This window comes from Microtus pennsylvanicus, chromosome 17 (assembly GCF_037038515.1).
Source record: "Microtus pennsylvanicus isolate mMicPen1 chromosome 17, mMicPen1.hap1, whole genome shotgun sequence".
In the NCBI taxonomy this organism is placed as follows: domain Eukaryota; kingdom Metazoa; phylum Chordata; class Mammalia; order Rodentia; family Cricetidae; genus Microtus; species Microtus pennsylvanicus.
The window spans coordinates 6,554,984-6,699,162 of NC_134595.1; the positions used below are offsets into that span (position 1 = coordinate 6,554,984).

Consider the following 144,179-nt stretch of genomic DNA (forward strand, 5'->3'; position numbering starts at 1 on the left):
GGTCCCTGGATGATAATCAGTTTTGGTCTTTCCTGGAACCAGATATTGCCTTAGAGTAAACTGAAATTTAGACCTACTCTTTGACTGGCTTCTATTGAGCCTGTCATGGTAGCAATATAGCCAAGCAGCCTTGAGCCTCACAGCTTAAACTTCTATTTCCTAACATCCAGAAATGTGGGAAATGATTTTGTATTATTTATAAATTACCTAGTACCATGTTTTTTGTTGTATTAGCACAGATGGGTAAAAATTTTCTTTAAGAAACAGAAAAGCAATAAGAACAGAAGATCAAGGTTGGCAACTGAATTTAAGCTATCAGTGAATCCTGTGTCAGATGTGACTAGACAGAAACACAGCTTCACACCAAACTGTCAATGATATTGGCCTAAGGCAGTACCTTCAGAGATCTTGGTCCAGGCAAAACCAGGATTTGTGGCTTCAATGAAGGAAAGAATTTCAGGTTTAGTGGACATACTAGGAAAGAGTGAGTGCACCCAAGAGCATGTGTGGGCATCCCTAAGAGAGAGCTGCAACTTATTAAAGACATCCTTTAAAACAGACTATAAGGATGGAAGTAAGAGAAAGGGTCTCCAGGGAAAGATGAGGACACTCCCAGCTGTGAAAATAAGCTTCTTAAGGTAGGGGATGGGGTTGCAGTTTATTACAGGACATTTTTAACCTATATTTTCAGTACAGGGTTAGGAAACAGAGACCTTTTGGGAAAGATTAAAACATACTTCTGAAGTGTGGATATCTGCTTCTTAAGAGGGAGTAGCAATTATTAATAAGTGACCTAGCAATACTCATACACACTGTTTTGTTATGTTTTCTTTTTCTTTTGGCTCTTAAGTTGGATCTAAAATAGTTCCTAAAAATCTTTTCTTTCCTCTATTTCTGATAAGTGAGACGTAGGATGACTCTGGGCTGCCTCAGGTAAAATCTTAAGTTCATAAGGTAAAGCCAGGGCCACTGGGGTTGCATAGGGAATTAGGATACCTCATTTTACCATTAAGGGAATTTGTGATGAGATTCCTAGAAAACTCAGGGCTGCAGCTTGGGAAGTATAAAGGCATTAAGTAAATGTTAATTGTGTTGGAATTCTTTATTCTCAACTGGTATGAAACTCAATCTCAGAACAAAGTGGGGGACTCCTTTTCTTTCTGTGTCTCAATAATTTCTCCTGTCTTTCTATCCATTCTGATGTTTTTTTTAATGGGAGTTTGTCTCCCCATGCAAGAGACTGGCCTCAAAACCAATTTTCCAGAATATTAATATCAGAAATATTCTGTAATCACAATAAATTAAGACAAAATAAGGTCGCATTCAATACACACAAAATAAACGATGTGAATAACATACAAATCTAATATCTGACATTCTCACTTCTCATATCCCGACTCATGCTGAAGAACCAGCAAATTAGTTCTATACAAGTGAGTATTAGTTTCCCCCATTCTTCTCACATTCTAGATGAAAATTTCTATGGTGGTCAACCCTAGAGTTACCCCGATTGACGGACATCATTCCATCCAAGCAAAATCTGTCTTTTCTGAACCCTGCCTCAAACTATGCAAAACTTAAAATCTTACAAATTCCTTTCTACACCTTACTGAAGCCATTCAAGAACACCTACAGTGTACCTTTCTCATCATTTTAACTAGTCCCTGAATCTAACTCTGCTCAATCAGCCCAATACATACATGCTTGATTGGGTTTGACTACTGACATTGTGTATAAATTCAAACAATCTGGAATGCCTACATATTTGAGAAACACTGCTATGTAACATTTCACGTGGACACATGTCTGACAAAGCCTATAGTTTAAGTGAGCGTTTCCTTTCTGTTGCATCCGATTTTCTATGTAGGAAGTTTATATCATTATAGACAGCTTAGGCTTTTCTCCTTTTGTATCCTTATTATATGTTTCAACATGAATATTCTTAAACATCGTGACCATATATTTATCTGTTTCTCCCTTTGTTCATAGCTTTGTTCCCTTTGACTAATTCATTCATCTGAATGAATATATTATTATCATAAGATTGCTTTCATTTTTATACCGCTGTGGTCACTTTTCTCCTTAAGTAAACCACTGACTGTTTCACTTTTGCTTTGAAAAATAAATTACTAACAATTTTATTTAACCCCTGGCATTGATTTTGACACCGTTACTTGTTATCTTTCCCTTCAGGTCTGTGTGGCCTGAGCTGTGCATTATGAGGACCAGGGAATGATTTTATAAGGATGGTGAACAGACACAGCAATTTGAACCAAAGGAGCTTGGTATGGACTACATGGTGACATTGCTGTTTGACATGGTTCCAGCATTTCAACACTGAGGACCACACTTCTCCAGCACATTTTATTTTCATTTTTAATGATTCTCAATATCAACGACTTTTTCTTTGTGAAATTTTGTGTGGACTTTAATAAAGGGATAAAAATGTGTACAATAGCTGTTAGAATTCAGGCATTTTGCTGACCCCTGTTTCCTGGTAGGAGGCACTCAGGTAGTACCCTAGCCAGCCCTGGGTCTTAAGGCTGCTTTGTCACTATGTTGTCTGTACATAGATGCAAAATATTCCTGATGATGTGAAGCTGCTTACAATGCCCTTCCTGTTTATTTAGGTAATATTATATCCTTCTGGGGTCTTAGATGGAGTTGGAGAATAGATAGCTTTAATAAAAGATAAAGTAGATATAAATATTGTAACTATAGTTATTGCTTAATATCTGTTTTGTTATATTTAATTTTACTATGTTAAAGTTAAAACCTTCCTTTTTATTTAAAAAGAAAGGGGGAGATGATATGGGATTCCCCTCTGTATGCTATGAATATGTTTCGTTACCATTGGTTATTAAAGAAGCTTTTTGGGCCAATGACTTTGTAGAGTAAAGCCAGGCAGGAAACCCAAACAGAGATACAGAAAGAAAGTAGGCAGAGTCAAAGAGACACTATGTAACTGCCAAAAGAGACAGATGCCAGACAGAATCTTACTGGTACACCACAGCCATATGGAGATACACAGATTAATAGAAATGGGTTAATTTGAGATGTAAGAGTTACCTAGATATATTCATAAGCTATTGGCCAAACAGTGTTGTAATTAATATAGCTTTAGTATTATTTGGGTTTGGGTGGTCAGGAAATGAAGAAGCAGCCTCTAACTATACATTTAAGAGACAAGTTCAGCCCATTTCTGCTTTTTTCCCACTGTTCTCCTGAAGAGGTGATGAAGTTTCTCTCTCTCTCTCTCTCTCTCTCTCTCTCTCTCTCTCTCTCTCTCCCACAATTCCTGTCTCCAGGGGTCAGGGGCTGCTTTCTTCTCTCCCCTTCCCTTTTCTTTCAATAAACTCCTCACCTAAGCACCGCCTGCATGGCATGTCTGTCCCTCACAGTAATTTTGTTCAACCTGACCAATTCCCTCTCATGGAGAATCATATCATTGGTTCCGTGGTACTAAGCAGGCACTCCTGGCAGTTCCTCCTGCCTGTTGGCAGTTTGAGAACAGCCAAAATTCCATAACCTTCAACCTGGCCACTCATCAAACTAAAGGATCTCCAGAGCTCTCCATTCAACACGGACAGAATCAGCAGTAATGCTATGCCCCCTCCCCCACCTCTAGCAATGTTTTCCTGACTAAGGATTTGTTTCTTGGCTGTGGTTTCATGCCTTTTGGCTTTGCTCAAAAGACCCAGGACTGGGTAGCTCTGACCCCTGCCTTTGTGTGTTTGATGGATTATAAAAGCAGCCTGTGCCTCTATCCAGTCTTCACTTAGTCTCTGGTATGCTGGAGATTATAGGCTTAGAATCTCCCCTACCTCAGATACTGCAAAAGGAAATTTTTTGTTACTCCTTTTTCTTTCTCAAGCATAAATCTAACCTGCCAAGTAAGATAAAACCAGTTACAGTCAAGTTGGAGGACTGGGTAAAACATTCCTTCACAACCTCTGAGCCTCTGAGATTCTAAGTTTATACCAGTGACTAAGGGAAGACTGGATAGAGGCACAGGCTGGTTTTATAATCTTCAGACTGTGGACCATGGGACACTGGAATCAACTGCCTCACATGGCATAGACAACAGGTAGGCTGGGCTTCCTATGAGCTCCTAATTCCTAGGATATTCTGAAGCCTGTCAGGCCTAGACCTAACAGCAGAAGACTGATGTTGCCCTCAGTCACCATGGAGAACCCTGGGGAGTGGCTATCTGGGTGGCCAATGAGTAAGTCTCTGCCATCTTTAATCATCACCTAAGGTAAAATTTATTTTTCTCAATGATGTCTGATAGCTTTGCCAGCTTAACAGGAGGAACCAAGGCTTCAACTGCCTTCTCAGTTCTCGGTGTAAAATTCAGGTCACAAACCTCGCTCTTCCAGAACCAATACTGAGTCTACATACAGTTCACCTTGCTACTAGACTCAGAAAAGAGATAAACTCACAAAACAGATTTCAGTGTAACTTCTTTTTTCAGTTGTTGTTGTTTTTGTTTGTTTGTTTGTTTTTTGAGACAGGGTTTTGCTGCAGCTTTGGAGCCTGTTCTGGAACTAGCTCTTGTAGACCAGGCTGGCCTTGAACTCACAGAGATCCGCCTGCCTCCACCTCCTGACTGCTGGAATTAAAGTCATGTGCCACCACTGTCTGACTTCAGTATAACTTTGCATCTTAAAACACCTTTTATTTAGACAAAGGAATGGTGGCACCTAACTTGATTCACCCTCAGATTTTGTCCATCTCCCAACCCCCACCCATCCCTTTCACCAACCCCATACATCCTCTGCCAAAGTATGTATCCAGCAGGCACCCTTTAAATTAAGAAATGTGTGTGGATTAGCAATCATGATGGAAAGCACTCACTGCATAATCCTGAGTTAAATTACTCAATTTCTCGGTGCTTTATCTATAAATTTATATTATTATTATTATTATTGAGACAGGGACTTATGTAGCCCAAGCTATATTTAAATTTTATATGTAGCGGGGAATGACCTTGAACTTCTAATATTTCTATCTGTACCTCCCAAGTTCTGGGGTTATATTTGTACACAACCATGCCTAGTTTATGAGGTGCTGGTGATTAAATCCAGGCAAGTATTCCTTTTGCTGAGTCACAGTTCCAGCTCTCACACCTGTAAACTGGAGTAATGATTGACAAGTAAGCACCTTAGAATGCTGTGAACCATAAATTTACCACAAGTTAAATATTAAGAATAATATTTGGGCTAGAATAAATATTTAGTGACAATCAATATTACTGATAGTATTGTGATCATCATCGTCACTGTTTGACATATATGGAATCAAGACACAATAATTCAACTATGTGTAAAATGCAGATGCCTCTTTACAATATCAGTTTTTGTTATCTGACATATCAGGATTTTTATTGTTGCTCTGTAAGTGTCTGTTTTGTCTGCTCTAAACAATGCCTTGAACTAACTGACCATTTAACTCAATTCCACACTTCTTTGTGAAGGTAGACTAGAGTATATATATATATTTTAAAGTTTTCACCTACCCCTGCTGTGCATGTTACAGATTGCATATGAAAATATGTGTGTGTATGGTTTATGTGTGTATCTAACAACTCCAATATCCATGATGGCTATGAGTAACTGTGGTTGATTTATAATTTATTTTTAAAACATTGAGAGTGTTCCCAGTTATTTGAGGTTAATATTATACAATGCAAAGCTGAGAAACCAGGCAAAGCTCAAAACACATCATGTCTTAATATTAGATTTATATAATTTTATGACTTTTTTTTAAAAAAATCAAGTGTGCATTTGAAATTAATTTTCATTCCTGATCTTTGCAGCACTCTGTGTGTGTGTGTGTGTGTGATATGCTCATGCTTAATTTCTTAATGCAGATATGCTTTATTTGGGTAAATTTACCTGATTTTTTTTAATCCATTCTTCCTTTGAGGAGTATCTAGGTTATTTCCTGGTTCTAGCTATTAGAAGTTGAGCTCTAATAGCCTAGTTGAACAAATGTCCATGTGGTATGATTGTGCACCTTTAGGTATTTGACCAAGAATGGTATTGCTGTATCTTGAGGTCGATTGATTTCCAGTTTTCTGAGAAAATGCCATACTGATTTCCAAAGTGACTGTATAAGTTTGTACTCCTGTAGAGAGCTGCGTGGTGTCACACCTGATGGAGATGTATAATCAACTCCTGAGATAGCTAAGGCCTGACCTATACTATGATCACACAATGATTATCAGCTGCCTGCATATGCGTGACCCTATGGGCAGTGCCCACCTGGCAGTTCGGGGTTGGCAGCCCATGCCTACTTAAGGGCTTGGAGAGGTTTGCCCAAAGAGAGAGGAAAAAAGGAGAGAGGTCAAAGAGAGAAGAGAAGAGAGAGAGAGAGGAGAGAGGAAAAAAGGAGAGAGGTCAAGGAAAGAGGGGAGAGAGAGAAAAGAGAAGGAGAAGGAGATAAATTGCTGTGAATAAAGTCCTGAAAACTGCTGCAAGAAGAGCTCCGGGTGTTGCGTTTTTCCTTGCTGGTCGAGGGTGGACGCGACATACTCTCACCAGCAATGGAGGAGTTTTTCCTTTATTTCATATCCTCTCCAGCACAAGCTGTTATCAGTACTTTCAATCTTAGCTTTTCTGACAGGTGTAAGATGGCATTTTGATCTGAATTTCCCTGATAGCTAAGGATGTAGAGCAATTCCTTAAATGTCTTTCGGACATTTTAGTTTCTTCTTTTCAGAATTCTCTGTTTAAATCTGCACCACATTTTGAATTCTTTGGAATTTTGATGTCTAGTTTCTTGAGTTCTTCATATATTTTGGATATCAGCCCTCTGTCAGATATGGGCTTGGTGAAGGTCTTTTCCCATTCTGTAGTCTGCTGTTTTGTCTTATTGATAGTGTCCTTTGCCTTATAGAAGCTTCTCAGTTTCAGTAGGTCCCATTTATTGATTGTTGCTCTCAGTGTCTTGCTACTGGTGCTATATTTATGAAGTGGTTTCCCGTGTCAATGTATTCAAAGCTACTTCTCACTTTCTTTTCTGTGAGGTTCAGTTTGACTGGATTTATGCTAAGGTATTTGATCTATTTGGCTTGAGCTTTGTGCATGTGTTAGATATGGATCTATTTTCATTCTTCTACATGTTTACATCCAGTTATGCCAGCATCGTTTGTTGAAAATGCATTCTATTTTCCACTGTACAATATTGGCTTCTTTGTCAAAAATCAGGTATTCATGGGTGTGTGGATTAATATTAGGCTATCCATACCACATGCCTGCTTTTATGCCAATACCAAGCTGTTTTTATTACTATAACTCTCTAATAGAGCTTGAAGTCAGGTATGGTGATTCCTCCAGAAGTTCCTTTATTGTGCAGAATGGTTTTACTATCCTGCTTTTTTTTTTATTTGAAGTTGGGTATTGCTCTTTCTAGGTTTGTGAAGAACTGTGTTGGGATTTTGATGTGGGATTGCATTGAATCTATAGATTGGGGAAGCTATGTTCTGAAAGTACCATAGATAGAGCTCATAGAGGCATAAGATGTACTGAGAAGTGAGCTTGTTGCTTTGTCTAGGTAAAAACCCACCCAGTTGAATGGAGATTCTTAGACTTTATCTTCAATTTGAACTTACTTTATCTCTTGTCTATTCTTAGCAGGCAATCTGAGAACCCCTGGAGTCATCCTCACCTCAGCTTTTGAGTGGTGAAAGTTCACTCTGTGAAAGATGATCCAAGTGGTATATCTTAATGGCCAGATGGTAAGATATCAAGAGTAGCATCTTAGAACTGCAAAGGGTTGTAAAGCTTGATTTCTTCAATGAGAATTTTAAAAAATCAACATTAGAATTTATTAATTCTAATTCTAGGTCCAATCATGTCTTTTACTCACACAGGACAGCATGTATTAAACGTAATGGGAACAGTTTAGACTGTTAAATTCCTTTAAACCTAACTTCCCATCATAGGACAAATGAACATGAATTTTGTGGTCAGTATGGCAGCAGAAACTATGCCTTTTCTGGCCAATCCTGTGAGTTGAAGTCAGACAATCCCATAGGTAGGGTTGATTCCTACTTCCGCAGTTTCAGAACGACCTCAAGGACCTGCATTTCCTACTTATGTTTTCTCACTCAAGCCTCTATATATCTTTATCTCTGGAAAAAATGAATTGTTTCCAAAGTAGGAAAATAAAATGGATGCACAGTCCATTGTTGTAGGAGGCCACATGTTTGTTCCTGGCTGCTCAGCCTTGAAATAACCACACAGAAACTGTGTTAATTAAATCACTGCTTTGCCTATTAGCTCTAGCTTCTTATTGACTAGCTCTTATATCATAATTTAACCCATTTCTTTAATCTGTGTATCGCCATAAGGCTGTGGCTTACCACCTAAAGTTCTGTCCCCTGAGACTGTCTCCAGTTGGGCTACATGATGTTTCATTAACTCTGCCTACTCTCCCTTTCTATCTTTTCTGGCTTGGCTACACTCTGTTAAGACATTGGCCAAAGCAGGTTCATTCATTAACCAATAAAAGCAACACACATACAGAAGGACTTTCCACACTGGTCCATGTTAAGAATTCAATAATAATCATAATCTACCCAGCATGATTTAAACCTATTTGGTATTCCTTTTTCTCAGCAGATTATTTTTTATTACTTTATAAATAATAGCAATCAAAATTTCCACTTCCTCCCCTCCTCCCACTTCCCTCCTGCTCCCCCGTCCTCCTCCAGTCCTAAGAGAGGGCAAAGTACCCTGCTTGGGAAGTCAAACGCCTTCCCACCTCCATCCAGGCTTAGGAAGGTATGCATCCAAATAGAATAGGATCCCAAAAAGCCCGTACATGCAGTAGAGACAAATCCCAGTGCCATTATCATTGGCTCCTCAGTCTGCCCCAATTGTCAGCCACATTCAGAGAGTCCGGTTTGATCCCATGCTCATTCAGTCCTAGTCCAGCTGGGTTTGGTGAGCTCCCATTAGCTCAGGCACACTGTTTCAGTGGGTGGACCAACCCCTCTTTGTCCTGACTTCCTTGTTCAATTTCTCTCTCCTTCTGCTCTTCAACTGGACCATGGGAGCTCAGTCTAGTGCTCCCATGTGGGGCCTCTGTCTCTATCTCCATCTGTCACAGGATGAAGGTTCTATGGTGATATTCAAGAGAGTCATTAGTCTGACTACAGGACACGGCCAGTTCAGGCACCCTCTCCTCTACCGCCCAGGGTTCTATCTGGGGACATCCCCATGGACTCCTGAGAACTCCTCTAGAGCCAAGCCTCTTGCCAACCCCAAAATGGCTCCCTTAATTAAAATTAAAATTTTCTTCCTTGCTCCCATATCCGTCCTTCCTCCATCTGAACCAACCCACTCCCCCAAGCTCTCACCAACCCTCCCCTTCTCCCTTCTCTCTCCCCCTCTCCACTTCCTCCCACTCCACCCCTACCCTCATGCTCCCAACATTTGCCTGGCAATCTTGTCTGCTTCCAATTTCCAGAAGGATCTATATATGTTTTTCTTTGGATTCACCTTATTACTTAGCTTCTTTAGGATTGTAAACTATAGGCTCAATGTCCTTTGTTTATGGCTAGAATCCAGTGATGAGTGAGTACATATCATATTCATATTTTTGGGTCTGGGTTATCTCACTCAGGATAGTGTTCTCTATTTCCATCCATTTGCATGCAAAATTCGAGAAGTCATTATTTTTTATCTTTGAGTAATACTCTAATGTGTATATGTGCCACACTTTCTTTAGCCATTCTTCCATTGAGGGGCATCTTGGTTGTTTCTAGGTTCTGGCTATTGTAAATAATGCTGCTATGAACATAGTTGAACAAATGCTTTTGTAGTATGGTTGGGCATCTCTTGGGTATATTCCCAAGAGTGGTATTGCTGGGTCCTGGGGTAGGTTGATCCCAAATTTCCTGAGAAACTGCCACACTGCTTTCCATAGTGGTTGCACAAGATTGCATTCCCACCAGCAATGGATGAGGGTACCCCTTACTCCACATCCTCTCCAGCAAAGGCTATCATTGGTGTTTTTGATTTTAGCCATTCTGACAGGTGTATCTCAAAGTTGTTTTGATTTGCATTTCTCTGATAGCTAAGGAAGTTGAACATGTCCTTATGTATCTTTTGGCCATTTGAAATTCTTCTGTTGAGAATTCTCTGTTCAGTTCAGTACCTCATTTTTTAATTGGGATATTTAAAATTTTAATGCCTAGTTTCTTGAGTTCTTTATATATTTTGGAGATTAGACCTTTGTCTGATGTGGGGTTGGTAAAGATCTTCTCCCATTCAGAAGGTTGCCTTTTTGTCTTAATGACTGTGTCCTTTGCTTTCCAGAAGCATTGCAGTTTCAGGAGGTACCACTTATTCATTGTTGCTCTTATTGTCTGTGCTACTGGGATTATACATAGGAAGTGGTCTCCTATGCCCATGTATTGTAGGCTACTTCCTTCCCATTTTCTCTTCTATCATGTTTAGTGTGATTGGACTTATAATGAGTCCTTTAATCCACTTGGACTTGAGTTTTGTGCATGGTGAAAGATAAGGATCTATTTTAATTTCTACAGGTTGAGAACCAGTTATGCCAGCACCATTTGCTGAAAACACATTCTTTTTACCATTGTATAAATTTTGCTCCTTTGTCAAAAGTGAGGTGTTCATAGGTTTGTGGGTTAATATCCGGGTCTTCGATTCAGTTCCATTGGTCAACATCTCTGTTTTCATACCAATACCAAGCTGTTTTCATTCCTGTAGTTCTGTAATATAACTTCATGCCAGGGATGGTGATACCTCCGGAAGTTCCTTTATTGTATAGGATTGTTTTGGCTATCCTGGATTTTTTGCTTTTCTATATGAAGTTGATTATTGTTATTTCAAGTTCTGTGAAGAATTGTGTTGGGATTTTGATGGGGATTGCACTGAATCTATAGATTGCTTTTGGTAGGATTGCCATTTTTACTGTGTTGATCCTACCTATACAAAAACATGAGAGATCTTCTTCAAATTTTTTTCAAATACTTAAAGTTCTTGTCAAATAGGTCTTTCACTTCTTTGGTTAGTGTTATATACCCCAAGATAGTTTATGTTATTTGTGGCTATGGTGAAAGGTGATGTTTCTCTGATATCCCTCTCAGCTTCTTTATCATTTGTGTATAGGAAAGATACTGATTTTTTTCAGTTGATCTTGTTCCTCCCACATCACTGAAGGTATTTATCAGCTGTAGGAGTTCTTTGGTAGAGTTTTTGGGATCATTTATATATACTATCATATCATCTGCAAATAATGAAAGTTTGACTTCTTCCTATCCAATTTAAATCCCCTTGATCTCCTTTGGTTGTCACATTGCTATTGCTAAAACTTCAATAACTATGTTCAAGAGATATGGAGAGAGTGGACAGCTTTGTCCTGATATTATTGGAATTGTTTTGTGTTTCTCTCCATTTAATTTGATGTTGGTGGTTGGCATGGTGTATATTGCTTTTATTATATTTAGATATGTTCCTTGTATCCCTGATCTCTCCAAGACCTTTATTATGAAGGGGTGTTGGATTTTGTCAAATGCTTTTTCAGCATCTAATGAAATTATTATATTTTTTTTAGTTTGTTTATATGATGGATTAAATTGATAGATTTTTGTATGTTGAACCAGCCCTGCATCTTTAGGATGAAGCCAACTTGATCATGTTGGATAATGTTTTGATGTGCTATTGGATTCGGTTTGCCAGCATTTTATTGAGTATTTTTGCATCAATGTTCATGAGTGAAATTGCTCTGTAATTCTTTTTCTTAGTAATGTCTATATGTAGTTTGGGTATCAGGGTAATTGTAGCCTCATAAAAAGAGTTTGACAATATTCCTTCTGTTTCTATTTTGTGAAACAATTTGAGGATTATTGGTATAGTTCTTTGAAAATCTTGTAGAATTCTGAACTGAAACCATCTGGTCCTGGGCTTTTTTTGGTTGGGAGACTGTTGATGACTGTTTCTATTACTTTAGCAGTTATAAGTTTATTTAATTTGATTATCTGGTTTTGATTTAATTTTGGTAAGTGATATTTATCCAGAAAGTTGTCCATTTCCTTTAAGTTTTCCAGTTTTAGGGAGTAGAGGTTTTCAAAATATGACCTGATGATCCTCTCAATTTCCTCCATGTATGTTGTTTTGTCCACCTTTTCATTTCTGATTTTGTTAACTGGATATTCTCTCTCTCTCTGCATTTTGGTTAGTATGGATAAAAGCTTGTCTATTTTGTTGAATTTCTTGAAGAACCAACTCTTTGTCTTTTTGAGTCTTTGTATTGGTTTTTTTTGTTTCTATCTTGTTGATTTTAGCTCTCAATTTGATTATTTCCTGCCATCTAGTTCTCCTGGGTGAGTTTGCTTTTTGTTCTAAAGTTTTCAAATGTTTTGTTAATTCACTAATGTGGGATTTTTCCAGCTTCTTTTTTAGTGGTATGAACTTTCCTCTTAACACTGCTTTCATTGTGTCCCATAAATTTGGGTATGTTCTGTGGTCACTTTCATTAAATTTTAGGAAGTCTTAAATTTCTCCATTTCTTCCTTGATGATTCAAGTGAGCATTGTTTAATTTCCATGTGTTTGTGGGCTTCCTGGAATTAGTATTGCTATTGAATTCTAATTTTAAGCCATGGTGATCCAAGATACATGAGGTTATTCCAATTTTTTTTTATATCTCTTGAGGTTTGTTTTGTTACCTAGTATGTGGTTGTGGTCAGTTTTTATAAAGGTTTGATGAGATGCTTAAAGGAAGGTATATTATTTTATGTTTGGATGAAATGTTCTATAAATATCTGTTAAGTCCATTTGAGTCATAATATCTTGTAAACCGCTTTAGGGTGGGCTACTCAGTCTAGGGGTTGTAACCCACCCTGCAGTCAGTTATTCCAGGGTCCCGGAGAGGCACTATCTGTAAGATAATGGGCTAAGAGAGAGGAATGAGGCCATGCTACATTTGTCAGAGCCTCCGTTTATTAGAGATGGGGCACAGCTTATATAGGGTAAGGAGTTGAGGGGTGGGCACAGGGGCCTGGGCTCTTCCCGCATGGTTCATGTTGGTCAGGTGGTCCAGGAGGTTACGTTCAGTCATGTAGGCCAGGAAGTCACAACTGGAGTTGACACACCTAGTTCTCTAGATAGTTTAGAATGTGGGGTGGGTTCCGCTAACAGATAGCTCTACATTAACAGCCAATTTGGGTGTGGGGTAGGCTCTGTCAATAGAACAATTCTTAACACAATTATGGATGTGGGGTTCTCTGCAGACTCCCCAGGGTGATGGTTCCTCTAATGATTTTAGGAGGATACGGCTCCTGACAACATCTGTTAGTTCCCTTATTTCTCTGTTAATTTTTTGTATGACAGACATATCTAGTTGTGAGAGTGGAATGTTGACATCTCATCCTATTAGTGTGTGTGGTTTAATGTGTGACTTAAGCTTTAATAGTGTTTCTTTTACATATGAGGGTGTCTTTGTATTCAGGGCATAGATGCTCAGTATTGAGATTTCCTCTTGATGGATTTTTCCTGTGACTAATATGAAATGTTCTTCGTTGTCTCTTTTGATTGGTTTTAGTTTGAAGTCTATTTTGTTAGATATTAAGATATCTATGCCAGCTTGTTTCTTAGGTCCATTTAATTGGAAAATTTTTTCCCAACCCTTTACTCTGAGGATATGCCTGCCTTTAAGGTTGAGGTGTGTTTCTTGTATGCAGAAGAAGGATGGATTCTGTTTTCATATCCAATCTGCTAGCTCATGTCTCTTTATAGATGAGTTGAGCCCATTTATATTAAGAGATATTCATGACAAGGATAGATATCTCCTGTTATTTTAGTTTTCATTTTTGGTGATTTTATTTTGTGCGTTTTCCCATTCTTTGTGATTTGCTGCTGTGAGATCATCTATTGTCTGTGTTTATGTTGATGAGGACAATTTCTTGGGCTGGAGTTTTCCTTGTAGCACTTTGTGTAGTACTGGGTTTGTGGCTAGGTATTGGTTAAGTCTGTTTCTGTCATGGAATGTCTTGTTTTGTCCTTTTATGGAGGTAGAAAGTTTGGCCGGGTATAGTATTCTGGGCTGGCAACTGTGGTCTCTTTAATAATTCTCTAATAACCATTTTAAAGGTAGAGCTGTTGGTACCTTTAGAAGACTAGCAACTGGTTGTGCCCTGATTTTGTACAACCTGAGTAGTAACTGTTTTTTTTTATAGTATCTTGTAATATTTTCCCAGAAACATATATTAATTTTGGGGTTTGTTTCTAAGATTGGGGGAATATTAATTTGAGCATTTCATTGCTGTAGCAAATCACATCCCCACAAATTCATTGCTATGTTAGCCACATGTGGTTTTAATATTCTTCTTCGTTCTTCTGGCCTTATACATTCAACCTATCTTGTGCTCTTGTTTACCTGAGATAAGTTTTGATCCCTAAAAACTGAACATTTACTTCCTGAAGAGGCCAATTTGGATGCCAGGATTCTGAAGAAATTATTGTTGCATCTGTAACTGTGTACAGACCTTCAATGACGATGTCATTTATTTGTAATTTTAAACTTTGGTCTTTTTTTTTCTTTATAGAAGTTTGCCAAAATACTCATTTTATGGTTTCTCCTGAATTTTTTGTTCTTTCTTCTATAGCTAGTCTATCATCCAGAGCAGTATGATTTCTTATGATAGGCATTAGGTTCTTCAACTGCTCTGAGAAGGAGGCTCCTCTGCAATGGCAGGAAATGACTAACCCACTTTGACATAGGGGCCAGCAAGAGGCCCCTCATGGATTTTCCCAATGGCAAAGGATTACCTTGACTATCCTTTGTTGACCTACATTTATTACTTCAATGCCTGCATTTGCCATATCTTCTGTATAAACCAGAAGGGAGGGACATTGTGAATGGATTATGCTTAGAAAAAATTGTTTCTAGTAACATCATTTCTCCAATCCTATTTAAGGTGACCTTGTTTGCCACAATTATAACATTTGACATTTCAAGTTTTCCTCAAATTTCTGGAAATTACCTCTCTCCTACCATGCATCAGCATGGTCATGGGACACAATATTAATTGTATCTTGAACCCATTCCTCCAAAGGTGCTGACCTTGCTTTTAGCAGCCTAATTATCCTTTCACACAGAGAATTAGCATTTTCAAAAGCCAGAGATTCAATTATTATTTGTCTAACTTCTGAATTTGCTATCATTTATTTATTGTTGATGTCATCCTTTGTAAGAAATCTGTGAAGGTTTCTTTTGGGCCCTATATGGCTTTAGTAAATGATTTAATCATTTTTTTCCACTTCTTCAATTCTGCCCCAAGCATTTAAAGGTGCATGGCATAAAACCAGGGTGTGAACATCATATAGAGATTGCCTTTCTATAGTAGCATAATCTCCTTTTCCAGGTAATTGATCTTAGGGGTTTTCCATACCTCTAGCTTTCCTCTGTTGTCCAATACTCTTAGCCTCTTCTCTGAACCAGTTACTCTATTGTAATTGTGGAACAGGCTCTAAAATAGTTTTAACCAGCTCTATCCATGCTTTAGTGATAATTCTATTACAATCTGACCATGAGGTTAACATTTGCTTCACAAAAGGGGAATGCCTTGTAGGGTTAAGCCCCGCCCTCTGGGGGCGGGTTCGCCTGGGGCTAATGTTTACCTACAAATCTGCAGGGCTTGTGCCCAACCTTCCCTTCTGCTTCCTGTTCTCCTCGGGAACCATGGTACTGTAAGTCTATTTCTTCATTAAATCTGTATATATTCTTTATAATCTGTCTGCATTCATTTATGCCGCTACAATGTGTGACATTTGAGACTATTGCTTCCTTGAATTTCCTTAAATCTAAAATTGGCATAGGAGTCCAGTTAGATGTAATAGAGCCTCTGTCATCTGGCAAGTCCTGTAAGGTTACTGGATATATTAAGGTTGGTTGTTTGAAAACATTAGGCTGTTCCTCTCTATTCTTACAATGCAACACTGACATTAGTTCTCCATTCAATTCCTCTGTCTTGATTTGAATATCTCTGTGGCATGTTTTATTAAGTTTTCTGAGGTCTGTATCTTAGCATTCAGATTAACTAACTTGTTAGTCATAAGCCAAAAATGATAAAGCTGACAATGTTTATAATTGATATTACATGAATCCCATCAAAATTAGATATCCTCTTATTTAATCATCCCATTTTCAAAATGTCCATCATATTATCATACAGAGACACAAATCCCTTCTAATGGTGTTCCCCATTTTTAAATGTGTTAAAAAACCCTCTCTCTTTTAACTAATTCCTCTCTTTAAGAACTCCCAATTGTCTTACCAAAACTGCCGATGATGTTGATGAAGATGTGAGGCTGATTGCTGCTGTGTACAACAGTAAAAGCCTGACTGGATTTCAAGGCAGCTACCTAGTTTGGCAGCATCCCCAAAAGGGAGTTCAGGGAGAGCCCTCCAGGAGAGGAAAAAAGAAAACCTAGCTATCAGGGCAGTGACTCTGGCCGCTTGTTGCTCTGGCCTATACCAGTGACTGTAATGCCACAGGCAAACGGCTTTATTGTGAATTTGTATGCCAAGTGCTGGCACCAAATGTAGCATGAATCATAAAAACCCAGAGACAGATATTGGGCTTCAACCTGAGGATCAGAAAACCCAAGCATCCAGCCACTGGCTCTTACCTCTACCTCAGACTGAAGTGGACAATCCTGCCTCTACATATCCTCAGATAGAGACTGAGACTGAGACCTGTCTCCTTCCATCTTGTATTCCCCTCTGTTGCTGGCATTAAAGGTGTGCACCACCATTGCCCAGTGTCTATGGCTAACTGCTGTGGCTGCTGGGATCAAAGACGTTTGCAACCACTGCCTGGCCTGTATGAATAAGTGTGGCTGCTTTGCACTGATCTTTAGGCAAGCTTTATTTATTAAAACACAAATAATATACCACTATATAAGGCCTTTTTAAAATTTTATTTGGTGAATTGTTTATTTGCTCTTTAACTAGGACCTTGCTTTATTACCAAAGTCACGAAACTCACGATGTAGCCCAGGCTGGCATCACATTTGCAGCTATCCTCCTGCCTCAGCATTCCAAGGGCTGGGACTACAGGAGTGTCTCACCACATGAGTTGACATCTTGGAGGATTATGGTTAACTATGAAGTGCTGTCAGGAACATATGTGTCACAGGGGAAATTGGGCCAGGCCATCTGGATACTGCTTCTAGCCTAGACCCTTGGGGAGCAAAGAACAGCAATCTATCATACCCTTTGTTCCCGCTGGAGGCAGGGGGGTGGACCACAAGACCAGGAGGTGTGACAGATTTGCATCTGTCCCCATGTGACTCAGAGAATCCCCTGGAGATGATGGCATCGGTAAAGAATGTTCACTGCTACAGATGGGAAGACCTGGCAGGAAAAGGACATGGTGCCAGCACACCAGCAGCATCTGTGACATCAGTCAACTGTTTTCATTTGTGTCCTGAATAGCAAACACTTCCTTGAAAATCTTCTCAAACTCAGACTCCAGTCTAAGTCCCATTTGGCCAAAGTTATGGTCCTAGAAAACAACAAAGGCAAGAACAAAGGCAAGAATGATGGTGCTCATTCTCAGTGAGAGAACCATCTCCTCAGCATGTCTAACCTCTGATGGAACCTGTTCACTTCATGGTCTAGTCACATGTAAGTTAACTCAGACTTTGCTATTTCTGAGGATCATGTCTCTATAAACTAACAAGCAGAAACAATTTCAGATTGGGTAGTTGACTCAGTGGGCCGATGCTTGCCACACAAGTGTGAGTACCTGAGTTCGGATCCCCAAAACCCATGGAAAAGTTCATGTGGTAACACACATCAGTAATTCCACCACCACAGTGGTGACAAAAGGATTGTCTCAACATGGTGATATGTGAAAAACACCCACGGTTGCCCTCTAACTTGATCCTCATGTGTAGTATGACACAAATGCATCTGCATTTACACATGAACACACACACCCATGTATACATATATATCACACATGTCCATACACACACATATATATTTAAACTAGTGTGAAGGTTTCCAAAAAATGGTCACCACAGGGAGTGGCACTATTAGGAGTTGTGGCTTTATTAGAGTAGGTGTGGCCTTGTTGGAGAAAGTGTGTCACTGTGGGCCCATTTTGAGGTCTCCTATGTTCAAGCTACATCCAGTTAGACACAGATTCCTTCTGCTGCTGTGAATCAACATGTAAAACTTTCAGCACCTTTTCTAACACCATGTATGCCTGTGTATCATACACCATGATGTTAATGAACTAAACCTCTGCACTGTTAGCTAGCTCTAAATAAGTTTTCTTTTATAAGAATTGCATGCTCATGCTGTCTATTCACAATGATAGAAACCTTAACTAAGACAGCTAGGATCTAGAGAAATAGCTTGGTGATCATGCAGGCTTCTGTAACATTAGCTTTGGGGGATCTGAGGTCTCTGACCTCCACAGGTAACTACACTCACGTGCACATACACTGTGACATTTCTGCCAAATGCACACACACACACACACACACACACACACACACACACACACACACACATCACACCTAGTGTTGTGAAATAATCTTTTTTTATACTCTGAAGATGTGACTCTGTACTAGTTCAGCTACCTAAGGTGCCTTCTGATTGGTTTACTAAAGAGCTGGATGGCCAACAACTAGTCAGGAAAGGATAAGAGGGGACTTCTGGGAAGACATGGGAATGAGAAGAAGGGTGAGGGATTCTTCAGCCAGATGCAGAGGAAGTCATATTCACATTACAGATGAGAGGTAATAAACCATATGGCAGAGCAAAAATTAATAATTTAATCTTTAATAATTTAAGCCTTAAGAGCAAGTGGGAAAAAACCTAAGCTAATGTCAACCTTTCATAATTAATAATAAGTCCATGTCATTATTTGAGAGCTGGTGGGCCACAAAAGCCTGGCTACATGTATTTTAAAATACATATATTTCCAAAGAAACAAAAAAGAAAAACATATATTTTTAAAATAACATCAATCAATTAATAGAAATAAATGCCCTTGTCAGGGGACATGCAGCTTAATTGTCCTATTTCTGGTCCTCCAGCCTTATAGACTGGGAAGGAAAAGAGCTCTGTGGTGCTGGCGACCTTTCTGTTAGTGAAACATAGTCTTCATGTTAAATCAAAAAAAGAAATATTGTTCACTTCCAGACTTTTTTTCCTTTTGAGATAGGGTCTCATACTATAGACAAGGCAGGCTTTGAACACAAGACAATTCTCCTCCCTCAGCCTTTGAAGGCTGTAATCACAGGCATGCCCCACTGTGTCTGGCACTCTCTGACTTCTTGCTTATGCAACCTCATTATAGGTACCAGAAATTAAGGAAAGAGTAACCAACCCAGTGGAAAGAGAATGAGATGCAGGCAGAGAGGGTGCTGACCTTGAACGTGGTCCTGTGGTTCTGGAAGATGAGCCTCATGTCTTGGACAAACTCTTTCACGTGCGAGTATTCTCTCCCTTTAAGCTTTTTCTTGATCAAGTCCAACCACATAGGTTCCATTATACCGACAGATGTCTCTCTAAACTGGTGACAGAAATAGCAATGGGAGAGTGATGGACATGGCTCAGCTTACCTTCCACAGGGCTCCAGAGTCTGTGGTCCTGGGAGATTGTGATCCCAGTTCCACAAATGGCCCTCACATTCATGTAACATCATAGTTCCCAGTGATGGGAGGGCTCATCACCATTACTTACATAATAATAATATGGCATCTTGGAAAAAAAGGAACTCTCAGAACAGCAGTAGACTCTCAAGAGGACAAACTCACACTTCTGTGAGAAAAGAACACTTAGTCAAAGTGACTTACTAAGGCAGAATCCATGCACATACCCAGGAGGAAGGCACCACTCAGGCCTATCTGGAATGTGCCCCAACACGAGTGTCTCTTGGTTACAGACTTATAAAGGCTGAGTTAGTTCTTCTGCCAATGGGTTGTGCTGTGACAGCAGCCTGATGGAATGTGGATTGGGGAAGCAGGCTCCATTGCTGCTGTTCTTCTGTGCTCTTCCAGGGGAAAGGAGAAAGTGTGGGGTTCACAGGGACTCACCAACTGCTCCTGGGGCGCCATCTGCCTCTGTAGTACCTCAGATTCTGGATGAGTCTGTTGGCTTCCTAAGGACTGCATCCTGCAGAAGATGCAACTCCATGGTGTTCTGAAAAGTTGAACATGAAGTGAGTAGGGGACAAGACCTGAAAACAGCGACTGTTGTATGCCTGCCACTGTGCTTTCAGAATGGCTGGTGATGTCATCTGGGGGAGAGGTCCCTGGGCTCGGAGGGACCCCATGTAGGATCTTAAGCTGCCATTACTCCCATCAGAGTTGTGGTAGGAGCCAGTCCTTGGAAAAAGTGGGATTTATGGTCATTGGGAGAAACCACATTTCTGGTTTCTGGGAGCAGAGAGGCTAGGCTATTAGGTCTGTACATAGAAGATGGTCTTCCACAAATTCTGGGAACTTTAGACCTTGATTGGTCCATTACAACCTGGGTAAATGTGGGTAGTGGTCATATTTCCTTCTTTTATGAATAAATACAAAACAAAAGAAGTTGGCATATGCCACTCTCAATCCTTGCACAAGGGGCTCTGGTGAACACCTTTGAGGAAAAGGCAGTAGTTAGTCTGTAGACAAAGGGTCCAGCCTTTGTATCAGAAGAGAAGCTTCCCCTAACACAGAGAATATCAATCTTTTGCTGACAGCATCTAGAAACAGCTCTCTGCATCTTCCTGTTTGGTGTCTGTTAGTAAGAGCTCTTGCTTACCCCCTATTGAGGCACAAGCTCACAATCTAGAAGGGTAATGTGTGTGACAAGGAAAGAGTGTCTAGGAGAAGACAGAATAGGGACCACAACTCACTTACTTCTCAGCCTCCACCGCAGGGATGTGACACTCCTCATGGAAGGCTCTGGGACAAGTGTCACAGCAGAAGAGCAACCCTACATTCTGGCACACCTCGCATTCATCTGAGTTCTGCATGTAGAGAGTAGAACATTTACATCATTGAGAGATGAGACCCACAGAGCCACTACTGTGGCAATCCTCGACGTGTGGCCTTTACATGAACCTGCAAGAGCATGGATGCTTCTTCCTGGAACACTAAGGAACAGCTTGGAATGTAAATTGCAGAACAAGACTTGCTGCTCTTCAGTAATGTTTGACGGAAGGGAGCCATGAACCAATCCCAAAACAATCTTTCTTGGAAAACCAAAGATCCTGACACAGAAAGACTAGCAACAAAACAAGATTTTTACATAATATGACTAATTTTTCTATCATATACAGAAAATGAGTTTCTGATATAAAATATTAAGTCCATTTTTCCATACAGCAATGGCATCAACTCATCAAAAGGAGATGTATTAGGAATCTAATTGGATGGAGAATAATCTAAGAGAATATCACATCCTGTAATTGAGCATGAACACGCAATGAATTGAAGAAAGGGTCTGTAGAAGAGTGTTTTAGACACTGGATTCTATAACTAGAGAGTCCTGAGCTAGTGGTGGGGACTCTGAGAAGACAAGATATGAGTGCAAATGACCAGCCAAGTGGGTACAAAGCAAAGAACTCTATGGCTGTTGGAATCTTATAGAAGATTCCACATGACCCAAGAAAATGCACATGTAAGGCCTGGAGACACCATTTCTAAAATCCAAGGTCTGTGGTCATGGCAACCACCCAGGGTGGAGACTAGAATGGTTTTATTTATGAACCTTTGAGCATGTCTAATAGAGATTATATTAATTACAATTAGACCTGCCTACTGTGGGTTCCTAGAGCGTTGCGTGGAGAAAGTGTAGTGATCATAAACACACATTAACTCTGTGCTCTGTGCTCCTGCTGGTGGATGTGATGGGAGCAGTTATTTTATGTTTCTCCCACCTTGACTCCCCTGCAAGGATGGCTCTGCCATCATGTTCTTGAAACATTGTAATGAGGAGTGGCGGGTCACTTCCCACCACCAGGCTCCTGCATGGCTAGCTTTACCCAAAATAATTATATGGAAACTGTATTCTTTTAAACACTGCTTGGCCCATTAGCTCTAGCCTCTTACTGGCTAATTCTCACATCTTGATTAACCCATTTCTATTAATGAGTGTACCACCACAAGGTGGTAGCTTACCAGGAAGATCTTAACCTGCATCCATCTTGGAGAGGAGAGCTATGGCGACTGCCTCATTTCCCTTCTTCCCAGCATTCTGCTTGGTCTACTCCACCTATCTAAATTCTGCCCTATTAGTCCAAGCAATTTTCTTTATTAATTAACCAATGAAAGCAACAGATAGATAAAGACACTCCCACATCAAAACACAAAAGAGATCTCTGTTCTATGAAAGAGAAAAACCTTCCCAAATCAATGGAGTTTGGACTTTTTTCCAGGTCTAACACAGAGAGCCTTTAGTCAAATTTGGCATGGTCACATCTGATGGGAACGACAAAAGCCCAGCCACATTTGATTTTTATCTCCACTTGTTGTGTATTTGGGGACTTTTAATATTTGCACATACGGTCTGTATTCTTTCAATTATATTTTAAATAAATGCTAACTGGCCAGTAGCCAGGCAGGAAGTATAGGTGGGACAACCAGACAGGAAGTACAGGTGGGTCAATGAGAACAGGAGAATTCTGGGAAGAAAGAAGTCCTTGTCTGTAGTCATGACCCAGCCACAGAAGAAGCAAGATGTGAGTGCCTTGCTGAATAAGGTACCAAGCCACATGGCTAACACAGACATGAATAATGGGCTAACATAAGTTATAAGAATAAGTAAATAAGAAGTCTGAGCTACTAGGCCAATCAGTTTATAACTAATGTAGATTTCCATGTTATTTCTTCGGGACTTAATGAGTGCGGGAACTGGGCAGGTCAGAAAACCTTAGACAACACATATTGGGAATATTAAATTGATGTTAAATATTTTATGAATCATTTATGCCTTATCCCAGGAGTACTGCTTCTAAACTTCCTCAGGAAAGTCTTGAACATACTACCCCTCTGCTTATAGGGAAATATCCTTATCTACCTCCAAGGTCTTCCTTGAGGTTGTGACATACATAAAAACCAGAGATCTCTTTATGAGGCTCTGAGATATTGTTAAAGCATCTGTTCCTGTAGTTACTCAGGACCAAGATAATAAAAACAAAGTAACCTTAGTAAGGTCAACAAAATTCGGTGGGTTAGAGGAGTTGACCACAGATCAGATTGCAAGCCTCTTCCCACTGTATACTCTGATAATTACGTGACACATACAACAACAAAGTTAGATTATCTGAAGTTATACTGATTGTAAAAGTATGGACTGAAGTGATGATAAAAAGAATGAGATGTCAGGATCTCCTTTCTTAGAAAAGTTAGCAATGCAGTGTCACTGTGGTGTAGTGTAACCAAGGAACAACAGAATTTCGGGAGTAGATATATAGACAAATATAGAAATATAAAATATAAACATTGTATTATACCAGAATTTGAATAATAACTGCAGAAGTTTTGGCCTGAAGACTTTTCTTGGGATGCCTCTAGGTTCTTAAAAATTGAGTTATAGGGCTAATGAGTAAAAACAACTGTTTATTTAATGATGTCAAATCATGAGAGATAATGCATGGAAATGATAACTCTGTTCTGTCATTGTTTATGAATGATGACTGAAAGATGAGCAAAAGGAACTAAAACACATGTCCCAAAAAATTTGATATGCTCTATGTTTTGGAACAACATGAATATATGCCTGATTACTAAATTCTGCATAAGCAAAGAAGCACTTTGACTGAGAGTCAGTCAGGCTGCAAGATTCTCCTGACCACCATGCCCTAGCTTACCTTCTTCCCTAAACAACTCCTAACATCCTCTGCTGGGACCTGTCTACCACCAGGGATGGCCTCCGGCACAAATTCACTTTTCTTCTAGAGAAGTTCAATTTTGACAGCATTTGTACTGGTTACTACAAACTAAGGTCTGTTTATTAAAACCAATAGGCTGGATAGAGCAATGCTGAAGAGAGCAATGCATATCCACCATATGGTACATAAATACATGTGTGCTCAAGGTGTTTCAGCGGTTTATGTCTGAACCACTGCTGTGCAGAAAGAGTGGCACAACACCAACATTAAGGCTCAGTGTTAGACACTGCCTGGATAGCAAGGAAACTTAGATGTTCTAAGTGGAGTGTGTGGATTAAGGCACCCACTCGGGACATGAAGGCAGAAAAATCATGAGTTTGAAGACAAGTTGAAACCTCTGTACCAAACACACATAACTGAAACGGTCTAGAACAATCTATAAGTTTTCCGCAGCACTCTCCTTCTATGGGTGAAGCCCCTTAACTAGCAATCCCTATGATTCATGATTGACAGGTTACAGTTCACTGTCACCCAGAGAACTATTCAAACAGGTACCTCACAACCTCCCTTGGGAAGCTGGTGGACCTTTCCTATGGTCAGTTTTGACACAGGAACCAGAAAGTGTCTGAGTTCTCATGGACAGGAGCACATGGGTTACTGGTGCCACCTTCAGAAAGAATGGTGACAGTTGGAGAACTGGGTGGTAACTCTATGCCCATATAGATAACTCCCATGTCAGGCATGGTGGAGCATTCCAGGAATTTAGGCACTGGAAAGTTGAGACAGGAGGATCAGGAGTTCAAGGCTACATAGTGACTTTGAAGTCATTTGAGCCTACATAAGATCCTATCTCAAAAAAAAAAAAAATCAAAAAAGATGAAAGAGAGGGAAAGGAGGAGGGATGATGTGAAAGAAAAATCACCCATTGTAGTCCATGGGCTATTGGGAAAATTCTACCTTCTTGTCGCCATCTGAAGGACAAACACGAGACTGACCTGAGTACTGGTCCACCACTGAGTGAATGGTGGGAAGAAGAGAAGTAGGCAAGGTGAGAGGGTCAACCAATCTGTGCCCTCCACCATCTCTGCCTTTAGGAGAAGCCTGACCTGAAGCATCAGTCTTGTTGGTTTTGCTCTATCACCTAAACTACTGGACCACTTTCCTTCCTGGGTCCTTCTCCTCTTCCTCCTCAAGACACAAAGATTGAAGTTCCTTCGATTTCCATCCTTGGCCACATTCTGTCCATATGATCAGAGGCACTCTCCAGCCGCAGGTTTCCCTTGGTGTCCTCAGCTTCAGAGTGTCTCGTCTCTCCTCTGTACCCCTACATGTCCTAATGCTCAGCAATGTCTCCTCCAAAACCCCCTAGATGCACCTCAAACTCATCAGCTAAACTTTAGCCATCATCCTGCTGCACCCTTCTCTTTCTTTGACATTTCCATTTTAGAAAACATGCTTCATACACCTCAAACTTAGGAGTCCATCCTGCTTCTATGCCATCTCCCATTTCCCAAATCTATCCAGTTTCTCGTCCTCAGAACGCTAATTATTAAGTTTATTTAAAATTTTGCTTTGTTTACCAAGATCCACAAAATACAAGGATGCTGGTGAGTGCGGAACATTGACAGGACTGGAAGGATTAGGATGACTTTTCTTTGTTGTCAACTTAACTATATCTGAGATGAACTACAGTCCAGAAATGGAGGACACATCTGTGATTCAAATCTTGAGGCAGGAAGACAACATGCCTTTGATCAGGATTTTGAGCCAGAAAGACACAGATATTTAATCCAGATCTTGAGGTGGGAGGATACATCTTTAATCTGGACCACAGCTTCTGCTGGGAGCCTATATAAGGACAATGGAAGAAGGAAGAGATCATCCATTGTTCTCTTCCTGCCTTGCCAGCACATCCATTCCTTCACTGCCACTGGAACCTACTTCTTTGGGGTTCCAGCATATACAGAGGACCAGCGGAGACACCCAGCATTATGGGACTGTGCAACTACTAGATTCAGGACTTTCCATTTACAACTAGTCCTTGTTGAATTACTTAGACTGCAGTCAGTAAGTCATTCCAATAAAGTCCCTTTTTGTGTAGATAGATAGATAGAGAGATAGATAGATAGATAGATAGATAGATAGATAGATAGATTCTTTCCATGAATTCTATGACTATAGAGAACCCTGACTAATACAGATTTTTGTGCCAGAGTGGTTCTACAAAACAGAAATAGAAGGATGAATCTTTTAAGTATCTAGAATAGGTTTTGTTAATTCACCACCCCCTTCAGGTACTGAAGCCTCTCCAGAGGCACTTCATTTCCTGGGAGCTCAAAAAGTACTGAAAGCCAATAGTGTGAACTGTATTACAAACTTAAGAATATAAATGCCCTTGACTATCTAGATTAAGCAATTGTGAGTGGCAAAGGATTTGGTGACCCTATATATGAAACTTTTTACAGTTTGGGGAAAAATATATGATGTTGTTAGCCAGTTGCTCTTTGCATCCCTGGATAAAAGGATAGGAATGAGCTCTACAATAAAATTAATCAATTTCAGAATGCAGTGAAGGACAATGAACTTAAAGCTAACCTGCTCCAGATGTGAATAAACAGTCTAAATGTTTCTAAGTGTGCCTTGGAAGAGAATCTTCCCGCCAGTAGCCACAGAGCTCAAGTTGGGGACAAACTGAATCTCTTATAAGGTTGCCTGAATTAGAGCCTGAATCCAATTTTCAGTCTCAGGGGGTCACCAGAGGAAGTAAGGATGTCAATTAGTAAATAATGGGATCCTATGTCTTGGGGTGGGGTTGTGTGGGAAGAACCTATTGAAGTTGAGAACTTTGAACCCTCAGATTCTAAAGGGTTTATCTCACCGGAAGGAGTAGTACTCTCAACCCCACCCTTTCACCTTTTACTGAGGTAATCAATCCTTCAGTGTCTGCTAAACCAGCAGTGACTTTCTCTAAAAGAAATGCCAAGCAAGACAATACTGATATCCCTCAAGGCCTACCAGTAATTGCCTCTAGACCTATAACCAGACTCAAGGCAAAGCAGGCTCCTAGAGCAGATGTAGAAAATGTAGTCTGTGAAAAAATGTGCTACACTACTAAGGAGCTTAAGGATTTTGCTAATTCATTCAAGCAGAAATCTGGGGAATACACATAGATATAGATCTTAAAGGTGTGGGATAATAGTGGAAGGAGCATAAAACTGGATTCAGCTGAGTTTATTGGTAGGGGCCCACTGAGTGGAGATTCTAGGTTTAATATGGAATATCACACAGTTAAAACAACCTACTGTAGTTCTGTTTGACCTGTATAAGCTGAAAAATCCTCAAACATAGAAAAGGAAGGCTACATTGGGTCATGGCAAAAGGCAATCCTGGCCAGTGATGTGAGATTACTTTCTGTATGCTGTGATTATCATTAATGAATAAAGAAACTTCTTTGGACCTATAGCAGGGCAGAAGTTAGGTAGGCAAGGAAAACTGAACTGAATGCTGGGAGAAAGAAAGAGGAGTCAATAGAGAAGTCATGGAGCCTCTGTTGGAAACAGACAAGCTGAAACTTTGCTGGTAGGCCATGACCTTGTGGTGTTACACAGAATACTAGAAATGGGTTAAATTAAGATGTAAGAATTAGCCAATAAAAAGCTAGAGTTAATGGGCCAAGCAGTGATTTAATTACTACAGTTTCTGTGTAGTTTTTTCAGTTCTGGGCAGCTGAAATAAACAAGCGGGCCCTCCTTGCAACAAACCTTGAAAGATATTGGTGAAGGAAAATCTTTACAGTGGGCAGAACTTCAGGCAGTAAATGTGGTATTACAATTTGTTTGGAGAGATGGCCAGATGTGTAATTGTTCACTGATTCATGCATGGGCTGTAGCCAATGAATAGTCAGGGACTTGGAAAGTACACGATTGGAAAACTGGTGAGAAAGACATCTGGGGAAGAAGATGGGCAAAGGATGCAAAGACACTTGTGTCCCATGTAAATGCCCATCAAAAAGTGACTTTAGCTAAGGAGGAGTTCAATTATCAGGTAGTGGTCAGCCTCTTTCCCCAGATATTCCTGTCATTGCCCAATGGGCCCTTGAACAAAGAGGCCATGATAACTGAGATGGAGTTATGGCTGGGATCAACAACATGGCACCAAGGCTGACTTTGCTACAGCTGCTGCTGAGAGTCAGGTCTGCCAACAGCACACCAACATTGAGTCCCAGCTGTGGCACAATTCTCTGGGATTGATGGGGGAGAGTCTTCTGTTTTGTGTTAATTTCATTGGTTAAATAAAGAGACTGCCCTGGCCCTTTAATAGGACAGAAAATTAGGTAGGCAGAGTAAACAGAAAAGAATGCTGGGAGAAAGAAGCTGAGTCAGTGAGTCGCCATGGTTCTCCTACTCCAGACAGATGCAGGTTAAGATCTTCCCTAGTAAGCCACCTCGTGGGCTACACAGATTATTAGAAATGGGTTAGATTAACATGTAAGAGCTAGCCAATAAGAGGCTGGAACTAATGGGCTAGGCAGTGTTTAAAAGAATACAGTTTCCATGTAATTATTTCGGGGCATAAGCTAGCCATGCGGGCGGCTGGGTGCCAGGGACGCAGCCTGCAGCTCTCTATTACAACAGAGTGGCGCCCAACGTGGGGCAACAATTTCTCAGGTCTACTCTGCTTGCCAGAGGCAAGCAAGCACTCTCATCTAAGAGAGGCTTCTTGACTCAGCTTTAGCTGAAAAGCTTGCAGCTCTTTTAAGAGGTCCTGCCACGAAACACTTAAATGGTGTTGACGAAAATCTGAATGCATGCTTTTCGGTTTTCAGCCGTAGCAGGAAAAAACCTGTGCCATTTAAAAATGCTGGCTTTCTGGGTCGTCCTGCCAGGGCAAACTCTGACTGTTTGAGGCAGGAGGGCTGACTACAGAGAGAGGACTTGTGTGTTGTCTGTGGACATAATGCTGCAACTTACTTGCTGGCAGGGACCTTGAAATGCCATAGGGTTGTGGCAGTAAACATGGCTACAGCCAGTACCTCAGCCATGAGGCTGGAAAGCTAAGAAACTGACTGGATCTAGCTGGCAAAGCCATGTCTTTAATCCTACTGATATTGCTCGCTAAATTAAGGACTCATGTGGTCAAAAAAGAGACATATACAGTAAAAGAAAGATTCAAAGTCAAAGAAAATGTTTAAATGGTTTACAGTGTGTTAAAAATATATGCATGCTAAACGTTAAAGTTCTTAAAGTAAAAAACAAATAAAAAAGGGAAGAAAGAGAGTAGTTGGGTGTGGTAGTACATACATTTAATCCCAACACTTGGGAGGCAGAGGGAGATTGACCTCTGTGACTTCAAGGTGCGGTAGCACACGCCTTTAATCCCAGTGCCCAGTAGGCAGAGACAAACAGATCTCTGTGAGTTTAAGGTGTAGTAGCACACACCTTTAATCCCAATGCCTGGGAGGCAGAGACAGGCGGATCTCTGAGAGTTCAAGGACAGCCTGGTCTACAGAGTTATTCCAGGACAAAGATAGAGAGAACCTATCTCAAAAAGCAAAAAATAAAAATAAACAAAATAGAGGTTAAAATAAAACGCACAAAGATGGAAAATACACAGAGAATTTTGATACTGTATGCTATTATGCTCTCTTTGAATTGTTTGAATGCTGAGGAAGGAGCAACAGCTGTTAAAAGGTATTTGTTTATAAATGCTGCTGAACTAACCCAACATAGATATCTTGAAAATGCCTTGACTTTGAAATTTGGATCTAACGACATGATGCTTTGGAAAGGAGTTTCTTATTTTGTTTTCACAGAGGGTGAGAGTCTGTGGATTGCTTCTATCCCAATTTGGTATGATGGACCACGCCTTCCTGAAGGGTTGCTGTGAATACTTTCAGAAAATTGCTTTGCTCAACTGCCAACTGATATGAAACTAGCACACAGGTTATACCATGAAAGACCTAATTAACAACGCCCCCATTCAGCAGGAAGCAGTTTGGAGAGAAAAAACTGCACCCATGTTCCCAAAATATTGTCTATAAGTGTTCTTTTACATTTAAAGGGGGAAGTGATATAGATATGAATAATTTGCATTGATATGGATTTTGCTTTAGTGATTTAAATTTAAGGTCAATTTGTTATATGTATATGTGTTTCTGATCTATATTAAGGTATTGTGATTGTGTAGTTCATTTAAAAATGTAATGTATATAGGTTGTTAATGGATAATCATTAATAATAGTCAAGTTTGTAGTCATGTTAGTTAGATTTTCTAGATATATAGATATATATTTCAGTTAGATCGGCATTCTTCATATCTTTCAAAGACTATGGAATATGCTATTTAATGTTTTAATAACTTAGGGCTTTTCATGACAATGAGACACGTCTGCTCCTGACAACGCCAATCTACTTAAAGAGGAAGATGGGCATCGAAGAGGATCCTTATGGAGTTGGATAGTCATTTGGGCAAGAAACTGCTCTTGCCTGGACTGTTGCATAAACTGGACACAAAGAACCCGCAGAGAGAGGACTGCTGAACTTGCCTAAAGGTGAGATGGTCTTTCGGGGTTCCTGCCTCATAAAAGAATTCACGAGACATTCTGCAGGACACAGCAGAAAGTGACTGAACTGTCTTTGAATTTTCATGCTTCATGGAAATGTCTGCTGGATGAAGATAGATGCCCCAAAGGTACCGAGGAACTTTGGGTGACTGTCCAGGCAGAGAGATGTCTCTGTCATTTCTAGAGCTTTGGATTTCTTGTTTGCTTAGGTAATATTATATCCTTCTGGAGTCTTTGATGGAGTAGAAGAATGGTTAGCTATAGCTATAGTTTTCCTTAGTTATGATAAAAGATAAAATAGATATAATTATTGTAACCGTAATTCTTACTTGATAACTGTTTTGTTATATGTAATCTTACTATGTTAAAGTGAAAGTCTTTCTTTTTTGTTTAAACAGAAAAGGGGGAAATGATGGGGGAGAGTCTTCTGTTTTGTGTTAATTTTATTGGTTAAATAAAGAGACTGCCCTGGCCCTTTAATAGGGCAGAAAATTAGGTAGGAGGAGTAAACAGAACAGAATGCTAGGAGAAAGAAGCTGAGTCAGTGAGTCGCCATGGTTCTCCCACTCCAGACAGATGCAGGTTAAGATCTTCCCTGGTAAGCCACCTTGTGGGCTACACAAATAATTAGAAATGGGTTAGATTAATATGTAAGAGCTAGCCAATAAGAGGCTGGAACTAATGAGCCAGGCAGTGTTTAAAAGAATACAGTTTCCATGTAATTATTTCAGGGGTAATTATTTCAGGGCATAAGCTAGCCATGCGGGCAGCCAGGTGCCAGGGATGCAGCCCGCAGCTCCCTATTACAGCATGGGGTGACCAGCAAGCAAGTGGTGGCAGGTTGCCTACATTAAACAATTTCTTCCATGGAAGTGACAATACTTTTTTCTTACTGAAGTTGATACTTATTCTGGTTAATACTTCTGCCAAATCCACATCTGTGCTTACAGAATGCCTAATCCACTAACTTGGTTAACAGTATTGCTTCTGACCAGGGAAGTCACTTCACAGCCAGAGAAATATGACAGTGGGCCTGCAACCATGGAACCCACGGATCTTACCATCTTCCTCACCATCCTGAAGAAGCTGATCTGAGAGAAAGACAGATTGGCCTTTTGAAGTCACAGTTAAGTGAAAAGTAGGTGGCAGCAGGATGGAGGGTTGGCATAGGGGTCTCCAGAAGGCAGTATATGTTTTGAATCAGTGTCCAATATATGGTACCATTTCTCCCATAGCCAGGATCCACAGGGGTGGAAAAGGAAATAATTTTGCTCACTATCATCTTTGGTGACCATTAGGAAAGCTTTTGTTTCTTTTTCCCACATCCCTAAGTTCTGCTGGCCTTGAAGTTTTGGTTCCAGAGAAGGGAGTGCTCCTACCAAAAGCCACAGCAAACATTCCATTGAACTGGATCTCAGATTTCCCCTTGGCCACTCTGGGCTTCTATCGCCCTTAAACCAACAGGCTAAGAAAGAAAGAACACTGTTAGGAGAAGTGATAGATCCAGATTACCATGGGAAGATTGAATTGCTTCTCCACAGTGGCAGTAAGAAGGAAAATGTCTGGAGTGCAGGAGATCCTTTAGGGTGTCTCTTAGTGCTACCATGCCCCATGATTAAAGTCAATGGAAAATTACAGCAACCTAATCCAGGCAGGATGATAGAGGGCACAGACCCATCAGGAATGAAGGTATGGGTCATTTTTTCTCGTAAAAGAGCAAAGATCTGTTGACAGGCTTTCCTCAGGTAGAGGAAATCCAGAATAGCTAGTAGAGGAAAGCCAATCTAAAGACCATCTAAGACCACATGATCAGTTGCAGAAATGAGGATTATAACCAACATGAGTGCTTCTGTTGTATTTTGGTAAGAATGTGTTTGTGCAGGTATTTGTTCTTTCAATATCCTTATCATATGTTATAACAACTAAGAGAATGCTAGTAGGTGTCCCCTAAGGGACATTGCCACCTATTCTAAATTTAAAATTTGTTTGTGGTTGTATGAAGGATAGTTATGTCATGTTAGGTATAAGTATGACCTGGTTTGCAATAGAGATGTATATTGATACAAATTTAAGATCAATTTTGTTTTATACATATACATATACACACACACACACACATACATGTGTGTGTGTTCTTGATTAAAGTATTGTGTTTGTGCAGCTCATTTGAAAATTTAATGCATAATTAAGAAATATAGGTTAATAGATAATCATCTATAATAGACAAGCTTATAGTCATGTTAGGTTTTCTAGATAAATAGAGATATATTTCAGCTAGATAGGTATTCTTCAAATCTTTCAGAGACCTTCAGAATATGGCCTTTAAAATGTTTAAATTATTAACTTAAGACTTTTCATGACAATGAGACTCATCTGCTCCTGGTAGCACCAATCTACTCCAAGAGGATGATGGGCATCAAAGAGGCTCCTTGTGGAGTTTGTTAGCCATTTGGGCAAGAAACTGCTCTTGCCTGCACTGCTTGATGTTATGCTGTATGAACTGGGCATGCAGGACCCACAGAGAAATGACTGCTGAAGTTGCCTAAAGATGGTGAGATGGTTCTTTAGGGTTGCTGCTTCATGAAAGAGTCTGCCAGACATTCTGCAGGACACAGAAGAAAGTGACTGTGAAACTGCCAATATAGGCAGAACTGTCTTTGAAATTTCCTGCTTCATGGAAAAGTCTGCTGGATACTATGGTCATGTAGGCTGAAGATGAATTCCCCAACAGTACAGAAGAACTTTGGGTGACTATCCAGGCAGTAAGATATCTCTGTCAATTTTAGAGTTTTATAAGTTGCTTACAGTGCACTTAGCCAATATTCTATCCTTTTGGAGTCTTTGACAGGGTTGAAGAATAGTTATGATTATAGTTTTCCTTATTTATGATAAGAGATAAAGTAGATATAAATATTGTAACTACAATTCTTGCTTGATAACTGTTTTGCTATATGCAATTTTACTCTGTTAAAGTTAAAACCTTTTTTATTTAAACAGAAAAGGGGAAATGTTTTGCTTTTATTCATTAATGAATAAAATTAATTTTATTCATTAACTGCTTTGGGCTTATAGCAGGACAGAAGAGAAGTAGGCAGGGAAAACTAAACAGTGCTGTGAGAAAGAAGGCAGGGTCAGAGAGGCATCATAGAGCTGCCAGAGGGGAAAGATGTGAGCTGCCCGCTGGAACCTTGCTGGTAGGCCACAAGCCTCATGGTAAAATATAAAATAATAGAAATGGGCTAATTTAAGAATAAAAGTGAGCTAGAAATATGCATAAGCTAATAGGCCAACCAGTGCTGTAATTAATAGTTTCTGTGTGGTTATTTTGGAGCTGAGCAGCCGGGAACAAACAAGAGGACGCTAACAACACAGGTTAACATATAATGTGCGTGTGAGTGTACATGGCATAGTTATATTATGTTTAGGCATTATTATGACATGGTTCTTGTTTTTATTTGGAAATTAATCATGACACAAGGAGATATGATTGACAAGAGGTGGATTATGGTGGCTATTATTGGTTGTCAAGTTGACTGTATATGGAATGAACAATCCAGAAATGGAGGCACATCTCTGATTGATCCAGATATTGTGGCAGGAAGACAGAATGCCTTAAATCCAGATCTTGAGGTGGAATGACACACACCTTTAATCCAGACTTTGAGGCAGGAAGATACACCTTTAATCTGGTCCAAACCCTCTTCTGGAAGCCTATATAAGGATATGGAAGAAAGAAGGGTTGGTTCTTCTTTACCTGCTTGCTGTTGTCTTGTCAGTATATCCATCCCTTCTTTGGCACTGGAGTGGAGCCTACTTCTTTGAGATTCCAGCATGTACAGAGGACCAGCTGAGACACCCAGCCTCATGGGACTAAGCAACTACTAGATTCTTGGACTTTCCACTCACAGAAACCCTTGGTTGGGTTAGTTGGATTGAAGCTCTTAAGTCATTCCAATAAATTCTATATATATTAAAGTTATTCATATAATGTATTAAATATTTTTGAAATTTATTATATATATATATGAAGAGAGGGATTCCTTCTATAAGTTCTGTGACTCTAGAGAACCCTGATTAATACAAATGGTGTACCTATGCTTGAAAACCATCCAAGGTGACTGAGGGAAAATACCCTGTGAATTGCTCAGTGGTGATGGTTTTGGTCCTAGCCAGTTGGGTCCCTGATGGCTCCCTTCAGAGTGACCCCAGGGAATTCATGAGGCATGAGGACCAACTTACTCTGTAGACAACTTTCTGTATGTAGTGGAACGATCCAGACCTAGCATGCATGAAGCCTGGACTGTTTCTCCTGAACTCTGCCTGCACTTGGGATGCATGCTGGGACGTGTTCTTTACACACACTGTCTTTTACAGATGCGTCTCCTCTCATAGTTGCTCCTCACCCTTCATCCACAGCCAGCCATGCCCACTGCCACTCCAGGCTCTGTCCCAGGGACCCCAAAGATCTAGATTTCCCTCTCCATCCCTCATGTAAATGAGAACATGAGAACACGTGGTGAAACACATGACAGGATGATAACATGAGAACACATGCTAACACATGGTAGCATGAGAACACGTGGTGAATCACATGGTCGGATAACATGAGAACACACGCTAACACATGGTAGGATAAGAACATGAGAACACATGGTGAATCACATGGTAGCATGATAACATGAGAACACATGCTAACACATGGTAGCATGAGAACACGTGCTAGCACATGGTAGGGTGAGAACACGTAGTGAATCACATGGTCGGATAACATGAGAACACGCGCTAGCACATGGTAGGATGGGAACATGAGAACACGTAGTGAATCACATGGTAGGATGGGAACATGAGAACACGTAGTGAATCACATGGTAGGATGGGAACATGAGAACACGCTCTATCACATGGTAGGATGGGAACATGAGAACACGCTCTATCACATGGTAGGATGGGAACATGAGAACACGCGCTAGCACATGGTAGGATGGGAACATGAGAACACGTAGTGAATCACATGGTAGGATGAGAACATGAGAACACGCTCTATCACATGGTAGGATGGGAACATGAGAACACGTAGTGAATCACATGGTAGGATGGGAACATGAGAACACGCGCTAGCACATGGTAGGATGGGAACATGAGAACACGTAGTGAATCACATGGTAGGAAGCTTCTGGCCCAAACACCCAGACTGGCTCCTCCCGCCTTGGTGGGGAGCAAATCTGGGAATCTTGGTTCATCTCCCAGAGCAGCACACCCAAGCTGACAGGGATCCCCCTTCAGGGAAGAGGCAACCACGACACAGGCAATGTACCAAGGCGAAGGCTAGGACTTTCCAGGGATTGTAGCTAAGTCAGTACTTACATGAGCGTTAGCTGGGGCACTGGACAAATCCTGTATTCTCTGCAGAAAGAGAAAATTTCAATGACAATATTAAATGTAAGATTTAAATGATAGTTGTTTAAATTAGTTTTATCACCACCAGCATTATTGATGTTATTTTTGAGATAGGTCTCAGGTAGCCAAGGCTGTTCTTAGACTCACTATATAACCAAGGCTGGACTTGAACTACTGATCTTCATGTTTCTACATATGGAACATGGAGTGCTGGGATTCCAAGCATGTGCCATCATCCCTGGCTAAAATTAGTATTATTACTAAGAATCAACCTGATAGGAACAGCTCAAGCGTTCCCATCTAACAAATTAAAGCTTAATGCCAACAGTAAAATCAGCTTCAGCTTCATAAGGCCAGCACCTAATCTCCCACTAAGGATTTTTGATCATGACCACTCAAACGTATTTCTCAATTTCACTTTCACCTCAGCCTTTAGAAGCCATGGTCTCACGCACCTGTAGGGGGTTCCCATGGTCCCTCCCACTTGACAGAGGGTTTTCACTCTTGAATTCTTTGATTGAAAATATTGGTATAATTCATTCTGTCTAGAGGGTTTCTCTTAAATATATCTACTTCTTTTCCATACCTATTTTTATGGACCTGCGTATCTCTTCAGAGAAAGAGATGATGTCAAACTATTGTTGGACCTAAAGCGAATTCCACCTCCTGGCTCTTGGTCCTCAGGAAGCCTTTTTGGAGTCAGGCAAAGAGGTAGCGTCTGGTTTCTATAGGCCGGTTTGAACAATTCTACCTGTCCTCCAACATTAATGGCTCTCGGCCATTTTTTCTTCAATTTGACCATCCAGGATGTATCAGCCATGACCACCAGCACCTCACCTCAGAGCAGCTGAGGTGAGCCTGAAGCTGTGATAGACCAATCATAGCCCAGAACACATAAGGCTCAACGAGTTCTGGAGTCTGGGTGATCCTAGAGAGGAAATCTATCACCTTCTGTAGCTCTCCAAGGGCCATAGCCCTGAAAATCAAATGAACCTAAGGCACCCAGGGCTGCAGCTTTCTCTTAATGGCCTTCTGCCCTCTATTCACAACTCAAAGAGCAGGTAGGCCAGCAGCACATTTAGACACAAAAAAAGGACTTCACATTGTTTTGCACACTCATTGGAAAGATTTGTCAGTCTTCCCTTCTGTGACACAGGCCATCTCAACCCTTAACCCCAGTCCAGGGCTGAGAGCTGGAAACAAGCAGGATCTGCGTTACAATCACCTGAGAAGGGTGCTCTTCCTGTCCACTGTTCTAGAGTCTCCCAGGCCGCACTGTTTGTTATTCTGTAATGTGGACAATGACTTGGACACAATCCTTGAGGTCCCTCGGGGCTACTGTTTCTATTTTTTGTCCAGTCCATGGGTCTTCTGTGTATAGTTAGCAATTGTGCATTAAAAGATGAGTAAACATGGCTTCGCTTGGGAAAAGAGAATCCAGGTGTCTCAATGCAGATGTTAGCATACAGAAACGATGGTTCTGGTAACCATACCAGACTGTCTGGCACACATCAGCCACCACCAGAAAGGTTAAATGGTCCTGGAAGAGCTGGGAAGTTGTCATGTGATACTGAGAGTAACAAGGAAGATTCCAGAACCCATGACTCTGAGCAGGTGAAGAAGCTCTGAGAGGCTTATGAAAGTGGAAATGGATTGTGGCTTCTGTTTCTCTGAGAATCCTGTTCTTACAAATTGAGGTTCAAAAGAAGAGGCAAGTGCCCCTGTTGTTATGAAACACTGCATCCAGGACTAAAAATGGTTCTGTGGGTTGGACAATTCTAGCTCATTTGAGTGATTCAAAAAGAGATACTCTTAGAATTTAGAGGAAGGTAGAGAATATGGACTTTAAAGTAGTCATTGACCAGGTTAGGAGTTAGTTTCCTTCAAGGAAACTGAGTGATTGATGTGTCCCAGAGTCCAAACCAGTCAGACAATAATGCAAATGACAAATAATATACAGGCCTGAAGTTCAAATTTTCAGTGAGCTATGAAGCCCAGTGTAGAGTGTTTCATGGCCTATTGAATCCTATGTTGGTGATTTTTTTTATCATCTCCAGCTCAAAGGAAGACCTGGCCTTACACACAGCCTGAGTGAAGACATAGGCTGAAAACCAGAAAAGAAGTAGTAGAGGAAGGAAGGAGAGGTGACTTTAAGTATGACAACCCAACTGAGACACCATAAAATTAAAAAGTTTTGTGAGTAAAACCACATGGTGAGAACTCACCTTTTTTCTCTTGCCATAACTTTGTGGAAAATTGGGGAGAAATTTTTTCTGCAAGATAGAAGGATAGAGCATGTATCTGTATTTCAGCAGTGTGCACTGGGAATTGTCAGTCTCCTTCCAGAAGTTCTGCCTGGATCTTCCATACAGACCCACGTTGTCCAACTCCATTCCCCTCTCATCGTATACAACTTAGAGATGCTGGCCTGTGGCAGCTGGAAAGACCTCCTCATATCCCTCTTCCTCCAGTGCTGAGAATTTCCCCTCACAATCCCTTGTTCAACCATTACACATTCTCTGTTCCCACGGGACACAATTCAACTTGTTCCACTAGGAACTAGTTCCACAGGACTAGGCAGTTAACACACACGTGTTTCATGCATATAGGGTGTCACATGTTTTGATGAATTTGGAGCACATGACAGAAATTTGGTTATGGGAGATAATGGAGAAAGTTTGTGGAAGAAACACATTCTCTCCTCTCCTCTCCCCTCCCCTCCCCTCCCCTCCTCCTCCTCCTCCTCCTCCTCCTCCTCCTCCTCCTCCTCCTCCTCCTCCTTCTTCCTTCTTCTTCTTCTTCTTCTTCTTCTTCTTCTTCTTCTTCTTCTTCTTCTTCTTCTTCTTCTTCTTCTCTCTCTCTCTCTCTCTCTCTCTCTCTCTCTCTCTCTCTCTCTTCTTTTTAGACAGGGTAGACAGGGTTTCTCTGTGGAGGTCTGACAACCTACTCACTCAGAGATCCAGCTGCCTCTGACTTAGGAGGGCTTGGATTTAAAGAGTATGCCACAACCATCAGCACAGAGAATCAATCTCTAATCTCCAACAGTTTAAGAAGGGTCTCTGGGAGGTGAGGGCCCAGTCAAGAGAGGTGAGATATTTAAGCTAAGAATTCTAGGGAAAAAAACTAGCTTGAAGGATAGGAAGATGAGGAAATCATGTCCATGACGGTCCATTACTAACAGCATTGCAGATGTGTCCTGGTTAGTTTGATTGCCAACTTGACACACCTATGAAGAGCAAATGTCAATGAAGAACTGTCTGTCTCAGACAACCTTTAGGCATGTCTGTGGGGGCATTTTATTCATTGTGGATTCATACAGAAAATCCAAGCCCACTTTGGGTGGTGCCATCACTTATAAGTGGGCCTAAGCTGAATAAGAAACGCAGTTGAACATGAACCAAGGAGCAAGCCAGTTCTTCTGTAGTTTCTGCTTCAGTTTCTGCCTCCATATTTCTGCCCTGTGTTCCTGCCTTGCCTTCCCTTCATGATGGACTGATGCCTATAACCAAATAAACTTTTTCCTTCCCCAAGTTGCTTTGGGTCATAGTGTTTATCACAGTAACACAGCAAGCAAAGTAGAACCAGAGGTTGAGGTTAGCAGAGAGCTGATGTCTTTTTTAGCTTAGTTGAAGCCCTGAGTTCAGCCCCTTCACACCAAATAATGGTGACAATGATGATCATACATTTCATCTGCCATTTCTAACCTCAATGACATCACTAATTCCTTGTCAATGTTTCAAATTTGAGGTCATTAGGATGGCATTAAGTTCCTGCACAGACATCCTGAGTTGATGGTTTATGACACATATTCATCTCCTGTATCCACACAATTGCCTTTGCTAGCAGGTCCTTTCTCTAGATTCTCTTTCACTTGTCTGGCCATCAACTCCTCCTTTGGCTTCAATGCAGAAATTTCTCTTCAAGAACCCCAATCAAGAATTGCCATTTCCTTCTTAGAGATTCTGTATCTATCATTTGTCAGCATCAGCAAGGTGTACCTCCAGAAATGAGGCTATGAATGTGGGCTGCCTCTCTCCTGAGTGACAGGCAAACCTTATCGGCATTAGGGATTCCCCATATCTCATAGCTATTTGACCCGTAAACAGTGTAAGAAGAAGAGGCACTGACCCCCCCTCCCCCCTCCATTGCAATACCTGGATCAGGAATTTCAGGGGCCGCTTGTAGCAGCGCACACTCAATTTCCAGTTCTTTGATCGTCCATGGCCTCCCAAGTTTTCAAACTCAGTGGGTGTGTACCAGCCCCCAGCTTCACTCTGTATGGACTTCACGAAGATCCCTGTAAGACCGCAGTAGACTGATCATGAGCCTGCTTTGTCCCTGGAGCTCAGATTCATGGCCCACACTGGAACTGGAGCCACCTAAAGTGTGCTCAAAGTCAATAGAGTTGGCCTTCTCTCTGGCTTCAGGAGTCCCAGTTCAGCCCTGGAGTTCCCTAAAGGGCTTTGTTGAAGCCTTTCATGCTTCTTTGATTTTCATGCATGAAGAAAATGACAATTGCCACCAATAGATATCCTTTTAAAACTGTTTCAGGGTCACGTAGAAAGGGACAAGGTAGTGACTGACTGCTCAGGGTGCGTGGATTTCAACCTGGTGTTGATCTCTCAGGCTGGAGAACAACACGTCCCAGGAGGCCCCCGGCAAGGTGGAGGTGGAGTCCTCATCTTAGAGCTGAGGCTGCAGCTGGATTCTGCAACTCAGGAGTTCTGTGGCATCATTGTCTACCCAAATTTATGAGACTATTGAACAGGTGCTTGGCCATCACTGCAGTTGGAGGTAAGTACTATAACATAAGTAAATATTGTCTGATGAAAATACAGACTATGGTTAATAAAAAAAATAGTCATGTTTTGGGCATCTTCATTGTTATGAAAATGCAAGCAAAATCACAACACCATTTCACATACCACCAAGATGACCATAACAAAAAACAAGAAATAGTAGCTATTTATTGTAGGGAAGTTGAAGGTCTCACACACTGATGATATGAATATAAAACAATGTAACCAATACCAAAAACATTTGGTAATTCATAACTGAGTTCAACATATAGTCATCCTATGACCCAGCAATTCCACTTCTGTGTATGTGCCTCAAACTCAGTGTTGATATCACATAAATGGTATACACAAATTATCAAAACAGCATTATTCATTATAACCCAGGGCAGAATGAGGCAAACTGAATAAATGAGGGAAACATGAAATAATCATACAATGGAATATGACATTATTTGTGATTTGAAGCATATATTGCATAAACTACACAGATGAGGCTTGATGTTATCATGCTAAGTGAAAGCAGGCAGTCACAAGTGCCATACGCTATGGCATGTCACTTGTATGAAGTGTGTAAGGAGGCAGATTTATAGTCCAGGAATTAGCTGGGTGAATGCTCGGTAGAAGGAACTAGGAATGAGTATCAACTCCTAATAGACAGAAGGGGACAAATATGTTCGCATGGTAATTTTTCTTCTGCGTACCAAAAAAGAAACCCTTATTGATCATAGACTCCAAGTGCTGAATTATATGGTATATGAATTATAACTCAGTAAAGCTGTTAAAAATAGTGACAATGTATTTATATCTACTGCCATCCACAGGCTCATAATAAAAGAGATCTGAGATGAAGTCCATCGTAGTGGGTTATGGTTTGGGGGGGGGGTGTATTTTTTTCTTTTTTTGCAAACCAGAATATGTTATACCAATAATATAAGTTAATCCTCATGAATATACTATGGGTCAGGCTTTATATTATTGTCCTCTATTTAAAAATGAGGAATTTCATGCCAAGAAAGTCCCTCCCACACTACACAAAGAGACCTCCTCTCTTGGCAAAGCTGAGTCTAGAACTTGGGTTCTCTGATTCTCAATCCTGTGATGCTCTCAGCATGACAAGTGCCCTGCCCTGGTGCTACTGACACAGGGATGTGAAGGCAGAGGCTGAAGGTCCCTCCCTATTTATGTCTGACTGGAAGGAAAATATGCAATAGCTTCCATTTCTTAATGGAAGTTTCTCTGGTTCTCTGGGCATCTCATGGCTCCATACATGTTATTGTGAGCATCTACTAGGCATGGTTTCTTCAAGCATTAGGATCCTTCCTGTTTTCAAGCCAACTCTTCTAGTTCCTTATGTAATGCCATTATTGCTTGTGATGTTTTTATTTAGCAGTTGTGAAAAAAAACCCACGATACCTACCTTGCTTGAATTTATCCTTGTGTAATGTTCCCTTCACGTTACCACATGTCACGGGAAGCAGTTCAGCATTGAAACCTGCATTTTTATTTCTGCACCGTTTTGGAACTGGAAAAAAAGAAGATTTCTTCTTCTGTCTCTTTGCAGGTGTGCACGTTCCCTCCTCTCTCTTGGGGTCATTCCTTTAACACTAGGAACACTTCGCTCCTCAGATCTCTAAGTCTGTTTTGCAAGTGGCATATTGGATACATAATGACAAATATTTTACCTCTAACTTATTTTTAAAAACAACAAGCCTTACCGGAGACTTTTGGCTGTGATAAACTGTCCTTATTCTCGCTCGGATTGCTACATGGCCATGAAATAGGCGCTTCCTGACTCTTCTATTGTACTAACGATGGTAGGCAGAGATGGTCCTCTAATCTCCCCCATTTGAGCACTGACTGGACTAGGAGGGAGAGATGATGGGTAACCTAGCAGAGTTGGGTGGAATTCCTTTTCTGTCTGCTTTGCTCCATCTCTCCCTCACAACAGCATTTTCTGTCTGTAACAGAGAGAACCCCCAAAAGTTCTAGAATAATCTGAAAGCTCTTATGTAGAGCAGAGCTGCAACTCCATAAAAATAGAGATGAAAATTCCTCAAACAAATTTCTGAGAGATGAGGAGTTACATTTTCCCTGCCTGCCATCAGTGCAGAGACCGTGGTGCGGGAGGGGAGAACTGTCTGTGATGCTGATACTATTTGAGCAGTAGCTGATCAAGACTACAATGGACATCGGATGGTTGACATAAAATCACCCTCCTCTTTAGTAATGGAGAAATTGAGGAAAGAAGAGCCAAGGGATAGCCCGAAGTCCATGTAGTCATAGAAGAGAAGGCTTGGACCCAGGTCTCTCCGACCACTCTGGGCCACCTTGATGTGCATTCACTGGTGGGTGATACCCCGCGTATGGCAGAGATTGTCTCCACTCTTCCCGGTGAATGGAGGCAGCATTACAGTGGCCCAGAGCTCTTGGTCTTCTTTCAGCTGTATCATCACGATTCTAGTTTCTCAGAGACAGTGAGTAAACAGGCAGTGTCTCCGTGGTTAGTTCAGCTACATAAAGCTGTCATGGAAACTAATGCCCTTGCTTCCTCTCTGTACATGGTGGGAGCACCAGCAACAGAAGGGCTTCCACTCAGGAACAACTTTCCAAGGGAGTCTCCTCCCTCTTACCCAGGATGTCACCAGGACTCTGGAAGGGTAAAGTATGCCTAAGAATACCTTCTTCTTCCCTCTCCTTCTGACAGCCCACACCTATAGCCCACTGGGAAAACTTTTCCCTGCAGCTCTAAGAACTGGGAAGTTACATGGTCTGCTCAAAATTAAAAAGAACTCACCCAAAGGGAGGAGGAAAAGGACTATGAGAGAGAACATTTGCTTTCTGCTTATACTTCACCAAGTCTAGACATTTTAATAATCAATGTGTGGTGCTGTAGGGGCTCCTTCCACTCCTTCAGCCAATAGCCTTTAAGAGACCAACTCAAAGGTAAGGAAGAAATTAGGACACATAATATTGATGATATAAATACAGTTCACAGTCTTGCTCCAAACAAATTTGCTTTGAGATTTTGCTGCTCTCAAGTTGATAGATAAGCCTGATTAGAAATTTTTAAGGCTTTAGATTTTCCCCAAACCCTAACAAAATCTGTGTGCACTCATGGGTGAAGGGAAAGACCCACAGAGGCCATCTTACCCCTGGTCTTGGCAGAACGGCCTGGATTCTTTTTCGTTTTCTTTCTCCTGACAGCCCGGCGACCAACTCTGCTGCCATCTAGGAGAGATACAGACAAATGCAGACTGAGCCAAGCAACAGCTGAAAATGGGAAGGAACAAGGGAGGCCTCGCTGTTAAGTCAGAGTACCTTCTGCACACACTGTGGATGAGAGCTCACAACAAGGAGCTGTGTCTAAGCAAGGAGAAGTCAAAGTTAAAGCCTGTGAAGGATTCTGTTGTATTAACACATTAGAAAGAAATCTGTCTACACAGAGACTTGAATAAAAATGTGGTTTACAAAATATGTATTCAAAAAAATAGACAAAACCACCATTTCTCCTTTCTAAACAAAAAATATACATATCAATCAAGAGCACAGCTGGGTCATTGTCAAGAGTATACTAAGAAAGTTTGGTGAAATTAATATTGAATGGGATTCCAAAGCCTATTTCATGGATCTGATGCAAAATTGATAATTATTTAGAAAAAGACACTTAGCTTTTGTCCATCAAGAAGGAATCCCTTAGACCATTACTAAAATCAGATGGTAGGGTACTGTTTGTAAATATATACAGTTATAGGAATAAGATTGTAGGAAACATCACCATGATTAACTTGTTTAAAAATCTTCTAAGATTGATTGTTCTCTCTCTCTCTCTCTCTCTCTCTCTCTCTCTCTCTCTCTCTCTCTCTCTCTCTCTCTCTCTCTCCTCTAATGACAAAAGTTGATCATGTTCAATATTTTAAACACAAATAAAAATATGGACATCACTTCTATTCTAATAGCCAAATATAACCAGTGCATGCATTTTGCATACAAATGTATACACGTTGTGTTCCTCTGTATGTATGTGTGGAGGCCCAGATACCAAAGTTGAGAGTCTTCCTCAGTGGCTCTCCATCTTAACTGTTGACAAGATCTGACACCAAAACCAGAACTCATCAGTTTTGTTGGCTAAGCTTGCTGTTCAGCAAACCTGATGGATTCAATGGTGAAGGATTGCAGATGTGTAATCATGTCATTTTTTTATGTGGGTGCTAGGGATCGAAATTCAGGGCCTCAAACTTGTGTAACAAGCACTTTACCTCTGAGCATCTCACCAGCCCTTTAATGAACATTTGTGAAAATGGACTGTAGATTATTTTTCTATCTCTACGTACATCTCCCTCTCTAGACAGATCCATAGTTACATTGAAAGGCCTGGATTTATAAACAAAATGAATGGTTTCATGCCGCGGAATATTATTTTCAGATGTGTTACATTAGTTTGTGCTGTGGAACATTTGTTTTAATGATGCAAAGATGTATTGCATTTTTTATGTTACATTTGTTTAGCTGTGTTGCTGTGCCTGTCTAAAACAATTGATTGGTCTAATAAAGAGCTGAAGAGCCCATAGCAAGGCAGGAGAATGGATAGGTGGGGCACATACACACATTTGCACATATACACCTGCAACCTGTTTGCTTCATTAAACCTTTGGAACACAACCTACATAAACCTTTTGTGGGAGGGTGGAGGTTACTCTGGAGCTAAGAGCCACCAGTGTTCAAACATAAGGACCTGAGTTCAGATACCAGCATCCACTTAAAAAATATGTATGTGTGCACCTATAATGCTAGTGTTAAGGGACGGAAGACAAGAAGCTCACTGGGGTTTACTGGCTGACAACCATCAAGGGAATAAAGGAGAGAGAGAGAGAGAGAGAGAGAGAGAGAGAGAGAGAGAGAGAGAGAGAGAGAGAGAAAGCAGGACATTCAATATCCTCCTCAGGCCTATACTTGTAGGTGCAAGTATGTGTACCCATATGCCCAGTGTAAATACAACACACATACACACACACACACACACACACACACACACACACACACACACACACTACTAAGGCTCAGAAACTCACAGGTCTCCAAGCATGCAATGGGCAACACCTTACAAAACTCAACAGCTGTAACTCCGTCCAGCTGCTTGCTTACTTTTTGGCCGTGCAGTTTGTGGCCTTCTCTGTTTTACTCTTGACAAGTTGTGACCTTTCTTTTTTCCTACAAAACAAAAATAATAAAATTAATTCTTCAAAGATATAAATGTAATTCTCTAAGCCTTATATGTCAGCCATATTCAGATACTGTTTTCAAATTTCAGATCTTAGAAATGAGGACAAATTCTACCAACCAGTTTAGTCATGTGAGGATTCATGGTGGTTCAGCCTCAATGAAATTCACACATTCCAAGGTAGAAGCATGAGGATTAGAATTACTGAGCAAAAGGAACAGAGATATGAAAGAAATAAAAGCACCAGGAGGAATTTATTTATTTTCTGCATGCTTATACACTTCACTCCAAAAGGGGAGGGAGAAGGCAACAGACTTCATTAACATGATATAAGGAATTATCAAGTATCCAGTGGCTTTGATCAGTGAGTTTTTTCCCTTCTGGTCAGCTTAACTGTTTCTCTGAACCGCAGGACTTAACCATTGATCTCCCGGCAACCTTATGGTGTTCCAAGAAACGAGGGGGAACCTTCAAGGCTATGGTTAAGCCCTTCGCTGACATTCATCCCTGGTTATTCCCCTTGGCTAAGGACTGAGATTTGACTCCTCACCACTCGAATTTTGTCCTCATCTCTCTGACTATTGTCCTCTCTCGGGCCACTCAGAGTGGTCCTGTCCAGTCCTTAATTCCTGTATGGACAGGTATCAAATTGACCTTGACCTAGCCCTTAACCCTTGCTTTATCCCAAAGATGTTCATGGTTAATTGCTATTGGGTCCTCACCTTTTTCACATTCTTAGCCATGGGAAATAAACCCTCAAAAACTATCAGTCCACCTTCCTCCCTGGGATGTCTATTAGAGACCCTAAAACCTCAATTCTTCATGCTTTACTCACAGATTCCCAAGATTATCTGCCTTTGGACTAAGAAATACCCTAAGTACACATAAGATAATAACCTAAAGTGGCCACCTAACAGCACCTTAGATCCCAATATTCTGAGGGAACTTTCTAACTTTAGTCAGCGCACAGGCAGATGGAAAGAGTTATCTTATATCCAAGTCTTTTTCTATCTAAGTTCTAAGCCCTCTGTCCTTACAAGCTGTTCACCTGCTCACATGTTCCTGACTATACCATCTAAGCTGCAGGAATACCCCATTTCCACTCTGGACCCTGCTAATGAACCCCTGCCTTTCCAACCTCAGCAGACAGCTACTTCTACCTCTCCAGTTCTCTCTTTCCTCCATCAACTGCTCCGTTAGCCCCTCTGGATCCTTCCTCCTCTGCAGTGCCATGCTGCGGCAGCTGCCCGATTCTAGCACTCACTTTTACCCCTCCTCTCACAGCTCGTGTGCTGCTAAGGGACCCGACCCTGACCAACCCAACCAGCAGCAGTTCTGTTGTAAGAGGTAGCCAGTGTGGATGGAATGGCCAAGGCAAACCTTCCTTTCTCGCTCTCAGAATTCTCTCACGTAGAACAAAAACTGTGGTCTTACACATCTAATTCTACCTCTTTCATAAAACAACTCTAATACATTACTCAATCTTACAGTCACACCTTTCATGATATTTTCATGATCCTAACTAATAACCTACTTCCTGAGGAGCACAGGCGAGTTTAGGAGCAGACCAGAGTACATGCAGATGAGGTTCACCAGACTAATGCAGCACACCTCCCCGGGGCAGAAGCCATCCCTGAGTGGGCTCCACACTGGGATTATAACACCCCAGGTGCTATTTTAGCTAGAGGCTAGTTTACAACTTGCCTCCTGGTGCATCTCCTTAAGGCTTCCTTCAAGCCAGTAAACTATGATAAACTCTTAGATGTTGTTCAGGATCCAAATGAAAATCCATCTGCATTATTAGAGCACATCACAAAGGCTCTCTTGCAGTACACTAATTTAGATCCAGAGGCCCCAGAGGACAAACGGCTCCTCATAACCCATTTCTTTTCCCAGAGCTTCCTCAACATTAGGTCTAAACTTAATTATTTGGAGAAAGGCCCCTTGATATCCCACAGGCAGAAGTCTTAGGGCTGGCTTTTAAGGTATGCCATGGAAGGCATGATAAGAACCATAGACAGAAATGTCAAATGCTGGCCAAGACTATTTGACTGGCTTAGGCAACTGACCATCCTGCCTGTGCTACTCCCTTGCACGCTGGGGCTCAAGAGCCACCGGGCCCATGTTTTAAATGTGGTAAAACGGGGCATTGGGCCTGGGCATGCCCTAATCCTCATATTGGTCCAACAAGACTGTGTCTGAAGTGCCATAGGGAAGGACATTGGGTGATCAACTGTCCTCATGCACAGACCCAGACAACTCCCAAACCAACCTTCTCAGTCTGGCCCTGGATGACTGAGGCTGCCCAGGCTCCCTTGACCCGACCACAACTGTCGTCTGTAATAGGGAGCCATGGGTAAATATCACAGTATCAGGATGGGCCATCTCCCTTCTCTTGGATACCAGAGCCCCATACTTGGTACTTAGAGAGTTTGGGGTACCCACATCTCCTTCTACTTTCTCTATTGTTGAGGTAGGAGGACAGCATTATCTAAATCATCAGACCCCACCACACAATTGCATTTTCAAAGGTATTCCTCTCACTCATTCATTTTTAGTCATGCCAACCTCCCTGTACCTCTTGTGGGAAGAGATTATTTTAGCTGAAGTGGGAGCTTCTATTTTGTTTGCTCCTCCCATTCACCTCACCCCAGGCTCGCCAGCAGCTCCTCTCCTTCTCCTCCTAGCCTCCCAACCTCCCAGCTTCAACGTATCTCTTCCTCTACCAGCCTCTCAGGTAAAACCCCAAGTCTGAGACACCCAAAACCCGTCTGTTGCTAGACACCATTCCCCCATTGTTATCCAATTACAGGATCCTACCAGGTACATTACCCAAACTCAGTACCCACTCTAACTCCAGAGCCTTAGGAAACTTAAACCTATCATCTCTGACTTTCTAAGAAATAAGCTACTTCACCCCGCTTCTTCTCCTTTTAACACCCCTATACTTGCTGTTAAAATGTCTAACAGAGCCTATTGCCTTGTTCAAGACTTCTGGCTCATTAACTCTGCAGTGGTCCCATTTTATCCTGTAGTACCTAAACCCTTACACACTTCTTTCCACTATTTCTCCAGGAGCCTCCCATTTTTCAGTTCCGGATCTCAAAGATGACTTTTTCCCTCTATTCCTCTTAGCTCTCAATCTCAAGATAACTTTGCCTTCATCTGGACTGACCCTAGCACTCACCTCTCCACACAACTCACCTGAATTGTCCTGCCTAGGAATTTCGGGACAGCCCACATCTATTGGCTCAAGCTTTAGCTTCTGATCTACTCTCATTGTCTCTCCCCAATTTTAAACTCATATAGTATGTAGATGATATTTTACTTTGCAGTCTGTCCCTAGAGATCAGCCAAACTAATATCTCTGCTCTTTCAAATTTCTTGTCCAAAAAGGGCTAGAAAGTCTCACCTTCTAAGGTCCAACTGTCTATCTTTCAGGTCATAGTCTTGGGATTAACTATTATCCCAACCCCAAAAGCTATTATCTTAGAGAGGAAAAAACTAATCCAGTCTCTTGCAGTCCCTTCTACAAAAGAGGAGATTTTATTGTTCCTAGGAACAGCTGGCTTCTTTTGTTCCTGGATCCCCTCTTTTTTTCTTCTTGCCCACCCTATATATGAAGATGGTCTTAGTTCTGCAAATGAGCCCCTCCCCGATCCCATTATTAAATCCTTCCAAAAGTTTCAACAAGCCCTTATCCAGGTCCCAACTCTCCATCTCCCAGACCTAACTCATTTTTTCTCCCTCTATGTAACAGAAAAGGAGGGGTATGCCCTTGGGGTTCTAGGGCATCAGTTGGGACCTTCCTTTGCGCCTATAGCGTATCTGTCAAAGAAGCTAGACCTTACCACTGGGGGCTGGGCACCCTGCAAATGTGCTTTAGCAGCTGCTGAGCTCCTTAATCATAAGTCAAAAGAACTAACCTTTGGGTCACCCATCACTATTTTCTGCCACTACAATCTGTCCCATCTCCTAACTTACAAAGGCTTACAAATTTTACCTCCTTCCCAAGCTCTTTCCCTCCAGGTGGCACTAGTGGAAGATGCTGCACTCACTTTCCAATGCTGCCCAACCCTTGTTATCTCAAATCTCCTACCTCAACCTAATACTAACTATTCTCCATCTCATTCCTGCATGGAAACCTTAGAGGAACTACTGCCACACCCCTCACACATACAGGAAGGCACATTGCTTCAGGCCACCTATACCTGGTACCTTTTTATACAAGAGGACCCATAGAGCAGGACCCACCTGAACAGACCAGACTGGCCCAGGGTATCATTTAACTCTTCCCTGATCACCTAGGATAAGAATCATTTAACTCTTCCTTGGTTTCGGGACTCCAGGGAAACTCTCTCCTCCATCTTGGGAACCCTGGGGAACCCCACTCTATCCTCCATCTTGGGACCCTCCTCCGTTAGTCATCAGGATCAAAATTTTTCTAAACACAATATTCTACCTGGCCAGCATCTTGTCAGGTTCAAGCTGCCAGCCAGCCAGTTACACAGGGCCTGGAAAACATGGAAGTAACCAACTACCCCGAGATGAGGCCAAGCACCCCAACTCTCTGACACCCACCAGTCAGCAGGAAGTAGCCTCGAGAGATCCGACACCCCATTTCCACACTACTAACCCCTCCCAAATTTTTATAATAAAAGGGTGAAATGTCATCATTTCCATCGCATAGCACTTTGACAAATGCTTAGCCACCTCAAGTGATGGTATTTCCAGGTTCTGGGCTGTGCATGTGCCATCAAGAGCTCAAGCAACTTACATAGCCACCCAAAGCCCTCAGTCCCTATGTGACCTATGTGTAGCGTGGTCAAGTGATTTATGCACTCCGCAACTACGTAAGTCCATGTGCGCATGTGCTAGGCAGTCTTTAACTGCCCGGCATGCCAGCCCCATGCTCTCTTCCTGCACCAACTTCCTCAGGCCTGTGCACTCCTCTCTCCTCTTTCTCTCAACTCTTAAAATGAGTTTTGTTGTGTGCCTCATGATCTGTTCTCGTTCACACTCAGTAATTTCAGAATGTCTTGTTTAGAGGCGCCCAACTATTATAAACGTGTCTTTTTAGGGATGTGTTTTCTTAGGACCTGTGTGAAGGCCAGACATTCCACATATCTCCCCCTTACAGAAACAGAGAGTTTCAATTTAGAGATGTCAGAGACAATCAGAAATTATACTTTATCAACTTTGTTAAATGCCACAGGGAAAAGGTCACATTTGCCACCGTTGCCTTATAAGACAGGGACTTTGGGCATGCCATGCTCTTTGTCCCCACATAGACCTATGTGTGCAGCATCTACATAGCCTGCTTAGGATCACAGTCCTTGTGGATCTTGGCAGAGGGACAAGAAGACATCTACCCTGTAAGAATATGAAAGCACAGGGCCTCAGAGAGGCTTCTGCAAGGATGCTCCTAACAGCCTCTTCATAGTATCCCAAGCGGGAAACGTCAGAGAGAACACACAAACAAATTTGGGCTATTCAGACAATGTATATACTCATTAGCAATAAAAAGAGCCAACTGGCACTGCGTACCTCACTGTGAGTTAATAGCAAAGTCATCCTATGGAGGGAGGGAAACTTCACAGCAAAGAGCATGCTGGGAAAATCCTACGTATAAAGCACTTACAAATCAACCTAAATTAAGTTATCTTTGAACAAAAAGTGGCTGCCTTGATGGGTAGTGGGCGGAAAGGACACAGAGAACCTTCGCAGGCTCCTGTTTGAGTTCTGTGTCTCCATAAGACTTTTTAAAAGTAATTTATTTCACTTTATTTTATGTGCATTGGTGCAAACATGTCAGATCCCCTGGAACTGGAGTTACAGACAGTTGAGAGCTGCCATGTGGGTGCTTGGAACTGAATCTAGGTGCTTTGGAAGAGCAGCCAGTGCTCATAACCACTGAGCCATCTCTCCAGCCCCGCCAGAAGACTTTTATTGTAAAAATAATGCAGTTAGCAGGATTCATCAAAGGGTGCACTTAGGATTTGGGCCTTTCACTATAAATTTTATCTTAAATATGAACTGCAAAGTTAATATTTAATGACCTAGTTAATGACCATGTGATCAAATATCAAGAGGATATAAACTGAATGAATGTAGGTTTTCTCTGAGTGCTTGCCACTTCCTCCTGAGTCTTTGAATTCACTGCTTGGGGCATTCTAAGACTTTTCTAATCTGAGTAATTTGAAATTACTCCTCAAGGGCCCAGCAACTGAGTGAGGATTTCCTCTAATATTAATATTCAGGAGGCAGAGGCAAGCAGACATGTGAGTTCATAGCCAACATGATCTGTCTACACATCAGGCTCTAGACCAGCCAGAGCTTTACAGTGAAACCCTGTCAAAAAAAAGACAAATGACAAACAAATTCTTTAGTCTCTCCTCATTGCCTAACTTCAATACTACTTCTGCATATTTATGACTATAATAGGGCTATATCTCACTTGCAGAAAACACATTCTTTGCTTACCAATGGGGTACATTCTGAGAAATATGTCATTAGAATCTTCTCATTGTGCAACCATCAATGTACTTACAGACTAAGTCAACTGCAACCCTACACAGTAATGCCATCTTATGAGACCGCTCTCAAACATGTGGTCTGTTACTGTCATAAAGACTATTACATAATTCCTCACTATTCCAAAATATGTACGACTCTTTACTTCTCTGAGAACAAATTACCAAACATTCAGTAGCTTTAAACATCATAGGTTTATTTAAGAGTTATGTCAGTTCTGTGTCTGACCTGGATCTCACCAGTCTCGAGTCTAGGTGTCCCCAGCCCTTCATCTGTTCCTCGTGAAGAACCTATTTCCTCACCTCTTCCACGTCTTGAAGTTCACCCAAGTTCCTTGGTCCTTTCCTGCATCCTCAGTCTTGCATCTTTCTGACGACTCCTCCACAGCCATTTCCTCTCTCTGCATCTAAGAAAGGCTCCTCTTTTTTTGTTTTGTTTTGTTTTTCCCAACAGGGCTTCTTTGTGTAACCTTGGCTGTACTGGAACTTGTGCTGTAGACCAGGCTGGCCTCAAACACCCAGAGATCCGCCTGCCTCTGCCTCCTGAATTCTGGGACTAAAGGCGTGTGCTACCACCTAAAGAAGGTTCACTTCTTCAGACCCATAAAATCAGAGTGGTCACCCTACACCAACAGTCAGATGTTGTCCCCACTAAACAAGGCCTTATCTTGATCATTTGTGAAAAGGTCTTTATCATTAGGAGAAGAGGTTTCAAGGGCAAGGAGGAACTCAGGGGAGGTCACCACAGTCTACCCCATTGTCACACACAAGAACAATAATAATTCTAGCACTAAATAACTTATCAGCAACACCAAAGGCACACAAATTCTCATCTGTTTCCTTACCTCTCTTCCCCTTGGATTTTTCTACAGTAGGGTTGTTCCCAGTCTCCATGGTATTTAGAAAACAATAAATGGCAATGAGGTAAGAAATAATGAAGAGAAATTACAAATCTTAGGATACTGCAAAGGCTTTGCTTCCATCTGTGTTCGAACCGTCATTCCTTTCCTCCTTCTAGAAGAACCTAAGGCTGCTGAACTGAAAACTAGGAATCCAGGGAGGGTGCTGGCCATTTTTGACTCCTCCACCCCCAATGGGACATTTTAAATCTTAACATATTTTTTTTTTCACAGATTAAGTACTAATTTTGTGGGGAAATTTCTGGGCAAGCCCTGAGTAGTTCTTTGACACACTTGAGGAGTCTGGTTGGAAATGCACACTGGGTTGGGAAGAGTTGGCCTGAACTCATTCCTCCTCACTAGCAGCAGCTTGTACTCGTTCAGGTCCTTCCTAAGGCCCTAACAAAGCAACTCCATTATCTAGCTGCAGATGTTTACCTGCTGTCTTGGGTGGCAAGAAAGAACTGGTGCAATTCAATACATCAAGGTAGCAGACAAGGTAAGTTTTAAGAATGCATTGCTTCTACTTCATCCACATGTGATCAACCTCCTCCATCCTCTCAAATGTGGCTCTGCAAAGGGTTCCTGCTTCTCTCCAGCTCCAAGCGGGCAAGTGCAAAGAACTGGATTCAGGGATGGACTGGACCACAAGCTGGATGCTCTGGCATTCTCTCAGCCATGCCTAACCCACAACCTTGTGCAGCCTTGTCTATTAGTTACCTGATTGGCTGCTTCCCATCCTTGCTTCTGGGTCCTTTGCTGGGAGACACATGACACAGGAACACATCTCATTTTCACTTGTGGATCGCTCTGCTCCTGTGCCAAAATTGTAGGTTTGTTATTTAATTTTGCAATACTGGGTACCAAACTCAGAGCCTCACCCATTCTAGGCAAGCAGTCTACCACTGGGCTATGCCGTCACATGTTTTCTTTGTGTTCATTGTTAGTCATGGTGCCAACTAATTTTCCTGGATGACTTTGAACTCACTTGACTGGGGTCTTTTATTGCTATTCCAAGCATCGGACACATGGCCTTTTTATATCTAAACTGAACCACTGCCTTTTCTTATTCCTTCAAAATATTTATGCATTCTCCTTTTGTCTGACCTTCAGTTCCTCTTTTTTATTTTTTCCTCTCTTGTCTTGACCCCTTTATCAGAATGGCATCTGTGTGATTATTTTAGGACAGAGTCTCCTTCTCTGTCATCGAACAGCAGGCTAGAATCAAGCTCTCCTACCCCCTTTCATTCTTTACCCGGTGATCGAGCATTCTGGCTAGTAACCCTAACTAAAACATTGCTGTCCGTGGATCCTGAGACAGTGTCAGATAAGAGCCCCCCCCCCCCCCTGCTCTCTGACTGCACAGCAAGGTGGATTCTGAATGAAGGAGAGAGCTATTTTCTAGGGAAACAAACAAACCAAAAACAATGAAAACTCAAAAACAAATAAAACCTGCTGTAGCAGTCACACCCAGGATCCAATGGAGCTATCTCTTTCCATAACGTACATTATTTTCCATTTTTCCAAATTAAATTTCCTTTAATTTGCTACATATAGTTGTAAGATTTTCAAAGTTCTTATATTCTGTGACAAAAATAAAACTGTTCTCTGAAAATAGTAAAGGATAACTTTTGCTAGTTTTACCAGTTTCAAACCCATCCCAAACTGGCAGTGACTACCTAATCACTAACCAAACTTCTGAAATCTAGCCAATCAGAAGCAATGATACAAATTTGAAATCCAGCCTATCAGCAGCAGTCATCCTCCAAATGCTGGGTTGATGTCTCCATAGCAGCCTTTGCTAAGCACTTCTGCTTTGTAGAGTCTAAGCCCCTGAGCTACCTTCTCCTTTTATTTATTGATTTTTATTGAGCTCTACATTTTTCTCTGCTTCACTTCCTGCCTCTCCCCTACCCCCTTTAATGAGCTTCCTTCTTCTTAAAGCTCCAAGTGAATCTAGCTGTGGCCTAGGAGCCATGTGCTTTGAACACAATCTTTCTTCCCACTCCCAGCCAGCCCCAGCCTGCCTCATAGAGAACAGGACTCACAAGCATAGCTGTTCCTTAGTTAACACTAGGTGGTAGCTATTTCTCCTAGCAACTCCATTTTCAATGCTGCTTGGGAAGGTCTTTGTGCCTCTCACCAGCTCTCTGGATTTTCTCTTCCTAACGTTTACTGTCTTCTTTACCTCCTCAGTATGCACCACATTTTACATTGCCTTTGTGTTAATAGTTTCTAGCACTATCCTTCTGGGACTCCACTATCTCATATAAAACTATTCACATGCTTTGTAATTCTCCATAATGTTTTTTCTTCCGCTCTCTTTAAAAAACCCTATTTGCTAAATAAAAACCTCTTTCTGCTGGACCCTTGCGGGCTCCCCTGAGTAGTCAAAGACATACACTTTGGGTTCAGATCATGAGAATCTAGCCACCTAAGCCCAGGTGAGACCATCTGGAAACTTGACCTCTGATCTCCTTGTCATTGTCAAGTTCTAAAACATACCAGAAACTCATTGATTCCTGTGCCTCTAGAGAATTACAACTATAACAATTCCCCTCTTGACAAGTGCTAAGGGTTTTCAGAATAAAGGGAAGGCAGGATGACGTGTGTGTTAAAGAATGTAGGGAAAGTGCCCAAATCATACTGATTGAATAGCTTTGGGTTTCATTAAATTATAGCAGTCAGATGATACAATACTTCCTCTTTGAGCACTATAAAAAACAAAGAGTATAGTGGGTCACAAAATAAAGTTAATGCTTTAAAAACGGGTAAAGTTTTTAAAGAGACAGAGTACAGACAGGCATGGATTAAAAGCAATAAAGAAAAATAAGTCATGTAAAAATGAAAAAGTCAAAGAGAGTCTCTGAATTTATGTATGTTATTGTGTTATCTTTGAACTTTTGGACTGTGAATGAGCTAAGTACAGAGAGACATTTCATTGTATGGGCTGCTAAGCTAAATCAGCATGTATATTATAAAGGTATCATGACTTCCAAATTTGGATCTAAGGATATGTTGCTTTGGAAAAGAGGTTCTTCTCTTGTTTCCACAGAGGATGAGAACCTTTGGATTGCTTCCAGACTGGTATGGTTTGATGAAACAAGACACCCTGAAGGTTACCTTAAACACCCCTCAAAAATTACTTCACCCAACTGCTGACTGAGATGAACCTAGCACATAGAATGCACCATGAAAGATCTGATTAACAGTGACCTCCAAACAGCAGGAAGCAGTATGGACAGAACTATGCCCATATTCCCAAATATTTTTCATAATTGTTTATTTACATTTAAAGAGGGATATACTATAGAGATGAATAATTTGCTTTGGTATGGATCTCAGTTTATTGATACAAATTTAAGGTAAATTTTGTTACACTGTATATGGATATTTCTGCCCTTGATTAAGGTATTGTGTATGTATAGTTCACATAAAATTTTAAAATGTAATGTATAATTAAGAAATATAATTTAATACTCATCTATAATAGTCAAGCTTGTAGTCATGTTAGTTAGATTTTCTATATGTATAGTGATATATTTCAGATGGATAAGCATTCTTCATATCTTTCAAAGACTACAGAATATGGCATTTAAAATGTTTTAATAATTTAGAACTTTTTATGGCAATGAGACACATCTGCTCCTGGCAGTACAAGCTACTTCAAGAGGAAGATGGGCATCAAAGAGGCTCCTTATGGAGTTGGTTAGCCATTTGGGCAAGAAACTGCACTTGCCTGGACTGCTTAATGAACTGGACATGCAGTATCCACAGAGAAATAACTGCTAAACTTGCCTAAAGGTGAGATGACCCCTCAGGGTTCCTGACTCATGAAAGAGTCTGCCAGACATTCTGCATGACACAGAAGAAAGTGACTGACAAATTGCCAAGATAAGCAGAACTGCATTCGAAATTTCCTGCTTCGTGGAAACGCCTGCCAGATACTAGGGGCCTGTAGGCTGAAGATGGATGCTCCAACGTTACAGAAGAACTTTGGATGACTGTCCAGGTAGCAATTCTAGAATTTTGGAAGTTGCTTGCAATGTACTTCCTGCTTACTTAGGTAATATTATATTTTTTCAGAGTCTTTGATGGAGCTGAAGAATATAGTTTTCCTTAGTTATGGTAAGAGATAAAGTAGATATAAATATTGTAATTCTTGCTTGATAACTGTTTATTATATATAATTTTACTATGTCAAAGTTAAAGCATTCCTTTTTGTTTAAACAGAAAAGGGGAAATGGTATGGGAAGTACTTCTGTCTATGTGTTGATTTTATTGGTTAATGATAAAGAAAACTGGCTTGGCCTATAGCATTGGAAGAGGAAGGCAGAGTGAGAGGGAGATGCTATGGAGCTATCGCCAGAGATAGACATGCTGAAACTTTGCTGGTAGGCCACCACCTTATAGTGATATACAGATTAATAGATGAGTTAAATTAATATATAAGAGATTAGCCAATAAGAAGCTAGAACTAATGGGCCAAGCAGTGATTTAATTAATACAGTTTCTATGTGACTATTTTGGTTCTGGGTGTCCAGGACGAAAAAGCGGGCCCTCCTCATATATATATATATATATATATATATATATATATATATATATATATATATATTTGGTTGTGAGCCTGACATTTAACAGTTGAACTCTCCCAACCTCTTTGAGCACTTTAACAAGTTTATGAAAACACAACAACAATGATCAACTTGCATAGAAGTTAAAAGTTATGAGCTTCTTAGTTTCCATAGAGAATAAGAAATGAGAGCAAGAAACTGTCCTATGAATTCAATATAGTATGGCCTTAGTGGCTGTGGAAAGACAAAGGCAAGGAGTGTTGTCTGGTCCCGCAGGTTCCTACTAAATTGATATGTGAGTACCTTACCACAAATAATATTCCTTCATGATGTTTCTCAAGACTTTTTTTTTCTCCCTGAATTTTCCCAGAATGCTGTGGGCACTATAAAGAACCATAGCCAGGGCATGAACATCTCTTCATCACAATGTGTGCAGAGCAAACGCAGCGTAGGAAACACCAGCTCAGAATTTAGTGCCCAGAACCCTGCAGACCACACCACACTCCCCTTGCTCACCTGCTTCAGGTCTTGGTGCTGATGAGGGTCTGTCATCCTGGGGCTCTTGTCCATCAAACATTTGTTCAGAAGAACTACTTCCCTCTGTAGAAAGGAATGGAAGACTCAGTGGATTCAAATGGCCAAGGAAAAACACAGTAGGAGAGCCACCGGCGACAACTAGGAGAGTCAAGCTGGCTTAGTGTCTCCTAGATGAAGGTCTCTGTTTTGGGACTCTGCAGGGGAGACTGACACGACTCCTCTGCCACCAGAGGCAGAACATTGGCCAGAATCTGTTGCTTTCCTGCACACTTCATTCCTCATTATTTCTGACCCCCGTTGCTGCCTCTATGGTTTCTTCTCTATGAGAATATAAGAATAGGATAAGTGGGGGGGGGGGCAGAGGAAGGCTCCTTCTCTCTTGCAGTTTCACTAGCTGACTGGCAAATAAAGGCTCACTTATCTCCGATGCATTGTGGGAAGCTAGGTACCTCCCCTGCCTGTTCATCATTCATTTGGGAACTTCCAGGACTACAGGATGCTGAAAAGAAACCAGAATACAACAAACCATGCAGGGGGACCTCAGTTTGCTCAGATGGGAACCAGGAAGCTTGTGGAATATAAGAAAATAAGGAGGACAAGGGATCAAAGTGACATTGACTTTGTAATACAAAGCCTGAGTAGAGCAAGGCACTGTCTTTTCCCAGCAGCCACCACTTCAACATGAAAAAAGCATCCACATATTCTTCTCCTAGAAATCGGGTTCTTCCAAACAGGAGTCACAAGCCTTTCTCCCTGTTCCACACAAATGGCAAAGGATACAAGAAGAACCAGGGAGTCAAAGTAACTAACAACGTTTTATACAATCTATTGTCTTGAAGAACAAGAGAGGCAGACAGGAAGGTGTGAACTTTAGGGAAAAAATGAATGGAATCCTTATAACAGCAAGAAGTTGTTGAACTAAAGGGGAGAGGAGGGTGTGCCAACTGCATGTCTGCGTGTCTCGTAGAGTTGGAGACAATGCCTTTGATGGAGCAAGACTGGATGAGGAAAGGCATCTGAGACTAAGAGCTGTCTCTAATACTGTAAGGTAAAAACAAGAGATCTTATGTCTGCGGGGGAGCGAGGGGCTGGGAAGATGCCTCAGTAGTTAAGAGTGCTTGCTGCTCTTCCAGGAGACTCAGGTTCAATTCCCAGTGCCACCCAAAAGCTCACAGCTCTCTGCAATTTCAGAGGCAAGGTTGACACTTTCTCCTGTCCTCCTTAAACACCAATCAAGTATGTGGTGCAGATAAAAATAAATTAAAATAAGAGAGAGGGGTGATTTAGTTTTTCTGTTGGAAAAGGGAGAAGATGGACAGGGATGTTACATGGAAGACCGGGTTACACTGGTGAGGGGCAGTCACTAACAACCCTGCTTGGGAAGGGAGAAACAGTGTCCTATGATGAGACAGAGACACCAGCAGAGGAGGCAGGTCTGCTGCCAAAACAAATACCACTGGAAACTTCACAAGCATCTTCTTAAAGAACTTCTGGATAGAGGAATCTTTGAAAGCTGCATGCTGAGAGACCTGCGTGAAGACATCCAAGCCTGCAGAAGGGAAAACTGACAGGCAAGTCCAGGGGTTCCTGTTTGGGGATTACAGATGGGAGCAGATAAGAGTGCCTGGGAGAGACTGATCACCCTTGCACATTTTCCCACGGCCATTTGAAAAGTTGGTGACAATAATCTGAAAACTCACTGCTAACGCCTCAATCACCTTAAGCCAAGAGTTGGGTTTGGCTAGTATCTCTGTCCCTTCAGTATCTTAATCTGTTTTCTCTCTTCCCTGAAGATAATTTTTGCTCTCAACTGAATTAAAATTTTATTGCTCTTATTACATTGTTGTTATTGCTATTGTATTTATCTGGGGATGGGAGAGTGTCTCACATACTATGACACATACATAGAGGCCACAAAAGAACTTACAAGAATCAACCCTCTTTTCCCTTCGTGTGAGTCCCAGGAATCGAACTCAGGTCATCAAGTTTGGCAGCACATGCCATTTGGTCTGCTACTGGGTTTTAATTCATTCTCTTTTATCTTTTCTCTGTATGTAGGGCTGATGGCTCTCCTACAGTATCTATCAGCATCTTCCCTTTACATAACATTCTCCACATTTTAAACTCTGCACCTTGTTTTATAATTGATATTAACTCTCCTCCTCCCCCAGACACACACTGTTCTCATTTCTCTAGTTCAGTCTGCTCTCTTTAGTTAACTTGCTGTTTCTGGTTTTTCCAGCTTAAATTTGAATTTAAATTTTTCTTTTCTGCCCTTTCTGCATATTCTGTTTTAGCATCCTTTCATGTCATAGGAAGTCTTGTTCACCATGGACAAAGAAGGAGATCCCCTTGCCAAATCCTCTTCAAAGGTCTTCTCCAAGAGTTTTATCAATTTCAGGTGTACTCCCCATGCCCAACCAAGGGGAAAGTAGCTAAAGGGGATCAATCCTCCTCAGTACTGTACCCCAAATGGTGATATTAGGATCCCATGTCTATTGAGGTAAAACTAACAATCACTCAGAGCCCCAGATTTGATGGCTCCATCTGGAGTTCTCAACTTCCCTCTCTTGATGTACAATCTGTACTCAAGAAAATCTCAACCAGCCTGAATTTGACTTCTATATTGCTTCTGTCTCCTGAAAACAATTCAAAAGCTGACCATAATCTGGCCATCTGTGGAGAGGGGTGGGAGAAAAGAAATGAACTGGTGGTTGGACAGATGGATGGATGAATGGTTGGAGGGATGGATGAACAGATGGACAGATGGATAGACAGGTAAACAGACTGGCAGGTGGATGGGTGGTTATATTGGTACGTGGGTGAGTCAGTGGATGTGTGGATAGATAAATGGATAGATGGATAAACAGGCAGTAGATAGATAACTAGATGGCTGTGTTGGTACATGGATGATGGATTGGTGAACAGGAAAGGGGGTAAAAGGAATGAAGGTTCTCTGTAACGACAGAGAAATAAAGCTACTTAGAAAATAGGTCATTGAAATCTGTATCAGTGGGGTTGGAGAGATGACATAGTGGTTAAGATCAGTGACTATTCTTCCTGAGGTCCTGAGTTCAATTCCCAGCACCCACATGATGGCTCACGACACCAGTTCCAGAGGACCTAACACCCTCATGCAGACAACATGCAGGCGAAACAACAGGGCACATAAAATAAAATAAATTAATTAAAAAAGAAAAGAAATTCGTATCACCTTCTGGACTTCTGATCTGCCTTCTCCACTCATTTGTAAAGAAGGTTTCTGGGTCATTAAAGAGAAGAAACACGAAAGACAGTTGGTAATGACCTGAATTCATACCTGATATGAATAGGTAGGACTCTGAGAGATTATCAAGTCACTGCCTAAAGAGTGGGCATGCTTGTACCTCCAAGATTTGCCAGCGTCTGTGAGCAGCCCGCCTGGCCCCATCTCCTTTCCCATCTCCAGCACCATCTTCCCACACTGCTGTCTCTACACCATGCATCTATTTATGGAGCTCATTGAGTTGACCTTCTCTTGCTGACTGCTGCCCTGCCTTTCCATTTCTGTCCTTTCTCTCGTCGTCTAATTTTATACCCCCTTCCGCATATTTCCCCTAATGCCACAAATTCATTGTTACTGTGTGATCTCTAGCAAATGTGTTTACATTTTTCACTCTCTTATCAAACTCCATCCTGAGAACACATTCATGTGACATATGATAACATTTTAACCTAGGATGGACCACGTTAAGACAGACATCACATAGGCTGATATGATCAGTAAGTGGTTGACCCAGTAACTGGGATCTTTAGGGGCAGAGAACTCTACAGTGTCAATGCAATAAAGAACTCACTTCATGGCACATTTCTCAGAAATTCATCCCCATTATTAAGTGATATGTGGCCATATATTAAGCCAGATTGATTCAGATAAACTCAAGTCTGCTTAGGAATCTCCCGTTCTTGCCTCTAATCTTCATTTTTATGACTTTGTACCCTTTAATTACCCAAAAGCTCTTCTATTCGGAGACTCACTCTCCTTCCCTTCTTGTCTCCCACTGGGGACAGCAGCCACAAGCTGAACAAAAGTGTGTGTGTGTGCGTGTGTGTGTGTGTGTGTGTGTTTGTGTGCATGCACGTGCGTGTTGGAAATGGTGAGACGAGAAGGGTGAAGACAGGAAAACAGCACCAGTGAGGTAATTTGCAATCTAAGAACAGAATCACCTTCTGCGACAAGTGCTGGCAGTCTGGGCCTCTCATCAGCATCTCTTCCATTTATCCTCTGAGGAGTCCTGTGGTTGCTGGACACTGAAGAGAAACATGGCAATGACGGAATCAGACAGCGAGGAGGCAGATACCTCCCAGCACCTCATCTGAGATACTTGCCCCCACCCATCTAGAGCCCTGCTCTCTCTCTTTTCTCTCTGCTCACCCCTCTTACTTTCTTCTTGTTTTTTTGGTCCCCAATGTTGTTCTTCTACAATATGAAGCATCACACATGCCTCAGCCCTTTTCTTCCTTGTTGATCTCAATGTTCTTTAGCACAGCCTCCTTTCATCTCTGAGCTTCCTTTGACCCTAGAGCTCTAATCCCCATGTGACAGGCTCCAATTCTACCATCTCTCCGCTTCACCTTTGTATCAGGCCCAGCACACTCCTCAGGTCCCCCCAGATCTCCCATGAGAACCATGTTCAGGGATCCTAGTAACCCCATAATCCTGCCCCACACAACATCACTACAGTGTGTTCTGAGGGATGCTAGTCCTTTGCTCAGGCTTGACTTTGGCCTGACCAAGTTACATATGTCTAAGCATCTGCTTAACATACAAAATGGAATGAAGAAGAATTTGCCCTCTTAATTTGCAAGCTTTTGGAGATAAATGAATGGATTTGTGGAAACGCCTTGAATAACCATTCAATCTAAAACCATGGTTTTGGCAAGCTAGCCTGCTCAAGGCTTGAGTGGGTGCTGAAGTTTCCTTGCAGAGCATGTAATAGAAGCAGACATGAACCAGTGAGAAGGGAAAAAAGCGATTAGGAATTTGAATTGTGAGCCAAGCTGCATCTCACAGTTCTATATCCAGGTGCATACTGGACTTTGGTGTTTCTGGGCAACCTTCTAGGCCCTTTGGTATCCTGGAAAGTTAGACACAGCAGTGGGAAAATTGCAATCATGGTTTGTATCTCCTCAAAAATGTCAGAGGACAGTGAAAGCCAATTCCAGGTTAAAACAAAGGCAGAAAATGTTTTTACAAGTAACACAGCTACGTCAAGAAAGAGGGGCTTCTGTAGAAAAAATAAAACTTTATAGATACAGGAAGGAGGCTGGGAGGAAGGGAGGGCGGAGGGGACAGAGGGAGGGGAAAAGTCAACATCTTTCAAGGATGCAGGAAAGAAGAAAAAGGGAGAAATGGAGGTAGAGAGGGAAATAGAGAGACTTTGCTTGAATTGAGTCAAGGAAGACACTCTAGTACTTCCTCTTCCTGAAGGGGGATCAGTGCTTCCCCAGGAAGGATGGGTTGGGTGAAATGAAAGACTGCTTTCTGAAAAGCAACACAGGAAGTGGCTGCCAGTGACCCTCAGGTGGCCGGTGAGAAGTGAAACACCAACTCTGGACCTTAAAGAGCTGCATTTCAAGGTGACCAACTGATACAGATGAAGAGACAGGACCCAGAAGACATGAGGGAAAAAGGGAAAGATACCCAAGAAATGTAAAAATATTCTTCACAAGGAGTTTGATGAGGGTGTACCTTCTTGAAAGTCCTTTAGAGGTAGGGGAGCTGGAAAGCTGAGGCCACAGGGGACCAGTGGGAGCTACAGAGGCTGTTCTCTACCCAGGACCTCCTGACTTCACATTCATGCGGCATGCCAGCCCTTCAGTTCTAAGAGTCCACCTTCTTTTCATACTCTAAATTGACACAGAGTGCCCTCTCTGGTGCCAGGATCCAAGAGGGGTTTCCCTTGTGATCTCTCTGTTCGTCAAAGAAGGAAGTTAATGTAGGACTCCACTGAGTGGTAAATTTTCTGATACAAGGAACACATTTTGGTTGTTGGCCATGTCTGTAAGTATCAGAGAGCCAGCTCCTTTCTAAGGGAACTTGCCATTCATAGTGTGTCTTAACAGTATGAAACTCAGGTTCGGACTGAACACTTATCTCTGTGTTACTTGGCCTATGTGTAAGCTATTGACTACATGGGCCATGTGTATTTCCTACATTACCCCTGTGTTTGGCATGTCACAGTCCCTCAATAAATTCCATGTCAACTATCAATGAAAAAAAATGAATGAGTGATTGAATGAATGAATGAAATTGTCTTGAACTCCCAGAAGCAGGTGAGAGCTATAGTTACCATTTGGGCAGTTTTTTAGAGTCTCCTTTAAATCTGGGTAGGCCTTCAGATGCGTCGGGCTGAATATCACTTTCATAAGCGGCAGGCTAAACTTGTTCTGTAGGTCACTGAGGATGTCATATACTATTTCCGGTGGGATCTGGTTTTCACAACTTTGCTGATAATTCTTAAAAATATTGAAGGAAGAATTATGTCACAATGGATTTATGAATTTATAAGAGAGGCTTAGAATGGTTCAAATGCCATTCGATTTCTTGTGAAGTGTCTGAGTTTTGCATTGATGAGGTGACATCTTACATGTCCTCTCTGCAATGACAGACCCGTGCTTATCCGAGAGCAGCTCTGATGCTGACACACAGTTCACAGGAAGGAGTAGCTCTGAAGAATGATCAAAGGATGTGTCTGTAAGAGCCAGGCCAAGATGCTCCACTGCGGCCCTAACAGGCCATGAGAGGCTGGGACCAGACAGGAACTCCCTGGAGACTGACCTGGTCTGCAAGGCTCAAGGCAACCAAGTGATCATCCTGGCCACAGGGCAAAGACAATGCACAAAGAAGAGAAGGCTTGTCATTATCCCCAGGGGACCCCATCACCAACATTCTAGGGCCTTAGCTGCACCTGAACAACAAGAAGCAAGTATGACTTCCGGTTCTATTCTCATGTGACCCAACTGCCTGTGACTTTCAAAGCTCTCAGGCTCTGGGATTTGGAATAAGTAGGCTTCGTAAAGAAGCCCTGCTTGGACATGTCTACTTGCATTCTAGCTTCTGTTGTTAAACTGCACAAGCAAACCTGGGGTGCTCTGCCCTTTAGAGCATTCCCACATCCCGTATTTCCCCTGTCACCATGTACCTCAGCCCCGGTTACTGCAGAGACCGATAGGAATGTTTCCTGTGATGCCTGCTTCTCCTGTCACCTCTGACTTCCAAGAAGTGAAGGTCCCCCCTCCCTGGAGGCCCTTCAGCCTGTTGGCTGCATCCCGAGGTTCAGAGGAATACATCACAGGGCAGGCTGACTGTCAGGGCTGAGTCCTTCTCCTCACTCACCCGGAACTTCTGCTCAGAGATGTAGCCACGGTCTCGGAGGCTCATAAGGAAAGGAAACGGCTTTGTGATGGCACTCGCGATTTCCACCTTATTTTCTTTAAAGTACTTGAAGGTGAGCCCATAGTCAGGTGACTCCTCTTCGCTCAGGTACTCTGAGCTTGCCCTAAGGGATACATTTCATGTAGAAGTAGAAACTGGTTTACTAGAGGCTACCAATGACTGGATAACTTCTGGTGTAAAGAATGGTCCACTAAAAGGTATGATTTGAAGTAAAATTGAAACTTTGAACATCTAAAATAGTGGTGCAAGTTGTGATGCTGTGGGTTTTATTTGTGTGAGACAGGCTATCACCTGTAAGTGTGGCTTGCCTGGAATTTGCTATGTAGACCAGGTTAGCCTCAGAGATTCACCTGCCTCTCCTGAGTACTGGGATTCAAATCACGCTCCACCATGCCCAACCTGACATACTCTAAAACCATCAGGGATATATGAGTCTTAAAGGACTGTCTAGGTTAAGGTGGTCTATGGATCCATCAGTCTGGGTGTGTCTTCATTATGCTAATTGCTATGGGAAGCCCCAGTCCACTGTGGGCAGCACCAATTCCTAGGTAGGGGGATCCTGGGCAGCCTTAAGTGTCGGGACTAAGTTAAACACTGACAGGCACTCTTGCATTCCTTCTCTCTGCTCTGGATTGTGGGTATGACCAGCTGCTTCAAGTTCCAGCCTAGATTTCCCTGCAATGATGAACCGTAAGCTGGCCCCATGAGAGTATAAGTTCCTTCTCCACCAGGTCACTTTGCGTCAGGGTCTCTTATCACAGCCGCAGAAATGAAACAATCCATTGACCGCAGGGTACCAGGAAACAGCAAAGACTGGTACACCCTCTTCTTCCAGCTCCAATTTTGTGCAGGCAAAATTGATAAGCAGTTGATCCAGGACCGAGAAAGCGTTCTACCCAAGCCCACACTGAGTGGATCATCCTCTATTGCTCCACATGCTTTCTTCTCTCCTCCTTGCTCCCCACCTCCCTGCAGTGATGGGTGTGTCTCTCTAACAACTCAGAACCAGCGCTTATTAACCATGCTGTCCTCAGCTACAGTGCCTAACATCGCAGGTGGCCGCTGCTCTCTGCCCAAAGACAGAGTCCAGGGAAAGGACCCTCTAGGGAAAGGAGGCCCAGAAGCCAAAAGAGACATGGGAGTTGTTTGCTCATGTTATCGACCCCATTCTGGTGGACAAATGGAAACAAATCATGTTGGATAATATAATGGCAGAAGCAAGTGAGCTGGGCATAGTACAAGAGTCTGTAGTCATGGCATCCTGGAGGCTGAAGCAGAAGGACCATCATGGCCTACATAGTGATTTGCTTTCTTTATCATTTTACTGAGTATTTACACTTCACAGTATTAGCACATGTTGAGGTCAGAGGACAACTTTGTGGGGTGGAGTTCGTTCTCTCTTTTCATTCTTTTTCTGGTTCTGGGCATCAAACTCAGGTTGCCTGGTTTGCCTGGGAAGCTCCTTTACCCACTGGCATTGGCTAGCCCTGACCTAGTGACTTCGAGGCAGGCCTGCGCTATCTAGCAAGACCCCGTCTCAATTAGTAGAAGAAAGAAATCAATACCGACCAGCAAATTTCTACTACACAGCAAGTGGCAGGAGGGTTAGTGAGATGGCTCAGTGGCCAAAGAGCTGGCCCTCTAGTGTGATGACCTGAGTTCAACCCTGGAACCCACGGGGTAGAGGAGAGAACCAGCTCCTGCAAGTGGGGGAGGAGACAAGTTAAACTATGACCTGTAAGTATGAAGAGGCCTTGATGAGAACCAGTATTTTGTATGCTAACCTAAATAATGAATTAAAAACAAAACTAAAAAAAAAAAATAAGGCACATCTTTCTTTTTGCCTTTTGTTTACTTTTAGAAATTTATCATGTTTTTGAAAATTTCATACATGAACGCTGTATTTATATCATTTCTACTTCTCCCTTTCCCCCTCAGGTTCCCCAATGATTTTCTCCACTCCCCCCTGAAATACCTTTTTAAATTATATATATATATATATATATATATATATATATATATATATATATATACATACATATACAGAGAAAGGTAGATGACAGACAGACAGACAGACAGACAGACAGATGATGATAGAATCCGCTGAGTTCTTTTAGTGTTGCCTCTATGCATATGTGTTTAGGGCTAACCACTAGGGACTGGATAACCTAACAGAATTAGGTTATCCCTGGAGAATAATGGTTGATTCTCCTTCTCAGCAGCCATCAGTTCCCTGTAGCTCTTCATCTAGGGGTGGGGCCTTGTGAGCTGCCCTCCCTCGTCCATACCAGCACATCAACTGGTGCTGTCACTCAGGATACAACTTTTTTTCTAATGTCACCTAATGCTAAATTACTGCAAATGGTGAATTTAGGGGTGTATTCTGAGCAATCCTGACACTGCTCAAGGCTTCTTCAGATGTCACTGAGGACACGCTCTTCTCAGACTGATACTGAACTACCACCTGCCCTTTATCTCTTTCCTCCTCCCGAAAGTATCCAGTGGGCTTCTCAGAGGTTCCCTGGGCTATAGCATCACAGCAGATTAGACACAGATGTAACCACGGAAGTCTGGGAACCTTGCCTAAGCAGGAGAGTAAAAGCATTTGCAAGAAGGTAAAGCAAGGTTACATCCCCTCCTTTATTGTTATTTTAGAAAATATTGTTATTTTCCATAAAAATACGGTACTGTGATAGTGATAGGTCCATTGCTACTACTTTTAAGGATAAATATTCTAAAAGTCTGAAGTTTGTAACTAATGGTAACTCACATTAGATTTAACCCAGAAAACTAGCTTTAGACATTCCCCACAATTTTTAAGGAAAAAAGGGTGTGGTTATGCACACCTCTAATCCCAGCACTTCAGGGCTGGAAGCAGGAGGTTCACCATGAATTCAAGGCCAGCTTGGTCTACATAGTGAATTCCATGCTCGTCAGGGCTACACGACAAACATAAAGGATATAAAAAATATCCAACATCAAAAACTTCAGAAGCATTATGTTTCACAAAGAGTCTATATTCCACATGTAATAATATAACAAAACTATACAATAATTTTTATCTTAAACTTAAGGAAGTTGTGTGTGTGTGTGTGTGTGTGCGCTCATGTATATGAGCCTGGTGTTATGGTAAAGGGGTCCAGGTGCTTTCATTTTTTTTTTTGAGACAAGGTCTTTCACTGAACCTGAATATCATTAATTCAGTCAGATTAGCTGGCCCGTGAACTTCAGAGAGCCAACTGTGTCCGCTGCCCTAATTCTGGAGTTAAAAACACACACCACCACATCTAGATTTTATGTGAGTTCTAGGGATCTGAACTCAGCTCCTTATAAGTGAACTGGAGCAAAACCAGGAGTTACAGTTGAATTATTTCACAGAAGATAAACTAAAACAGTACAGTGTCACGTTGGATGCTGTGACCAAACTAGAGCAATGCAGCAAATTAATCAGAAATCCAAGAGCGCCACGGTGTCAAAACTAAACTACAATTGCCACACAGCAATGAGCAGTGAAGAAAATAGACTGTTCAGCAAAAACAAAGAGCCGTAAGATACAGAGGTTTCTCCAAACATCATTCTCAAGAGGATGCCCAGAAGAAATCTCCAGTACTGCAAAAAAAGAAAAACAAAACAAGACAAGACAAAAAAAAAATGATGAAGGAAATCAAGGAAAAAAGAACCAATCATAAAGTGCTGTTGACTAAAGCCAAAAGGCCCAAAAAGAAAGTGCAGTGATATTTTGTTCGTGTTTTAATAAACAAAGCTTGCCTAGAGATAAGAGTGCAGAACTAAACCACTAGAGGCCAGGCAGTGGCATTCCTTTTATCCCAGGAGTCGGGAGGCAGAGGCAGAGGGCTCTCTGCTAGTTCAGGCCACCCTGGGCTATACAAGATTGAACCAGTCTAAAAGAGAAACAGAGCCAGGTGGTGGTGGCTCACACCTTTAATCTCAGTACTTGAAAGTTTTTATTGAGAACAATTAGAGTTAATGTTACAAGAAAGGAAGGCTGAAAAAAGTAAAATGAAAGCATTTATAAACATGGTAGATGTTACTCTGTGTTCATAATCGGTCTATATGTGAATGGTCTAAATATAATCATTGAAAACAGAATACATTTGAAAACTGCCACTAATGTTGATGTTACTCTGTGTTTATAATCAGTCTATATGTGAATGGTCTAAATATAATCATTGAAAACAGAATACATTTGAAAACTGCCACTACTGTTGTAAATAAAATAGAGCCATTTTAGGGGCTGGTGAGATGGCTCAGTAGACAAAGACCCTGCACCAAGTCTAAGCGAGAACCTGAGTTTGATCCCCATAAACTCATTAGGAAGGAGAGAGCCAGCTCCCACAAGTTGTCCTCTGATATCAATATACACACTGTGTATACTTGCACACATACAATAAATTAATGTGATTAAGAAAAACAAACAAACCAACCCTATGGGTGTATACAGGTAAAAATGTCGCCCTCCCTCCTGCCCTGAAGTTAAAAAAAAATAAAGCAGACATGCAACAAAGACAGTGGCTGGGGAAAATGTATAGCATTAAATGTAGGTATCAAAAGCTAAGAGAGGTGTATATGAAAATCTTCTGAAGAATCAGGAAAGTAAGAAAAACAATTTCATCCCAAATGAAAACAAAAGATGTAATAAAAATATAAGTAGAACTCTATAAAATTAAAATAAGTTAGCATTATCCTTACACTAAAAAACTACTCCTTTGGAAAGATCGATAAATTTATCTTTATCTTTTTAAATTATATCTCTAGTCAGGTTAACAAGGAAAAAGCAAACAAACAACAAGACGCAAGCTATGAATTTTCAGACATTCAAAGGGCAGCAGAGAAGAGATAGAGCAGTCATCCTGTATCTGCAGACTGGATGAGAGCAGCAACTAAAATGATCAATGTATTTAAAAACAGAAACTACCAAAATTCACACTCTGAGAGACATGTCACCCAAACACACTTATAGTAAAGAAACTGAACCAGTAATTTATACCACCCCACTCCCAAAAGATTCAGCGGTCTGTCGGCATCACTATCGGACTTGACCAAATTTCATTGGAGAAGCGATGCTTTCTCAGAACTTTTGCAGGACCAGAGGTAGCCTTGACTGAGTCACTGTTAGAGGACAATTAGCTCCATACACTTTTGTCTTAATTCTTCTATTTTCCTTTGCAATTATGTATATTTGTGTCTGTCTCAGTGTGTGTCTCCTGCATGGAAGCACAGTGCCTGTGGAGGACTTAAGGGGATGTCTGGTCTCCTGGAGCTGGAGTCACAGGAAGCTGGAAGCCCCAGGATGGGTGCTGGGGAACCCAACCCATGTCCACTAATAGAGCATTATGAACTCTTAACCACTGGGCCATCTCTCCAGTCCCTTTCTCTGTGTGTGTTTGTGTGTGTGTGTGTGTGTAAGGTAATATAATTTTGATTCATTTCTAATCACTATGTAACCAGCAAAGATTTAAAAAAAAAAAGTTAAAGGCGTAAAGGCAACACCCATTCCCTAACTGCCTGGTTTTCATCACCTTTTCCTTCCTCCATGTCAGGGATGGAACTCCTGAACTGACCTAAGCCACACAGGAGGGCTCAGAGTGAGCTGTCCCCTCACTCAGACTGAGAAAAACTTGGCAACAGAAGGAATTAAGTTTTCACTTTTTCTAAGTGATCATTTTTGGACAAAGTTATCTTTTAGAATGATAATTAGGGAGAGATGAGAGGTCAGAGCCCCTATGAGCCAGCCACTCCTACAGGACCTCCCAGAAGTCCACACAGTGCCAGTCCAGTTATGTGACAGGAACAAGGAAATGAAGTGAGGTGAGTTGAGGTGGCTATAGGACTCTCCAATAGCTAGCCAACAGCAGTGACAACTGCTTGTCCCAGTTCTTAATCTCCTTGTGATCTCATTGTCTCACGTTCCCGTGGACACAAGGACCCTGCCTGAGAGGCCCTAGTAACACATACAAACATAGATCTTAGCAGAGACACAGGACAAGGAGAGGGGAAAGGACTTACCTGCTACTGGATCCATTGTCCCCTCCTGCCATCCCCTACACAGCCCTGAAGGTGCCTTGAGCCAAGGATTGTACCACCTCTGAGCCTCTCGGATGTTCAGAGAGAACTCTTTCCAGGTCCTTTAAAGAGGAGGAAAAGAAAGTGAAACCGCTCAGCTGTGACTTACGTGGTTGCATTCACATATGGCCTTTCCCGGCCGTGCCCTTCCCCGCACTCCTCCCTCTCCACTCTACCTCTGCCCAGTCTCTTCCCCAGACTGGAGGAGCAAAGACAACTCAAGTTTCTATAGATCCTTTTTTTTCACTCCAAGGAACGGTGGGTGGGAGAGTCTGTCAGCTCAGGGCTCAGGCTGAGGGAAAAGGGAAAAAAGTGTCTCCTTTGTCCTTAGCTGGGGTGGTGCCTGGAAGGACAAGGAAGAGTAAATTGTCCACAATCTCTCAGACCTGGGGCTGTCCTGGAACCCTAGTGAGCCAGAGCTGTAGAGTTAGACCTGATATTTGAGCCCCAGGCTCGGAAAAGTTGGAAAGTGTGGCCTCCTAAAGTTCTTGGAGCTTCTGAATGTAGCCAGAAGCAAGAAAACCCTCTCCCCTGCCTCCTCCAAACAAGGGCAGTGCAGAAAACCCAGGCAGAAGTATGCCTTTGAAAGCTGGGCAACAAAGGGCTTTACCAATTTCTCCCAGGTCTTGAAAACAAGAGATTTCTTGTAGAATGCGGAAGGAGTTCACAGCTAGGGCTGCAGCCCGTCAAGGACAGGACAGATCTGAAGGATGGGCGTGTTACATTCATTCTGTACAACTTTATCACTTACACCTAAGCCTCCTTCTGTAAGTTAGAAAACTCGTTTCAAGTAGAAAGGTAACGAAAGAGGAGTAAGGGACAGTGGCAGCGCATGCCTCCATTCCCAGCGCTCGAGAGGCAGAGGCAGGCAGAGCTCTGTGAGTTCAAGGCCAGCCTAGTCTACAGAGTGAGTTCCAGGACAGCCAGGGCTACACGGAGAAACCCTGTCTCAAAACACCAATAAAAAGGAAGGAAGGAAGGAAGGAAGGAAGGAAGGAAGGAAGGAAGGAAAGAAGGAAGGAAAGAAGGAAGGAGGGAGGAAGGAAAGAAAGAAGGGAGCGTAAAAACGCAAATAAAATAAGCAAACAACAAACAGAAGACTGAAAATAGAAGTAAATATGGCGTCAAAGACAAGGTGGATGTGGCTGAAGGCTTGTGTTGAATTCAAGGCTCAGACCTCTGCTGCAGAGGAAAATTTCTGACCTGCACCAACAGGTTTCAAGAGTACACCGATGAGCAAACGAAACCGTACACCAAAAGGTACACTTAATGAATATGTATTTATATGACATTTTCATACCAAACTTAGCTATGCAACAGTCGATCTGTGGTTACCTGGGGCTGTAGTCCAGGAGGGATTTTCTTTGTCAAGAATAGGGTCCTTTCTCAGACAGGGGTGGAGGGGGAGATGACCTGTGTCTTCCTTGTGGCGAAATTCACCAAAATAATCACTTTATGAATGTATTTTACATAGCTATAAAACTGTGCTAAAATATATAGTCTTAATAGGCTCTCATTTGGTGTGAATGAGCAGGCAAGGTTTTAGCATTATTACTATACTCTTGAGTATGTTGGTATATAATGACGCCTTTTGTCCTTATTTATATATGTCTACTGGAATAGCTTTTCTGGCTCTAGGATTCTTGGGGTGGGGCATGTTTCTGCCACACAAGCCTGCTCTCATGCTCCCACACACCCTGCATGAACTTGAACTTGCTGTGTTCTCCCTCCTCTCTCAGTCCCCATCCCTGGGACAGTCTGGGTCAAGTCTGCTGCTGTGATTGTGCTTGGCTGGAATGTGACTATACGTGCCTCCATAAGAAGAACAGAGGGGCTCTCTCCTGTGTGGGCTAGCCTTGGTCCAAATCTAAAGCCGCAGCGTCCTCATGGGGGTCCTGGGAGGAAGTTCTCCGTGAGTTAATACATTTGGGAAATGTAGCAGAGTTCCCCAGAACTCTCAGTTGAAAGCTTCTCAAAGATCCTGCTTCAGGCTTCTCAGGGATCTTCAAAGGGCTGTGCAGCCCCAGACTGCCTGGCTTCACCTGCTGGGGCTGGGGTGGGAGTGGGGTTCACTTCCTTGCCTTTTCTTTCAATTTTCTCCTGACAAACTCTAGGCATTTTAGACATGTCAGCTCTGTTTAGCGTTATTGTTGTTTCCAATTTGACGATTTCTAGCAAATTTATTCTCAATCCAGTTTGCGAACATTTCAGTGCTCCACAAAGATTAAAACGAGGAAAGCTTAAAATGAGGCAACAGATTGAGAAGGAGACAGTGGAAACCCCCTTCCATGTTCTCTGGAGCTGGTCCTTAGCTTCCCCCGCCTGTTACTGCACTCCAGAAGGGCCTGGGTTCTCAGCAGGGCCTCTGTAACCCAAACTACTAATGCTGCTGGGGATTCCCTAGGCGCGAGGCAGGAGGGCGGGGAGATGGGAGGGTGGGGGAGGACACGGGGACAGAAGTGGCGCTCTCTCTTCCTGCTCTGGGTGCTGAGATCACTTTCGGTTTTCTTTTCTGGAAACCCAACGCGGCAAGGCCAGGGCAGCAAGATTTCCCGGAAGGCGTTTCCTGGCAGGGTCCAGGATCTCCTTAAAGGATCCTTGGCCGCTTTAGTGAACCTAGGAGAGAGGAGACAGCCCAGCATCCAGGTGCGTTCTGCTCTTGGGTTCTGCAAAGCTGGAGTCTTCATTCTTGGGGATCAGCTTTTACCTGCTGGACCTTAGGGTCCCCAGGCTGTCTCTTGACAAAGTAGTGTTTTCCGGAGTCGTGGGGCGGGTGCCTAGGACCTACTAGGAAGTGGATAAGGGGCCGGGAGGGGCGCGCAGTGGAAGCTAAGACACAGTTTCTTTTCGGAAAGTTAAAGACTGTTGGGGACAGTTTCCTGTGCTTGCTTCTGAGGTTGAACCCTGCATGTGCCCACGGTGGGTGGTGCCTTCAGCATCTACCAGGCATTTGCCTAATTTTGAAGCTAATGAGGAAGAGAAAAAATACGGAGCGTCTCTGTAGCCTGTTATGAGGTTTCGGGTTTTTTTTTGGGGGGGGGTGTTGTTTCTTTGTTTTGACAAATTTATGTTCATTTCCTTAAAATATATTCCTGTGCATGAAAATTCAAAGGGATTCGTATTTTAGGGTTCATGATACTGATTACCTAATGAGGCAGGGAACCCTTGAGCTGGTTTACTTTTCTACCATTATCAGGGATTATGACTACCATTTTCTCTGTAGGCTGCTTTGATATGAATATCTACTGTCAAGTCGTTCCCACTTTCCCGGCTACTCCCACTTGCTGCGTTTTAATGCACTTATTGTACATGTGGCTTATTTTATTGATTGTTTTGTTTGGACTTTGTCTTTCCTACCGTGTGTTTGCCTTTTCCTAATTTATTTGTAAGACCCTTTAACATAATAAAAACTTGGATGCTGGTGTCTATGAGATGCAGTATCTTTTTTTTTTTTTTTTCTGTTTTTATTTGAAGACAGAGTTTCCCTATGTAGCTCTGACTGTCCTGGAACTTACTATGTAGACCAGGCTGGCCTCAAACTCCACAGAGATTATGAGTCATTTTGTCAGGCTTGAGATACAATGTCTTGCACAGTGAAAAACAAAATATTAGCACCAGGCAGACTCTGCTTGGGCTTTGTAACTTAACCTCTCTGGGGTCTGGTTTTCATCATTTGGAAACCGTGGCAGCTGAGGAATGATAACACTGTCACTGTCTTAGTCTGAATCCTGCTGTATAGTAAGCCATCCTAAACAGAGCCCAGAGTGTGTATCCCTTCTGGACTCCCCTCTCTCCACATGAGCTCTGTCAACAACTTTCTCTCACACCTGGCCTCAACTGCCAGGATTTTCTCAGGACTGAAGGCTACTGATGGTATTTCCATCGTCCTGCCCTACAGTCCTGCAGCGGGTGATGATGATGCTCCTCCTCCTCCTCCTCCTCCTCCTCCTCCTCCTCCTCTTCCTCCTCCTCCTCCTTCTTCTTCTTTTTCTTCTTCTTCTTCTTTCCTTATTTTTTTTTCCCTGCCAAGGTTAAGGAATTTGGAAATTAGTAGAAATGAACAGGACTGCTTAGTTTGCCACTGGGATTAAATCCCTGGAAACACTCCCTAATTACAGTTTAATATTCTATTTAACAAAAGATGAAAGGGGGTATCCTTGTCTGCTTTGTGTTTAAAAAATAAAACAAAATAAACTTCAGTGTTAGCTGGGGACATAGCTCAGTGATAGGGCACTTACCAAAGAAGCACAAGGGCTCAGTCCCCAGGACTGCCAAGTACCAAGAGCTCCCCGACATGATGGCACTGTCTACTCGGGTTTCTGCTTTTACAACACTTTGCCAACGCTGTGTCACCTAGGAAGTTTTGGTCCTGTCACAACTGACTGGCTATTTCCTCATGATCTGGAAGTGGTCGGTTTTTATGAACATCATATGGTTATGGGAACAGGTACAGGTCTGTCTGGAAGAATGAAGTGGATTTATAAATCCAAACGGTGACATCACTTTGACCAATTCTATTTTTCACACCCTTCCTGGTTTTATTTTGTGTCGCCTGTTTGTGTAAAAATATGTGGGTTTTTTTCAGTGTCTGAATATGGCCAGGTTTTTAGCTGCCCACATTTGGCCATCCCTGTTCTTGAGAACATTGGTACGGGATGGGCTCAGCTGCAGTGTGGTGATCTGTTCTAACCCTGCTCAGTGTCAAGCACTCATTCAACTGTAAACCAGCAGCCAGAAGAAAAGTCAATGTTTGGTACCTTCTCAGCCGGGTCCACATTGTATCATCTAGCATGAGAGTTACCCCACCCTTGTCTGCATTGGAGCTCTCCACAGCTACATAGTTGCAATGACAGTGAGCATCTTGCATACTTTGTGAACTCAGGAAGATACTACCAGTGAAATCCTAAGAACAAAGGCTGGACAGAACAACCACTCAGGGAATAGCAGATAGTTTCAAAAGCCACTTGATGCTTGAAAATGCATTTCAGGGTGGTGGCATGCTATTGTCTGTCACTTTCAGCCTCTGTGGTCGCTGGGCACTGCCTTTGTTTTCTGTCTGCACAGATCTTTTAGACTTGGGTCTATAGACCACTAAGGGATGCCTGAGGACTAGAATAGCTACCTTCAAGTACCCGTTCCAACAAGAGCAACTCCCCATACTCTGAACAGCCTCTGTCTCTGTCTCCTCAGCCTGCCTCTTTCCCCAGGATGTTCACCATGACAAAGGCCATTGAGGACGTTCTTCTCCAGCACTTCATTCAGACGAAGCTGGACATTGCCTATGCCATCAACAAGCCTTTCCCTTTCTTCGAAGCCCTCCGAGACCACTGCTTCATCACTGAAAAAATATATAAGGTGAGGCCTGCGGACCCTCCACAAGGCAGTCCAGTCCCCACTAAGTATGTTCCACTATTGAGATCTAGGCCTATAACCCCACCAGGGCTTCTCTGTGTAGCCCTAGCTGTCCTAGACTTCATTCTGTAGACCAGGCTGGCCTCAACAGAAAACATTCAAGATCTGACTGTCTGTCTCCTAGGATTAAAAGCATGTGTCATCAAGCCTGGCTTCTTTTTTTTTTTTTAAATTTCAATCATTTATTTGTTTGAGGGTGGAGGTGGGCACATGCGTGATGTGGAGGTCGAAGGACAACTTGTAGACTCTGTTCTTTCCTTCCATGATATGGATCCTGGGGATCCGACCCCTGTCTTCAGGCTCAATGGCCAATACCTTCACCCACTTAGCCAGCTTCAGCGGCCCAAAGTAGCTTTCTTACAATATAGAAAACCACAAATATAGACTACTCAGCTCAATAAAGAACCATTCAAACTAATTCTTCCTTGCTCCACACTTTGAAGGATTCTCTGGATGCTTGTCGAAATCTGGTCCCTGTATCCAGAGTGGTGCACAATGTTCTCACCAGTCTGGAGCGGACTTTCCACCCATCACTGCTGCTGACATTGTTCAGCCAAGTCAACCTGCGCGAATACCCCAGCCTGGGGGAAGTTTTCAGAAGCTTCAAAAATGGTAACGTGCTTGGTTTCTCCAAATCTTTTCCATGTGCAGTGTTACTATACTAAAAGCCTGGGTTTGTTTCCAGTGTGGAATATGGATCCCAATGCCTGTTCTTCCTGTGAAAAGGTAAACCACACTCACTCACAAAAGCAGCTGGAGGGGGTAGCCTTTGTGGCCTTGATCTTGATTGTCCCAAGGTGAATTTTTATAGGACACAGATGTTTTTGTTGCAGCTACTCAGTGAATTTTTGTTCAGGTATAACTTTGTTTGTGACAGGGTCTCATGATGTAGTCCTTCTGCTTTGGTCTTCTTTCCAAGTGCTGGTGTTACTGATGTGAGCCCACCATGCCAGTCTTGAAAATGTAAGGTACTGGGCCATCTCCAGGGAGCACCTGAGGTGACAGAAGTGCCAGAGGTCAGATGTGGAAGAAAAACAGGGAGCTCTAGAGATGGAGAGGGAGGAAACGGATTCAATGCGCATCTCTCTGAGACAGTGTGGTTGTGCAGCACAATTTCTATGATCATCTCATGTGTCCTTAAAACAACCTATGATGTCATTGTTAACTGCTCTTGACAGACAAGGAAAGTTCGGCGGGAACTCCCACAGTGATTTGTTTTAGACGTAGGACTGGGAACGCCTACATGGATTTCCCAAGACATAGGCTAAGACAGTAACCACTATGGCAACAGAGCCATCAGGAAAGCAGCTTGTACGGTTGGAGGAGAGAAGAAAGAGCTCGCAAAGATGAGGGAGACAGACACAGACATGGAAAGAGGGTAGGAGAAAGGATGGAGCATGAGGGGTGATGGAACAGGAAGAGCTGGGACGTTTGTGGAGCCCCATTTCTGGCCCACAATGCCTGAGATAATTTAGCTTACCATGAGAAATAAGTTTGGGAGAGCTCTGGCCTGTCATAGTTGAAGCCTGTAGCAAGGCAGTGTGTCACAGCAGGAATGTGTGACAAAGTAAAACTGCTCACTGTGTGTTCTGAAAATGAAGAGAGACTTGGATTCCATAATCCCCTTCAAGGGATGCTCCAGTGACCGAACAGGGCTGGTCAGCCCCTCCTCTTCAAGGATCACCCTTTCCCTGACTTCCTAATGCTGCCATCCTTCAATACAGCTCCTTATGTTGTGGAGACCCCCAGCCATAAAGTTATTTTCATTGCTACTTCATAACTGTAATTTTGTTACAGATATGAACCATAATATAAATATCTGATAAGCAGAATATCTGAAATTCAATCCCTGTGAAAAGGTCATTTGAGCCCCAAAAGGGTCAAGAACCACGTCTGTAGTGTCACCCTGGAATCCAAACCCTTAACGCCTAAGTTTTGAGGGGACATTGGATATCTAAACTATAGCAGCTGGATAAATAAAGGAATAAAAAGAAGGGCAGAAACAGGTCTGGCGAGTTGAAGCGGGATTAAGAGGACCACCAGGCTATAAAACCAATGGAGACTGCAGAGAACATACCCAGCAGAGTCCAAACACAGTCACATTGCATTGTGACACTGTCGTTGCTGGGGTCACTATTGATGACACTTCACCATCTAAAGGCTCCTCCCCAGAGGAGAGGTGATTCCTTAAGCGAAGAGAACAGTGGAGGGTAGGCTGCACCTCAAAACCAGAGCAGCTGCCCAGGCATCTGTCCCTGGCAAGACCAGGAGAACACGAGCTTCCAGTATACACTGAGGTCCTCCAATCCTCCGAGACCTGACTGGGCTCATCTCCTTGCCAGTGCAGCTCTGTGGCTTTGTTCTGAATCTTGTTTGTGTCCATGATTTTTCCCATTCGTGGGTCAAGGCATCTTTATTTCTGAAATAAATTATGAAGAACAGTCTTAAGAGAAACCAGCCCCAATCTATTAAAGGGAACAGTGTGTGCAAAGCCAAGGGCCTGGTGTTGGGATGGAGACAAAGGTCATAGGTTGAACCCACTGAAGTGACCAGATTGTAGGGTGCAATATGACCTGCAGGAATGAGCAGAAACTAGAAGATCAAGGTCTCAATGCACTCTGCTAAGAAGACTTTGTTTCATTTACTCCAGGGAGATATATTTATCTGTTAAAATAGGAACCTTTGTTAAAATTGCACAATTAAAATTGTATGTTAAAATTTTGCACAATTGACTAAGTTCTATAAAACTAAAATTACAGGAACTTAAATCCCTGGGTACAAAATATCCAATTTTATGTGTCAAAACCAGTTTTGCTTAACTTTTATTTATTTATTTATTTACTCTTGCTGTCATCTTTCAAAACCTTTTCCAAACATTTGGTCACATCCTCTCCCCTCCCTCAACTCCTTTCAGGTCCTCCCATTCTACCCACCCCACTCCATAGTCTTTCTCTCTCTTAGGAAGCTCAAGCCCAGTATACACCTTTAAGCCCAGCACTTGGCAAGCAGAGGCAGGTAGATCTCTGTGGGTTTGAAACCAGCTTGGTCTATTGAGTGAGTTCCAAGGCAGCCAGGGCTTTTACATAGAGGAAACCCTATGATAGAAAAAAACACAAAAACAAAAAACAAACAACCCTCCCCCCCAAAAAAACCCCAAATCAGAACAAACAGACAAAAAGCACATATAGACAATAATAAAACTAAAAAAAAAATAAGAAAAAGAAAAAAAATGGAGTCCATCTTGTGCTAGCCAATTATTCCTCAGCATGGGGGCCTGACCTTCTGAAAAAGCTTAGGATAAAACAGGACTCGCTGAACATAGCGGACAATGAGGACTACTGAGAACTCAAGAACAATGGCAATGGGTTTCTGATCCTACTGCACGTACTGGCTTTGTGGGAGCCTAGGCAGTTTGGATGCTCACCTTACTGGACCTGGATGGAGGTGGGGGTTCCTTGGACTTCCCACAGGGCAGGGAACCCTGATTGCTCTTTGGGCTGACCTGGCCAGGGAGGGGGACTTGATCGGGGGAGGGGGAGGGAAATGGGAGGTGGTGGCGGGGAAGAGACAGAAATCTTTAATAAATAAATAAATTTATAAAAAAAAAGAAAACTGATTTTCCCTTTTCCATCAAGTATTAGATGCAAATAGCTTCTTTGTTAGAAGCAGAACTTTGTGCCCACTTCCCATTCTCAGGGCTCAGATGTTTGTCTGGTTTGGACTTGGTCTTGGGCATGTTGACACATTCTCTGTGAGTTCAGTATGCACCAATCCCTCTGTGTGCAAAGGAAGCTGTTTACATGGAGTCATTGACCACCTCTGGTCTTATGATCTTTGCACCTCCTATTTAGCATAGATCCCTGAGCTTTGAGGGGAGGACGTGACAGATATCCCATTTAGGACTGAGTACTCCAGAGTTGAGGAAATGCTGCCATGAGATCCAGGTGAAAGGCATTTTTTCATTTAGTGATCAATTAGGGAGGGTCCAGCCCACGGTGGGTGGTCCTAGAGTCTATAAGAAAGCAGGTTGAGCAAGCCATGGCGAGCAAGCCAGCTTCCCCCCATGGCTTCTGCATCAGCTCCTGCCTCTGGGATCCTGCCCCATTTGAGTCCTGTCCTGACTTCCATCAGTGGTGAACAGCAATGCTGGAGTGTAAGCCAAATAAACCCTTTCCTCTCCAACTTGCTTTCTGGTCATGGTATTTTGTTGCAGCAATAGAAAGCCTAACTAAGACATCTCCCACTCTCTGAATGTTGTCTAGCCGTGGGTCTCTGTGTTAATTCCCATCTTCTACAAGAAGAAGCTTCTCTGGCAAGGGTTGAGTAGTGCAGTGATCTATGGGTGTATTAGGGTTCTCTAGAGGAACAGAAATAATAGAATTTATAGAAAGAGGATTTATTAAAATGGTTTACAGGCTGTAGCTCAGCTAGTCCAACAATGGCTGTCCACCAATGGAATGTTCAATAATACAGTAGTTGTTCAACCAAAGAGGCTGGGTATCTTAGCTGGTCTTCAGTATACTCTGAAATCCCAAAGAAGTAAGCTCTATTGCCAGTTCTTGCCAGAAAGAACAATCATGCAAAGAGAGCTAGCTTCCTTCTTCCATGTCCTTTATATAAACTGCCAGAAAATTGTCTCAGATTAGAGGTGGGGCTTACCACCTAAAAAGATGGTAATTCCAGATGTAGTCAAGTTCATGGCCAATAATAGCCATCACGATGAGTATAGCAAAACATTATTAGTAGTGATTGTGTTGCTATGCTCAATTAGAAAATTAACGTAGTAGGTTTTACTTGAGGTCCATGACTTATCTAGTCTTAGATATTTGGACATATTAACAGTGTTGAATGTGGGTTCAATCTCATAACACTGCCCTTACATCCAATAGAAAGGTAGTTGGTCACCCCCATAACTTTTGTGCCACTATTGCAGTAGTGAGTACAGCAGGTCGCAGTATGGTAACTCACTATTGTAGCTCACAGCATTCCTAGCTGGGTGAGACTGATGATGACTTTTCGCCTCTGGTAGTGTGCATAGGACCTTCTCCAGCACTAAGAATGCTAGTCTGTGGTGGTGAAGCTTCTCGTTGAACACTAGCGTTATTTCTTCCTGCAGCATGGCATAAGTGTATGGTGCATTCAGCAATAGGGTCTTATTAGCAGGTTATGGAGATTAACCAATATCACTGGTAATGATCTGTAATGTTTGGGGCAGGGGAACCTCTGGTACTCCTTTGGACAATGACTCAAAAAGATGTGACGCTTTCCTGGAGCTGGGAGTTTTATTTGGTTGCATATGATAACTTATCAGGGCATTCTCTCCCCTGTTATATGATAACTTTGTTTAAATTCTACTTATATTTGTGTATATTTTAGGGAGCTTCTACAGTAGTAGGTTTCTATATAGTCCACCCAATTTTTGGTGATATATCAGGGACTAAATTGCACTGAGTGTCCAAATGAAATAAAAGCCAAAAGCGGCCACAAATGGACACGGATGGTGATGAACCTGTTCTGTGCACCTGGGGGAAATCAGTAACTCTGCCTCCTGTGCTGTGGGAGAAGATGCACTAGGCAATCCTATCTGCCAGATAACGTCTAGTGTCGTGATGTGTGTTCCTTTGCTAATTCCAGTTGTTACTGCATACGAAAGGAGTAAGAGAAGCGCGCAGACCTTACCCAAAGCCCCAGCTGTCCTAGCAGAAGGGCGCTCTTTCCAGACTCTGCTGCCATTGCCACCGCCACAACCATCTCCACCAAGCCATCCGTCCTCTGCTCCAAGAGCCGGTGAGCCCCGAGCAGCCTCACAGCAAATCACTGAGATCCTGGATGAGCAGCCCAGTCCTTCTCCCCTAGCTGTGCCTCCCGCTGGCTTTGTGCAGGAAGGAAAGACCACTCCAGGCAAGAAACAGATCTTCTCCTACAACTTGTAACCATACCTGAGATGCTTGTTCCCTGTTCCTTAGAACCCCGGATTGCTGCCTTTTGTTAATCTGTTCCTTTCTGTGCACCCTTGTCTCCACCAACATACAACCCTTTCTAAGATAATAGCAAGCATCACCAGCGGCCAGGGAGGCTCAGATCCGAAAACACCTTCTTGCTACACCTGGACACCCCAACCTCTGTCCTTGGCCTTGGTACTTCACCTTCCCTGAGCCTTTAGGGCAGTGGTTCTCAACCTTCCTAGTGCTGTGACCCTTTAATACAGTTCCTTAAGTTGTGGTGATGCTCAGTCATAACAATTGTTTTCATTGCTACTTCATGTCTGTAATTTTTCTACTTTTATGAATTGTAATGCAAATATTTTTCAAGATAGAGGTTTGCCAAAGGGGTCGCAGTCCACAGGTTGAGAACTGCTACTTTAGGCTTGTCAGTCTCCTCCTTATAGCCAACATTGTAATCCATGGTTTTCCTTCCTACTTCAGCTGCCTGTAACAACTTAACCACTACAACTGATGAGGAAGCAGACTCAGAAAGGACGTCCAGCACTTCCTCTGGCACTGGACAAGGTAACACTGACTGGGCTGCAGATGGGGACCATGTGCATGCCCAAAGAGAGGCTGTGGTTGGAACCTCAGGATAAATAGATGGGCATGAGAATAAATGGGGAGAGATACAGATGGGACTTTTTGCAGACTCACACTGCAAAGGAAATCTTCAAGGCTGCTGTTGTGCACTGGGGGTGTAGCTTAGTGGAGGGTCACTCCTCTGGTAGATGCGAGACTCCTGGGTTCAATCCATAGTATATAGAATCCCACTTTCTGTTCTGAAATGGCACATAACATGTTATACACTTGTACTGGTGATTCTTCGCTGACTACAGAAGCCTTGAGTTTCAGCCTTACTCATTTCTTTTTATTTCATAGTATGTTAAGGGTAGAACCCAAGGCCTCTTGCATGCTAGACAAACACTGACCTACATGCCCAATCCTCTGTATTTATTTTTAGATGAATTCGATTCCAGGGCATATGTATGTTATTAAAACTATTAGAAAATATTATAAAAATGTTAAAGGTCTGTGGGACCTGATTTAGCTTCCAGACTTGTGACACTTGCCTTCCCCAAACCACCATTATAATGAAGTTTGGTTACATTAACTATAGCAGAATGTATTACTGACATTGCCAAAGATATGTATTATGGACTCCCTGCTCTCCAGGCCTGAGAATAAAAGAGTCATGTTTGAACTCAGTGACATTTCCTCCACTCCTCTGATACATGCCACTCAAAGTTCAACAGAATCAGAAAGCTAACAACAATAGAAGGTCTCATCCTCTGCTTTTTTTTTAAAAAAAAAAGAAGAAATACTGTTAGTAAATTAATGAGTTGCTAATTAAGAGTAAGCAACCGTTCGCTGTTGCTTCTCTATCCTGCTTTACCCGGGTTGCCTGCGTTCCTCGCTGGTCAGTTAGAAACACATTTGTTCTCTTTACCACTCTGGTCCCTACCTGCTCATCCTGAAAGCCTTGATTCTTTTCTTCCCTCTGCTCAGCATCCTCCATGGACCCTCAGAGAAATGATAAAGATGACTCTCCAGAGATGCCCCACAGTCGGCCAGGCCCAATCCCAGGTAACTTGCCTTTGGCCTAAACGGACATCCTTTTGGGGGCATTTACACCACCCATTCTCCTCATTGACATCCAGGCCTCGTAACCCAAGATCTTCCTTCCTCCTCCAGTGATCAAAGGCAAATTAACATCCAAGGTTAAGGAGGAAGAAGCCTCAGGAGGGCAGCCTCCCCGTTCCCCTGGCGCTGTACAAGGTAACACTGGCTAAGGCTGATTTAACTGTTAGTAGTCTTGATTGGGATAGTTTAAACTTACCTCTGATTGGGTGCTTAGGGAGTCAGGAACCCTGAGCTCCTGAAGGGAGAGAGAGAGAGTTGTGGGGAAGGCAAGGACGAAGGACCGGGAAGGTAGACTTATAGGAACCAATCACAAAGATCAGAAAGCCCACTCACGCCTGCCAGACTCTAAAATGTTGCTCAAGAATCGGTGTTAAAATGTTAAGGTATTAACTAACAGAGGGAATTCCTCAGCCACAAAGGACTGTGGTGGACTCCAGGAGAGAAGAGGACAAGGCAGGGCTGGACTGTGTGACCTTGCTTCAGTGACAAAGTCACTGCAATAAGTAAGACTCAAAATGACCCCAACAAAATGCCACACAGACAGACAGCAGAAACCCTGTGTGTCCCCAGTGATGGGTGATGCAATTGCTATGGATAACTTTGACGTCACCCTGAATGTGGGAGCAGACGCTCGGTGCTGGTTAATTCTATATCGTATAGAGTGCTAAGAATGCTTGTTATTAAATGATATGAAAAGAAAAATTACTTTGAAAGTAGTAATTCTACAGTAAACTGTAAACGGTTTACAGTGTGCCTCAGGTATCTGGCCAGAAGTTAAGACAATTTTCATAGTGTTGTGTACGCAGCAGACAGCCTTAAGGAGGAGGACTTTTATCTGTTATAGCTTCAAGCCCCCTTGTTTTTCTTATTGCATCAAAGTTAGCAGAATTTCAAAATGTATTTGCTGTTAACAGATGCATAGGTAGCAACAACAAGGTGGTCAGAGCTGGAAAAGTGGCTCAGTGGCAAAGATCACGGGCTGCTCTTCCAGAGGACCTGAGTTCAATTCCCAGCACCTACATGGAAGCTCATAACCATCTGTAACTCCAGCCCTGAAGGATATGGCACCCTATTCTGGCCTTTGTGGCCACCAGGCACACATGTGGTACCCAGACACACATGCAGGCAAAACACCCAGGTACAAAAAGTTTTAGAAAGAATAACAAGGTCAGATGAAGGCAGAGCCCTGCTGCCTGGCAGATCCCTGGCTTCACTCCCTTTCGGTAGAGTTCTTCTACTGTCTTTCTTCCCACACTCTCTTCAGTACACTCTGAGCACTGAGGTGGGTTCTGTTTTCTTTTGCTAGTGGCAAAAAATGATTCTCCAGCACCGAATGACCTGGAAATGGCCCAGGAAGCACCCAGCGCTCCTGCAAAGCAGAAAAAGGATTCTCCAGTTCTGAATGACCTGGAAATGGCCCAGGAAGCACCCAGCTCTCCTGCAAAGCAGAAAAAGGATTCTCCAGTTCCGAATGACCTGGAAATGGCCCAGGAAGCACCCAGCACTCCTGCAAAGCAGAAAAAGGATTCTCCAGCTCCGAATGACCTGGAAATGGCCCAGGAAGCACCCAGCACTCCTGCAAAGCAGAAAGGGGATTCTCCAGCACCAGATGACCTGGGAATGGCTCAGGAAGCAACCAGCACTTCTGCAAAGAAGAAAGGTATAGCCATTCTTTCCCTCAGGATGCTTCCTGCTTATCCAGCTCTGTCACATCCCAGCATCTACAATGCCACCAGTTCTACAATCACAGCATTTCTGCAGCCTCTCTTTTACTTCCACCTTCCCAAAGGCCTCATGAAAATGATAGGTAACAAGAAGGCACTTAGACATAGTGAACCAAGCGTCCTCAGAGTCACCAGACTCCTATCCCACAACTGCTGAGCGTGTCTGTTCCACTAACCTCGTTAACTATACAGTTGGTCAGAACACTTCTTCCTCGTGAGTCATGTTCAGACAACTTCTGCTATCCTTCACTCTTACACCTCATGGTGGCAAGCAGCTTGGATGGCCACCTGGCTACTTACATCCTATCTCACCCTTTGATTTCCTGCTTCTTTCTTGAGGTATCACCATTCAGCTAAAATATGTGTTGTTATTGGCCCAGCAAGATGGCTCATTGGTTAGAGGTGGCTGGTACCAGGTCTGATGATCTGAATTTGATCCCTGAAATCTATAAGGCAGAGGAACAGAACCTACTCATTCAAGTTGTCTCCTGCCTGCCACATGGGTACCACGGTACATGTGTCCAACACCCCTACAACCAAAAAATATAGTAATAATAACAGTAATGATAGTAGTAAACTTTGTGACTACTCTGGTACTGTCCTCCAATGGCTTCCCCATTGGGGTTCCTGGAGCTTCTTAAGCCTAATTTTCTCCCACTTCACTTTCTGCCATGGTCCTGGATGCCTTCAAGGCATCATGGGTAGCATGCTGGTCTTGGATGCTTTCAGGGAGTCGCAGATAGCAGGCAACCCACCCAGTACTCCAGCTGCTCCAGTCTTTATCTCCTCACATCTGGCTATTCTTTCCTTCACAAATTCTTGGTTTCTCATGTTCAAAAACCATCCATAGGCCATACCATTATTCAAACCTAGCTTAATTTCCCAATAACTAATACAAGAATTCTTACTTTAACACTTGTTTAAAAAAAGGGGGGGTGCTACTTTTGTGGGACAATGGTCTGTACCCTGTCACTTGTATTTTAAATAAATGCTGATTGGTCAGTAGCCAGGTAGGAAGTATAGGCATGGCAATGAGAATTATGGGAAGAAGAAAGTTTCAGTCTGCAGTCATCACCCAGATGCAGAGGACACAAGATGTGACTGCCTCGCCAAAAAAGGTACCAAGCCATGTGGCTAGCACAGACAAGAATGGGTTAATGTAAGAAGTAAGAATTAATTAATAAGAAGCCTGAGTTACTAGGCCAATCAGCATTTTATTAAAAATAATACAAGTAACAGAATAAAAGACGATTGTCCACAGCACTTCCCCCATAAAAAAAAGAGAAGCAAGAACTATGAATCTAATATCCTTTGTTTAGCTTTTCATCTGACCATTATCCATAACTACTTGTAACCAACATTCTACACAAAGGAAAATATCTATAGTCCATTTGGGAAGAATGTGGGGGTAGTTTTCAAGGCTACTTCCTGCTGATTGGGGGTGCTGATAATCTTATGGGGACCTAAAGGAAATTTAGAATTATGATCAAGTCATGACTGGTGTATCCTATGAGGCTTGATCATCTCAGGCAGCAGTCTTGAATCTGTTCTGGATGTAGGTAGAACTCAGACATCTGGGCCATCCACCCCTATCAGAGATTTCTCAGGAGGTCTTCTTTGATTAAACCTGATTTTTCTTAACTGGGAATCAATCCACAACCTCTCATTTCCTGTGAAAACAAAAGCAAAACCTCTTCAAAGTAACATACCTTTTAACTTCAGTTTTGAAGTCAAGTTATTTTCAAAATACCTATCTTGGATTAATTCAGCAGCATTTATAAACGAATATCTTTTAGCAGCTGTTGTTCCTTCCTCGGCATTCAGACAATTCAAAGAGAGCATAATAACATACAGTATCCAGATTCCCTGTGTGTTTTCCATCTTTACATGGCTTTATTTTAAATTCTTTTATTTTTATTTTTAATTTTTGGCTTTTTGAGACAGGGTTTCTCTGTGTATCTTTGCCCTGAAATTCACTTTGAAGACCTGGCTGTCGCTGAACTCACAGAAATCTGCCTGCCTCTGCCTCCCAAATGCTGGGATTAAAGGTGTGTGCCACCACACCCAACTACTCTCTTTTTTTTTCTTTTAAAGGCTTTATCCTTCTTTTTTTTCTTTCCAAAGCCTACATATATTTTTAAACACACTGTAAACTGTTTAGAGGTTATTTTGCTTGAAACTATCTTTACTGTATCTCTCTTTTTCTGACCACATGAGTCTATAATTTGCTAAGTGATATGGCTAGGATTAAAGCAGTGGCTTTGATGGCTGAATCCAGCCCATTCCTTAGCTTTCTGAGATTCTAGCCTCATGGCAGAGGCACTAGCCAGAGCCATGTTTATTGCCACAACTCTATGGTATTTCAAGGTCTCTGTGCAACCACCAAGAAGCATGCTGTAAGCTCTTCATAAATACCATTTAAGTGTTTTGTGGTGGGGCCTCTTAAAAGGGCTGTACAGTTTTTGCAGCTAAAGCTGAATCAGGAAGCCTCTCTTAAAAGTGACACATTGGCCTCCAGCAAACAGATCCCACCTGAGAAAATCCTGCTGCCAATGAGCCCTGCTTAACTTTATTCTCTTCTGTCTAGAATTACTTCCCAAGCTCTCTCAGGCTTTATGTGGATGCAGTTGTTTACACGTTGGGCACCATTTGTTGACTGAGATTTTTGTCCTGTCTGATCCTGCAGCCACTCAGTCCCAAAGAAATACACAGAGGCTTACATTAATTATAAACTGGAAATCAGCATTTTATTAAAAATAATATGAGTGACAGGATAAAAGACCATTGTCCTACAGCAGTCCTTGAAGTTTGTTTCTTCTTGTTCAACCTCTGATCTCTCCTTTCCAGCTGATTTTTTAAAGGTTTAGGGGTGAGCTTGGAGAGCTGTCTCAAGGTTAAGGCACACACATATACACACATACACATGCATGCACATACACATATATACATACATACACACGTACACACACATACATGCACACATACATATGTACACACAAGCACACACACATGCACACACATACATATACACATACACACACAATTACTGAACAAAATATTATTTAATTCTTCTAAATAAAAAATACTGACCGATCTATATTTGTGACTATAAAAGATTTTGTATTCTTTCTTCTTAGCAAAAAAAAGGAAAAGAGACATCTGGTCAACACCCAGAAGAAGACGTCAGAAGAAAAGATCCACACAAGGTGAGATAAGGAGGCAAGGGGACACTGGAGGGGGCTCCTGAGGGGCCAAAAATCTGGTATAGAAGAAATGAGGTTTGCTGTAAACTCAGTGAGAAGGCACACAGGTGTTCTGGATAGTGTGGTGATCTGGTTTAAATTTCACCCGACCAGTTTTGTCACCGAGTAACCAGTGCACTCTGTTTTGATGGGAGATTGCAGTGGTCCAAGGGGAAGGATGGAGAGCGACAGGTTTCCTCTTTATGTTCATGAGGATGGCACCATCCTTCCAAACTAAAGGGGGAATTAACAACTTCGTTCTGTGAGATAAAATGTAAAAGAGCCTGGGTCCTAGCCCTAAGGGGACGTGTCTTAGGGTTTCTTGGCTGTGAAGAGAGACCATGACCACAGCAACTCTTATAAAGGAAATAAATTTAATTGGGTGGCTTACATTTTCAGAGGTTTAGTCCATTATCATCATGGTGCAAGATGGTGGTTTGCAGGCAGACATGGTGCTGGAGAAGTAGCTGGGAGTCCTATATTTTGACCTGCAGGCAGCAGGAAGTGGTCTGAGATACTGGGCGTGGCTTGAGCATGTATGACACTTCAAAGCCAACCCCCACAGAGACACACCTCCTCCAAGAAGTCCACACCTATCTAACAAAGCCAAACCTCCTAATAATGCCACTCCCTTTAGGGGCCATTTTCTTTGAAACCACCCCAGGCAACTCATGGGACAAGTGCCAGAAGAGCTCTGGAGAGGAGCCCTTGTGACAGTGGGCTGTGGCTGTCCTGTGATGTCCACTTCCTAAGTCCCAGCAATGAAAAGCGCTGTGCTCTCCCTCTCTTCAGTGAAGCCCACTGGTTCACCAGCAGAGCCTCTGGGCCTCAGGCACACACTCCAGTGGCACTCCTGGGAGCTGCCTTCATGGCAGGAACTATGCCTGTCCCTCCTGTATTTCTGTATGCTTTATCCATGAGAGAGGTGTCTTGTGGTCTTGGATGTTGTCTGTTCTGCATATGCGTGCTACATGGAAGGCTCTCCTTCCCCACCTGAAGAATCCCAGGGCTCTGATAGGACCACCTCATGGTTCAGGAGTCTTACAAGCATGAAACAGAAAGCAACCCCCCAATAACCCCATATTAATCTAGTTAATTCTTCTGAAAGCTCCCTGGGGTGAGAACATATTGAGAACATATTTGGGGGAAGAAAGCGTGGTGCACATCAGAAAAAGAAACAGTAAAAGAAAAGTGAGGCACGGAGATCTGGAAGGGAGGGTGGAATGGGGAAAGAAATCTGTGAAAGAAGGAAAGTTCTACTGGGTACATCCATTCATGTGTCTCTCTTGGCCCAGGGGTGGCCTCGCCTGGACAAGGAGTCCAGAAGAAGCTCAAAGTGGTGGATCAGAAGACTCAGAGGAAGAATGACTCAACCAGGAACTTGAGGATGGTGACCAGGGCTCAGAAGGCAAGGACTGGACGTTCAGATATCCAGAGCACAGGATAAGGCTGTGGTGGGACCTGCCATTGGAAAGGCTCAGTATGGCAGGGTCCCTTAGAGATGGCACAGGGGTGGGGAAGATTCATGAATTCAATATTAAGACAGAGAAAGGATGAGGATGGAGGTGAGAGGGGGGAAAGAGAGGCAATGGTCTACTGTGGCTGAGGAGTTTTTGTTAAAGAAACATAACCACAGGTCATAAGATCATAGCCACAGGTCATCACAGCTGAGACCTAATGCAGAGAAAGGGTGTCCATCCTTTAAATTTTACAACCTTAAAGATAACTAAGAACTTTCAAAGGTCCATGTCTATGTTGTTTATGTCTACCTATTTGTACATTGTTCATAGCTAAAACCAATAATTAAAAATTTCTACTTAAAATGAAATAAGTTGTTTGGTCATATAACTGTATAAAAAGGTATTTCTGAGTCAGGTAGCCTTGGCGCTTACCTTTAATCCTCACACTCAGGGAAGAAGAGGCAGAGGAATCTCTGAGTTCGAGGCCAGCCTGGTCTATAGAACTGTTTCCTTGACAGAAACCCTTTCTGGAAAAACAAAAAGCAGAAAACAACAACTACAAAGTATTTCTGAACAAAAAAAATAGAAGTTTGGTATCAATCTATGTTCCTGTTGGCCTCGGTAATGTTGGGCTACATGAGAGACAGGTAGAGTCTTAGAGCTGTTCATGAATTCACACAGTTATGATTGGCTGTGGCTGAGGACAGGAGGAAAATCTAGCATCACAGAGCCATGAAGTTGAAAGAGTGGGATATTCTAATAATGGTTGCACAAGTTTGCATTCCCACCAGCAATGGATGAGTGTTCCCCTTACTTGACATCCTCTCCAGCAAAGGCTATCATTGGTATTTTTGATTTTAGCCATTCTGAAAGGTTTAAGATGGTATCTCAAATCTGTTTTGATTTGCATTTCCCTGATAGCTAAGGAAGTTGAATATGTCCGTAAATAACTTTTGGCCATTTGAAATTCTTCTATTGGGAATTCTCTGTTCAGTTCAGTACCCCATTTTTAAATTGGGTTATTTAGAATTTTAATGTCTAGTATCTTGAGTTCCTTATATATTTTGGAGATCAGACCTTTGTTTGATGTGGGGTTGGTGAAGATCTTCTCCCATTCAGTAGGTTGCCTTTTTGTCTTAATGACTGTGACCTTTGCTTTACAGTTTCAGGAGGTCCTATTTATTCATTGTTGCTCTGATTGTCTGTGTTACTGGGGTTATATGTAGGAAGTGGTCTCCTGTGCCCATGTATTGCAAGCTACTTCCCACTTTCTCTTATGTCAGGTTCAGTGTGGTCAGATTTATATTGAGGGCTTTAATCCATTTGGACTTGAGTTTTGTGCATGGTAATAGATATGGATCTATTTTCATTCTTCTACAGGTTGACATCCAGTTATGCCATCACCATTTGTTAGAGATGCTTTATTTCTTCCATTGTATAATTTTAGCTTCTTTGTAAAAAATCAGGTGTTCATAGTTTTGTGGATTAATATCTGTGTCTACAATTCGATTCTGTTGGTCAACATCTTCGTTTTTATGCCAATACCAAGCTGTTTTCATTACTGTGGCTCTGTAATAGAGTTTGATGTCAGGGATGGTAATGCCTTCGGAAGTTCTTTTATTGTATAAGGTTGTTTTGGCTATCCTAGGTTTTTATTTTTCCATATAAAGTTGATTATTGTTCTCTCAAGGTCTGGGAAGAATTTTCTTGGGATTTTGATGGGGATTGCATTGAATATATAGATGGCCTTTGTAGAATTGCCATTTTTACTATGTTGATCCTCCCAATCCAAGAGCATGGGAGATCCTTCCATTTCCTGGTATCCTCTTCAATTTCTTTCTTCAAAGACTTAAAGTTCTTGTCAAATAGATCTTTCACTTCCTTGGTTAGTGTTACCCCAAGATACCTTATGCTATTTATGGATATCACAAAAGGTGATGCTTCTCTGATTTCCCTCTCTGCTTCTTTATCCTTTGTGTATAAAAGAACTACTGATTTCTTTGAGTTGATTTTGTATACTGCCACATCACTGAAGGTATTTATCAGCTGTAAGAGTTCTGTGGTAGAGTTTTTGGGTCGCTTGTGTACACTATCTTATCAGCTAGAAACAATGAAAGTTTGACTTCTTCCTTTCCAATTTGAATCCCCTTGGTCTCCATATGTTGTCTTATTGTTATTGCTAGAACTTCAAGCACTATGTTGAAGAGATATGGAAAGAGTGGATAGCCTTGTCTTGTTCCTGATTTTAGTGGAATGACTTTGCGTTTCTCTCCATTTAATTTGATGTTAGCTGTCAGCTTGCTGTATATTACTTAATATATTTAGATATGATCCTTGTATCCCAAGTCTTTCCAAGACCTTTATCATAAAGGGGTGTTGAATTTTGTCAAATGCTTTTTCAGCATCTAATGAAATGATCATATGTTTTTTTCTTTTAGTTTATATATATGATGGATTACATTGATAGATTTTTGTATGTTGAACCTGCCCCGCATCTCTGGGATGAAGCCTACTTGATTATAATGGATATTTTTTTTAAGTGTTCTTGGATGCGGTTTGCCAGTATTTTATTGAGAATTTTTGCATTGATGTTCATGAGTGAGATTTATCTGTAATTCTCTTTCTTGGTTGAGTCTTTGTGTGATTTTGATAGCAGGGTAACTGTAGCTTCATAAAAAGAGTTTTGGAATGACTCCTCTGTTTCTACTATGTGGTGTATTAGCTCTTCTTGGAAGTTCTGGTAGAATTCTACATTAAAACCGTCTGGTACTGGGCTTTTCTTGGTTGGGAGGTTTTTGATGACAGCTTCTATTTCCTCACGACTTATAGGTTTATTTAAATTGTTCACCTGGTCTTGATTTAATTTTAATATATGGTATTTATCTTTTAAAAAGTCTATTTCTTTTACATTTTCCAATTTTGTTGCATACAGGCTTTTTTAGTAAGACCTAATGATTCTCTGAATTTCCTCAGTGTCTGTTGTTATGTCCCCTTTTCATTTCTGATCTTTTTAATTTGAATGTTCTCTCTCACCTTTGATTAGTTTGGATAGGGGTTTGTCAATCTTGTTAATTTTCTCAAAGAACCAGCTCTTTGTTTTATTGATTCTTTGGATTGTTTTCTGTGTTTCTATTTTGTTGATTTCAGCCCTCAGTTTGATTATTTCCAGTCAGTCTTCTACTCCTCCTGGGTGAGTCTGCTTCTTTTTTTTTCTAGAGCTTTCAGGTGTGCTGTTAAGTCTCCAATATGAGCTTTCTCTGTTTTCTTTAAGTGGGCACTTAGTGCTATGAACTTTCCTCTTAGCACTGCTTTCATAGAGTCCCATAAGTTTGAGTATGTTGTTTCTTTATTTTTATTGAATTCCAGGAAGACTTTAATTTCTTTCTTTATTTCTTTCCTGACCCAGGGGTGGTTCAATAGTTGACTGCTCAGTTTCCATGAGTTTGTCGACTTTCTGGGGGTGGGATTGTTTTTAAATTCTAACTTTACTCCATGGTGACCCGATAAGACACAGGTGGTTACTCTAGTTTTTTGTATCTGTGGAAATTTGCTTCTTTATTGGGTATATGATCAGTTTTTACAAAGGTCCCATGAGGTGCTGAGGAGAAGGTATATTCTTTCCTGTTTAGGTAGAATGTTCTATAGATGTCTGTTAAGTTCATTTGATTCATTACATTTGTTAGTTCTCTTATTTCTCGGTTAAGTTTCTGTCTGGTTGGCCTGTCCATTGGTGAGAGAGGAGTGTAGAAATCTCCTACTATTAGTGGATGGGGTTTGATGTGTGATTTGAGTTCTAGTAATGTTTCTTTTGTTTTGCACATGTGGGTGCTTTTATATTAGGGGTGTAGATATTCAGGATTGAGACTTCATCTTGATGAATTGTTCCTGTTATGACTATAAGGTGTTTTTCTCCATCTCTTCTGTTTGATTTTAGTTTGAAATCAATTTTGCTAGATATTAGGATAGCTACACCCATATGTTTCATAGGTCCCTTTGATTGGAAAATCTTTCCCCAACTCTTTACTCTGAGGTAGTGTCTGTCTTTGAGGTTGAGGTGTGTTTCTTGTAAACAGCAGAATATTGGATCCTGTTTTTCTATTGATTCTCTTAACCTCTCCCTTTTTATAGGTGAATTGAGTCCATTGATATTAAGCGATATTAATGACCAGTAGTTGTTAACTCCGATTATTTATTTATTTTTCTGGGTGGTAGTGTTTGTGTGTTTCCCTTCTTTCAATTGTTTTGGTAAAGGGTTGTCAGATGTCTGTGCTATTGTGGGTGTTGTTGGCTTCCTTGCGTTGAAGTTTTCCTTCTAGTACTTTCTGTAAGGCTGGGTTTGTGGCTACGTATTGTTTAAATCTGTTTTTGTTACAGAATATCTTGTTTTCTCCATCGATGGTAAAAGAAAGCTTTTCTGGATATAGTAGTCTGGGCTTGCATCCATGGTCTCTTAGTGTATGCAGCACATCTATCCAAGACCTTCTGGCTTTTATAGTTTCCATTGAGAAGTCGAATGTATTTCTGATTTGGTTTACCTTTATACGTTACTTGGCCTTTTTCCTTTGCAGCTGTTAATATTCTCTCTTTATTCTGCATGTTTTGTGTTTTGATTATTATATAGTGAGGGTGTGTAGTTTTTTTTTTAATCCAGTCTATTTGGTGTTCTGTAAGCTTCTTGTACTTTCATAGGAATATCATTCTTTAGGTTGGGAAAGTTTTCTTCTATAATTTTGTTGAATATATTTTCTGGGCTTTTGAGCTGGAATTTTTCTCCTTCTACCCCTATTATTCTTAGCTTTGGTCTTTTCATGGTGTCCTAGATTTCCTGGATGTTTTGTGTTAAGAATTTGTTGGATTTGCTGTTTTCTTTGATCAATGAGTCTATTTCCTCTATAGTATCTTCAGTGCCTGAGATTCTTTTTTTTTTTATTCTGGTTTTTTGAGACAGGGTTTCTCTGTAGCTTTGGTGCCTGTCCTGGAACTAGCTCTTGTAGACCAGGCTGGCCTTGAACTCCCAGAGATCTGCCTGCCTCTGCCCCCCGAGTGGTGGGATTAAAGGCATGCCCCACCACCGCCCAGCAGTGCCTGAGAGTCTTTCTGCTATCTCTTGTATTCTGTTGGTTATATTTGTCTCTGTAGTTCCTGTTTGTTTACCCAGATTTTCCATATCCAGCCATCCATTGGTTTGTGTTTTCTTTATTACCTCCATTTTGGTCTTCAAGTCTTGAACTGTTTCCTTTGCCCGTTTGATTGCTTTTTCTTGGTTTTCTTGGGTATCTTTGAGGGATTTATTAATTTCTTCTAACTTTTTGTTTTTCTTCTCTTCCATTTCTTTAAGGGAGTTTTTCACTTCCTGTTTAAGGATCTCCATCATTTTTATAAGGTTACGTTTAAAGTCGATTTCTTCTTTCTTCTTGATTAGGATGTTCAAGTCTTCCTGTTGTGTGTCTGCTGGATTCTGGTGTTATTATGCTGATTTCTAGGGTGTTGGAGGAATTCTTGCATTGATGTTTGCCCATCTCTTCCTTCAAATGTGGCCAGGAATGCTGCCAGGAGAGTCTTGGCGTCTTGGTCCAATCTTTACTGTGGCGGACTATGTACTTGGGAGTTTTTTTTTTTTGTCTGTCTGTCCTCTTTTAGGTCCCCTCAGCACTGGAGCAGGCTCTCAGTTCTCATCCACCCTGAAACAGGCTGTGTTGTGGGATCCAAGGACCTTACAGATGAAAAGGAGGGTTTAGGGTAAAGAAAGCCAGCAGCAGGTAACTCACCCTATTGGATTGCCAGAAAAGCTTAGAAAATTGGAGGGGGCCTGGATTCAGTCCCCTGGGACTGTCCAGCCCTATGGCCACTTACCTCTCCGGATCTCCTCAGCGCTGGCGCAGGGTTTCTTGCTGGGTTCTAAGGACCTTGCCAACAAAAAGGCGGGCTTCGGGGGCAGGATGGGATGGTAGACCTGGGAACATAGTAAATCAGAAACATGCATTTTGGTCCTATTCAGAGAATATACTCATAGCTGATAGGCTATATTCTCCCCTCTTCACAGTAAGTACAGCAATAACGCTCTATCTAAGCTTGCTATCAGTTTAGGAAGACTTCATGTCAATGAGGCAAGGTCAGAAATGTGTGACTATGGGACCCCAAATTCTACTCCATTGTTGTCTATCTGGAGAAGTAGATAAAAACAACAGACTAGTGACCCTGTGGGTATTGTATGACCCTCAGCATGTACAAGATTAAACTCTGATTAGCCATGGCTCTGAATGAACACAGCACAAAGAGAATAAAACTAAACAGCACTGAAGTTTTTTTCTGACTGCTAATCTCTCCCCTGTGCAGGCAGGGTGCATCAATTTATTTTAATATCACGTCTAGCTCTTTACTTCTTAAGGGACTCTGTGGAGATAAGTATCAGTATTTATTTGTAAAAGCAGCAGACTATTCCAGAGTGGCAACAAACTTTGAAATGAAAATCCAATGATCCAGTAAGTCTAGAGGCTCTGGGCGAACACATATCCCAAAGTGGAAATGATGCATGCTATTTATCTCCCGTGTGTGTGAAACCAAAGTCTTTAAGACCTGTATGCTGCGTGGCTTTGTGATACTAAGGAAGTTTTCCATTTGCTCCTCTGCTTCCTTCAGCAACAATTCTGGGAAGCAGCAATGCTGTTGGTAATTGCTGTTTTCAGTTTCAATGACTGAGATGCATTAGTGAAGAGACTTATATTTCTTTTCTTGGAAAGTCAGACGTGGAATAAATTTATTGCAAAGTGATCAGCAGAAAAATATTCCACAGGAGTTTAGAAATGCAGAGAATTATTTCAACAAGCGGGCTAGCTTGTTTAGAGACAAACTGTAACATAAGGCAGTACTTCTTGGAAGAAACATCACAATCAATAGGGCAGCCAGACAGGATGGGACACCCGCAGCCTTAGTCCTTGGAAAGCTAAGGGAAGTAAAATCTCAGTTCAAAAGTTGACAGGGCTGTTCAGTGAGTTCAAGGCTAACTTGGCTGCAAAGTGATCCTGTGTCTCAGTTTAAAGAGAGAGAGAGAGAAAGAGTATCTAGGTTCTTCACTATCCTGCCCCACCCTTTCTCTCTGAGGTTTCTGAATACTGAAATTTAAAATTAAATCAAACTATACCACTGAGAATATGCAAAATAGTATTTGGAATACCAGATTTGATCTTTTAGTTTCAAGGATTTATAACTTAATAATCAATTGTACCAAAGTCTTTGATCATTCAATATTTAACTGTGGTATGCCAATAATATATTTACAGTAATATTACACATTGATTGCAGCTCTATAAAAAATGTTACCAGCTCTTGTTTTCAAAACTATGTGCTACTCCTAATGTCTGGCTGTTGTAGCTAACTTCATGTACATTTATAGCGTAATCAATCAAGTGATAGAATATGAGCCAAAGTTAACCTAAATAGGAACATTCTAATCTTCATAGCTGGAGTTATAATGTTTATAATGTTATGTACGTTAGTACTCAGGACCTCTCCATCAGAATTCAGCATCTTCTGTCTTTAAGACATTTTATTTTTGTCCCATCAATGGTGATTCAAGTATTATCTAATGGCTTCAACACATGGATTATCTTTATGTTCCCCACAAAAATTTCTTATCATATCTGTGATAAATATTCTTATATATTCTCAATAGACTGTAAATTAACTGAAAATAAAATATCATACAAATGTGAGGGCTAAAGAAAGTATTGGGTGTTTCTTCAGTATTTAGGTTATATCTGGAAATGCAAAGAGTGTAACTTGAGAATTTCAGAAGACCTGGTAGAACATTTCTGTACTATCTTTGATAAATGAAAAAATTGTACATCTTTATAATATTATTTTGGAAGTTTTAAACACTTGGAACCCATTTTATTTTATTGATATTGACTTCTAGAAAATATAAACCTGGATTGGTGTACAAACTGATATTTGATATAATTTAGAGTTTGAAAATAATGAAATATTAAATTTTTTTCCATTTGCTAAACTATAAAAGTGACCTAAACATACTTTATTTTTAAATATACAAAAGGACTCTTGTTAATTATTTCTCTAACATCAATAATCCCAATTGCCTATTTAAGTTTAAACTTCCTTTGAAATTTATTGAGCATATATTTAAGTTGATTATTATCTATCCTATTAGCCATTCTTATTAGCTCAAAAACTGAGTATTTGCATTTGTGGTTGAGGTCAAGAAATGCTCCTGTCAGACTAAGAATGGGCTGCAGTATTTGTATTCGTAGAGCATAAAAGGAATGGGAACTTAATATCAGAGGGTGAAAAACAAACTAGCAAGCAAATGGAAAACACAACCAAGTAAGCATAGCTAATCTTACATCAGACAAATCCAACCTCAAACCAAAACTAATTAGAAGAGATAAAAAGAGACAGTGCATATTTGTAAAGCCAACTCATCAAGAACATATACCACTGCTGCCTGTTGAGAGCTGCACTGATCGATAGAGGCTTTATCTGAGGACGTGATGTGAGGATATGGAACATGGCTCCAGTTGTGGAGGCATTGGGACCTTCCCCCTAAAGCTCTGATGTAGAGAGAAGGAACAGAGCTCTTCCTGGGAAACCAGGGATATACTTGGCAGAGATGGTAATGGCCTGGGGTCAGGGCCTTAGGGGAACTGTGGCTTCAGACCATGAGAACTCAACTCTTCCCTTTATGATCAAATATTACAAGTCTTTCTATAATACCCCCAGTTTTTCCATTCCAGTATTTGTCTCTGGCTAAAGACCCTTGTGCTTTCCCTACTTTATTATATATCCTTTGTTCAAAATAAAGTTTGATTATTTTGTAAGAATCTGATACACCTTGATATGAACACATTTTACTCAATGTTACTTCTAATGCAAAGCATGTTTTACAAATATCCATGTGTTAGTTTTGCTTTGTTTCTTTAACATAATGTGAACAAAGTTTTCTCATTAAGAGTGTGAGCTGAGAAGTAAAACAAATCCAAGTCTTAAATTTTTTTCTGTCATTTAGGTAAGTAACTAATTACAGTGTTCCTTAATTTCCTCATCTATAAAGTGAAGTCATTACCAACATCTTAGATTTGGTACAAGAATGCAATGTATTGCTTATCTTCTATAGAAGCTACTGCATAACAAATTCTTGGTTAAACAAAAAAACAAGGCACCTACAACAGATCAAATTAATGGTATCACCAAAGTCTAACTTGGTGACAAGTATTAGGAAAGGAATTACTTACAGGAACATAGGCAGTTCAAAAGTAGCTGCACCAAAATCTCAGCATGAGCTCTTGAAAGCTGGAACGCTGGGACTTTCTGTAGGACTTGTAGGCAGTTCCACAGATCAGAAATATAAGATAGAACAGTTTAAATAAGAAATAAGATTAAGTTTTGCTTGAGATATCTATTAGATGCTCAATGATGATAGATGGAATGTGGAATTATGTTTATTTACAGTAAACTTCAGAGTTGATTTGTGCTTTGGATAGTTAATCAGTATGTTATCAGTGTTATGAATAAGCAGATTATACATTAAGTTAGATTCAGTCATTGAAATATTCCATATTTAGTATTCAGGTGAAAAAGTTTCATGTGTTTTAATTTTATTATTACCATGACCAAATACCTAACAGCAATAATTTAAGAGCTAGAAATTTCAGATTCTAGTCTATTGTCTTTGCCTCCATGGATTCTAGGCCCATGACAAAGCAGAACATCATCGTGGTGGGGACTTGTGGCAGAAACAATTCATGCCATGGCAGGTTTAAAGCATAATGAGATTTTAGCCTCATTTTTCATTATGGAAAAATGAAGGAAAAACATGATGAAGCAACTCTCATCAAGGAAGATAGGAAAAGAGCAAACAGTAATAAGAAGAGTCCAAAGTAAGATATATCATCCAAGAACATAACCTCAGTGAGTTACTTCCTCCAACCATGGTCCACCACAGCTCTACTATATTTTAGTGATCTAATAAAAAAAATTGAATCTGTCAACAGATTAAGCCATTCATTACAGCAAAGTCTTCATAATCTAATCATCTCAAAGAAGTTTTCAGCAGATCTCACAGTTATGCTTGTTGTTTTTTCTAGATAGTATCAACTGGAAAAATCAAAATTAACTAGTAAACAAAGAAGCCTAAAATGGAAAAAAAACAACAAAAACAAAAACAGGAAAATAAGGTATTATGGAAACCCCAAAAATATTTGTCTTGTTTAAGCTTATTGAAAGATGACACCACAGAGTCATCCAGGCATGGAGACTTTGATTGAGGAATTGCCTAGATTAGATTTGCCTTTGTTGATTCCTGTGGGTTAAAGTCTTTATTGCTAATTGATGTGAGAGGGTCTAGCCCACTGTACACAGAGGCATTCTTAGGCTGTGAGGTTGATCTGTATCAGAGAGTAAGACAGAGAAAGTCAGTAAGGATTCCTCCATTGTTTCTGCTCTAGTTCCCACTTGAATTCCTTCCCTGTTTTCCCTCGATGATGGACTATGACCTGGAAGTATAACATGAAATAAACCCTCCACCTTCTCCATGTTGCTTTTGGGTCAGAGTGTGTTATTGCAGCAACAGAGAGGAAACTTAGGCCATATTCAAATACAAGACATAGTCAGTAGTGTTTATTGTTTTACTAGGCAATAACTTGAAGATAGAAAGAACCAAAAATTTCATTGGCATTTTCTCTCAAACCACATTCAGGATGTGTCCATTTTGTAGCTTTGTGTGCTGTCTTCAAAGTCTGTAAAATACTATATTATTCTGAGAGAAACAAATTTTAGTATTTCTGTTTTGTGGTGAATACTTTCTTATTCTACTCTATTTTTTATTGTTTTTGACCTTAAAACAACATCATGACTGAAGTACCTTTGGCAAGAGGTACACGTAAAACTATGAAATAGTAAAACATTTGGTATATTTGAAAAGATACTCTGTATATATTTTTTTCTAAAATGATTTAGTAGACTGACAAAAGAAGGCTTTCCAGAAAAAGCTGATTTCTATATAATATTTGCTATCTTCACTTTTCTTCCTTGTCACAATTGATATTACAATGTGACCAAGCAAAAGTGATCTATTGCTTAGTTTTCCTTGTAAGTTGATGAGTTCTCTTAACGTGTTTTTGATAATTCTGTATGTGGAGAATTTGATGGAAGGGATTTCTGGAAAAATTACTGGAGTGCAGCGATCTAGATTTCCTTCTCTCTTTTCCTTCTTCAGATTCACATAATCTTGTCATGACTGACAGAACTCTAAAAGTCATTGATATAGATTTATATATTTTGGTCTTGGTCTTTCTTGCTCATTGGAGTAAAGTAGGAAATCATCTATAATATTTTGGACATCTGGTCACTGCACTTTCATAGTCAGTAAGCAAGTGAGTCTTTAAAATGTGTCCTGGAAATTCTCCTAAATCCTAAATATGCTTCTTTCTGCTGCAAACAAGTTTAAAAATACCCTGAAATCGGGAATATGAAATTACTGCATGTATTTGTCGGGCATGAAAAAGAAATCCTAGAAAGTCATTTTCTACTTCATTGTTTTCTTCTGACAAGAAATGACTTATCTAGTGTAATTAGCCTGGTTTCTCCATAACAGTATTTTGTTAAAACTTTCACATACAATTTTGATTTGAGAAAATAGTCAGTAAGTTAATGGATGTACTGCTGTGTCTAGGTGTTAAGTATCAATGAAGTTGTGGCTTCATACAAATAAGTCCAAATCTGTGAACTTTTATGTGAAGTAATTTGTTTAAAATTGCTGTAAATTGTTTGGAAAATTTCACCAAATGTCTCTGGCATTAGATTTAGCTTATGGAAAGTTTTTGATTATATGTTGACTGTTAAGGATGAACATATTTTCTATTTCTATTTTATTGGTTTGATACATGTTTTTTTTCAAAGATTTGTCATTTGAACTTTGAATAATCTTCAGATTTCCAAAAATAGTTTCTTATGAGGAGATGTTTAGTGGACATAAGTGAGATTTTTCAATATTTCCAGATTGTGATGTTTATTGGTTTTGCAAATGTTATACAGAAGGAACTTTTTTGTTCTAAGGGATTAGAAAAAAATAAAAGTAAATAAATATCTTTTGTTTTATTTTTAATGTTTTTCACTTTTATTTAGTGTACATATGAATATATTTGTGCCAAGGTACACATTTGGATGTCAGAATGCAACATGCAGAAGTTAGATTTTTCCTTCAAAAATGTAGATCCTGAGAATCAAGGTCTTCGTGCTTAGCAGCAAGCACCTTATGAGAACTATTTTTCAGACAATTCTTTTTAAGATATAAACCTTATACCCATTAACATTTTGGTTATTATAAAAGGTATATAGACTAAAATAGTAGCTGATAAGAATTCACTACTGCAGCAGAGACTTTCTGGTTAAGTATATGTAAATTTGATGCCATTTTGCCATCCATCCAAGCAAAATAACCAATTGAATTCACTAAATAAAATACAACCATGAATTAATTTTTGAATTTATATTCTTATACCTCATAAAAGTCACTATCTTAGTCAAAAGAATACAAGCCTTTAAAAACCATATTACGTTTCATGAAAAGTGTAAACATAGCTGCTAAGCATTTTGAAACATAAAAACAAGATAGGCTTTGCACCAAGATACATGTTTTCTTATATTTCAGTTACTCTGGATTAACCATGGTACTTTTAAAGAAAAAACCTCATCTGAATTGAATTTCTCACACAAGAGGAGAAACTGTAAATGGTATCTATGGATAAAAATGTATTAAATTAATTGTAGGCTGAAGTCAACATACGAGTTATTTTCAACTCTGGAGATGATTGAGCAACAAATGTCTCTGAGATCATTTACTTATTGGCACTCTTTGGCCCCTTGCAGAAAATTGAGGGAATCATCATGGCAAAGATACATCTTTGGAATAGGTGATGGCAAAGTAAGAGATAGGGCATGCTATGGACACAATTGCAGTCATATAGCGGTATGCTCTGGGACTGCCCTCCTCTTGCTGAAATGTACATCAGCAAAAGGAAGCAGAAGAGTTCTGTGGATTCATATTCCTTGGTTCCCAACAGTAGAGCCTGCTATTTCAACAATGATTGCAGAATCTGAATGTATAATTCAAGAGGGCTTTGGGCTTCTTTATTCATCTCCTAATTGCTGTGGGAACTCCTTTAGCCAATGGCCTTTGAGATGCTGGCCCACTTTGGGCATGGTTTTAGGTACTATATATGCAGAGGTAGGGGTGTGGGCAAGCCCCTTAGCTGCTAGCTTCAGTTCCTGTTCCCCATTCATGCAGAGAACTGCTGATCTGTGAGTCTATCACTAAATAAGGAGACCTTTACTATATTCCATTCTCAGCTAGTGTGATACTTTTATTATAATCAACAACACCTAATATCCTTCCAGAGCCAGGAAATTTTACCAGTATACTGTAAAGATACTCTTTAATCAACTTTTACAGAAGAGAGAGTAATGACTTGTGGAGATGTATTCTGTATAATTATGGAAATTTGAAGAAGAAAAATAAAGATCTGAGAAACCTGAAAATTTGGTTGGGTCACAATTATCTTCTGTTCTCAGAATTTCTCATTTCAGTGATTCATGCTTAGTTCTCTCTAACTAACAAATCTAAGAAGAGAATTCACCATTTTTCTTTAGTATAATGTCAATGTCTTTTAACCAAAAGGTGCAATATGTATCCAATAAATGAGCAACATTGGATTCAGACTTACATTCTCCCAAATCCAATTTGTGAATGAGTTGTTTTCTTGGGTGAAAATTATCAATACTTTTAATCCTTATGTTTACAAAAATTGGATGATCTCTCAGCCATTTTGGTTAAGCATGAAACATCATCTATGATCTTATTATCTTCCACTAACTCCATGGAGTCTGTAGCAGATAGTTATTTTTACTTCTTTCTGAACTTACAGGCCAGGTTAAAGGGTAGCCTGGGTAACCTGTTAGTAGGTCAACTGTGAATAAGGATGTACTAGGGTAAGAACTGGAGGATGGTATCTTTGTTTTCTTCTTTCATGTTGCTGCTCTGAAACATAGGGTACCACAAAGCCACACTTTTGAGGAACAATTTAATTTTTATTTTGTGCTTGTACTCTGATCCTTTCTTTTAAATACTTGTTCCAAAATTCCAAGTAGAGTAATTGCTTCATGCTACGTTCAGGGCTTTTGAAATGTGCTGGACAGCTGCTTGGGGATACGTTTCTCACTTGCTTCATTCACCTCATGCCTGTTGTGAGTGGATACTCACAAGACAAAAAGTCAGGAGGTACTGTCCTTGTAATTTTATCCATATTAGTATTTCCTGCTTTAGTCACTGCCTCCGAATTGTTGACATGTAAATTGTTTCCAAATTAAAAAAAAAAGTTGTCACTTCCTTTTTCTGATTCATACAGCTAATAAGTTGTTCCTGTGTATTACAAACTTTGAGGCGGAAAGAAGATAGAGCTTTAACTAAAATAAAAGTCAAACAAATAGGTTAAGCTTTTGAAAATTCATGTCACTAAGAGCAAGTAATCTTAAACTGGGAATAAAACTGAAGTTATGTTCAAATTTATCTCTTAATTTTATATTTATTTTGGGTCAAGGAGTTATTGAATGGAACCATAGGACTTGAGTATCTGCTGTGCCAGGGGTTCCTTCTTCAGTCCTGCAAATACTGTGGGAGGCATGGGTGCTTTTGCTAAAAGTTAAACAAGTCTCAAGATGTGGGACAATGTAGCATCTCACCTGCTTATGTATTTACTTCTTCTGTATGTGTTTACCTTTCTAATCTTAATGCAATATTGCACTTTTCTTTGGAGGGGTTATATGCACAAGCACTGTGAAGTCTAGCTTAGCCAGTCTCAGAACCATTTTGTCTTCCGGATGTGCTGTGGGTTATCTGAAGGGCTCTACTGCTTAGACAGCAGGGGATTCTGGTATGGCCTATGTAAAAAGGTTCTTAGACACATGTTAAGCCTAAATGTACAACACTATGAAGGCACTGGTGAATAATTTTCCAGAGGAGTTTGCTCTAACGTCAAAGAGTTTTCAGAAGTTACATCAGCTTGTAACATTGTATTCTAGATAGGAGGGCAGATCAGGCACAGGAGAGGAAACATGGAGGCCGGTAAGAGTCTCTGAATTTTAAATCAAAATTCATCCTTATAGCAAAGTATGTTCATGTTTGTAAGGTTAATAAAAATCATAATAACCACTGTCTGAAGTTGTCATTCTATGTCACTTTGATTTTTTCTAATATTTTATGTATAAGCAAAATAAAATGATAAACATTATTTTAGTCAGACAAGATATATACCTTAGAAAACTTACATTGTTACAATAAGGTAGTTGTACTTTTTTACTTAAAGTGAAAAGGTTCAGAGTAAGGCTGATGCTTCTTATGGTCCAATAAGTAAAATGAATATTATCATTCCAAATTTACAACACTAACATCTGCAACAAGTAAAAATCAATAAACACATCTCAGGAACAAACAGATATGCCATAGCCTGTAGATTCATATGGGACAGAGAGATAAAGAGAATGAGGCATGCTCATGCACAGCAGGAACTGCGGTGAGAGACAGAGTCTTAGAAGCATTTACTAACAGGATCTCATGCCATTGTACAACAATCTAGTTTGGCAGGAAGTATTGTTTCCATTCCCACTTATGAGGAAAAGGGATCTCAATGATGATAAATCACTTAAGGTCATGGATATAGGTGGGAATCCCAGATCCAGATCCTAGTGGTACACAAGTAACTGGACCCCAAGCATTAACAATTAACCCTGAGGAACAGGAGAAGAATGGGCAGCCTGATGTTGGCATTTGCCTTTTCATGGATGTGAATCCTCACATCGGTTTTCCTCCAAGGTGCTCACACACTGCTGTTGAATTCAGTGTCACATATCCAGGTCAGCCGAATGCTTAAGTGCTTCACAGCAGGCAAGGCAAAGACAACTGAGCAGGAGATCTAGGTAGGACATAAGAAGATCAAGTTTTTTTTAATTGACATATTGAAAAAAACCTTCGTCTAACAACAGATGGGGCACAGAGGCAATGACCCACATCGGAGCACTGGACTGAACTCCCAAGATCCAGTGGAAGAGTGGAGGGAGTGAGAGCATGAGCAAGGAATCAGAGACCATGAAGGGATCATCCACTGAGACAGTTTGCTTGAGCTGATGGTAGCTCACCAACTCCAACTAGACTAGGAGTGAATAAGCATGGAAACAACCAAGCCCCTCTGAAGGGGGTTGATAGCTGGGGCAGACTGAGGGGCCACTGATAGTGACACTGGGATGTGTCTCTACTTGCATATACCGGCTTCATGAGATCCTATGTTCTTTGGATATAAACCTTGCTCAACCTAGGTGTAGGAGGGAGGGCCTTGGACTTTCCACAGGGCAGGGTGCATGGCATTCCCTTAGGGTTGAAGACGTGGGGGGAATGTCTGTGGAGGGAGAGGGAGGGGACTGAGAGGAGCAGAGAGATTGCGAATTTCGATTGGTGTTTTTTTTTTAAGTAATAAAAAAAAGAAAAAATGATAGTCCTTATATCATAGATAAGTTCATTCAAGGTAAATCTCTCCTACTGTGGTTAAAGAATACTGGAGCTATGCTAAAAAAAGAGATTTCATAAAGAATAAGAACTATCAATATATTTGACAGAGGTTAAGAGCATTGCTTGCTCTTCCAAAGGTCCTGAGTTCAATTCCCAGCAACCACATGGTGGCTCACAATGGAGTTTGGTGCTCTCTTCTGGCCTGCTGGCATACACACAGACAGAATATGGTATACATAATAAATAAATAAATAAATATTAAAAAAAATAAATAAATATTAAGTAAGAATTTTGTTGTAAGAGTTTGATAATGGAGTCTCCAGAACTGCTCAAGCAGCAAGACAACAGAACTCTGGCTGTACAAACAGCAGTATAACGCAAATGGTCCAAACCATGAGTTTTTGCACCATATTGGCAGGAGAAATACAAGTTTGGTACATAGTATCCATGACTCCTTAAACATTTATCTTCTCTGCTGTTAACACTGAAGTAAGAGGGTGACTCAGGACTGTCTAATCAACTTGAGTTCTTTTTGTGTGGATCCATCTGGTTTCTGAACACATATTTAAAACTGTTTAATTAACAGTCTATTAAGAAACTAGACAATACAAAATATAATTTAAATAATGAGGTTTAATAGTTGTATTCTGGTTACTGATTTGGTATTATAACATCCCATGAATTAGATACATATTGGGTTGATATTTAACACTTTTCAAAGTGGTAACCTACCTATTTTCAGGTTTATTGATAAGTAATATTTTGAAGTATTCACTTGGGCATAGCATGAAGTAAAAGTATTGCATAGGTGTTATGGTTTCTCTTCTTATTAATTAATTATTTCTATTAAATATTTCTAATTAATATTTTTTCATTTGTTTTACATAGCAACCATAGTTTTACCTACCTCCTCTCCTCCCATTCCCTCCCCTTTTGCTTCCCATCTATCTCCCTCCCCATTCGCTCCTCCTCTATCTCCATTCAGAAAGAGGCAGGCCACCATGGGTTTGAACAAAGCAAGGCAAGTCAGGTTGAGGCAGGACCCAGCCCCTTCCACTGTATCAAGGCATGGAAACAGGTTCCCAAAAGCTGGTGCTGTGGTTTCTTACAATTTCTTTTTATCTCCCTGAGGTTTCTACGCTGGAAACTTTGTCTTCAGGATCTCCTAACAAAGAAAATTCCAGAAAGACGGATTCCCTATTGAATTCTACCACACCATTGAAGAAGGTTCCACAAATTGTTGCATTAGGTAGGAAAACACTAGCAAACACATTATTTGCAGCTAGGATTACTCCAATGTGAAAACTGGAAAGGGGCACAAGAAAAAAGAAAACTTAACCAATTTCTATGATGGACATATGCAAAGATTTTTAATAAAATTGTGGTAAGCTGAACGCAAGAACTCATTAAGAAACCCCATACATCAAGATCAAGTTATTTTCATTCAATGGATATTACACATGCAAATTAATGAATTTAATATCAAACACAAATAGAATTAAGGGCAGAAAGCACATGACTATCTCAATCAATGCAGAAAAGGCATTTGAAAAGTTCAAAATCTCTTCATGATAGAAGTCCTCTAATAGAAGGTATACATACACAGAAATACACACACATACACATAAATCACATATACATACATAAAAACTTAAACACTCAGTCACTTTCATAGAAAGCAGTAACAAACTCTTCAAGAAAGAAACTAGTGGAAAATTCGAACCTATTTTTAAACAAGGCTTTCCCTGGATATTTTCAGGTGTGTTTTTAGTGGAATGTCAATATAAGAGCCACAGCCGCATGTTCTCCAAGTTGATTTGAATTGTATTAAGCCAGCTGATAGAAAATATGCCACAAGGTAGAGTTGAAAATGATGAATGGCCAATGGAGAATAATTTAAGTTTCTTACAGACTTCAGATAAGGGAGAAATCTTCAGGCTGCAGTGGCCGGGCCGAGGAAGGTTTTATCTCAGGTACATGTGTCAACTGGATGTGAGCTAGCACTCGAATGTGCCCTAGTAAGAGTGAAGAGAATTACCATAGAGATTGGTTTCATTTAACCTTCATACTCTGGATCCAAAATGCTTAAATAACAGCAAAGGTGTCCATTTGGGAAGATTTAACCATTTTATCACAAATGGAAAGTAAGAATTTTGATATATTGGGGTCATATAAGAAAATAATTAATTTCAGATAGATGCAAATGTGTTTACCTGGAAACAAAAAGCTGGGATTCTGCTATTTACTGTTCCAATGAGTAATTGTTAATATCGAGCACAACACTTAGGATTTTTAAGTGTAATGGCTTCTGGGAGAAGTGAGACCACAGAAATTTCTTGGTATTTCTTAACCTGGACTCTTTTTGGTCTACTAAAGACATAAGAATTCTTTCCCAAGAAACATGCCCGTGTTTTTAAATTTGTTTCAGTTACTTACTATTTCCCCATCCACTCCTTTGAGAGAGTGATGACTCCCATGGGGAATCAACAAAGTCTGGCACATCACTTGAGGCAGGACCAAGGCCCTCCCTGCTGTATGTAGGCTGAGCAAGGTAACCCTCCACAGGGAATGGGCTCCAAAAACCCAGTTCATGCACTAGGAAAAAATACTGGTTCTACTGCTATTGGTTCCACAAACTGCCCATGCCACACAACCGTCACCATATTTATGGGGTCTAATTTGGGTTATGCTTGTTCCCCAGCTGTCAGTCTGGGGTCAGTGAGCTCCCACTAGCTCAGTCAGCTATTTCTGTGGGTGTTCCCATCATGGTCTTGGCCCTTTTGTTCATAATATTGTTCCTCCCTCTCTATGACTGGACTGCAGGAATTTCTCTGTTTTCTTAATGCCATACAAGTGTTGATGTTTAGAATCTTGTGTTTCTACACAAATTTATAATTAGGCAGAGAGCAACCGAGGAAGACATCTGATGTTGACCTCTGGCCTCTGAACATACTCAGAGAACATCAAGTCTCTTCCTTAATTCTCTCTACCTTACTACCTGAAGTTGGGTGTACCAATTCATTTTCGTTGTCAACTACACACACTAGCCGCCTAGGAAGAGGGAATCCAAGCTGAGGAATCACCTCCATCAGATTGGCCGTGTGCGTGTCTGTGAAGCATTTTCTTGATTGTTAATTGGTAGAGGTGGGCCAAGTTCACTGTGGGTTGTACATCCATAGGCAGGTTGGTCTAAGTTGTATAACAAAACTAGCTGAGCATGCCTCAGTGAGGGAGTCGGAGCAAGCCAGTAGGCAGCATTTGTCCATGGTACCTAATTAAAACTTCTGCCTAAGTTTCTGCCTTGGATTCTCTCAATGACAGTCTGTAAACTGTAAGCTGGAATAAACCCCTTCTTCTCTAAATTATTTTTTGGCTGTGGTGTTTATCACAGTAATAATGCAAATTGCAACACTAGTTGGCCCTTATTGACCTGGAGCTCACTGACAAGGCTAAATTGGTTCACAAGCAAGGCCCAAAACATCTTCCTGTCTCTGTCTTCAAAGGGTTGGGATTCAGGCTGGAGCTTATGATCCCAGGTTTTCAATAAATTCTGGGGATGAAGCATAGATTCACATTCATATGTGGCAAACATTTTATTGATTGAGCCATCTCCTCAGTCCCCATAGCCTGACCAATCTCTGTCTTTTGATTAAACAATTTAACCCATGCACATGTGAAGATATTAGTGATGGAACTTAATTTGTGTGTATTTTCTTTCTATTTATTCTATGTGTGTCATAAACAGTGTTTCTTGTTCTCTCTCTCTCTCTCTCTCTCTCTCTCTCTCTCTCTCTCTCTCTCTCTCTAGTACTTTTTTCCAATAGAACATTTTCTTAGTGTGGCATTTAAATTCCTTTAATAAAATTTATATATGTTTTTTTTTTTTTTTTTGAGGCACAAAGAGTCTTTATTGGGCTCACACAAGGAGTCCATTGGTCTTGAGGACCTCTGTGAACTTGCAGATTTTCTTCTCCACGTTCTTTTCCGCCTGTTTCCGTAGCCTCAAGAGCTGCTTCTTCTTCCGGTAGTGCATCTTGGCCTTCTCCTTCCGCTTCTCCTCCAGAGTGGCTGTCACTGCCTGGTACTTCCACCCGACCTCATGAGCCAGACGCCCCAGGTAAGCAAACTTCCTTGTAGGCTTCAGCCGCACAACCTTGAGGGCGGCAGGGACCACCATCCGCTTTTTCTTGTCATAGGGTGGAGGGATCCCATCCAACACCTTGAGGCGTTCCAGGGCAGCCTGGCCTCGCTTGGTCTTGTGGGGCAGCATGCCTCGCACAGTGCGCCAAAAAATGCGGCTCGGGGCTCGGAAATGGTAGGGGCCTCAGGAGGGGTTGGTGTTCATCCGCTTTCGGAGAAAGGCCAGATACTTCAACTTGTTTCTGTAGAAGTTTCCGGAAATATTGATGCCCTCACAGCGAACAACGACCACCTTTCGGCCCAGCAGTACCTGCTTGGCCACAATGGCCGCCAGGCGACCCAGAAGATGGCCTCGGCCGTCCAACACCAGAACCTGCCCCTCCGCCATCTTCGGCAGCCGCCTGGGGCAAATTTATATATGTTTAAAATTAACATTTAACGATTTTTTTTTCTAGGGCTAACTATACATGTTAACTTTTCAAAAATATTTTTTCAGAGGTACAGTAATTTAAATTTTCTGTAACATGGAAAGGCTGGCCTGTTTGTTTGTTGTTGGGGTTTTTGTCCTCCCACCAGGTCCCCCACAACTGTTTAGCCCCAAAGAAAATCACACATAGGTCTCCATAAATTGTAAGCTGATTGGCCCATTAGCTCTAGCCTCTCACTGGCTAACTCTCACATCTTGATTAACCCATTTTTCTGATCTATGTTAGCCATGTGGCTCAGTGCCTTTTTTCAGTGGGGCAGATCACATCCTGCTGCTTCGGTGGTCTGAGCAGGAGTGGGAGGAATCAACTTCCTCCTTCCCAGAATTCTCCTGTCCTCATTACATCATTTCTATTTCCTGTCTGGTTTTCCCACCTATACTTCCTGCCTGGCCAATCATCGTTTATTTATAACATGATTGACAGAATACAGACAATTTCTCCCGCGCCAATTTTGTTAATATCTTGAAACTTTAAATTATGCAGTTCTATTGTCTCCTTTAGAATATTTGCATGATTTTTTTTTTACATATTAAATTTTATATGCTGTCATCTAAATAATATTCTAGTTATTGGTTTAGATAGCTTAATGTCTTTTAATGATGTAAATAGAAAAAAATATTAGATGGATTTATTTAATTTTTAACATTTTATACATCATTTTTATCACTATATCATCCTGTAAAATCTCAATATTATCTGGGACTCATTTTCTTATTTAATATAGTTTTCCTGCTACCTTCTTCTATCGTGTCAGTCATGTGAATTGTATTTCTTTCTTTCTTTTTGAGACAGGGTTTTCCGTGTAACCGTCCTGGCTATTCTGAACTCACTTTGTAGACCAGGCTGGCCTCAGGCTCACTGAGATCTGCCTGCCTCTACCTCTCAAGTTCTGAGATTAAAAGCGTGTTCCACTATGGCCCAGCAATGAATTGTATTTCTAAAGATTATGGGCTAACATAGACTCTTTTGATAAAACTTTATGGAATTGCTTTTTAAAAAGGTTACAATAACAAATGATTATTATTGTCTATATAATTACTGAGACATTTTATTGGTATTTGGATTCAGGTACCTGTTGACCTCATTCCATTATTCTGAAGAAACTTTCTTTGTGATTATTTAAAGACTTTCCACTAACAACAAACTATTTCACATCTTCTTTATCCAAGTCTGCCCCTCCCTCACTTTAGTTTTTTGTTTGTTTGATTGTTTGTTGTTTTACATTGGCTGTGTTCATCTTTGATCTTGGCTGAAATTTTTTTCTCTCAGTGTTTTGATTATTTTATACATCTATCCAGCATCCTCTAGTGATTCTTAGCTTTATTATAGCTAATGTAATCTTTATGATTGCATCTTCTGAGTTATTAGTATTATTTTGAATTTAGTATTTGTGATTATTTAATTGGCTTGAGATTTTCAAGTGAATTTAGATTAGATGTGTCTGTCTGTATCTAAATCAGAGCTAATTAAACTCCCTCCATGCGTAGATCACTATTTTCAGAGTTCTGTGCTCTACTGGTGGAGCTAGTTGGCACTTACAGTTGATTTCATCATTTCAGGTGCCTGGCAGTTATGATAATAGTGTGTTTTCTTTTCTTTTTGGTTCTCTTTCTCTGTCTCTCTTTCCTTTCATCTTTATATTCCCAGAATAAATGTCTGCAGATATAGATTTAGGTAGATAAATATGAGCATGTTTAATGGTGTTTCATATCTATATATGCTTAGTCCTCTATATTCTACCTTATTTCTGATATATTGCTTATATAACTTTTGTTATTAATCTGTCTTCAGGCTTCATGGTTCTGTTTTTGTCAAATTAAATTGATTAGTGTATTCCTCCAATAAAATTCTCATTTTTATTATCATTCTTGATGTGTAAGTGTCCATTTGACTTTTATCTGTATGAGTTTATCACAGTTGTATTTATGTGTGAATGCTGTTTTGCCCATGCCACGGTGTGTATGAGGTGGGCATAGCTAGAGGAAGGTAAGGACAGACACCTGAGTTAACGTTCATCCTTGTTTGAGACATGGACTCTTTGTGTTTTTGTGCTGTGTACTCAAGAATGGCTGGAAAATGTGTTCCTAGGGATTCTCCTGTTTCTACTTCACATCACCCCATAGGAGCAGTGTGTCGTAAAAGGAGTGGTGGGCTGCATCCTGCCACCCGGCTCCAGGCCGCCCAGCTAGCTTAACCCCAGAAATAATTACACAGAAACTGTATTCATTTAAACACTGCCTGGCCCATTAGTTCTAGCCTCTTATTGGCTAACTCTCACATCTTGATTTAACCCATTTCTATTAAATCTGTGTATCACCATAAGCTCGTGGCTTACCGGGAAAGATTCAGCATGTCTGACCTGGCAGCTTCATGGAGGGCAGCTCTCTGTCTCCATTTAGTTTGAGCTTGACTTTTGGCATGCTGCATATTGCCGATATTGTGTTTAGGTATGTTCCTTGTATTCCTGCTCTCTCTAAGACCTTTATCACAAAGGGACGTTGTATTTTGTTTAAGACTTTTTCAGCATCTAATGAGATGATCATGTGTTTTTGTTTGTTTATATGGTTCATACATTGGGAGATTTCCATAAATTGAACAATCTCTGCATCTCTGTGATGAAGCCAACTTGGTCATGGTGGATGATTTTTCAGATGTGTTCTTGGATTCAGTTTACCAGTATTTTATTGAGTATTTTTGCATCAGTATTCATGAATGAAATTGGTCTGAAATTCTCTTTCTTAGCAATGTGTAGCTTGGGTATTAGGGCAGTGGTGGGCACACGACTTTAATCCCAGCACTTGGGAGGCAGAGGCAGGCGGATCTCTGTGAGTTCAAGGACAGCCTGGTCTACAAGAGCTAGTTCCAGGACAGGCTCCAAAGCTACAAAGAAACCCTGTCTCGAAAAAAACCACCAACCAAAAAAAGAGTTTGGCAATGTTCCTTCTGTTTCTATTGTGTAAAACAATTTGAGGAGTATTGGTATTAGTTCTTCTTTGAAAATGTCACAAAATTCTGTGCTGAAAACATCTGGTCCTGTTTTTTTTTTTTTTTTTTTTTTTTTGACGAGGGAACTGATGGGGAATTTCTGTCAGTCAATAATCTTTAAGAGGTGGGACAAGGTTAGGGCATGTCCTTTTGGGTACCTGAAGAAAAAATGCCAGCCTGCCCAGGGTTTTCTCTCTGTGGAACCCGTGCTACACAACTGACCTGGACATCTCTTTCTTGTTTCGTGAGTTTGCCCCTTATAACAAAGCAAATGTAATTGATTTATTTTGGAGTTATCCTGGGATTTTTTGGCCCATGTCCTTCAGCAGGAGACTTTTGATAACTATATTTCTTTAGCAGTTGTCTGTTTATTTAATTTGTTTATCTGGCCTTGATTTAATTTGGTAAGTGATATTTATCCAGAAAATTTTCCATTTCCTTTAAATTTTCCAATTTTGTGGAGTACAGGTTTTCAAAGTATAGCCTAATGATTCTCTGGATTTCTTTCATGACTATTTTTATGTATCTCTTTTCATTTCTGATTTTTTTAATTTGGTTATTCTCTCTCTGCCTTTTGCTTGGTTTGGACAAAGGTTTGTCTCTTTTGTTGATTTTCTCAAAGAACCAACTCTTTGTTTCATTGATTCTTAGTATTGTTTCCTTTGTTTCTATTTTCTTGATTTCTGTAGCAGCCCAAAATTTATGAGCTTATTTCCACCTTGTCTGGTGGTCAGAGAGCTGGAGGTTGCTCAAAATTGTTAACAACAAGTATAAGCTACACATCCTGACTCAGGATGTGGTCACTTGGTTCTTTTTACACTAAGATGGCTCATATAAGTAGATCCATTCCATCTTGACAGATGGTCAGGATGTAAAATCTTACTTTGTTCCTTCTTTTGTAATATGAGGTTGCCTGGAGAGTGGCTGCCTGCAGGATACTTGCTTTATAGTGGCTTCACTGTCTAAACAACAGAATGCTAATGACTAGATGTCTCAAAGTTTTAAAGCAATTGACTCTTCGAGTTGTCCTTTGTATCATGTTAAAGAAGTCTTTTGTTGCCTTCTTCCCATTTTTTGTATTGTATTGGGGTATAACAGCATATGGAAAATTAAACTTAGGCAATTTCAGTATTAACTGGAACTTCCTCCAGATACTATTCTGTGGTTTCTGCTTTATTATTTTCATGTCTTTGTACTCTTTACTTATATTTATGTTCTTCACACCCCTACCCTGGCAAGAGGTATTTTTGTCAAGGCTGTTCCCTAACAGATTACAGCTCTCAATTTGATTATTTTCTGCCATTTAGTCCTCCTGGGTGAGTTTGTTTCTTTTTTTCTAGAGTTTTCAATTGTTCTGTTAACTCACTAGTGTGGACTTTTTCCAGCTTCTTTATGTAGGCATTTAGTGCTATGAACTTTACTCTTAACCCTGCTTTCATTTTATCCCATAAATTTGGGTATATTCTGTGGTCATTTTCATTCAATTTTAGGAAGTCTTTAATTTCTTCCTTTACGCATTGATGAGTCAGGTGAGCATTGTTTAATTTCCATGTGTTTGTGGGCTTTCTGAAATTAGTATTGCTATTGAATTCTAATATTAAGCCATGGTGATTCAATAAGATACATGGGCTTATTCCAGTTTTGTTTTGTATCTGTGGAGGTTTGCTTTGTTATTTAGTATGTGATCAGTTTTTGAAAAGATTTCTTAAAGTGCTAAGAAAAAGGTTTATTCTTTTATGTTTGAATGGAATGTTCTATAGATGTCTGTTAAGTCCATTTGAGTCATAAGATCTGTTTATTTCTCAGATAAGTTTCTGTCTGACAGCCCTGGCCAGTGGTGAGAGTGGAGTGTTGAAGTCTCCCACTATTAGTCTATGGGGTTTACTGTGTGCTTTAAGCTTTAGAAGTGTTTCTAAAGATATGAGGATGCCCTTGTGGCATAGACATTCAGTACTGAGATTTTCTCTTGATGGATTTTTTCCTGTGACTAATATGAAATGTCCCTCTTTGTCTCTTTTGATTGAATTTAGTTTGAAGTCTCTCTTGTTAGACAATCTTTTACTCTGAGGCAATGTCTGTTTGTGAGATTGAAGTGTGTTTCTTGCATGCAGCAGAAGAGTGAATTCTGTTTTCATATCCAATCTGTTAGCCTGTGTCTTTTTATAGGTGAGTTGAGTCTATTTATATTATGGGATATCAATGACCAGTGATTGTTAGTTGTTATTGTTAAGTGGAGATGTAATACCAGCCCCTGGCATCCATTCCAGCCCTTTGGCCTGGGATTTGCATTGCTCTGGACTCCAAATCCCAGCATTAGTCAGGACCACTCCCACAGGGTATTTAAGTGAGCTTGCAGAGAAGTAACATATGATCCCAGGTTTGCAAGTACTCCCCAGTTTTCTGTCTCCCCTGCCATGCTCTCAGACACCCAAAAGCGCTGCTCTTAATAAAACATGGGCATTTAATTCAGTTTAATCTGACCTAATTGGACTTCTTTGTGCCAGTAGAGGGGCTCATCTTAGGATATTTTTCTAACATAATGGAGGTACTTCCCAGGGTGTTTAGTTTTTCCTGGGTGCCATGGCCCTGGGCCACACTGGAAAATGCCCTTCCGGCGCATGTGCTCTGCCAAGCACTTTTGGCTTCACTTGGTGAGTTGCCTTTTTAAACTGCATGCGGTAGCGTTTTGGGGTAACCCATTCACTTCTTGGGCTTTTGTTGAAGTCTCGGCCATGCTAAAAGCTTGATACACACGTGCAGCAAAGGCCAGGCCTCTTGCTGAGATGAGATTTGGAGGAGGGAGGCGTCCCTGGCCAATTTCTCATGTACCCGGGTTTCCTTACCCAGCCCCGTTCCAGTAGACCTACCACAAGAGCCTTGAGTCACAGGCATGCATTTAAAGTGGGTTTCTTGCAATTCCAAACCGATTTCAAATGCCCTTAAAAGGGCATTTACAAAAAATCTTTTAAATTGAGACTATCTAACTTAAAGGTCAGAGTTTTCTAAGTGCATTCTCCCCCGCCCCTTCTGCTTTTCTTTCTCTGTTCATTTGCAACCATGCAGTTGGTCCCACTCCCATTTCTGCCTTTCTTTTTCTGCTCATTCGCAGAGGGCTCTCTCATCTTGCTCCCACTTTCGTCTTTCGTCTCTCTGCGTGTTCATTCGTAATTGGCTGTCTTGTCCCGCCCCCACTTTTGCCCCCCCTCCTGTGTAAGCACACTCAGGCTCCTGTGTGGCTCTGATGGGCCTCGCCTAGGCCCTGCCACAGGGCGGGACTCGGCTTTGGGCTTTGTCCTTGGTGGTGGCCACACAAAGAACAAGGAGGGCCGGAGCAGACAGATCTCTGGTACCTGCTCAGTCCACTCTGGTTCAGCTGCTGCCTGTTCCTTCCCTGCTGCTTGCCCTTTCAACGCCAGACTTAACTGCACCGGGGTTCTCCATAGCTGTTTCCCTGGTCTCTGCCTTCTACAGAGGAACCACAAAACTCTTAAAATGTTTCGCCATTATGTTTCTGTTCCTTCTTGCAATGCCTGGTCAGCTGACACAGGTTTCTAAGGTTATGCTATTTGTCTGTTAAAATAATGTGGCCACAATGGGTTTATATACGTGTGTAACTGTGTTTTTGTGATGTGAATTTAAGTTTTGTGTACTTGTGTGCTTCCAAATTACAACATCTCTAAAAATTTACCTTATATGCCCAGTTTAAACTACGAGGTAATGGTACCTGGTTGTCAAGTGCCTTTATAGATCTGAGATTATAGCATTTTCACAATAATAGAGCTTCTAACACAGAGACATGCCAGCTTTGGCAGCACCTTGTGTCCTCTAAGAAGACAGAAACCTTCTGCCTTGCCTCTGGGTTTTGCAAAGCCACCCACACAGAAGCAAAAGAGGCCTTTTGCCTCTCCAGCTTTCTGGATGCTTCACCCGGGGAAATGATCTGCTCATCCTGCCAAGACAGGGAGACTAAATCTTCCCCTTCACAGAAAAAAATCTTTGGGCATCTTGTACTCAGCAGCTAATGGCAAGCACTGCTTCTAAGACTGATGTTCTCCAAGGACAGGGAGAGGATTTGGGACTGCCTGCTAGCTAAAAGCTGTTTCATTTTTGCTCATTTATTCCTCCCAGATCTGTAAAGGCATTTGACAACTCAAGGTACTATTCTTTAATAGGCTTCATAGTCCAGGATTAACAAGTTTCAATCTTTAGAGGTTCAGAGTTCCCGATTTCCTTTAATTGCTTTCTAATCTAAAGCAGAAGCCTTTTGCTATGACACCAAGATATGAAACCTGTTCCAGTTCTCTAAGCATATCTTGCAGATTACTCCAGCTGTCTGAGCTAAGACTAGCCCACAAAGTGCTCCCAGGACAACAAAAGCTCCTGTACCAGCTCCTGGGATATCACCATTGGTCCAGCTCTCTGGATCAAGGACACCTGCTGACTCTTCTGGATCAAGGACACCTGCCAACTAAAATCTGGTTTCATCTGCTATTCTGTCTCATCCCTTGCCTAGCCCCACTTCATAGGCCCAGTAATAACAATATTTTTTTTTCTCCTACACACCTGCCTTCTTACCTCCCTGAAGAAACAGACGCCTGGTGTCTCTGGGATGACAGTGAACAGGATGACTTTCCAGCCACACCTCCTGCTGAGCATGAACCTGCCAACTTTCAGCTCTCCCCTCTCCCATGTCAACCCATGCCCCCAGGAAGTAGCCAGACTTGAGTTTATACCCTTTTTCCAAAGAGAGCCTAAAATGTTGATCATAATTATCACCTCAACTTCCTGTCACCCCTATATCCAAAGAGTCTGGAATGTTAAGTTGGGCATGTAACCCCAGCCCCTGGCATCCATCCAAGACCACTGCCCTGGGAGTTGCATTGGTCTGGACTCCAAATCCCAGCATGCCAGGATATTTAAGTGGGCTCCCAAAGAGGGAAAACATGGTCCCAAATTTGCATGCACTCTCCGGTTTTCTGTCTCCCTTGACATATTCTGGGCCACCCGAGAGTGCTGCTCTTAATAAAACATGAGAATTTTAATTTGATTTAATATGACCTAATTGGATTTCCTTGTGCCAGCAGAGCATCTCATCTTAGGATTTTTTTTCCTAACAGCTGTTATTTTAGTTTTCATTGTTGGTATTGTTATTGTGGGTGTTTTTCCCTTCTTTGGGATTTGCTGCTGTGAAACCATCTGTGTTTTTGTGGATGTAGCTAACTTCCTTGGTTTGGAGTTTTCCTTTTAGTACTTTGTGTAGGGCTGGGTTTGTGACTAGGTGTTGATTAAATCTGGTTTTGTCATGGAATATCTTGTTTTGTCCATCTATGGTGATTTAAAGTTATTCAGGATACAGTAGTCTGGGCTGGCATCCACGGTCTCTTAATGTCTGTTTAACACTTGACCAGGACCTTCTGGCTTTCATTGTTTCCATTGAGAAGTCTGATAGGATCCAAGGCTCAGATGGTTGCCCCTCATAGTGCAGTTGGGGACATGGTTTCAGTCACTCTAGAGGTCACTCAACGTTTCTGAAGGTCTCTTGGTGCTCCTGGGGGTTGCTCTGCAATCCTGGTGGTCATTTGCACTTGCTCCCATGGAAGTCACTGGCTTGTGCTTGCTCCCAGGGATGTTGCTGGCTCAGGCCTGGTCCCACAGAGGACACTGGCTCAGGCCTGCTCCCTCAGAGATTGCTGTCTTTTACCTGCTGCAGGGGAGGTTGTTGGCTAGAGCCTGCTCTAGCAGAGGTTGCTGGCTCAGGCCCAGACCCATGGAGGGCCCTGAATCAGGCCTGTTCCTTTGGAAGTTACTCCCTCATGCCTGCTTTGGTGAAGGTCCCTGGCTCAGGCCTGTTCCAGCAGAGGTCACTGTCTCAGGCCTCAAACATAAATTTCTTAAAACGTCTTAGTTGTTGAAAAAGTGTTCTTGAATATGGAGCTTAACATGAGAGAAACAACAATAATAAAATGGTAACATACCCCCTGTTTATTGATGGTTAATGATGCTGCAAGTGTTTCACAAACATTTTCTCTTGATTATGAACAGAAAAGTAGGCATTGTAGCCCCTGAGAAAATGGGAAGCTGTCAGAGTTTAAATGTCACACAGTTCTTCCTTCTATGAATTTCCCCAATTTCATGTCTTGCTTGCCGATCTCCCAATTATATACATCATAAGTATCATCATCACAGTACATGTTCTGACAAGAGTTAGATCAACATTTATATGTTATTATGTGGGGTCAAGGTAACTCCACATATGACAGCCACTATGCATATGACAACCAGTTGCAGTCAAATGCTATATAGTATTTAGGCTCTCCACAGCAACATGGCCTCTGTAAAGGAAAAACTTCATGTGGACCGAATGAGATGCAATGATATACGCTTACATAACTGACATCTCGAAAGAAAAAGTGCTGAAAAGAACATTTTAACTCTGGTTCCTCTTGACAAATGTACTTGGGAATTCTATGAAGTAGAAGAAGGACTCTGACTTTCCACAAAAGAAACTTCTCTGACTTTAGCTACATACTCTTATCCTTCACACTAAGGCTTTACTGTCTAATATATGCCACAAGGAAGCATAATTATTTACCTTTAGCCAATACAAATAAGATTATTTTAAAATTGCATGTTAGTATATTTCTGAAGTATAGATTTTTAAGTGGTTATCTAAAATTCTTTTAAAATGATCTGTATATTTGGACTACAAAGATGTTCTCTTTGCAATAATAACTGTTTTTATTCAATCTCTAGTAGAAACAGACTGGAATTACAAATAACTTATTGTGATGTCACTGAAAGTATCATGCTGTCGAAACCAAGTATAAATTCTCCATCAGTTTAAAAATAATGTTTATTTAAAATATTCATGGTTTTAATTAGGTATAGGGCTAAACATTCACGTAATTCTGCTCCTGTTATGATACAGCATTTGTGCCACAAATAATCAGATGTTTCTTGTTCACCACAACCTCTCTAGCAACTTGATGAGGAAGTGGAGGCGGAGGGCATTTGTAGCAAAATATAATCAGGCATTTCTTTTTCTTTGATTAGGTAGAGATGTTTGTGTAATTTAGTCTTATTTTTAACAGTATACTTTTTCTAATTTTTGATACTTCAAACACCCTAGTTGGAAAAATTATTTTTTTTAAAAAAGTTTTTAAATGGGGTTTGTGAACAGAGTACTACAACTTGCTTATTGGCAACACAGACCCACTACAACCTGACCCTGCATCTGGGGTGATGAGAATGGCTCTCAGAGGTAGTGAAAAGACCTCTGACATGTTGGACCGGACTTCCCAAAGGAGTTAGAGCCATTTCTGCTGGTGAACCAGGATGGTGCCATTTTTAAACCATGCTTTTTTTTGTATTAATTAAATTCACTGCTTGGCCTATTAGCTCTAGCTTCTTAATGGCTAGCTTTTACATCTTAATTTAACTCATTTCTATTTATCATCGTGTGGCTGTGGCTTACTGGCAAAGTTTTGTCCAGCATCTGTCTCTGGCAGGGGTACATGGCTTCTCCTGACTCCACCTTCCTTTCCCCAGCATTCGGTTTAGTTTTCCCTGCCTACCTCTGTTCTGCCCTGCTATAGGCTCAAAGCAGTTCCTTCATTCATTAACCAATGAAAGCAACACATATACAGAAGGATTTCCCACATCAGAAATCTTTGAATCACCCAATCTATGGCTGAGAATGAATTTTCATAATGATTTAATTGCCTAAATCTGGGACTGTCCTCTCTGTAGTATATTTTATTGTATCTTGACTAGTAAAAATAAATACTGAATTTTTTTGGCAAAAAAAAAGTTTTTAAAAATGAATAACTTTTAAGTATTATTTTAAATTGAAATTCAATGGAAAAATGAAGAAATTCCTTTTTAAATTTCTCCATCCACCTTCAAACTGGGATATACAATTACTAATTGGGCATAGGCCACCATAAAGCATTCAAAATTACTCAGAAACATCACCAAATAAAGTTCTACAGCCTCACTTTTGTGGCTAACTCTTTTCTGTTGTTGCCTACAGAGTGCTCTTATATATATATGACTTCAGGGTGACCTTATTGTTACCATTGTCACATTACAATCAACCACATGCCACCTTATAGAATCAAGGTACATATTTTATGCATTTTTCATAGTCCAACAAATAATGATTGCTTGTGTATATAATTGATAAAAACTCATGATAGTGTTTTATGAATTTTATCATCCTACCAATTTTTTTTTTTTTTGCTAAAAGTAAGTAATTTGGGGCGGTGTCAGTATTTCTTAGTTTTTCGCTAAGCAGAAGAATGGCATAGATGAAAACTGCTGTCACCACACACCAAAGAAGTTTCTTTGATGCAGCAGACAGGGGCTATCATAAAGACGAATAATTGGTCAAGGTGAGGAGAGTAAGTGAGCATGGGATACTCAGCAACAAGCAGGATATCTGTAACAAGACCTCTATACCTGAGGCTAAGACATTATGAGGAAGGCCAGAAGACCAAGCCATTGCAGCAAGGCAGTGGACAACAGGGATGATGTGCAGTGCTCAGTAGTATGGTTGCTTGTACAAGGTCTGTAGAGATGTCAGTGTGGATCAGTGAAAAACTAAAGGTAATTCATAGTTGCTGGGGGAGGGAGAATCAGTTTTCTTGAGGGATAAGCCCTATGATAGGTTGCCCAAACTTAGGGGTTTTACAAGAAGAGGGATTCTTGTTTATCCCAGCTGCCAGAACTGAAATAATCATATAAAAACTATGTTAATTAAAGCACTGCTTTGCCCTTTAGCTCTGACTTCGTATTGGCTAACTCTTACATCTTAGTTTAACCCATTTATAGTAATCTGTGCATTGCCATGTGGCAATGGTTTACTGGCTAAGTTTTGGCAGCATGTCTTTCTTTGGCAACAGATCCATGGCATCTCTCTTGCTCCCCCTCCGCCTTCCTTCTCCCAGCATTCAGTTTCATCTTCCCCGCCTACCTAAGTTCTACCCTATCAACATGCCATGGCAGTTTCTTTATTCATTAATCACAGTGCACAGAGGGGACACCCATATCATAGGTAGTTAGACTTAAGCCCATGTATACATGGGCCAACACTAATTGGACTATGTATGCTTTTGTATGTATAATCGTAAATTTTATAAATTATTAATTATAAAATTATAGAAGAAGTAGTCCCACATTTGGAAGGGGGATGTGTGTGAAAGGACTTGAAAGTATATAGGATGGGGAGAGGGAGTTGTGATGGTGATATGTAATAACTTAGGTATGAAATTCTCAAACAATAAAAAATAAAATTGAAAAAGGAAACCCAATAGTATATGTATTTATAAGGCAACAAAACTTGGACCAGATTATCCTTAATCATCTTATATTATTCCCCTAAATTGTAAGATGTTTGATCTTCTTTTCTAACTCAGCATGTTCATATAAGAGATATGAAAAGCAACCATATTCATATAATGGAAATGGAGTTCAGAGAGAACAATCAAAGGGAATGCTTCCTTCTAGGACATTTTGGGTAACAGAACCCAAGAGATTCATTTTCTGAGTTCAAATTCAGGTAAATATTAACACTCAAAGAATTATGCAATTATGAAATCATGAATGTTGCTAGTTGGTTTTAGTTGTGTCATGATATTAGGTATAATATCCTATTCAAATAAAAACAATTGCCTCTTCCTTACACATGCGTACACACACACACACACACACACACACACACGCTATGTATGTTTATACATATATGTTCATGTTAATGAATGCATATTATGGATTCACAATGTGATTTTGAGTCTATATTTGACAGTGCGGTTGTGAATGGGTGCAATTGCTGTAGAGCAGACTCTTGCAAAGAATCTGGATAGCTAAAAGAAGCTGTGATAGCAAAACTTACAACACATAAATTTCTCAAGGTAGGTAACAAAAATAAAGTACAAGGATTGGCAAGTTTATTTTCTTTTATATTAAATGGAAACTCACTCAAGCTTATTAAATCTGTGCAACTTCTGTGCACACACACACACATTTCCTACATGGTAAATATTTTAAATAAAGAATTTTTAAGAAAATAATAGATACACCAAAGATTGCCTATTTTCTCTTCTCTATAACAACTACAGAAACTATGTGTAGAACTAAAACTGAATGACTCTGGTTTAACTTTTATATCAAAATTGAGGCAGACTGTTTTCTCTGGTAGGCTTGTCTCTGACTAGCATGGAAAAGAATTGCAGTCCTGTGAGGGCAGACTTTTTATCATGCTTGGTTTCCTGAAGATCAATTTATGTACACATCCTTAAGTATATAAAAATATTCTGGTTATAACATTTTACTTTCATATGTACCAGAATATTCTGTATACCTCAGGGTCTCCTCAGATACCTTTGAAAGGAATATATAAAGAATGATCTCTATATACATTGATTGAGAACAAACACTGTATTTCTTTTATCATTGTGCCTTCTATAACGTGTAGCATGAGGAAACTTCCCATAGTTTAATATATGGATGAATGAGTAATTTATATACTACAAGAGGTTCTGATAATATTATGGCTGTTGCCATGGCAGTTCTAAGAGCAGATTTAAAGTATTACAAAGTAATTATTATTAATTTAGAAAGGGTGTAATAAAGCAACAACATCTCAGCTAATGCATCTTTCCTGAAACAAAGTAACATTCTGTTTAATTTGAAATGTCTAAAAATTAGAATAAAATTAGAAAACCAAAAAAAAATATAATTAATTATACTGTCTGTCTTTTGTACTGATTAGTAAGAGTTCCCTTAAGTGGGACATTTGATGTTTCTAGAATATTGTTTGCCAAGGCATATTAAATTAGTCAAGAGCTTTGTTTCTTTTGCTTTATTATTTCTAAAAAGTCAGGTATTTGTGATTCCCCTCTGTATACCAATGGTTAATAAAGAAACTGTTTTCAACATATGAATTAACAGAATATAGCCAGGCTGGAAAGGCTATAAAGAGAGAGCAGGTGGAGTTAGGGAGACCCCACATAGCCACTAGAGGAGAATGATGTGAGCTGCCAGTTGGAACTTTGCTGGTAGGTCATGACCTTGTGATGATGCACAGATTAATGAAGATGGGTTAGTTTTAGATATAAGAGCTAGCTAGAAATATCCTTAAGCTATTGGCCAAAACGTATTGCAAAAAAAAAATATGGTTTCTGTGTGGTTATTCCAAATAAGGATGGTCATGAAACAAACTAGCAGCCTCTCCCAACAACAACCTGACTTGTGCAGCTGGTACCCAAAACAGGTCTTGGAGTAGTGTTATCAGTGTCATGATGTCATATCATCAGGCGGAGTAGTTATGGCGCCCCATCTTCTTTCTGGAAACTTCAAATATCACTGCAGGAAAAACTCATTGTTCATTGTGGAAAACTTAAGCATTATTTATATAGACATATACAGATGTATATATTCAATGAAAGGCATGATAAAGACAAATATAGATATGAAGAAAAGCAAAGATGTTTTCTAAATCCATTTCTCTTTCTGTCCCCTCAAATAAATAACCCTTTGAATCCAAACTGGTGTGGGATTGTTTTGTGCTTTATATTGATATAAATTTAAGATCAATTTTGATATATATGTGTATATATATTTCTGCTCTTGATTAAGGTATCACATTTGTGCAGATCATTTAAAAATGTAATGTATAAATAAGAAATATAGGTTAATAGACAACCATCTGTTGTTGGAAAGCTGCTTGTTAAAAAAAAAACTTTACTGAAAACATAAAATTCTAGAATTTCCCCAAACCATTCATGTTTATATAAAATTAAAGTGTTTGGGATGTTTTAGTAAGGTGATTAAATATTTCTACCATCTCTTTTACCCTGTGGAATTTTTCTAAGGAGAGTCATAAATCCAACATGTCTGCAGAAGTCATGTTACAATTAAATCAATAACCTCTCCAATTAAATCAACAAGATAATTTAAGTATAAATTTACATACTGGGTTTATTTCCCTTCTTTATATCAAAATAGTTGGAGAGTAATAGCAGGCAAAAAACAGTATTCCTACCATGACAATAGAGTCAACCATTAGCAATTAGCACTTTTCAGACTAACAGTGCTCAGGAGGAGTAAGCAAGAGAAATCGTGCAGAAAATTTTCCAATACATCCATGAAGACCTTAGGATTAAAGCAAGTGAGGCCTGTGAGAATGTAAGAAAATAGGAAAAAAGAAAAGAAGAGAGAGAGAGAGAGAGAGAGAGAGAGAGAGAGAGAGAGAGAGAGAGAGGAAAAGATACATTTGTTAATTCACCAAACTGCAATATACAGAATGCGGTGGAGGGTTTTACGCAGGTTCCATTAGAAAATGTCTTTGTTCATTCTGGCCTATCCATGTGGCTAAGTGGAAAACCTAAGCATGTCTTTAGTTCTAAACCATCTCAGTGAGGTGAGAGGTATAAGGAAGGGCAGAAGGGGAGGAGGAGGGAAGACAGGGAAGGGGTGGAGAACTTGAGGAAAAAGGGTGGTCTAGATGGGAGAAGAACAGAGAGAAAGAGCAAGGAAAGAGATATCTTGAATGAGAGAACCCTTATGGTGCTAGCAAGAAACCTGAGACTAGAGAAATTCCCAGGAATCCACAAGGATCATCATAGCTAAGAACTTAAGCAATTGTGAAGAGGGTGCCTGAACTGGCCTTGCCTGTGGTCAGACTAATGACTATCTTAAATGTCATCATAGAACCTTTATCCAGCAACTGATGGAAGCAGACACAGAGATCCATAGTTCAATCAAAGACAGGAAGAAGTGATATTATGAACACAGTGGTTAAGAGCATGATAGGGACATCCACTGAGACAGCTGACCTGAGCTGAAGGGATACCACTGACTATGGCCTGACAGTGGGGGAACCAGCATTGGATCAAACCCTCTAAATGTGGGTGACCATTGTATGGCTGGGACAAACTGTGGGGTCACTAACAGTTAAGACCAGGATTTATCTCTACTGTTTGCACTGGCTTTTTGGAACCCATTCTCTTTGGAGGGATACCTTGTTCGGCCTAGATATAGTGGACAGAGCCTTGGTCATGACTGAACGCAATGTGCTAGACTTTGGTGACTTCCCATGGAAAGCCTTAGCCTCTCTGAGGGGTGAATGGGGAGGGGGGAGATGGAAGGAGCAGGAGGAGGGGAGGCAGTGGGAACTGGAATTGGTATGCATATGAGAAAGACAGTTTTTTTAATAAATAAATATTAAAAACTTAAGAGAGAGGAAAAAACAAATTTAGGTGGGCATGGAAGTGGGTAGAGTCTTAGAGGATTTGGAAGAGGGGGGAAAGCATAAACAAATATATGTATAAAATTAAAGAATGGAAAAATATCCTTTCTTAACCATTTGAGGACAACCACTGACTTCTTTTGTGGTCTAAACCCTGAAAATAAATTGATTCCAGAAAAAATACTTAACTCATATTAAATTAAACTGATTTGATATATTTATACATTGTGAAATTATTAAATCTGGATAATCAGTCTTTTCTATTAAAAAATTAAATTATGTGTCTTACTGTTTGCCTACATGTATTTATGCGTGCCATGTGCATGCCTGATGCTCACAAGGCAAATATATGGTGTTGGATCCTCTGGAATTGGAGTTATGGATGACTTAGATACATTATATGATGCTTAGAACCACACCCTGGTCCTTTACAAGAGCTACAAGTGCTACTAAATGATGATACATCTTTCTAGCACCAATAGGTCTCTTTTTATAGATTATTTCATGTTAATAATTTCGAATATCATTCATTTCATGATGATAACCACATAATTTATTTTTAGTTATTTTGTACTATATAAATATGTCAAAATTATATTATAACTCACAAATGTACAGAATTGTTATCAATAAAATTTAGAAAGTGTCAATTCTTTTGACTTGACCCCTATAATAAGAAAAGACAGATTTTAAGAAATATTTCTGATATCTATGTTTTGCATAAAAGTAGTACAGGCTACTCCAGATTAAACATTCAGGAAATGAGTTCCCAGACTAATTGCAAGTGAGCCACATGTCTTTTTCTTGACCATCTAATTGACTTTACAACATATTTTAAATATATTCTTTCACTTAGAAACTAAATTATGACATCCTGGTTCAAGAAAATTTAATCCAAAATGTGGAAGATATATTAACTCTATTGAGCAGCTGTGACTATCATCTCTTGTAATAAGGTACATTACCTTATTCTGTTTCATTATTTATCACAAATAACAGTAGTGTCAAAAATTAGTGCTTCATCATGTTGCATGAGAATCAAATAGCAGATAAAAGTGTATGTTTCTAGTCCTAATTAATCTATTCTTATTGATTATTTCATGAAAATTAATTAGGGCTGAAATGATGGATCAATAGCACATCAGATAATCTTGTAGTGTTATGGTCCTTCTCTGACCCAGGAAATAATCGGGAGTTGGGTTAGACTCAAGTAAGTCTCATATATAGATGTCTTACTAGAAAACATAAAAATGATTTTGTTGTTTCTCTTCTCTGACATGCTGTTGAAACATTGGGTTGAATGGGAGACAGGAAAATTGTGTTTCTGTGCCAGGATCAGTTAATTTCCTCATAGTAAGAGAACTGATCTTTATTTTCATATGAAGAAACTTGACCAAGGGAAATTCTGAGTCTCAAGTGTTTACCCAAGGTTGATTGCCTGCTCAGCTTAACCAGTTCTTACATGCCATTCACAGAAGAGCTGAGGTGCTTGTACAAAATGTCCAGCCAATTCTCACATCTCTAATGTCACTTACTTCACAAAAGGAAAAGTTTTGCAAATGTCACTGTGGAATTTAGTAAGCGATCTATGAAGAATTAGTTATCTGAAGTGTTTTTCTAAGGAACTTCTGAAGCCATAATGTCTAAATAGAAATTTTCAGAGTTTATTGCATCCCTCACAGAGACATTTACAGTTAAGAATAACAACTGTTGTACTAGTTGGGGACTTCTGAGGGATCAGGCTTGAGCCAGAGACCTTTGTGGGACCAGGCAGGAGTCAGGGACCTCTGTGGGACCAGGCCTAAACCAGGACCATCTGTGGTAACAGGCCTGATTCAGCAATTTATACTGGAGCAGGCCAGAGTCACAGACCCCAGCGAGAGCAGGACCTAGGCGATATCTCAAGAGGGGCTGGTCTGAACCAGCAAGCACAGCCAGAGCAGACCCCAGGCAGTGACCTTCACAGGAGCAGATACAAGGAAGCAACTGCTGAAGGAACAGGCAAAAGCCAGAGAAGTCTGCAGTTCCAGGCTTAAGCCAGGGATCTATATGGGAGCAGGCCAAAGCCAGGGATATCTGTAGGAACAGGCCTGAGCCAGTGACCTCAGCCAGAGCAGGCCTCAGGAAAGAACTCCACAGGAGCAGGTTCAAGGGAGGTACTACTGAGGGAGCAGGTCTCAACCAGAGACCCCTGCAGGACAGGTGCAAGTCAGGGACCTCTGAGGGAGCAGACCCAAGACAGGGACCTCTGTGGGGGCAGGACCAAGCCAGGGACCTCATCTGTGGGAACAGGATTGAGCCAGTGACCTCAGCCAGAGCAGGTCTGAGACAGCGACCAACACAGGAGCAGGAGCAGGCATAAGGGAATAACCACTGAGGGAGCAGGCTTGACTTAGAGACCTCTGCAGGACCTTGCATGCATAAGCAACCTTTATTGAAGCAGGCATGAACCATCAAACTCTGCCAAAGCCAGCCCAGCCTCAGTTGGAGCAGCCCCAAGAAAGTATCCTTCATGGGAGTAGCAACTAACAGCCCCTGGGAGGACTGAGCGACCTCCAGGAACACTGAATGACTACAACACAAGGAGCAACCATCTGAGCCGTGAAACCACTGGCACCTGGAAGATTCTCAACAGAGAAACATCCCCTACTATACCACTCAGAGGAAAAGATGGGTAGAGAAGGTAAATACACACTCAACACCACAAAGAACACACGACATCAAAAAAAAAAAAAACAAAAACAAACTAGTGGTCCTTCAACAGCAAGACTTGAACAATCAACCACATATAGATGAAGCGGAAGAAAATGACTGAAAAAAAATAGCTTTAGGAGAATGTTTGAGGCACTTAAAGAGGAAATAAAAATTCCCTCAATGAAAAGACAAACAAAAAATTGAAAGAAATAAAAAAAAATCCCTTAAATAAACAAGAAAAATCAATCAGATGAAAGAAATCATTCAGGAATTGAAAACCAAAATAAAGACAATAAAGAAAACACAAAGTGAGGGAATTATAAAAACACAAAATATGTTTAAAAAAAGCCTATCAAGAATCACAAATGGAAGAATAAACAGCAGAATACAAGAGATAGAAGAGAGAATCTCAAATGTTGAAGATTCAATAGAAAAAATAGACTCATCAGTCAAAGAAACCATTAAATTAAGGAATGTTTAACACAAAATATTCAAAAAATATGGGACACTACGGAAAGACCAAACTTAAGAATAATAGGGATAGAAGACGGAGAAGTAGTCCAACTCAAAAACACAGGAAATATATTCAACAAAATCACAGAAGAAAACTTTCCCAACCTAATGAAAGATATGCATATGAAGATAGAAGAATAGAAGAAGGTTAGATAACACCAAATAGATTTGATTAAAAAAATGACTCCTCACCACATAACAAACAAAACACTAAACATACAGAATAAGGAAAAAACCTTAACAGCTATAAAAGAAAACGCCAAGTAACATATAAAGGCAGACCTATCAGAATTACACCTGTCTTCTAAATGGAAATAATGAAAGTCAGAAGGTTATGGTCAAGCATTATACAGACAGCAAGAGACCACTGATGCCAGCCCAGACTATTATACCCAGAAAAACTTTCAATCATTATGGATGAACAAAATAAGATATCCCGTGACAGAACCAGAGTTAACCAATAACTAGTCACAAATCTAGCCTACACAAAGTACTAAAAGGAAAACACCAATCCAAGGATGTTAGCTACATCCACAAAAAAGACAATAGATGATCTCACAGCAGCAAACCTCAAAGAAGGGAAAAAACATACACAATAACATCACCAAAAACAAAAACTGAAATAAAAGAAGCTAGAAATCACTGGTCATTAATATTTTTTAATATAAATGGACTCAATTCAACTATAAAAAGACCCAGGCTAACAGATTGGATAAGAAAACAGAATCCATCCTTCTACTGCATATAAGAAACACACCTCAACCTCAAAGACAGACATTGCCTCAGAATAAAGGGTTGGGAAAAAAATTTCCAATCAAACAGACCTAAGAAACAAGCTGGTGTAGCTCTCCTAATTTCTAATATAATAGACTTCAAATTAAAATCAATCAAAGGAGACAAAAAGGACATTTCATATTAGTTCTAAGAAAAATCCATCAAGAAGAAATCTCAATACTGAACGTCTATTCAACAAATACATGGGCACCCTCATATGCAAAAGAAACACTTCTAAAGCTTAAATCACACATTAAACCCCACAAATTAATAATGGGAGACTTCAACACCCCAGTCTCACCACTGGCCCAGGCCATTGGACAGAAACTTAACAAATCTAATGACTCAAATGGACTAAACAAACATCTATATAATATTCCATCCAAACATAATAGAATAAACCTTCTCAGCACCTCACAGAACTTTTTCAAAAATTAACCACATACTAGGTTACAAAGCAAACCTCCACAGATACAAAAAGAAAAAAAAACAAAAAACTGGAATAAGTCCATGACTTTTATCAGATCACCATGGCTTAAAACTAAAATTCAATAGCAGCACTAATTTCAAAAAGCTCACAAACACATGAGAATTAAATGAAGCTCACATGAATCATCAATGAGTCAAGGAAGAAATAAAGGGAGAGATTAAAGCCTTTCTAAAATCCAATGAAAATGACCACACAACATACTCAAATTTATGGGACACAATGAAATCAGTATTAAGAGGAAAGTTCATAGCACTAAATGCCTACATAAAAAAGCTGGAAAAATCCCACCCTAGTGAATTAACAGAACATTTGAAAACGCTAGAACAAAAAGAAGCAAACTGACCCAGGAGAACTAGATGGCAGGAAATAATTAAATTTAGAGCTGAAATCAACACAATAGAAACAAAGAAAACAGTACAAAGAATCAATGGGACAAAGAGTTTGTTCTTTGAGAAAACCAACAAAATAGACAAACCTTAACCCAAACCGATCAAAATGCAGAGAGAGATTATCCAAATTAAGAAAATCAGAAATAAAAAGGAGAAACATAACAACAGACACAGAGAAAATCTAGAGAATCATTAGGTCATATTTTGAAAACCTGTGTCTCAGAAAATTGGAAAACTTAAAGGAAATGAACAATTTTCTGGATAAATATCACTTGCCAAAATTAAATCATGATCAGATAAATAAATTAAATAAACCTATAACTTCAAAATAAATAGAAATTGTCATCAAAAGTCTCCCAACCCACAAAAGCCCAGGGCCAGATGGTTTCAGCACAGAATTCTACATGATTTCAAGAAGAATTAATACTCATACTCCTCAAATTGTTACACACAATAGAAGCAGGAATATTATTGCCATACTCTTTTTATGAGGATGCAGTTACCCTAATACGCAGGTGTGCGAGGTTCTTCTGTCTGTGTGTTGTTTCTCTTGGTTAATGAATAAAGAAATTGCCTTGGCCTATTGATATAGCAGAGCCTAGGTAGGCAGGGAGACAGAACAGAATGCTTGGAGAAAGAAAGGTGGAGTCAGGGACACCATGGATCCACTGCAAGAGAAGGACATGCCAGAACTTTGCTGGTAGGCCATGACCTCATGGTGATATACTGATTAATAGAAATTGGTTAAATTAAGATGTAAGAGGTAGACAATAAGAAGCTAGGGCTAATGGGCAAAGCTATTAATTTAATTAATACAGTTTCTGTTTTGTTATTTCAGGGCTAATCTAGCTGGGCAGCCGGGACAAACAAGCGGGCCCTTCTCCTACAGACTGGCACCAATGTGGCCAACTAACTCCATGTAAAACCTGAGATGGCTTGAAAACGAATTGTAGACAAAACAAAATACAGAGTTTAACAGCTCTTGCTGTTTTCTGGCAGCATGTCCTTTAGGAGAGGTTTTCCTGACTCAGCAGCAGCTGCAGTAAAAAAGCAAAACGTGGCTTCCTGGGCTGTGCCGCCAGTGTCAACTCCAGCTATGGAGCATTTTGATGGCATTTGTAGGCCCAGGTGTTTGTGTGCCCACTCGGGTTTGGGAGGAAAATAGCTGAGACCATGGCCATGGCTCTATGCTCCTGGGCAGGTGGTAGCATCAGGACTGCTAGGGGTACACAGTCAGGAGAGCATGGCGGATTTCTGCCACCATACACAGAGATGTTTCCAGGCCATGCAGTGCCCTGCATGGCAGATTTAGCTTTAACTCAAAAAAGGAGGAAATATATGATGCATGGTGAAGATGGCTCCCACCCGGCAGTCCTAGAGCCAAATGTGAACTACCTCCACTATATTTAAACCCTGAAAGAGGCGGAGCCAGCACCAGGGCCACTGAGACCAAGCTGCTTAGCATTTTAAAAAACCACTTCTGGTCAGAAAAGAATTACAGACAATGCAATGAGGACAGATTCAGACATAAAAGACCTCTAAATGGGTCACAGTTTTGGATAAATGTACATAGACTTGGGAGAGAGAAGAAAAAGATATAGAGAGTCATAAAATTCTTCTAAAAAAAGGATAAAGTCTTTAAAGAGACAGAGTACAGATAGTCATAGATTAAAAGGAGTAAAGAAAAATAAGACACATAAAGATGGAAAATTCATAGAGTCTAGATTATGTATATTATTGTGTTTTCTTTGATTTTTTTTATTGTGAAGGAGATAAGTACAAAGAGAAATTTCATTGTATGGAATTGCTAAACCAGCATTTATATTATGAAGGTATCATGACTTCCAAATTTGGGTCTAAGGATATGTTGCTTTGGAAAAGAGGTTCTTCTCTTTTTTCCACAGAGGATGAGATCCTGTGGATTGCTTCCAGACTTGTGTGGTATGATAGAACAAGACCCCCTGAAAGGTTACCATCAAAAAGTTACTTTGTCCAACTGCTGCCTGAGATGAACCTAGCACACAGGATACACTATAAAATACCTGATTAACAGCACCCCAAACAGAAGGTAACATTCTGGAGAGAAATAACTATGCCATATTCCCAAATATTGTCTATAAATGTTTGTTTACATTTAAAGGGGAATATGCTATAGAGATTTGCATTGGTATGGATCTTGGTTTATTCATTTATTCATACAAATTTAAGGTCAATTTTGTTATATGTCTATGTATTTCTGATCTTGATACACAGGTATTGTGTTTGTGTAGCTCATTTAAAATGTAATGTATAATTAAGAAATATAAGTTAATAGATAATCATCTATGATAGTCAAACTTATAGTCATGTTGGTAAGATTTTCTAGACATATAGAGATATATTTCAGTTAGAGAGGTATTCTTCAAATTTTTCAGAGGCCTTCATAATATGGCATTTAAGTGTTTTAAGAACTTAGGACTTTTCATGACAATGAGACTCTGCTCCTGGCAGCACTAAGATACTTCAGGAGGAGGATGGGCATCAAAGAGGCTCCTTATGGAGTTAGTTACCATTTGGGCAACAAACTACTATTGCCTGGACTGCTGAACTGGACATGCAGAACCCACAGAGAAATGACACCTGAACTTTCCTAAAAGTGAGATGATCCTTTGGGGTTCCTGCTTCATGAGTCTGTGAGACATTCTGCAGGATATAAAAGAAAGTAACTGACAAACTGACAATATAGGCAGAATTGTCTTTGAAATTTCCTGCTTCATAGAAAAGTCTGCTGGACACTATGGGCCTGTAGACTGAAGATGGATGCCCCAACGGTACAGAAGAACTTTGGGTGACTGTTCAGGTAGCGAGATTTCTCTGTCAACTGTACAATAAACTTACTGTTTACTTAGGTAATATCTTATTCTTCCTGAGTCTTTAATGGAGTTGAAGAATTTATAGTTATAGTTTTCCTTAGTTATGATAAAAGATAAAGTAAATAGAAATATTGTAACTGTAATTCTTGCTTGATACCTGTTTTGTTATATGTAATTTTACTGTGTTAAATCCTTCCTTTTTGTTTAAACAGAAAAGGGGAAATGTTTTGGGAGGTCCTTCTGCCTGTGTATTGCTTCTCTTGATTAATGAATAAAGAAACTACCTTGGTCTGTTGAGAGGGCAGAACTTAAGTAGGTGGGGAGACAGAGATGAATGTTGGGAGAAAGAAGGGATGCCATGGATTCCCCACCAGAGATAGACATGCCAGAACTTTGCTGGTAGGGCACAGCCTCATCGTAATATATAGATTAATAGAAATGGGCTAAATTAAGATGTAAGAGTAAGCTATTAAGAAGCTAGAACTAATGAGCAAAGCAATGATTAAATTAATACAATTTTATGTGTGGTTATTTCAGGGCTAAGCTAGCTGGGCAGCTGGGATGAACAAGCGGCTCCTTCCCTTGCAACTGTACCCAACCACAAAAGACATTACTAAGAAAGAGAATTACAGACCAATCTCACTCATGAACATTGGTGCAAATATACTCAATAAAATACTGACAAACTGAATCTAAGAACACATGAGAAAAATCATCCACTGTGATCAAGTCGGCTTCATCACAGAAATGTAGGGATTGTTTACATATGAAAATCTATCAATGTTATCCACAATATAAACAAACTAAAAAAAACAAACAAAAACAAAACTACATTATCATTACATTAGATGTCGAAAGTCCTTTGACAAAATACAATATGCCTTGATCATAAAGGTCTTTGAGAGAGCAGGGATACCAGGAACTAACCTAATACAATAAAGGCAATATACAGCAAGCCATTAGCCAATATGAAATTAAATGGAGAGAAATTCAAAGCATTCACACTGAAATCAGAAATTAGACAAAATTCTCCACTCTTTCCATGTCTATTCATTAAAATACGTGAGGTTCTAGCTAGAGCATTAGAACAACAAAAGGAGGTCGAGGTGATACAAATTAGAGAAGTCAAGCTCTCACTGTTTGCTGATGACATGATTGTTTACATGAGGGACCCCAAAGATTCTACCAAGGAATTCTACAACTAATAAACACATTCAGTAATACAGGATACAAGATTAACTTGAAAAAAAAACCAGCAGTACTCCTTTACATAGATGATAAATGGGCTTAGAAAGAAATTATAGAAACATCACCCTTCAACATAGCCACAAACAACATGCAATATCTGGAGTAACTGTAAGCAAATAAGTGGAAGACCTGTGTGACAAAAACTATAAATCTTTGAGGAAAGAAATTGAAGAAGACGCCAGTATGTGTTTAATTTGTGCCTGGAGAGCCCTCCCCCCCCCAGCATGAATTTTCTCAGAAATCCAGTGGAGGCCCAGAATTGTATAAAAGCCTTGTGATGTGAACCCTATTAAAAGCAGTTTTGTTACAGGAAAGAAGAGTGACACGGGCCAGACGGTCCCACACACCCAGCAGACTCAAGGTTGGTTACCAGTCAGAGTTGGATACCAGTTAGAAAAGCACGGTTGGTGGTCTTTCTGAACAATCCATGAGCTGTTGACATATTTTATGAAAGCATGGTATTTGACTGAGACTTGCTGATTGGCTGGCCCTGTAGGCATGCTTATTTGAGGAAACCTGTATTTAACTGGCCAGGAGCTGGTACAGATGGTTGGTTTGAAAAAACTGAGCACACTAAGGTGAATGATCACATTGCTCTTTTCCTGTAGGGTTCTTCTAGCTGCTTGATGACATGCCATGATCTTTTGTTTTGCTCTGATCAGCATCCAAATTCAACTCACATGTACTCTATTATCCTGCCTGCTATTTCATTTCTTATTTCTGCTTGAAGAAATTTCTAGCAAATTTGCCTTATAGTTCTGAAGTTCAGAGATCTGAGATGGGTCGTTGAAGATAAAGATCAAGCCATTGGAAGAGTTCACTCCTGTTGGAGCCTTTCAGGGAGAATCCATCTCCTTACGAATTCCATCTTCTGAAAGCTGCCTGCAGTACCTCAGTGTGGTCCCTTCCCCTTCCAGTCTCATCAATAAGAAAATCCCCACAATCCATATTTCATTTATCACACCTCCATCTCTCACTCACCTGCCTCTATCTCAGATTTGATTACATCACACCAAATGCAGTACACTATCCACATCTCAAGATCTGGAATAAAATACAAATCACAAAACCTCCTTTGTATAACCTCCATTCATATGTTCTGAGGATTAGGATATGGAGATGGGGGTGTAATGATTTGCATCTTTCACCTAAATATGACTTCCTTTCTATTCCAGGTACTTTGATGGAGAATCGTGGCTTTGGATTTAGCTGTGTTTTGCTCTTTCTCACTCTCTCAATCTCTCTCTCTCTCTCTCTCTCTCTCTCTTTCTCTCTCTCTCTCTCTGTCTTTGTGTGTGTGTGTATGTGTGTATTTGATTTACCATAGTATTTTTGCCCTGAATGTATTTATATCACTCTGCACTCTTCAATACATTAGCCAATAAATTATGTGCCTTTTCTATTTAAACATAAGAAAATTAAAATAGATCAAATTAAAAATGCATTACTCACTGATTGAAAGGTTGGTTCAGTAGTTGAGAATGTTTCCTACTCTTGCAGAAGTCCTGGATTTGGTTGCTAGCACATACAAGGTAACTCCAGTTCCAGGGGATCCAGTGTGCTCTTGTGACCTCCAAGGATACTAGGCATACACTCATGTATAGTAAATAAATAAATCTTAATAAAATTGCTCCCAGACACTGGTTGCATCACAAGTGCAGAGGAGTGAATGTGGCCAGGCTTGCTTCTTTGAATATCACAGACACATGGCTGCACATTATCACAGACGTTTCTGTTGAGCAGCTTTCAATGTAGAGGGTTGCCTAGATTCCAGTGTTATTATTATTTATGGCATATTGATTAGGCCATAAATATTTTATGGGTAGTATCATATATTTTTATCAAGTATTATTTCACATCAGACACAACTCTCTTCAAATTTTATAGTTGATATTGTGACGGAAGCAATAAGCTTGGAGGTTCTGTGATGACTTCCTCTCATTCCTCTACCTACTGGTTTTTAGTGATCATTGAGCCTAGATCTGCTATTTTCTTTGTTTCTGTAAGGCAATGTTTCCAAATTATATTCTTTCTTCCATATTCATTGTTAAAAATAAAAATAAAACATGCCCCAACTATTCCTGTACACAGGGAGAGCAAGGTGAGAGTCCATGCTTACTTCTGCATCTCCTGTTCTTCAGTCATGAGTTTGTTCTTCTGCCTTTTAAAGGTGACCAGCATGTACTTTGTTCAGTTCTTTGTGGTGTGTGGTCTTTACGCCTATGTGATTTATTTTTTCTATGGTATCATTGTCTTTTACATTTCCAGTAGGCACTTCTTCAGCCACTTTGAATATTATCCAGAGCAGTCTTAGTTTTGAACACTAAACCCTGACATAACTGTGTATTTCTCACCCAGATATCCTGGAGTCGACTCTTCTAACAATGAGCCTGTTTCTATATTCTTGTTTGTTTAAAGAATTCAGTAGACAGTATTGTTTCAAGTTTTACTGATATGACAAGGGAAAATTATATTCAGGTTAATTTAGAAATGGTGCTACCTTTATATATTTAAGTGAGGCCCTGTTTGTGACTTTATTAAAATACGAAAGTGAAACAAAAATTAAAAAGTCCAATTATGCCTTCTTTAACTATTTATTAATATATAAGACCCTTTACTCAGGCAATAACTATATTTTAAAGTTCTATTTAAAGTTAATTTACCCTAATTCATTTGATCCACTTTCTTTTGTATACTCTGCCTTCCTGGGTAATTGCTTTAGTAAAAGCTTAAGGATAGTGACTGCCAAAAATGACTTTTCTATAATAGTGGAGAAGCAGAATTGTGCAGGTATTTAATAATTGGAACTAAATGAATTAAAATGTTCAATTTTTTTTACATAAAGTACAAAATAGCAGCCCAATGGGGCCAAATAAAGAGACTAATTGCCTACAAGCATGCAGTTGTTATGGAAATATGCCAGCACATCACTCATGGAGCAACGTGAGCCGTTCATCTGAGTTGTTCTTTAAGACTTATCGCAACACAAACAATTGAAGATAATACTTCATTTTCATTTTATTATCCATCAAAGAGACAATTGTGGGCATAATAATTTAAGAAAATACTGCCTATGTCCCTAGCTTTAGTAGGGGTGATGACTATCTAAATTACTGATTGCTAATCAATCTGTCGGTCAGAATTCTGGGTCATCTGTCCCTGTTTTGTCATTGGCATATGGTTCCTTTCGGTTTCCTGTCCAGTTCTCTTCTCTCTTCTATATTTCTAGCTCAAGTCCTGTTGCACACCTTAGAAGTCACCCTTCAGCTACTTGGCTTTTGTGGACTATTAGAAGGACACTGCTGTCCTAACCAAATCCAAACTGTGCTGATCATTAAACTGTTTGAAAGCTAACTCTTGTAGACCAGGCTGGCCTTGAACTCACAGAGATCCACCTGCCTCTGCCTCCCCTGTGCTGGAATTAAAAGTGTGCACCAAAACAGGATAGCCAAAATAATACTGTACAATAAAAGAACCTCTGGAGGTACCACAATCCCTGACTTCAAACTCTACTACAGAGCTACAGTACTGAAAACAGCCTGGTATTAGCATAAAATCATACAGGAGGACCAATGAAACTGAATATAGGACCCGGATATCAATCCACATACCTTCGAATACCTGATTTTAGACAAAGAAACAGAAAATATCAAATGGAAAAAAGAAAGCATATTTAACGAATGGTGCTGACATAACTGGATATATACATGTAGAAGAATGAAATAGTGGTCATTTTTGAGGTATGAGTTAAAAACAATGAGTGATCAATAGTATTATTCTAATGTTTTTCTTTGTTAAAGGAAATTGCAATTTATGAAATATGACTCTGGAACAGTAATTTAGGGTTGAAACGTTCACTTGTAAAATTTTATGTGCACTACAACTTTAGTAGTTTTGTTTTGTTCTGTTTGTGGTCAGGTACCTGACTTAGCATGGAACCACAGGTGGTTGAACTACTACCAAGTCCACAAACGCTTCACCAGATCAGGTTGGAGGTAGGATTACAATATATGACACAAGCATTGAAGCCAGAGTACCACCTCCCTCCTCCCAGCAAACCACAGAATACTTACTCAAAAAAATTAAAAACTAAACAAAATCCTTCACATTTTACCCAGAGAATAGGAAGGTAGAAAAATACAAATAGACAGGATTACAGGCTCTTCTTTGTTTGAGTCACATAAGTTAACAGGAGTAGAATTTAAAAAAAAAAAAAGAAGCTGAGACACAGACTTTCTCAAGGTTAACAAGCAGATAATCAAACCACAGCAAGCTTTCAAGGACCTTGAGAAAAGACTTTTGATCAGTGTGAGAGGGAGCAGACTCTGTTGAAATTCAAGGGGGCTCGGGCATTTGTAAAACCTTAGCATATACGCTGCTAAGCGGAAGCTCTCATGCAAAGTTCATACCACTTGGGGAACCACTAAGGAATAAAAGGATGTAAGATAGGTCATAAAAATAGATCCCCATTCTCTCACATGACTCTGAAGCTATCCAGACAAATTGTATTGTTGGAATTTACAATATCATAGATATGATGAAGTTGACCCAAACTTTTTTTTGGACTCCTAATTTTGAACTGAAACCATAACTCTTTTCTGCCATTACTGCTAAGCAGAGGTTCCCGGGAGTGTAGGCAAGACAGCATTTGGCTGATATGCAAATCACCATAGTGTCACCCTTACCTGTGAATGAACACTTCCTAGTTTGAGACAGAAAACGAAAGGCTATTGATTTACAAACTCATTTTAACTGTCAGAAGTTTCTTTATTTTAATGTTGTTTGCTTTGTTGTGAACTCCCGCTTAGCATGCTTATTTAGGAAAAAGTTCAAGTCTTTATGAGCTAACACATAAAACAAAACTAAATGTTTGAGGCTATGTTTTTCTGTCAAGATACACACTGATTCAGAGGAAGCTGTCTACTGGATTTTCTAAGACTCATGAGACAAATTTTAGGCAGTAAATGACGGCCTGGATCTGTGTAATGCTGGAGACTTTGCCATCCTCACAGCCAGACACGACAGCCATGTTGGAAATTTTAACATAGCATGTATTAACCTACTGATACCATAATCTGTTTTGAAGATATCTACAGTTGATTTGAATTTTTTACTAATTTAAGGAGGGTTTGGAAGTCAAAACATTTTCCCACTGATTGTTTCATAACTCAGAAATGTTTTGCAGTGACTTTCTTCAGAAAGTGGGAAAGGTTTTGTCTCATAATGCTTTGGGCTTTTTTGTTTTGTTTTTGCCTTCCAGGTCTTTCGTCTACATATTATGGTTTCCAATTTTGTATTTTATGAAGTATCTGTGTGTACATCTGAGTCTGCACGCTCTATATATGTTTCTTATGCATTTCCTTGGGCTCTTTTAATTTATGTTTTCTTCAAGTCCAGTTTGTTTAATTTTATTTTATCATTTTTTAGATGCTTGTTTCCTAATGAGAGAGCAAGAAAGGGTATGGATTTGTTTGGATGGGAAGGTGGAGAGGATCTGGGAGGAGTTAGGGGAAGGAAAACCAGGATTAGAATATATTGTTTGAAAAAACAATCTATTTTCAATTTTTTAAAAAAATGAAAAATTATTAAATAAAAAGAAAAAAAGCTTTATTGACTTGAATTATTTTCTTATTTTGGTTATTATCACATTTGGTTATGATTTTTTAAAAACTCTTTTTCTGTTGGCAATAACACTGACACACTTAAGACAAAAGCACCAGGACTCCACTCATTCCAGGGACTACACTGTGCCTCCTACATCACACCAAGGAAAGAAAAATGAGTGCATTTATTTTTAACAGAGAAATAACTCCCATATTTCCTCAAACAACCTCGTGTTTTGCTTTTTGAAAAGATCACAAATGGCTTGAAAGTAAAAAAATATCATGAGAAAGGAAACATTTAAGGTTAATAAGGATGAAAGCCCTTCTGAAGTGTACAGTACATACCTCAGAACACTTGGGCAGTGAGTCAGCCTCTGAGATTTTCAGTTTCTAATGCAATAAGCAATGTAGTCGGGGACTGTAATATTTTCATTTACTAACTGCAGAAATGTCTATCTTTAAAGATTAATTTTTCTCTTAGAATGAAATCTTTGTGAAAAGCTACCATTAAGCATCGTGTGTGAAAGCTGAGGGATATTCTGAATTATCAGAGCATAAGTAAGGAGATGGCTTCTTTGCTCAGAAAGATAAAACTATGCACAGTAAGTTAAAACTAAAAAGCCACCCGCGATGAACCCTATACTCTGCAGTAAAGAGCAATGCAGCCAAACAGTTTGGCTTCACGCAGCAACAATCACCTGTGGTGCCTTTAGGAAGAGCTGGGCTCTGTGAGATGGACATGCTCTGAGAAAGGTAAGCCACCAAGGACATAGTCCTAAAGGGGACATCAGAGT

General features: G+C 40.6%; 2 protein-coding genes and 1 pseudogene across 6 annotated transcripts; 1 reads left to right on the forward strand and 2 right to left on the reverse strand.

Annotated features, from left to right (window-relative positions):
- Positions 1 to 16,941: 16,941 nt before the first annotated feature.
- LOC142836937 (nuclear body protein SP140-like protein) lies at positions 16,942 to 72,004 on the reverse strand. 2 transcript variants are annotated; one of them, XM_075951657.1, is made up of 17 exons: positions 71,868 to 72,004; positions 65,781 to 65,943; positions 64,735 to 64,900; positions 62,609 to 62,692; positions 58,382 to 58,465; positions 54,009 to 54,104; positions 45,781 to 45,846; positions 43,789 to 43,866; positions 42,056 to 42,160; positions 39,994 to 40,136; positions 38,065 to 38,112; positions 35,807 to 35,845; positions 20,906 to 21,015; positions 20,096 to 20,201; positions 19,743 to 19,820; positions 19,429 to 19,572; positions 16,942 to 17,547 (listed from the first exon to the last, which is right to left on the reverse strand). In XM_075951657.1, exons 1-17 carry the CDS (start codon positions 71,897 to 71,899, stop codon positions 17,449 to 17,451), a joined length of 1,641 nt encoding a protein of 546 aa, XP_075807772.1. In that variant the 5' UTR covers positions 71,900 to 72,004; the 3' UTR covers positions 16,942 to 17,448. The 2 variants fall into 2 exon arrangements, with proteins under 2 accessions (XP_075807772.1, XP_075807774.1); XM_075951659.1 differs by lacking the exon at positions 19,743 to 19,820.
- A 2,427-nt stretch (positions 72,005 to 74,431) lies between these two features.
- On the forward strand, positions 74,432 to 91,749 carry LOC142836738 (sp110 nuclear body protein-like). 4 transcript variants are annotated; one of them, XM_075951272.1, is made up of 10 exons: positions 74,432 to 74,570; positions 77,132 to 77,279; positions 77,780 to 77,948; positions 82,971 to 83,237; positions 83,762 to 83,845; positions 84,830 to 84,907; positions 85,016 to 85,099; positions 86,271 to 86,624; positions 89,826 to 89,894; positions 91,226 to 91,749. In XM_075951272.1, exons 2-10 carry the CDS (start codon positions 77,133 to 77,135, stop codon positions 91,375 to 91,377), a joined length of 1,404 nt encoding a protein of 467 aa, XP_075807387.1. In that variant the 5' UTR covers positions 74,432 to 74,570; position 77,132; the 3' UTR covers positions 91,378 to 91,749. The 4 variants fall into 4 exon arrangements, with proteins under 4 accessions (XP_075807387.1, XP_075807386.1, XP_075807389.1 ...); XM_075951271.1 differs by having other exon boundaries at positions 74,435 to 74,570; positions 77,115 to 77,279; XM_075951274.1 differs by having other exon boundaries at positions 74,438 to 74,570; positions 77,115 to 77,279; positions 82,971 to 83,123.
- A 20,075-nt stretch (positions 91,750 to 111,824) lies between these two features.
- Positions 111,825 to 112,505, reverse strand: LOC142837000 (large ribosomal subunit protein uL13 pseudogene; annotated as a pseudogene).
- Between the last annotated feature and the right edge of the window lie 31,674 nt (positions 112,506 to 144,179).

Bases quoted from the DNA above. Each gene is read 5' to 3' on its own strand.
- LOC142836937 (XM_075951657.1), bottom strand. From the start codon at position 71,899: ATGGCAGGAGGGGACAATGGATCCAGTAGCAG. The intron at 45,847-54,008 runs GTAACTAATAGA...TTTGTTTTGTAG, and splicing joins GATGGGAAGCAGCCAATCAG to GAAAAAAGAAAGGTCACAAC. The intron at 40,137-42,055 runs GTAGGTATCGTG...GCGGTCTTACAG, and splicing joins CAAGGATAAATTCAAGCAAG to GGATCTTCGTGAAGTCCATA.
- LOC142836738 (XM_075951272.1), top strand. From the start codon at position 77,133: ATGTTCACCATGACAAAGGCCATTGAGGACGTTCTTCTCCAGCACTTC. The intron at 84,908-85,015 runs GTAACTTGCCTT...TTCCTCCTCCAG, and splicing joins TCGGCCAGGCCCAATCCCAG to TGATCAAAGGCAAATTAACA. The intron at 86,625-89,825 runs GTATAGCCATTC...CTTTCTTCTTAG, and splicing joins CACTTCTGCAAAGAAGAAAG to CAAAAAAAAGGAAAAGAGAC.